This window comes from Pseudochaenichthys georgianus, chromosome 15 (assembly GCF_902827115.2).
Source record: "Pseudochaenichthys georgianus chromosome 15, fPseGeo1.2, whole genome shotgun sequence".
Lineage (NCBI taxonomy): Eukaryota > Metazoa > Chordata > Actinopteri > Perciformes > Channichthyidae > Pseudochaenichthys > Pseudochaenichthys georgianus.
Window position 1 is genome coordinate 22,621,254 of NC_047517.1, and position 110,934 is coordinate 22,732,187.

Genomic DNA, 110,934 nt, shown 5'->3' on the forward strand with positions numbered 1-110,934 from the left:
TATTGTAACTACGCAAGGAACAAAACTTGAAGTTGTTGCCTGTTACCAGGGCCGGCCCTCGGCATAGGCAGTATAGGCGAATGCTAAGGGCGCATCAACTCATAGGGGCGCCGAAAAAAAATAAAAAAATAAAGTTAGAAATAAAAAATATTTTTTTTTTTTATTATTTCATAACAACACAATTTCCCGATTTTGGATCAACAAAGTACATCTTATTATCTTATACTAACAGAACTATGCCTATATTGCGTTCAGCACCCATCAACTATGGCACACACCCCCCCCCCCCCAAAATCAAGTTGAACTGCCCCAGCCCCAGTAAAAGCCAAAGGTTTATGTGAAATTGTTCTTTTTTTGAAATAATGGTTTTAGTGTGCAATTATAGGTTTTAATTTTGTATTTGTATTCATTTAAAATAAATCAAACTCCCAAAAAACGTACACAGCTTCTGTGTGCTTTTATTAACATTGGAATTTACTGTGTAAGCGGCCGCGAGGGGGAGAGCTTTAGAGAGCTCTCTCCTGAAAGACTGAGAGGCTCTGATAACCTCAGCTCAGTGAGGCAAAGGCACGCCTTTATATGATCATTATAGTTATAAAAAAATAAGAGAACAGGTGAAAAACAGGTATAAAATACTGACAGTACAAAAAAGTTGTTATTAATAAACAAGAATACAGTTTGAAAGGGGAGTGATTTGTAAAATATCCATAAAGAAAATCTTGAGTGTCTGCATTTTGGGGGGGGGGGGGCGCCAGCTAAAATCTTGCCTAGGGCGGCAAATTGGTCATTGGCCCTGCCTGTTACAAATACCTTGGTATCTGGCTTGATGATTGTCTCTCTTTTAAACTTCATGTCAATAACCTGCTAAAAAAAGCTGAGGGTTAGGCTAGGGTTCTTTTTCAGAAACAAGTCCTGTTTCTCGCTTGAGGCCAGGAAAAGGCTAGTCACTGTGACCTTTTTACCTGTGCTGGACTATGGTGATTTGTTGTATATGAATGCACCTGCCCAGAGCTATTTAATAGAAGAGTTACGACATCTCCGTTCACTCCAATGGACCACTTTTTTACAGCAATGGCGGATCGTGGAGCCTCTCAATCGTTCCCCGGAAGTTAGCGCCAAGGCTGACAGAGCTGTGGAGTTGCAGCATAATACACCGTTCGTGACGGACTTTTAAAGGTAAGAAGAAGTTTAAAGATTTATATTGCGGATATTATCAGTACATCTGATTCAAATGAACATGTGTATTAAAGGATGTCAGTGGATTATCCCTAAATTAGTAGATTTAGGGAACGTTTACAGATAACAGATTAAGCTAGCATACCGAAGCAAGTTAGCAACACACGTTGAACAGCCTTTTAATTGTAAATTCCGTTCTCTTAATGTCATTTCGTCCAACATGTTGAATTAGAGAAGAGGGGCTTCTGAACGGGATTGTATGCGGGGGTGGAGGGAGTTAAATATTAGATAAATATAACTTTGGTGCGTGTAAGAGTGAGTGTTTTTAGCAGAGCCATATTGTGTCCTTGTGATTCTGTTGATTATTACCTGTCTGAATAATGTTGCCGCTCAGCTGATTCTGGATTGATGGCAAAGGGAGAGGGACTTAAGTGAGAGTGAAAACACAAGGTACGTTTAATACTACTGTTTTATATAAGTAAACACCTTATCTCCCCAAGGCATTTCCCATCCAATAGGTGTGCTGTGTGTGTATAACCCTTTCTCCTGTCTGTTACTCCCTCTTTCAGCACAAGAACCAGAGGGGGATTCAATGGAGCCTGAATACCTGCACTGAGACCCTCACCCTGCACCCTGAGTCTCAACTCTCAGTGTTTTTCAAGCCTTTCCCTGTTTTTTTGTATTAAACAAAACATTAAGCTTTCCCAATGGTGTGGTTTTCGTTTTATGAAAAAGTGCAAATGCAGTGTTTGTATATAATTACATCACATATTGTGTTGCTGTTGGTCGTGAAATTGCTCCTGCTGACTTGAGCCAGCCATTTTTTCCTCCGCTCTGTGTCAGTGGGGAAGCCGTACATTCGTACTCCTTTCTCTGAGCGATTTGAGCATCCCCAGGCAGTACAGCAAACCATGGTGGCCACTAGGAGGCAGCACAGCAAACCAGGACAACACGGAGGAAAAGGCACCGACAAACTGCATGATATGCTATTCAATGTTTATTGAATTCCATGTATTTGCAATGGATGTTCCTAAAACAACACATTTAACATCATCATTATCATCATATGCTGCTAGTCCTGCTGCTGCTGCTAGTCCTTTGATAGTCACCTGTCGGTCTCCTGTCCTTTCTGAAAGCCATAAAGATGACATTAGTCATTTAGATAACTTGTGTCCTCAATTACCAGGGGATTACTGAAACTACCATGAATTTAAGAAAATGGTAGAAATGAATCCAATCTGAATTTTAAAGCATTACTTTAGATCCCCTCCCTCTAAATGTATCAATAAACATTAGAAAGTGATGCTCCTGACTACCATACAAGTTTAAGAAGATAATATTGGTTTGAAAGAATTCAAAGCTATAAATAAACAGCAACAGGCTCTTTAACAAGGCACTGTTAGTAACATGTAAACTAGTTGTTCACACTAATCCTAATATCACTTAATATTAGCAAATTCGATTTTATTTTTTAAAACATATTGATGTAAATACATACACATATCGATTTGTTGTATACATATTGCAAATCAAAACCTTTATTCACTAATAATTAACAAAAATCGTAGTTCTATCTCCTGTTATCAATGCATTCACATTGCCCGCCATGAACTTCCGGGGAACGATCCTCGTCTACATGAACCACGTGACGATAACCGTTTTTGGACTTCCGGTGTCGTAGCTCTTCTATCGATATGGCGCTGCACCTGCCCATTGCCTGGTCAAGTTAGATGCTGCGTATCACAGTGCACTGAGATTTGTAACCCATCACTGTACCCTGTACGCAAGGGCTGGTTTGCTTTCACTAACTGTACGGAGGCTCAGTCACTGGTACATTTTTATATACAAAGCCATGTTAGGGAAACTTCCATCTTATATCTGCTCCCTGATCTCACGGAGAATTGTAAGTGGCTACTGCCTGAGATCGAATGCTGTGGTTTTATTAAATGTGCCAACTGCTAGGACTGTCTTAGGGAAGACAGCTTTTAGATGCGCAGCTCCTCTGTCTTGGAATAGTCTGCAAATTAAATGGAAACTGAACAATCTGGTGCCACTAAATGTTTTTAAAGCTCGGTTGGATGCTACTCAATCAGAAGCTATTGGTACCTGTTTATGTGGATAATTTTGTAAATGATGCTGTATGATGTCCTTTTGTTGTTCTGTTTATGCTTTTATGTTTCATGTGGAACTACTTGAACAGGTCTCCCTTGGAAAAGAGATCAATGATCTCAATGGGATTTTATCTGTATAAATAAAGGTTTGAAATGAAATGAAATTAACTATCCGGATGACTATTGCGTGTGGACGGAAGCTTTTTTGCGATTGCGTTTGCGTTAATCCTATGCGTTTAGCCGTTTTCGTCCTCGTGTGGCCGGGGCATTAAGTTGGCGTGACGTTGAAGCAGCGACCCTGCTGTAGTTCCTTTATAGCATAACGTTAGCATTTTGCTTCTGGCGACTAGATTTATGCTTCGAAAATTATAAAAGTAGGATAGACATGTGGAGATTATCCGGCTGAACAAAACGTGATCCGTCTCTTAAATGTGTGTCAACCACAGACCTTATTTCGAGTTATTTTCCAAAATCCTATGGAGAAATTGCATTGCGTTTTTGACGAAGGAACCGGAAGGAGTTTACATCCAGGTTTTAGGATGCCTCACTGCGGTTCTCTATTGTGTCGGAAATAGGTTAATTTCCCGAAGTTTCAGTTACAGCGACCTCTCCTGGCGAAGTGCAAGGCTGCAGTGGGTTTAACGTATCTTTGCCTTGAAAAATATTCGATACACACACACACACTAAGACTGAATATCATGTTCTATTTGCAATTAAAGATTGATAATTGTGTGTATTGGGTTATTGAGAAGAGACTAGAGAGTGCTGGACATTTGTTTGGGAGGAGAGGGCCTTTTATCAGTTATTAAAGTTGAAAAGCAATGATTAAAATACATCCATTCCGGGCTTTGAACCAGCTGGGCGGAGGACATCACCGCATTCGGGCCGCCGAATATTGAACTGTTTTTATATTACTGATAATTGTCTTTTTGTTCACAACTTCTCCACATTTCGAAGTGTTTCCCGAGCCAGAACGACCTATCTTTCTTCCTGGCTTGCTCGATAATGATACTACAATTCAAATGCAATACCAACAACAAATCAATAGCAACAACGCAAACTACGACAACAACCCACACATTGCGCATTGTTTAGAGCGGTCATAAAGTACACACAAATGAACAACCTTGTGTGTGTCAAATAACAAGTTGTATTGTAGTGTTTATTTTAGTGTTGTTTTATGCTTATCCATATTTTGATTTCAGAGCACAGGAGAATGCTGGGCACAACATAAAGCTCAACAGTGAACAAAACCATCACTAGATCCTGTTACATCAGCGTAATATCAAAGTATATAACGATTGATGTTTACATTAGCATAATTACTAATGCCTCGGACGTTGCACTAGCTAGCCGCTAGCTGCTAACTTCCACGGCCGTTTCGTTATTTGTTAATAACAAATCCATCATAACAATCCAGAACGTGCGGTGCTGTTACGTGTACGCAAATTGACGTGCTTGATGTGAACGAGCCTTTTGGGGGGCGTGGTTAAAATTGTGCATGCTCTATGAGCGCACATACGGACATACAAACTTCTCAGGCATGCTGGGTAATCTGTGACGTTTCACTCTCTCAAAAGTTGGGCCATTTTGTCATCCATGCGCCAATGAGCAACTCTCATAGGAATGAATGAGGCCCCACCTTCAACGCTGTATCCAGTTCTTATTATACATCCATGGTCAGGACCGAGGTTCGGAGCAGCTCATTTACTATAGAGAATATTACACCCGGAAGTAAGTATTCTCTCCGCTTCGCTTGACAAACCCCGTGATAGTCCTCAAGCTCTTTAATTGGATGTTTGAGTGTGCTCCGAGGGTTACGCCGAGCGTCGAACAGCCCTTGAAATGGGATGGAACCATGGCAGACTGTCCAAAACTAGATTTGAACGGGTCCACCCTGCCGTTTATTTGCAAATCATTTAGTATAATCACACAAATTCTCTGTTTTATATTTAATAATTCTGTGTTCTTTATTTATTGATTGTTCAATACCTGACAAGGTCGGAGATGAAAAACTTGGGCCGCAGGTTCCTCAACAGTGCATTACAAGACATCTATCAATATGTGTGTACCTCCACCATTAAACTCTCATATTCTGCACATTTCATATACTATCTACATACATCTTATAAGAGTATAATAATATCAGTTAAAATAAGTGCTTCAACATAGTTAACATTGCTGGAGATATACACACATATTGATAGATGTCTTGTAATGCACTGTTGAGGAACCTGTGACCCAAGTTTTTCATTCAATGCATAACTACACCGTAGTTGTGTACATGATATGTCAATAAACCTTAGAAAATCTTGAAATCTTGAAAGGGATGTGCAAAATAGTCATTATACACAGTCTTTAATTAACTATTAGTAGATGTGACGGCCCCAGAGCCTGTGTGCAAGGTGTGTTGCAGGTCTTAGGGTGGGGTGGAGCTGAAGAGGCCAATCAGCGCGACACCTGGCCAGCGCCGAGGTGCTATTAAGCCCAGCTGCCCGGAGTCACGGGGCCCTGACTTTCTCCAAGCCGGCCGCATGAGGAGTAACACGGCGATCGTCTCCCCTCATCCATCTTTTTTGTGCATTATATTTAACAGCCGCAATAAATGTGCCGTGGCTTTTGGAAACTCGTGTACGTTTTGTTATCTTTCCGTTGTGGCCTACGAGCCGGTCATAACATAGAGAATAACGAGTAATGAATATACTTTATAGGGATCCTATTAATATCTAATAATAAAACTAATGAAATTCAATAACATGCTTTAACCACTAGGTGTCCCTTTATATCAGCTGTGCACCGTTATGGTGTGAATACAGCCTATCTACCAATTGGATCAAATATAAAAGTCAGCCGAATTAGTGTTGATACTGCAAGGAGACGTATTGTGTGAAAAGAAATGTAAGATGTTGTTTAATTGCTGGCACAGGCCGGTATGCGCCAGCCTGTGCCTTTACCTTGGACTTCTAATAGAACTGCTCGGATCTTGATAGATTGAGTGGGGAAGTTCATGAGATCTTTCTAGAGGGTTATCAAGAATAACTTTTATCCAATGACCTTTTCCCTCTCTGTCTGTGTCTGTGTATTCTCTTGTTCCGATTAACCCAGCCAAATCTTTTTTCTTGTTTTGTATCCATATCTACGCCGGGATCCGGAGTCGAGGCTGATCCTCTTGCTGTAGTCCTTGCTTGGATCCTCTATCCTGAGTTCTGGATTAAGTCGTGGACGTTCGGGTCGTGGCTGAACCTGTCTCTGCGGTCCTGCCTTGGGTCTCGTCATGCTGCTTCCCTGATGGCTTCCACAGGATTGTAGCTGACATCCTCGTGGATTCATCTTCTTATTACAGACACATGCATTTCCTAACATTCGGTCTATATGCTGTAAAATGTATTATCTCTTCGATTTACACACGGCATCTATTGCACGTCTGTCCGTCCTGGGAGAGGGATCCCTCCTCTGTTGCTCTCCCTGAGGTTTCTCCCATTTTTCCCCTTAAACTGTGGGTTTTCTCTGGAAGTTTTTCCTTGTACGATGTGAGGGTCTAAGGACAGAGGGTGTCGTTTTTTCTCATACTGATATTCTGAACAATCTGTGCTGTAAAGTGTCTCTACTGCAGGCTATTTTTATTATATGTACAGCACTTTGGCTCGACCAATAATCGTTTATAAATGTGCTATATAAATAAAACTTGTTTTGATTTGATTTGCTGATATATTTATGATCCACATCACGTTTTCAGTTCTCATTCATAACACTCCGTTCGATGTCTCACTATGGGATGCGCCTCATCGCGGAGCAAACAGAAGCATCAATCTCATTACGCCAATCCTGATTGGCTGGTGATCTTGACGTTAGCGTCAGGGAATTCACCCCCTATAAGTAGCTTGCGCCACAACGCATGCATCATTCAAACACCTCTTCTCGCTTCAGAGCACATCTCTACAGTAGCCGGACAAGCTTAACGGTCCACAGACTGAACCCAAATACCCATTTCGGTCGACGGGCGCTCGCCGGCTACTCCTTCTGCTTCGCAGGAAGACGGTAGTACTAACGCAGTTAGTATTAAAATTGACCTCACCCTTCTCTCCCCGAGAAAGTAAGGTAGGTCCGATTTTTTTAAGCTAGCAGCACACCTGTTGCTAGCTCGCTCCCTCTCTATCGACACCACGGTAGCGAGGACGTTTTTTCTTTTCTCCTCTCCACGGAGGAAGAAAGGATTAAAAGGGCATACTGTCACTCCAGTCAGTATTCTCCGGGAATAAAAGACCCACACCGTCCTTTTCTCCGGATTAAGGACAAGGTGGTAACATCTTTTTCTCCCATCCTACCTGTCGAGAGCGGGCCCTCTCCACGCCACGAGGCGAACAAGATGGACGCCTCTCTCCCTCACACCAGAGGAGTCAGGGACTTGGTGGCTCGACTCTGCGGCAGGGGTTGAAGATCTCGGGCGCAGACACACACCAGGTCTGCTCGTCCTGCCTCGGGCTGGAACACGCCCGAGGCGCTATCGACAACCCCGGCTCGTGCGGACATTGTGTCCGCTTCACCGTGAAGAGCCTCCGCCGACGGTTAGCACGACAAGCTAGCCTGTCGGAGCAGGACCCCCCCATGTCCACTGACCCGCCGACCGGCAGTCAAGACAGACGGGGGCGTCCGCCACAGTGAGTGAACCCCTCTCCGTGTCGGTCTGGAGCTCATTATCTGCGATGGCTACAGAACCGGAATCCCGCGCCCTGGCAGGCCGGGACCCGGTGACGGCAAGACACGCGGGAATGGGTCCCCGCGCTTTACCAAGCTGGGGCTCCCGGTTAGACCTCACCATGGTCTCACCCGCGGAGGATGTCCTCGAGCTGGACTGCGAGGAGGACGAAGAAGAGGACGCCTTGGCGTTCCTCCTGTCCGAGTCGGATGAACGGGAAGAGGACACCTTCATGTCACCGGCTCAGGCTGCAAAGCCTGGAGCGAGGGCTGCTCTCCCGGGCGATAGCACACCAGCTTCGCCCGGTCTGAGCATGGACCTGCAGGCCGTGTGTAAACGCGCTGCGGCCAGACTCAACGTCCCGTGGCCTGAAATGGCTAAGGAAACCTCCAGGTCCCGCTACGAGGGAAAACATCTTCACCAAGCAGCGGGGAAAAAGAGGCAACTCCTTCCGGTCTTCCCGGAGATGTTGGATGAGGTGTCGGTCTCGTGGAGAGACCGGCCCTTCAGCAACAAGGTCCCAATCCAGGGTGCCTCCTCCCTAGACTGTGACGGAATGGAGAAGCTCGGCATACCGCCCATGGAACCGCTGGTAGAGGCCCACCTCCTACCAAAGGTGGGCCCGTCACCGAGCAGGAACCCCACGCTGCCAGCAAAGTCGGACCGTTTTCAATTGACAATGACTGAAAAGTCCTACAAAGCTGCAGCGTTGTCCGCCAGGGCCCTGAATGTGTCCTCGCTGCTAACCACTTACCAAAAGGAGCTCTGCGAGGACCTGTCGGGTAACCCGGGAGCAGCCACTCTGGACGAGATGGCAGCGGTCACGGACATTTGTCTCCGTGTCCAACGCTGCGCCATCCAGGCCACGGGCAAGGTAATGGGGATCATGGTGGTGCAGGAAAGAGCGAGATAGCTCAACGTCACCAACCTCCCAGACCGGGAAAAGGAGGATGTGCTGGATATGCCCATCGTTCCCGAGGGAATTTTCGGCTCCGCTCTCGCCTCCATGCAAAGGAGATGTGAGACGAAGAAGAAGGAGGACGAGGCATTCCACCTCTGCCTCCCTCGAAGGGTCCAGCCGCTGCTCTCACAGCAGCAGTCCTTCGCCCAAGCTGCCTCGAACTCTGCTCGGTTTAAAGCACCAGAGAAGCAGAGGTCGCAGCCCGCCCCGAGGGCAAGCTGGCCTAGAAAATCTCCGTTTCCGGCTGCAGCTCAGGCGCAGCCAACCCAGAATTTCGGCCAGCAGTCGAGGAAGAAGAAGCGAGCGGCGTGACAGCCCCTCCTTTTCCCCTCTGTGACAGAGCTGGAAGTTCATTCCCCAGCTCTGAATGTGTTCCCGCCGCCTCGAGAGATGCCTGAACACCATCCTCAAGTCCGCACAAACACATGTCACACATTGGTTGTTATAAAACATTTGCCGCTGACACATCCAGGCTTCAGGCCGAGGGCGCAGCTCAAAAAAATGAAAAGAAAATCAATAAAACCAATAAACAGCCCGTCAATTGTTCCCCTTCTGAGAGCAGCTACGGCATCTCTCAAAAGGCGGATTACTGGCGGGTCTGTGAAGGCACCACCGCCACGCGCATGCGCAGTGCCGGCTGGGGCTTTAAGGGCACCACCGTCACGCGCAGTGCCGGCTGGGGTTGTGAAGGCACCACCGTCACGCGCATGCGCAGTGCCGGCTGGGGTTGTGAAGGCACCACCGTTACGCGCATGCGCAGTGCCGGCTGGAGCCGTAGGGGCACCACCGCCACACGCATGCGCTGTGTCGGTGGGGATTGTCGAAATAGGGCACCACAGTGCTCAGACACTGGAGGGCCCCATAACACAACAAATAGAGACTCAGAGGGGAAGAGACGTGACATCTCAGCTGGCTCTAAGGAGCATACAGCGGGAGATACTCACGATATCTGCTTGGGTTTCTCAAGACAGTTACACGGAGCTACAGACTCCGAGTCACCGTCACCCCCCCTCGCTTCTCGGGCTATCTGTATTCACAAGCCCGGAGAGAGTCAATCCATATTCTGGAGAGAGAGGTTCTCTCTCTCCTAGAAAGGAGGGTTTTATCTATAATACCCGCCGAGCAGAGTCAGATTACGCAGACAAATGTCAAATGACAAAAAATGTATTAATCATGATTAATCACCATTCGAACTATGTCCAAAATATGCCATTTATTTATGTATATTGTTGTGGGAATGGAAAGATAAATGAAAGAAGGCGGATATATCAATTTAACATACAGTATCTATGTTTATTATAAAAAATGTCTGCATGTCAAAATGAAAGACAACCCACACACCTATCAATCATCAAACCGTGGGGTCTTAATTCATTACGTGTTGATTTCTGTCAACGGGGGAGTACTTCAGGAAAGTCGACAGAGGGGGGGGGGGGGGGGGCTAGTGGAGTACTTCGTGACCACAGAGTGTGAACGTTGTGATCAGCTGTTTTAGCGCAGTTCTCCAGTGAAGGGGGGAGTCTCCCTCCGCAGCCGGTTGGCGTAGTTTTGGCACAAGTCCGTTGTACAGACCGACGTTAACAGCAGCCCTGTCTGTGCACACGGAGACCGACTCTGTCGTCCGGTGATCTAATCGCCTTCTGGAAAAGCTTCACAAGTACGTCGGTACGCAAATGCGCTTTGTGACACAAGTGACGGTACGCATTTCAGATTACGCACATAACCTGCATTCCAGTTATGTGCACCCCTGTACCAGAGCCATATTATTACTATTATATGGCTCTGCCCTGTACTACAGCAAAAGTATTCTGCGTCGGGACTTCCTGCAACAACACCACGCCGTTATCAAAGATGTTCTATTGAGAAGACGATCACTACGTGACAAAAGTTTTCAAAACCGTGGCTACTGAAATCAGTCTTACTAACTGCTGTCTGTGCAATTTACTCCGTGCGAGTTGGCAGACTTTATTTTGCTTACTTTAACATAATTTTTCATGGTGGGGCTAAGCCATTTCTTGGTATGGGTGTAGCCTACCCCAGCCATACCCTGGCGCTGCCACTGGTGGCACGTATGGGGCGAGCCATTCTGCACATGCGTTAAATGCGTTAAATATTTTAACGCAATTAATTCCAAAAATGAATTACCGCCGTTAACGCGATAATTTTGACAACACTAAATAAAACTAAACCCCGCGCGCCACGGCGAGTATTGGTTATTATGAAATGCGTAGTGGCACTACACCCGACTTTTCTAGTACGGGGCGCGCCTACGGGTGCTGTCCTTTCACGGAAGGTGGTCACCACAGACGCAGGTCAGACAGGCTGATAGGGTGTTTACGAAGGTCGCCCGGTGAGAGGTCTCTGGAGCAGAGACCTCCAGCGGGCGCACGTAAATCACCCGGAGCTTTTAGCGGTGTTCCCTACCCTAAAACGCTCTCTGCCTTCTCTCAGAGGACACCATGTCCTCGTGAGGACAGACAACACGACCACAGTATCGTGTATGAACCACCAAGGGAGGTTGCGTTGTCTCCAGTCACACACACTGGCACACAAACTGATCCCTTGGAGCGGCAGACGTCTCCTCTCTCTGAGAGCGATGCATGTACCAGGAGTGATGCACCTCGGGACAGAACTACTGTCCAGAGGTGCACCACTCTATGCAGACTGGACTCCTCATCCAAGGATCGTGAGTCCGCTGTGGGTGCATTACGGCAGAGCCGCGTTAAATCTGTTCGCATAAAGAGAAAATGCTCAATGCACGATTTAAACGCACCGTTAGGCGTGGACGCACTCGTACATGATTGACCTCCGGGTCTTCTGTACGCGTTCCCACCCCTGGCTCTGATACCCCCAACTCTGAGTGAAGGAGCAACGCCACACACTTATGCTGATGGCTCCGCCATAGCCCGCAACGTACGGGCTGGCGGAGATATATCAGCTGTTGTGCGGGCAGCCATGACAGCCCCCACTACGCAGGGACAGATTGTCTCAGGCAGGGGGGGGGGATCCTTCACCCACGCCCAGAGCGCGGGGCACTATGGGCCTGACCCGTGAGTGGTACAATCTGAATACAGTGGGACTCCCTCAGAAGGTGATAAACACTATTCAAAGTGCGAGAGCTTCCTCCACCAGGTCTCTTTATGACTGTAAGTGGAGGGTGTTTGAGGAGTGGTGCCTTCAAGAAGGACACATCTCCTTTCAATGTCCTGTCGGGGTGATTTTATCATTTCTACAGGACTTGATCGATAAACACAGAGCTTTCTCCACGATCAAGGTGTACCTGGCTGCTATTGCTGCATGCCATGTGGGCTTTGAGGGTAAGACGGCTAGCCAACATCCTTTGGTCTGCCGTTTTATGAAGGGAGCGCGCAGGCTCCTCCCTGTCTCCAGGTCGCTGGTGCCCTTATGGGACTTGGCAGTGGTTTTAAATGGGCTCAGAATTACCCCATTTGAACCCCTGGAAAGAGCTGACATGAAACATCTGTCACTCAAGACAGTGCTGTTACTGGCCCTGGCATCTGCCAAGCGGGTCAGTGATATTCATGCGTTGTCTGTACATCCTTCATGCACTCAGTTCGCCCCAGGGCAAACTAGAGTGTTGTTGAAGCCCAACCCTGCCTTTACACCAAAGGTGGTTGGTTCATGTACCCCAATTGACATTGAGGCATTTCCTCCGCCGCTGGTTTCCTCCGGGGACATATATGGACAGATCAAAGGAGCTTCGTCTTAATGACCAACTCTTTGTGTCCTGGGCTAACCCTCACAAGGGCAAGCCTGTTACTAACAACGGCTCTCCCACTGGATTGTGGAGGCAATTGTTTTGGCCTATACGAGTCAGAGTTTGCAAGCACCTTCGGGTCTGCGGGCTCACTCGACTCGGGGCCTGGCTACATCCTGGGCTTTGTTCAAGGGTGTTTCCATCCAAGACATCTGTGCAGCGGCGAGCTGGTCCTCGCCGCTCACTTTTGTCCGCATTTACAGGCTAGACGTCTCCGCTCCAAGCGTGGCCCGAGCAGTGCTGGGCACCTTGTTGAGTCGGGACTCTACCTGTTAAGTTCTGGTTGATCGGTGATTTTCGAGATAAGCTCGCCTGGCAATACGGGAGCTACAATATCCCATAGTGAGACATCGAACGGAGTGTTATGAATGAGAACTATAGGTTACTTACGTAACCCCAGTCTCAGAGTAACATGAAGTGAGATGTCTCACCAGACGGCCCTCCTTGCTATGGTGAAGCGAGAAGAGGTGCTTATTTTTGAATGACGCATGCGTTGTGGCGCAAGCTACTTATAGGGGGTGAATTCCCTGACGCTGACGTCAAGATCACCAGCCAATCAGGATTGGCGTAATGAGATTGATGCTTCTGTTTGCTCCGCGATGAGGCGCATCCCATAGTGAGACATCTCACTTCATGTTACTCTGAGACTGGGGTTACGTAAGTAACCTATAGTTTTGGTGGCAGTTACTCATGTTTGTCTAGAAGTCTTCTCATCAGGGCTCTATAAATAGAGAACTACGGCAGATATGTAGTATTTAATGCAGCCAAACCGTGTATTACAATTACATTATGTGATGACTTCCAAAGAGAAAAGCAAGCACACTCGGAATAAATTATTATTTTATTTAAAAAAAAAAAATTCGGTCTGTTTCCGGTATTTGTTTATGACGATGTGATGTGAGATGTGAGACTGGGTTGGAGAATTGCACAGGGGAGAATAACGTATCTATGCCACAATTCTAGATGCGGATTTTATTAAACTAATACGTTTGCGCTGTGGACCAACACTATAAATTAACGGGGAAGGGGTAGCATTAAAGATAACACCATTAAACTGTTACACAACATAACAGAAATAATATTGATAGCAGCGTCCCTAGCAACCACCTTGGTAACAATGAAAACGTTGAATGGACACAATTTCCTGAAGTAATCTTCGTAATAATTAGCAAACTAAAGATCATGTACATCCACTGCACACATAATCTGAAATAACAACTCATATTTCTCGCATCATATGACATCAAAACGCATTTTAATGGCCAAACTAACCTTAAAATAGGCATTTTCCACCGAGAATAAAACGAATGTCGGCCATGTGTTTTTTTTCTGCAGGGAGACATTTGAAGATTATGTGACATAGACGCAGCCATTGGAATGAATGGTGAAAAAAAACGTAGGCATCCTACAATTTCAGAGGCGTTTTTGTAGAAATACTACATCCCAAGTTGTGGACCAACGTAGTTATTACACGTTTTTTTGTGAGAATGGGTTGGATATTTTCACAGTACGGGAGTCTCCCTGTGGGTTTTCATGTGTGTCCATAAATGATGGATAAATTCAATTGATTATCTCATTTCTTATCGGTCTGTCCATATAATTAAAGGCAGGATTAAAATTAAAACACCATTGTTCGATTTAATTTCCTTGTTTGAAAACGGTCCATGGATATTATTTAATAAAATCCCAACAATGTCCACGATATACCCTTTGACAGCGAACAATGACAGCACCGGCAGTTAATTAGAATGAAAGGCTAGTTTGTTGCTATACTTTCCTGCCATTCAAACTGCACCCACAAAGAGTTTTGGTTCCATATCTTTAGATATCTTTAGATATGAACACAATTAAAGATAGATTTAAATCAGTATAAACTTCATTATTGCCTTTTTTTTGTAAGTTTCAATTATCATTACATACTCATTATAAACTCATAGACACCGTTAAAAGTCAAGGTAATTGATGAGTCTTGCTATCTGCTTATCTAGTTCCTGCATTTATTTAGCACAGTTTATATTAGGACCTCTAATGTTAATCTACTTGAGCCAATACACAAATGAAGAAGAACATCTGCCCAGCTTTAAAGGATAAACTATTTGTTCATCCAAGCCAAAGACGACGAGAGTCAGAGTGCACTTATAGGTTGTTTATACCAAGTAAGATCCCCATAATTATAGTATATAAACATGCTTTTGGTTTTTGCATTTGTGTTTGAAATAGGGTTTATATTTTTTATAATTTGTCGCTGTCACTCTGTCTGTGCCAAATGAAATACTATTGATATTTGTGGACATGTGTTATGATAAGATGACCAGATTTTAAAAAATTAAAACCGGGGACATTTTGAGTTTTGCGGTCAATAGATCATTAACATATCCAATTTTCTTCACTGTTAAAGAAAAAATGGGGACAATTATGGTTCAATGTAATTCGAACATTTGAACTGTTGGATACAAACAGAGGGATGATAGCTCATATATGAGACTTCAAAGGTCTTTTATTTTGAAACTCTACATCAGATTGTCCTGATTCTCTCTGAGTGACTAGATGGGGTATTCCTGCCATCACCCTGGAGTGAAATAAGTCTTTGATAATTTGACAGTTTTTTATTTATTCTTGTGTAAAAACAGAAGGACGATAGCCCATATATCTCCCTGTACACAAACTCGCTCGGATCTGTCATTAGCCCGCATGGTTTTTCATACCACTGCTACGCTGACGACACCCAATTAATTCTGTCCTTTCCCCGCTCAGAGACCCAGGTCGTCGCACGCATCTCTGCTTGTTTAGCTGACATCTCTCAGTGGATGTCCGGCCACTCATCATCTCAAGCTCAACCTTGACAAAACTGAACTGCTTTTCCTTCCGGGAAAAGATTGTCCCACTCTTGACCTGACTATCAACACTATCAACAACATCGGCACCTCTGTTGTTTCCCAGAATCAGACTGCAAGGAATCTGGGTGTGATCCTAGATAACAACCTGTCCTTCACTGCAAACATCGCTGCTACAACCCGTTGCTGCAGATACACGCTCTACAACATCAGGAAGATACGTCCCCAGCTGACCCAGAAAGCGACCCAGCTTCTGGTCCAGGCTTTCGTCACCTCACGCCTAGACTACTGCAACTCCCTCCTGGCTGGTCTACCTGCATGTGCCATCCGACCTCTGCAGCTCATCCAGAATGCAGTGGCTCGTCTGGTCTTCAACCTTCCTAAATTTTCCCACACCACGCCGCTCCTCCGCTCCCTTCATTGGCTTCCGGTAACTGCTAGAATTCACTTCAAGACACTGGTACTTGCGTACCATGCTGCAAATGGATCTGGCCCTTCCTACATCCAGGACATGGTTAAACTGTACACCCCAGCGCGTGCTCTACGCTCTGCATCAGCCAAACGACTCGCTGCACCCTCGCTGCGAGGGGGACCCAAGTTCCCATCAGCAAAAACACGTGGGTTTGCTATCCTGGCTCCAAAATGGTGGAATGAGCTCTCCATTGACATCAGGACAGCAGAAAGCTTACACACCTTCCGGCGCAGACTGAAAACTCATCTCTTTCGACTCCACCTCGAGCGATAGAATTACTAACAAATAACTGCTAACAGAGCACTTATATACTAATAAAGTACTGGCTTATCTATAGCCAGTTGAGTAGCACTTGAAATACTTGGCTCTATGAAACCTGATGTACTTATATGATTCTGTTTTCTTCAAGGTTGTGTCTTCCTGGTCGAATGTACTTATTGTAAGTCGCTTTGGATAAAAGCGTCAGCTAAATGCAATGTAATATAATGTAATATATGAGATTTCAAAAGTATTTTATTTTGAAATTCTACATCAGATTGTCCTGATTTTCTCTGATTGACTAGATGGGGTCTCCTGCTGCTATCACCCTGAAGTGAAATAAGTATTTGATTGACTTCGAATGACTTTTTGATTATGGACAGTTTCCATTAAATAATAAATCTAAATATAGATGGACAATAGATCTAATTTGAGATTTTAAACAGCATACATTTTAAAGTCACCCAGTGGAAATGTCAGATATGTCTTCATAACTGTATACTTACATTTTACATTCATTCAGTTATAATGTGGTAGTTATACGTAGTTTGTTTTAAATTATTATTGATCACATTATATACTGTAGTACATATTTCTTAATTTAAGCTCCAGTATATATGAATATGTTTGGTGTGTTTTTTAGGTATATTTGTTATTGACCGAGTAAACGCTTTTATTTGGAAGGCAGTTTTTACAGGCCTCTACCGTAATGCATAGGATATTCGTGCACCGCAATACAACGTGCGGGCTGGCTTGACTGTGTTTTCCGAAGTGGGGGCTGGCTTGACCACAGTCTGTTTACCAGTGACGTGCGGTGAGGTTCATGGCTGGTGAGGCACTGACTCTGAAAGAGTCAGATTTACAAATATTATATTTTGACCTTAATCGAAATGTTCGGTTATTTTCAAAAGCTTTTTTAGTCTGATGCTTCGATTCATTTTAAACAGACTGTTCAACAAAAGGATACCCAAAATCTAAATATTGGATTGTTCTTTCTTAGTAAGATCCCATGTTCATTACCAGAGGCGGATTTAGGATTGTAGGAGATCCGGGGCTTAGCCCAGGAGTTGTTGGGGGGTGGGGGTGCAGGGGTAAAGTGCTATTTTTTTTACAAGTGGGGGGTGGACCAAACATCCTTTAGGGGGGTCGTCGCCTCCTCTAGGGGGGTCCGGGAAGTTTTTTTTTTAAATATTGAAGTTAAAAGCATCAATCTGGTGCACTTTGAGAGCAACATTAACCCTACCTTAATAATACCTTAAAGGGGACATATCATGCTATATTTGAACAATATATTGTAGGGCCATACCTATATAAAGTATATAAATAGTTTATCTTTCAAAATACCAAACAGATCCTGCATTTTAGCCATGCCTCATTTCACTCTATTTGCTCTTTCCAGCGCTGTTTTTGCAGGGGGCTGATTCTGTGAGCTGCACCACGCCCCCTGTAGGAGAGGGGCGCGTGCTCTGAGATCAGCTGCTAGGCTGCAGCGGGGAGAAGAGGGGGAGAAAAAGAGATCTCCGTCCTCCGTGTTTTATTCTTATATTATTGTATAGAGTCGTTATTCATTTGTTTTAAAGCTCAATAAATAACAAAGAAGACCTTTGACCGGCACTTTTCTAATTTTGTCCGGAAGATTTAAACTTTAACGGACATGTTGACCGGCGAAATAAAAATCTAACTGAAACTCTGCCGCACGGTCCCCTCGTTCCTTGGAAGAGCCGGAGAGGAGGGTGTTTGTCATCTGCTGGTGGACTATCGGAGAGAATTACAGCGAGGGAGGGATTGCATTGAATTACAGCAGCGGGAGCAAACGCTTGCCTCGGGGAGGGAGAAAAAGAGCCAGAGCAGAGTATAAACAGAAGGGCAACCATGCGCGGGAAGTCTTCTTCGCTGCTTTTGTGGTAGACTACAGCGCCACTTACAGGCCTGGCATATGTACTACAGCGTCTCCAGCGCAATGGCCGGCCGTGGCCCAACCCCACATTCCCCTGATAGGTGGAGAATTGACCAATAAGCGGAGCACCACTTCTTTTTCTTTTAATGTTTCTTTTATTATCTTTTACTGTTTTTAAATGCCTTTGTCTGAATGTCTTTCATTTTTGTAAAGCACCTTGAATTGCCTTGTGTTGAAAGGTGCTATATAAATAAACTTGCCTTGCCTTGGTTACTCCATGTTTACTAGCTATAAGATTAAAGTTACAGTACATCACTCTTTTTCACTTCTTACTCAGTCAGCCAGAGTGCAGATATCACCATTAGATTCACAAACCTGAAACATCATCCATTTCTTCACTGCTGGTGATGACATTGTTGTCTGCTGCTGCTGCTGCTGCTGCTGCTGCTGCTGCAGCTTGTGGCACCTGCTTCGATGAAAATAACTTTCTAATATCCATAACTTTATAGGCTATTAGCTTAAAACTTGTCAGGCACTAGGAAGGATCACTTCTTCTTCAGGGCAGGGAAGGTTACGCAGTACGCAGGCTAATGTCCCGCAGCAGCTTTTTCTTTTTTAAGTGAAACATCCGGGGCTTTTCACTTGAGCCCAAGTAGCCACCCCCTAGCGCCGCCTCTGTTCATTACAATTGTGGTCTTACCTTGACTTGAAGATGAAGTCCATGCTATCCTTCTGGACAACAATCTCTATTACTTCTTGTAAAAGTCCTCCTTATCTCCCTCTAGTTTCAAAAGTCTAACTTGTTGTTTGCGTCTACAGTCTCTGCGTAGAATAACAGTAGCAACAAGAACCTGTGGGCTCACGTGCGCCCCCTTCAGTGCGGCAGAGGTTATGGCTGCCTCTCCTGTTGCTTTTTTCATTGCCGTTGAATGATGAGACCAGCGGGCCTAAATATCATATACGTGAAATAAGTTATTTAGAGACTATGGATGGCGAGGATAAATGTAATAAAGGGATCTACAAACATTACATTGGTGACATACAGTGAGATGGTAACAGGCATGCGCTTAGGGCCCGCTTTCCAGCCAGTTTCTGTGGGGTGACGCATTCTGAGGTGAGGCAGAGCTCATCTGTGCCACACCTCACCCCACAGTAACTGGCTTGAGCGTGCTCACAAAATAAGTGCCCGCGCTACATTAGTGCCCGCGCTCCGCCAGTTACTGTGGGCTTACGTGAGGCAGAGTTCGTCCCTGCCTCACTCCTCATCGCTCCCATGTAGTTGTAGCGGAGCTCGGCCAATTTGCTGATTTTGACTATAAAAAGCGATTGGAATCATACAGAAATCACACTTACAACACAGATCAGTGGAGACATTTTATTATTATTACTATTTAGTTTTTCTTTAGTTGTTTTTCCGTTACATTGGAGTATGACATTACTCCCCTGACTGCACGCCGCTGCTGTTTACCCATTGTTTCCTGACATTAAACGTTTTATTTCACCTTGCTATGTGTTTTTAACGTAGGCCTATATTAAAAAACGGGAACATTTCCGGGGACAGTTTCAACCGGGGACAGGCCAATACAAACAGGGACTGTCCCCGTAAAACGGAGACGTCTGGTCACCCTATATTATGATGAAGTGGTGTACAGTACACCAGTAAAAGCCTGTGATTGAATGTTGGATTGTTGAAGGTCGGGGGTAATGCACTGAATTCTCCTGCTGTCAGAACATGAGGTCATTAATGTATGAGTCCCACTGTTGGGGCACATTGCCCCAAGTGTGAGAAAATATAGCCTATCTTGAGTGGTATTCATGAAAAAAAAAAAAAATGGATAATCTGAAGGGATTTATGATTAGGTTGTACTGACAGGTCTGAGTTGCTTAATGTTCAATAATTGGAATTGCTGAGTGGTTGTCAACTTATTTGTTGTTTATATTGAACACATTTTCAACAAGCATAATGATAAACTATAACTTGAAAGACAGAATGAAGGCTTTTGGTGGTAACCATACCTTAAACAGTAATACATCCATATATTACTTGGCAACTTTAATATTACTATGTATAGCAGACCTGCAAAGCTTCACGTTTCTCTACATGCAAGTGTGGTGCATGGACCATGGACCATAGGTAATATTTTCAATTCAACACGGAGGGTATAATGTTTTGTTAAAGGGGCGACGAGTGGGTGTCGATTGAAAATAATTGCAGCATCAATTATGGATACCTTGTGGGAGGAATTTTAAAAAAAAACTGCCCTTGATCTGCACAACATTGACAGGTCAGTTATTCATGTTCTCATGTAAAGTCCCATGCAATTCAGCTTTTGTTCATAAATACATTTCAAACTCCATTGTGACTACACAACGCTAAAACAAAAACACACAAGACGAAAGGACTCTTTGCATAAGCCATTAGTTTCATGAGGTCTGAAATGTTTCACTTCAACTCCTTTGCTAAACCTTAATCTACTTCCTTTAAAGTGACCACACCAGGGAAATAAAATGCAAATCCAATAAAAGCTAAAGCACTCAAATCACACTCAAATGACAAACTCCACCTGCTACTGTGCTCTAACCATAGGCTCTAACACAGATAGAGCAGGATAACTGCTTATAGACAGAAACAAGACCTTTGTTTCTTTTTCAAGAAATTGAGAAATAAGATTGTTTTTCATCTCATCTTACTGTGAAAGACAATGCCGCATGATTGCCAGAAAAAAGGTGCGTTTTTCTTTTTAAATTGACATTTTAAATTCACAACGTTACAAGTATTTTTGTAGGAGAGGTCGGCTACAAATTATTTGAATTAACATTAATTTGCAAATCATTATGTTATTAAAACAATGTAATCACATCCATTTGTTCACACCGTGTGCATCTTACAAACCCACATGCTTGAATGGTAATAGCAGATGTCTCTGGTGTCTGCGTCACTGACAATGCCTGTCTTTGTTTACCAAACCTATTCATACTTGCCATGTGAAAAATATGTTGAAATGGTCAAATAACATAACATTCAAGATGGTCATGCTCACAAAGAATGTGGTCTCTGGATCAATTAAAAAACACTTAAGTTAACATATACAGGAAAAAGTCAGAAAGTTGTTGTCATTTATGACTTAATTACACAATAAATGTTATACATCCTACATAGGGACTGAGTACTCCTTTAGTGGTGTTACGTACCAGAGGAGGAAGCGGTAGACAAGCAACTCCTGTCTGATGCAGACTGTTGTTGTCAATGGAGTTTGATCCCTTTAAGACTGCTTCTGTTCTGCTGCCACCTGAAAACAATGTATCAATGTATTGTTTTAGAAATGTCTTCTTCAGACAGTCCTATTCCTAAATGAAGACCGACAGTATTACAGTAATATTCTCTCTGAAGTCGCCAGTCTTCATTTACAAAAATATTACTTTTTCCTCAGAAAACCTGTGAGATGCTGTTCTCCTGTTGATCGTTTAGTTTGCTTTTGAAATTGTTTGATCCACAAACATTACATTACATTACTTACGTATGTGCTATCTGCTTCTCCTATGTAGGAGCATGCAGACTACTGTCTTCTTTTATGAATAAGTAAATCATAAAACCCAACTTAAAAAAAAAAAACTACAAGTGATATCCTAACCACATCAAGCGTAGTCTCAACTATAACTACCGTCCACATTCATAATCACCTTATTGATCAGCTTTCATTGGTAACCTTCTTCACTGCCTTTTGTTAACAACTCTTTACTTTATAAAGCCATACATTAACACAGATGGATTTGGCCTTCAAGCGATCAAGCAGGATGTGTTAATTTTCACAGAAGAACATGTTAGGATGCACTAATAATTAATAGTTTCAGTCGAATTTCAGCTAAAGCTTTATAAATAAGAAGGGGGTTCAGGGAAAGGATATTTCCAATGTAATCAGGAGTTATTTGAGATTGTTTTTCTTTTCAAAACCTCTTCAGAGCCTTTGCACTAAAGGAGAACTTGGCCAATGTTTTGGCATTTTGAAATATTTCCTGTTTGGAACACAAAGAACAAAGTATATGTGTTGGTAAAGAGTGCTGGAATTACTGGCTTTGTTGTTTAGGGTGTGGAAGGGAGCTAGAAGGTTCAAGGAATATACTGCGTGTTTGTATTTGCTTAATGAAATGACGCATGGGCGCCTTTAATGTCAGAAAGTGTTGAAATGTCTCTGTAGAAGTTACTTGATTATGATACTATAGGCTAAAAGAGCAGAGAGAGAGAGAGAGAGAGAGAGAGAGAGAGAGAGAGAGAGAGAGAGAGAGAAATGTTGAATCATTGGCCTCACACTTCAAATTTGGGTCAAGGCGGAAGACGTTTGCTACAGTAGCTGTTGGATTTGAGGCAACCAGGCTGGTGTTGGCTGGAAGTAACATTTCAGTAAACTTCTCTCTGCACCACATTACTAAAGTAGCCCTCATTGGCTTTGGTGCACTTATATAGGTTTGTACAGTATAAGCTTATTTTTTCATCGATATGTGTTCTGCCTTACTTTCTTCATTTTCGTTGACAGGACTGTTGTTTTTTCTCTGTGACTGTCCCTCTTCATTACTCACAGATTTCTAAGAATTCAAAATGAGTTGGTGTCTCGTTTTGCCTTGACCGGCTTACTTTCCCTTCACTGAGCGCAGAAACTGATATTTATATGTGCTCTCTAATTATTTCCTCTGCCACCTTATCCCTCTTAATGTTAATATTCACATTTTGTAAGACCGGCAGTGTCTCGCCAACTATTGGATGCATTGCTCTAATTTTTGGTTCAGATAGCCATGCTGCCCAGGGGATGAATCCTAAACTATTTGTAATCCCCTGAACTTTCCTCTGTCACCACTAAGAGGTTTACATGTTCAGTTGTTCCATGTCTAGACAACTGTTTGATCCAAAGCCATGTAATCTGGTACAGACATTCATGGCCCCCTCAGGATAAATCATACTCACGTTGGTGATCCTTTCATTTTTTATATATCACCGCCAGCAGGAAGACATTTAAATATGTTCAATACTTTGGTTTGTAAATAACTGTAAAAACATTTCCACTAGCCTTGCATGTCCTTATGAGCCTGTTAGCAGGCTGGTGTTTGCACTTCACATTGCTGTGCCTAACATAAAGAGGTGCTAGCATGGCTGTAGACACAATTGTCCCCCATTCTGTATATAATGTATACTTCAAATTACAGTAATTAGAATTTCATCGACTTGGACTTCAGGCGGCGCCAACACTCTCCCCTCATAATCTAGTCTACATGCTCCCCCTTGGCAAAATAATTCGTCGCCACAACCTTCAATTTCACTGTTACGCCGATAACATCCAACTTTATATCTCTCCAAAAACCATCACCCCCACAACACACTCCACTCTCACCAACTGTCTCTCAGAAATAAAAGCATGGATGCAAACAAACTATCTCCAACTGAACAGTGCCAAATCAGACATCATCATCGGCCCCCCATCCCGTATCAAAGACATCCAGAATTGTAACTTCACCATTGACAGCCACACTCTATCTCCCCCCCTCACATCCGTAACCTCGGAGTCATCTTTGACAGTCAGCTCAAATTCAACCACCACATCAATCACATCACCAGGACCGCATTTTTCCACCTCAAAAACATTGCCCGTCTCCGCCCATCACTCTCCTCCTCTGCTGCTGAAACCCTGATTCATGCATTCATCACTTCATGACTTGACTACTGCAATAGCATCCTCTACGGCATACCATCCAACCTAATCAATAAACTCCAACATATCCAGAACTCTGCTGCCCGCCTCCTCACCCACACCCGCTCCCGAGACCACATCACTCCCATCCTCCAGAACTTCCACTGGCTCCCCGTCCGTCAAAAAATCGACTTCAAAGTCCTCCAGATTACTTACAAAGCCCTCAACAATCAGGCCCCCCCCCTACCTCACAGACCTGCTGCACCACCACACCCCTGCCCGCTGCCTCCGCTCATCAGAAGCCAACCTCCTATCCATCCCCACCCGCATCAATCACCGGACCTGCAGGGACAGAGCCTTCTCCGTCGCTGCCCCCTCCCTCTGGAACTCACTCCCCCAACCCATCAGAGACTGCACTGACCTCACCAGCTTCAAAAAACTCACAAAAACTCACCTCTTCAATCTGGCTTTTAATGTGTGATTGTTTTTGTATTATTTGACTCTAACTTTAACTATATATTTATTTGTTGTTCCTTTATTTTATTTTATTTTCTCTTCACTATATATTGTAACAGGCCGGGGCAGATAAAGGGAAAAGTGGTTGTGAAGCAGTCACGACAGAGGCAGTGTTCCAATCAAAAAAGAGGCTTTATTGCTGTTCAACTAAAAAATACCTTTTACGATAGAAAGGCTAACGTAGCCGGGCCGCTAACCGACTTGCCAGCTTACAACTATTTCCTCAGTCTGGGAGTCTCCTGCTCCCTCCATGTGCCACCCACAACTGAGCAACTCTAGGTGCTTTTGTCTCCCTTGAGGGAGTGATTAGCACCAGGTGTGAGGTCTCCCCACCTGCTCCCAATACTGTTAATTGGCAGCGGGTGGAGCCACCTATTGGGAATGTAGGTGTCTCCCACTACTCTGCCTCTCAGTCCCTTACAATATGTAAAGCGTCTTTGAGCACCTGTAAAAGCGCTAACAAATTAAATCTATTATTATTATTATTAGACTGAACCCTCTGTCCAGCCTCTCTCATCATCAAACCATGATTGATAACATTTCATTTCATTAGAGAGTACTCTTCCTCCTCTTCTCACTGTCAGCCCAGCTCTTCCTCTTCCTCTTGCTCTTGCTTCCAACACGTGACTTTATGTCAGATTCCTGTGTCTTACGTGGAGAAACATGTGCAATGGTTTGCAAAAGGTGCCATGTTGATTTGCAAATTGTGTGAAAAGCTGAAAACGTGTTTAGAGTTTTGGAGATTTGAGCTGATGTTTTGCTCTTTGAGTGTCAGTTAAAATAATTGTGCTTCATGTATAATTTGAGTGTGTTAGCAATCGAGCTAAATTGTAATAGTGTTTTATTTTCTGTCTCTATTTTTGACTTTTTCTGTTACAATATACATGTCCACTCTCTGGGATGAATAAAGGTATTCTGATTCTGAAAACAGAAATGGACCAAGGTGAAATGATGTAGAGACCCTATTTGTTTTTACAGTTGAATATCACTTTCACTATCCAGTGCAAACATTGCAAACATCATGGATGAGGTGTTGGAGCTGAGGCATTCTACAACCCCTGTCTTTATTGCATCGCCAAGATCACACCAAGGGCAAGTTGGTGGACAGGAATAGGAGGAAAGCCAGCCAGAGCCAGGGCCAGCGAAGAAAGAGAGAAAAAGGATAAGCTGCTTTATCTCATGAAGGAAGACATTAGGTTATAAAAGAGTAAACTATTCTAGTCCACGCGTCCTCCATTGAGTGGGTTTTTCAGGACTGACTAAAAACTAAAAATGAAATCTTCCATGCCACTAAGATGTTTTAAAAACAGTGAAGAATAACAGACTTATCATCTTGACAAAAATAAGTAAAAATATGTTTCAGACATGTCTCTACCACACCCTCTTCAGGCTCATCCAGGCACAATCTGTTGCCATGTTTTCGTGTGTGTGTGTGTGTGTGTGTGTGTGTGTGTGTGTGTGTGTGTGTGTGTGTGTGTGTGTGTGTGTGTGTGTGTGTGTGTGTGTGTGTGTGTGTGTGTGTGTGTGTGTGTGTGTGTGTGTGTGTGTGTGTGTGTGTGTGTGTGTGTGTGTGTGTGTGTGTGCGCAACACGTTCTCACTCCCATCCCGTCACATATTGACGGACGGTCAGGGCCCCTCCCCGTCGCTATATTACGTACAGGGTACCCCTTGCCCGTCAGGCTTCTACGGGCAGGGCGTCCCATAGACCTTCATTGCGGACAGCGGACCCCTTGACCGTCAGGCTTCTACAGGCAGGGCGTCCCATAGACCTTCATAGACCACGTGATCAACAACGATGGCCAACCTTCGTGTTATTCTCGGTGGAAAATGCCTATTTTAAAGGAGACCTATCATGCTATATTTAAATGATATAGTGTATGACCATACCTATATAAGGTATATTTATACATTTTATTTGTATTCCAAGCTTTATTCCAAGCCCGTCTTTGAAAATTCTGAGCAGCAGCTGACCACGCCCCCCTGCAGAAGAGCAGGCATGAGCCGGCGAGAGTCACGTTACCATGCTTGCTGTGATTACGAGTGTCGAATAAACATGTCATCTCAGAGCAATGCATGTGTTCAAGCATACTATCAATTTGATCCAGAAACTGACCCTGAAGCAGCGGAGGTTTTGGTGGAGGTGCAAAAATCTCGGTTGCAGCAGGACGTTTCTGAATGGTTAGCTGACAAGCTGTTGTCCCTATTTATTGTACTCTGTTACGATGCTTGCTCCTTATTCCGTTCATATTTTGGCTAATTAGCAAGAATGCAATGTGTACAGTTTGTAACGCAAAAACAGCGATATATATATATATATTTATAAAGGGAGACATTCATATTTTCAGCATATATACAATGGCCTCATTGCGTTTAATAGTTTACAGTCCTTTTCTTCCAACATCCTGCAACAACCGTTGGAAAGTTGAATAACTTAGGATGATAAAAAGTATAACTCCAACAACACCTCAGTTGTCAGCAATGTGTGTAGTTTCATGTGTTTTTAAAAGCTCAGTTATTGACTTCTTTGTGCAAATTGCGCCACGATGCCTTCTGAACGGAGAATGTGTGCTGCATGGAGATACCACAGGTAACATTTTTGATAGCTTTACTAAGTTGTCTGTTTAAATAAATTGTTCACATGTCATTCAATATATGTTTATCACAATGTGTCAAGACAGATGCAGTAACTTGAGGACTCTGTAACCTGTATGGTGGACCATCCTGGATTGGAGCCTGTGTGCCTAAATATGTTCTCCCTGCAGAATGCGTTGCATATTTACAGAGCTGAACATGGTGGACTACAGTTGAGACAAATAGAGCAGTGAGTGGTTTGTTTGTTTTGACTGAAATTGTAAAACGAATGCTAATATTGTTCATGGAAATAAATACTGGTGTATATGGCTTTATGCAATCTTTCATTCTGTCATTGTACTATTATATACTACACAGCAATGGCATAACACACCCATGTGTACGACAAAAAGGTCCACACACACACAACCTTATGCTTTTGAAATCAGAATATTCTTTACCCATCCAAACATGAATAATCACGACACATTTTGATATCAACTTGGAACTTTATTGTCAAAATCAACGGTTAAAAAAACCCATACAAAAAAACTAAATGTAGCCTACTTGTATTTTGTATAAATGACACTAAATATTTTTACAGAAGCTTTGTGAGCTGGTGCTGGGGCTTCCTTGGACGCAGGATCAGAGTGGTGATTCCGGCCTGCGTTGTCCTCAGGATACGCAGGGAGTTTCCTGATCCGTGAAATGTCGATGTTGGGTTCAGACAGCAGCCAAATTGAACCGTGTAGCATACCCGGCGATGACCTCCTCCCTGTCAGGTCTCTCATAATGGTGCAGGGTCCACAAAGACTTGGTCGAAGATGAGGTCCATCAAGTTGGCCACGTAGGGCTGTGCAATGGTAAAAAAAGCACAACAAAAAATGTGGTTTAGATTAGTATATGCATGTAAAAAACTTCTTTCTAATTTTTTTATTTTATATTTGTAAATAGTTGTATAATAAATATTTTAAACACTTACGGAATGTGGGGTCAGTCTTTACTGGTTTTGCTCTGCATTCTCCCTTCCTGGCCTTTGGGAACTGCAGTTTATACAGAGGGTTTCCAGTGGATGTAGTGGCTTGTGCACGCTCAGCGTTTTCATTGTAGTGCAGGGCTGCCAGGTACAGTCTTTCATTTCCGCCATGATAAAAAAAAATGTAAATAATAGCAAAGGATGTACAAATTGTCACTAATTAGTAAGTATGTGAGGTGCTGGCCTGTAAAGAAGAACACATAGTTAGAACAAAATCATCTCAACTTAGTATTCAGGATGAGAAAATACTATTTGGATAAATATAGTCTGAAATCCCAAAAGATGGGGCTAAAACTCTCTATTTAGCAAAACTCTCTATTTAGCAAAGCTCTTTGCTTAGCCTTTTCCAATCTGAGTTAGTTTTGAACCCTAACGTGCATGCCGTGTTTCTGACTCAATGCAGGTGATGTGTTGGAGAGGGGCTGAGCTCAGTAGACTGACTGTAATGAGTGCTAGCCACTAATTAGCCTGTTGCTAGAGGTAAGGCCTTGTCAACAACAACAGACCGAGGGGCTTTAGCTCAGTTTTACTCGTGGTGTGTGTCCCCCCTCGCATACATACAGTGTTGTATCCTAACACACCCCCATTTATATTCATGTGCGCAAACAAGTAAACACACAAAAGCTTTTACATATAACGCTGCAAAACACGGCATGTCTCATTAGCGTAGCGTAGCTTAGCTTACAGATCGATGATATCTGATCGTTCTTACAGACTACAATCACAAAAGCGTTTACATATAACGCTGGAAAAAACGGCACTTGCCTACAGAAGATTACGTTTGTTATTATAACTTACTCAATATGATTGTAGAGGATACAAAATACTAATAAATAGGAGAATAAATACTTGTGTTATCGCCTAGGGCGTGGCTTTACAGCCTTCACACAGATCGCCATTACGGCAGTATGTCTGAACATGTTAGCAAATGCCTGATAATTCAAATGACAAAGCAAAGACTGCGGAGCGTACAAAATAAAATGCTACAAAAATATATAAACACCTAACCGATTACTATTTGGGTTTGAGGCGACATTGATACGGCGAAGCTACATGCTACATGCTACAAGCTAGAGATAGCTTTATCAGGAAAAACACCGCTAAATAAAAACTTACAGCTTCAAAATTGGATGTGTCCTCACTGGCCTGGTCCCGGATGGTTGGTATTGATCCCGGGTTTAGCATTAGTTTGGAGGCATATCCGTGTTGGACTTGAGAGAAGTTAATAAACATGTCCGTGGTAAAATGTTTGGAACACACAAACAGAAATCTTCCGTGGTCTTCTGGCACATGTCCCTTGTAAATGAAGTCTAGCCACAGATTCATTTCTTTTTCCACTGATGGCATTGCATGCAGTCCCCTGTCCCGAGTCTTGCAGCCAACAACAGCACAACGTTTAACTGGCTTAGACATCCTGGCAAGAGCAGGCAAAAACACAGATGTGACTGGGGTGTTGATTATTTAGCCTGCCGATAGCCTATATGCGAATGAGAGGTTTGGCAATGCACGTGGCCGTGGCTCATTCCCCTGATAGGTGGAGAGTTGACCAATAAGCGGAGCACTTCTTTGTGACGTAGAAAAGTATTGGAATCTGGATCCGTTTTTTTCAGATCCGTTGCAGCCCCTTATTTTAGAGATTGGGCGAAGGAGGAAAATAGAGAGGGTTGTGTTTTCTGACACTTGGTGAGTTCCCTGGAACACCGGGGACACATATTCATGTATAAAAGACGTACAAAGGTGCATTTTGCATGATAGGTCCCCTTTAAGGTTCATTTGGCCATTAAAATGCGTTTTGATGTCATTTTATGCGAGTAATGAGTTTTTATTTCTGATTATTTGTTCAGTACATGTACATGATGTTTAGTTTGCTAGTTATGACGAAGATTACTTCATGAATGCTAACGTTTTTTTGGTGGAAATGTGTTTTTTTACAGCAAAGTCACCCTCTGTACTTGGACTTATTGGGAGAATCTAAAGGCAAGAACATTCCAAATATTAATTTAGGTCTTTATTTTAGACCTTTAGTGTTGCCGTCTGTGAGGAAAATACATGGGGCTCAGAGCCTCGTATTTTTAAAATCTTTTTTTCCTTCTAATTTGTTATTCTTTTCAAAATAACACACTGTTATTTACTCACCAATAACACACAATTATCCTTGCTTTTATTTATTGGTTTAATTCCATAATCTCGGTCTTTTTTGGTGTTCGTCAGGAACCGAATTTCAAAATAAAAATAACCGGAAACAGACGTAGCATTTTGAGCGATTACCCAAGATTCTCAGCTACGCTGATTGGATGTTTTAGCCGCAATGCATGCTGGGATTTGGTGTTTATATTATATGAAATCCGGAAAACATTTTAAAAGAATAAAAGAATACTTAATTCCGAGTGCTCTTGCTTTTCTCTTTGAAAGTCATCACATAACGGCATTGTAATACACGGTTCGGCTGCATTAAATATTACAGATCTGCCGTAGTTCTTTATTTATAGCGCCCTGATGAGAAGACCTTTGGAAAAACTGAAGAAATGCCGCCAAAACTGAATACTTGACGTGGATCATAAATATATCAACAATTAAAAAACATCTTCAATTTCTCTTCACACAATACGTCTCCTTGCAGTATCAACACTAATTCGGCTGACTTTTACATTTGATATAATTCATAGATAGGTTATATTTACACCATAACGGTGCACAGCTGATATAAAAGGACTTGTAGTTTTTAAAGATATTACTGATTTGAATTGGATTGAATGTTGAATGTAAGAATGTAAATACTGAGTCTGAAATAGTATAGCAATATGCTGTAAAATTATGTGAAAGCATGAATAAAACTACACATCTTCAGATGTTGTACATACAAGTGTCTGTGTGTACCTTGTGTGCACCACCTAGTGGTTAAAGCACGTTATTGAATTATTGTTTTTATGTGTTATATTTGATTAAAAAAATATTAAGAGTACATATACTTTCATAGGGGGAAAGTAGAAGGTCTGTGATAGAAATATAGAATATAAAAAATCAAGAAGATACTATAAGTGATCTCTTCAATAAAACAGTTTAGTGCATGATGTACAAAGATATTAATAGGAGGAGGTGCAAAACAGAAAAACGAATTAACTTTTATTTAAACATTAAATAACAGATTAAGGTCTTGCTTTCCTGCAATGTTAACTATGTTGAAGCACTTATTTTAACTGATATTATACATATGGATTATACTCTTATGTATGTAGATAGAATAAGAAATGTGCAGAATATGAGTTTAATGGTGGAGGTACACACATATTGATAGATGTCTTGTAATGCACTGTTGAGGGACCTGTGACCCAAGTTTTTCATTCATTGCATAACTACACCGTAGTTGTGTATATGATATGTCAATAAACCTTTAAAATCTTGAAATCTTGAAAGGGATGTGCAAAATAGCCATAATATATAGTCTTTAATTAACTATTAGTAGAGAATAACGAGTAATTAACATACTTTATTACTCGTTTTCATTCATGTCAATTGCAGATACATGTTTAATCTTCTCAAGCACCAACTATCAAATATCTCATTTTACTCAGGTGTAACTAAAGTCTGATTTAAGGGTTGTTTATATTTCACATCATTAATCAGAATCTGCAAAGTAACTCAAATAAGTGTAGTGGAGTAAAAATACCAGGTTAACCTCTGAATTGTAGTGGAGTAGAATTACAAAGTATCAATGAGCTGTCATGTGAGTATATATTAATGCTATATATTAATGCTGCGCATTATGGACAGCGATTTTCACCCATTTATTAATTATATGTTTTACATTTGATAACACCAATGTGTTTAATACTGGCAACTTCTAATTGTGGGAAAAACGAAAACGTTCAGTAGAGACATCCCATAGAACATTTTGCGAAACACAATAGTGTAGTGTGTAGTTCTGGGGGGCGTTCGATTCCAGTTTTGGATAGTCTGGCGTGGTTTCGTTCCATTTCAAACAGCTGTTTGACGCTGCGTAACCTTGGCGCACTGCCACTCCAACATCCAATCCCAGACCTTGAAGAGTAATCACGGGGACTGTAGTCCTAAACGATAGCTGGGGATTATGGGTAGTGTAGTGTCTTCGGCCATCCTAAACTCAAAAATGTTGACAATCGCAATGATGCTCGAAATGGCCCTTATATGCCTACGTCTGTTTCCGGTTATTTTTATTTTGAAATTCAGTTCCTGACGAACACCAAAAAAGACCGAGATTATGGAATTAAACCAATAAATAAAAGCAAGGATAATTGTGTGTTATTGGTGAGTAAATAACAGTGTGTTATTTTGAAAAGAATAACAAATTAGAAGGAAAAAAAGATTTTAAAAATACGAGGCTCTGAGCCCCATGTATTTTCCTCACAGACGGCAACACTAAAGGTCTAAAATAAAGACCTAAATTAATATTTGGGATGTTCTTGTCTTTAGATTCTCCCAATAAATCCAAGTACAGAGGGTGACTTTGCTGTGAAAAAACACATTTCCACCAAAAAAACGTTAGCGTTCATGAAGTAATCTTCGTCATAACTAGCAAACTAAACATGTACTGCACAAATAATCAGAAATAAAAACTCATTACTCGCATAAAATGACATCAAAACGCATTTTAATGGCCAAATGAACCTTAAAATAGGCATTTTCCACCGAGAATAACACGAAGGTCGGTCATTGTTGTTGATCACGTGGTCTGGGAGCTGTTGCAGCGTCCATAGCAACCACCTTAGCAACCATGAATGTGTACACATTCATGAAGTAATCTTCGTTATAACTAGCAAACTAAACATCATGTACATGTACTGCACAAATAATCAGAAATAAAAAGTCATTACTCGCATAAAATGACATCAAAACGCATTTTAATGGCCAAATGAACCTTAAAATAGGCATTTTCCACCGAGAATAACACAAAGGTCGGCCATCGTTGTTGATCACGTGGTCTATGAAGGTCTATGGGACGCCCTGCCCGTAGAAGCCTGACGGTCAAGGGGTCCGCTGTCCGCAATGAAGGTCTATGGGACGCCCTGCCCGTAGAAGCCTGACGGGCAAGGGGTACCCTGTACGTAATATAGCGACGGGGAGGGGCCCTGACCGTCCGTCAATATGTGACGGGATGGGAGTGAGAACGTGTTGGTGTGTGTGTGTGTGTGTGTGTGTGTGTGTGTGTGTGTGTGTGTGTGTGTGTGTGTGTGTGTGTGTGTGTGTGATGTTTTTTTTTCTTTTTTCAAATCAACATTAACGAAAGCTGCATTTAGATTCAGAAGCCCAAACATTAAAAAATGTACAGTTTTGCCTGACTCAATCAGCGCCCACATAAAATCAAAGACTATGAGCACCAGATTTCCCACTGTGTCTCCTCAACCTCCAGAATGACATTTTCCATGTGGCCAGCTGCCAAATGGAAAACAACAAACAAAACAAGGTTTACATGTAATGTCATGATGTGTGATGTTGCAAACATCACAACATACCAAGTGAACACCATGTAATGTAATTTTTCTGTCACCCTAAATTACAAATTATGGTCTAACGTTCTCACAAGCATTTAAATATATTTGAGGGACGATTACAAAAACACTGAACACTGACAAAACCTTTTTTGGTATTATTTTAAAGCATAATGTTCTCAAAGGGCTTCTGGCTCAACGGCTTGCTTCCTCAGATTTTTTAATAAACTGGAGGAGCGGGTTGTGTACTGTGATCCGTCATTCATGCTTTTGAGGGCACCTGGCTGGCAGAGCAAGAGACAATCTCAAGATGCATTTGTCACGAGTACTTCAAAGCGAGTTATTAGGACTCCATTTCCCACAGCCGGTCCGCAGGTGAAGGAGCTCTCAGCTCGCAAGGTACGTAGCACATAGCAACATGTTATCTGCATTGTATCACAGTGTTCATGAAGAAAATGTATGTATTTCACTTTGGAACTGAACTCTGTATCCGGTGTCTTTCACTTTGCTATTATCAAAATTGTCTTACAGTTTTTCTCGATTGCTAACACACTAAAATCATACATAAAGCACAATTATTTTAACTGACACTCAAAGAGCAAAACATCGGCTCAAATCTCCAAAACTCTAAACACATTTTCAGCTTTTCACACAATTTGCAAATCAACATGGCACTTTCTGCAAACCACTGCTCACGTTTCACCATGTAAGACACAGGAATCTGATATAAAGTCACGTGTTAGCTGTTTTAAAACACTGACGTTCAAAATGCCTCACACATGGACCAATGATCAAGAAACACGTTCCACCTGACCAAACACCTGGTAGCATAATTGTTGGCTCATCAATCAGGATGTTAGCACTATAAAAAGACCACAGGTGAGTACTTTCTTACAGCAACAATGGAAGCCAACATAGAAGCAAGAGCAAGAGCAAGAGCAAGAGGAGGAGGAGGAGGAAGAGGTGGGGTGGGGTGGGAGTGAGAGGAGGAAGAATGAGAGGTAGAGGTAGAGCTGGAGGGAGAGGACGTAGACAAAGAAGAATACTCTCTAATGAAATGAAATGTTATCAACCATGGTTTGACGATGAGAGGCTGGACAGAGGGTTCAGCCTAATCTAAGCCGATTTACTGTTGCCTCTGTAATCCGGACACTTAGACTTGAAAACAGGTTAGTTACCAGTTTGTAGCTCTGCATAATTCATGATATATCAGTGCTTATATCTGTTGTGTGAAACGTATTTGCTTCATTACTGTAATTGAATTGTTGGCGTGTTGCATACTATAACTGTAAAAAAGTCCTGCACAATGTAATGTGGTAAACTTACTTTTATGCAACACAGACACTGACCAACCACTATATCTTTGTTGTTTATCTGAAGGACTGAGAAACAAAGAGGTGCAGGTGGAAGGCTAAGGATTTTCAATGAGGCACAGGAAGCAGCAGTTACAAACTGGGTTTTGGCAAACAATGCATCACACTTAGAGAGATCCGAAGCATATGTGCTGAGATGCATGTTGCACAATGTTATTTAATAAAATGTGATTTTTTTTTTCAACAACTCATTTGTATTTCTTCACTTACTGTATTCCTGTAAACTCAAGCAATCTTTCTCTGCAGAACCCTCTATGTACAGAGCACAGCCCATAACAGAAGAAAGTGCTTTAGATTATGCTCAGCAGGGTGTAGCTGGGTGGTCAAACCATAGTATTATGAATGAAGTGTGTTATATTTGGTGCTAAAGCTTTCTAAAGTGTTTATGTAGTTTTGAGTGCAGTTCTACATTTAGCAGGAGAAATGAGGTGTTTTGCACTTTGGGTGTGTGGTTTTGTGAATTGTGTTTAGTGTTCTGAGAAACTGAGCAATTAAAAAAAAAAAAGCGTGTTCGCAATCGAGAAACTGTAAACCAGCTAACACGTGCCTTTATGTCAGATTCCTGTGTCTTACGTGGAGAAACGTGTGCAGTGGTTTGCAAAAATTGCCATGTTGATTTGCAAATTGTGTGAAAAGCTGAACACGTGTTTAGAGTTTTGGAGATTTGAGCCGATGTTTTGAGTGTCAGTTAAAATAATTGTGCTTTATATAATCGAGAAAAACTGTAATGTGGTTACGTACAAATCCAATTTTTCTTTCAAGATTATTAGCCATTTAATATTCAGATCATTTCCTTCTGATATCCAAAAAAGGAAATTCAACCTTGAATCTGTCGGACTCGGCACGTTGATTATGAATGGATGAGCTACATCATTGAGTAGATTCACATCCTGTTTTTTGTCTTCGCTGTTTACATATCAATAGTCTCCCAAGGAAACACGATGAATGTGTCCTTTCATCCTTTTACGACGTCTTCTGCTTACATTTGGATGAGTCATACCAATCTAATTGTTGACAATGGCTAAGAGAAGTGAGGATATAAAATCAAGTAATAACATTTAAACATCGTCCACAGCATTTTGGAAACACGTTTACGACCAAACTAGAATGAGAAATACAATTTGTCAAAAATGTGAAAGTGGATCTGATACAGAAAAGAGAGCAGCAGCGTGAAACAGAGAGCATTACACCAGAGTTGTTTATGATTAAGACTAATTGTGTTCAACCTTCTATATTTTATACAAAGTTATTTCCTCATGCTGTGAGAACCAACAAAGCTGACTGAATCTTTGATGGGAGTAGGTAAAGAAGAGCTTATGAATAACGTGAGTCATCCCCTATTTTCTAACCTAATTTAACTGCACTCTCAATAATACTTTGATGAAAAATGTTTGGTGATGAAATAAAACTAAATAAAATGCAATAAAAAACATGTTTGGCTAAGTTTAGGAAACAAAACTTATAGTATAGATTTTGTAAACGATCACAGTTTAGCCTAACCGTAGTACATTTGTTACATTATTTAAGTTATGGATCTACATTTTAAAAACACTGGCATGAAAGAACCATATGTTTCCCCTTGAAACGTAATGAACAAGGCAGTTTTGTTGTATGGGAACATTATGTGTAGAGGACAAGGCGGACACTTTCAACCCAGAGTCGACTATCTCATTTAGCCTGATCCAAATACATCAGATCTTGATTAATATTATTATTATATTATATTGCCTTACACAAGTGATCCTGATTAATATATATGTTTTTTCCCTGAGAAAAAGCCCACAAATGCAGACCTAGACTAAAAACAGCTCTTAAAGGTCAAAAAAGAGACAGCAAAGTGTAAAGATGTGCAGTTGTCCCTTCTTCTGCTTCTCTTTTTGTTTCATGTTTGTTTGTATCTGTCTGTCTTCCTGGCTGGGCGTGGCTGACCTACTGTACTTTCAGTTCCCGTCAATTCACCTCCGCAGCTGCTACTCATCTTCCTGATTATCTACTCACCCACACCTGCTTAAATACCCGGCTTCCTCATCCAGTATTCACCAGTTCGTCGTGAAAGATACACTGAATCCGTCAACTACTCTGCCTGCCACGTCCAGCCAACACCACCTCGTCAGCGAACCTTGGATTATTATCACTACCAGCTCCAGCCTGCTCACTCTATTGAACTCTGATTCCCCTCTCACCCGTGTTCCGCTGCAAATCTCCGAACCCCGGCTCCAGCCTGCTCTCTCCGACATCCTCCGGATCATCAACTACGGACCTCCACTCCCCCCCCCCTAGTAATTCCCAGATCCGGATTAGTAATTCCCTAGCAGTATGGTGTGAGTTTTGAATTGGAAATAAATCATTTTACTTCCATACTCACGTCTCCTCTCTTCCGTGCTTGTATTGAGGGTTCAGCCTGTAAGCGCTCTGTGAGCTTAACACAAAGGTCATTTTAAACTAGGCTAAAGAGAATAATAATGTCATAATAATGTAAGAGAAAAGAAAGTCAGCTGTCTAAACTGTTGGATTAAAGGATGCCGTCGTCAGTTTCTGTTGAAGAAAGTTTTATAAAACAGCTTCATAATCCTTGACATTGATTGTGGGACCACTCTGCTGTCATTGTTTTGAGGTCCACAGCGGGTAGAGGAGGCTATAAATACATCAATCACCTGCACCCTTTTAACTCCCAGTGCTCCAAGAGCCCGTTTGAGCCCGTTTCTTTCAGGATTTCTAATCAGGTGTTGGAAATCCATCCATTAGCTGCACCTGTGTAATCTCTTAGAGGTGTGCGGGAGGGGGGGAGAAGTCAATCACAGGGTTGATTCAAAGAGGTTAAGGTACATCCCAGAGAAAAATTAAATGATCAACCTTTGGCACTCCTGCTCTGCAAATTAAAACACTTCCTTTGAGCTATTTCAAACATCCTGAATACCCATTGTTTTTTTATCAAGCTGACTTGTATTTCTTCATTTTGATATTCTTTAGCCCTATTGATATGGTAAATATAGCAACAGCATATACAACTCAAAGCAACGTGGAAGATAGGAAAGTCCTTTATTAAAAATTAAAGCTTTCTGCGGGATAAAAAGATTCATTTAAAAATAAAAGTTTCTTTGGAGGTTAAGAAGATACATAATTTGGACGACTTGTGTTATTCTACAATGGCTGATACCACTTTGACATTTTTTTAATTCAACAGCTTGTTTTATAAATTAACTACATAAACTCTTTGCCATTTAAAGCTTTTTACCAATAAGTGTTTGTCATGCCATCCGCCAGCAACAATTGCCTAATCTTAAAGGTCCCCTATTATAATGTTTTTCATCAATATATTATAGGTCTCAGATATATACAAAACATGTCTCTGAAGTGTGTGGCTCCAAATACCAAACAGATCGTGCATTGTAGCATTACCCATAATCCCCTCTGTTTCAGCCCTGTTTCAAAAGTGCTGATTCTCTGGCTGTTACTTTAGATGAAAATAAGGAGCCCCTCGCCACACCCCTCAGAGATATTTGGTTAAATAGAACACAATGGTGCTCTAGGAGGAGATTCAGGTGATAAGGTGGGGTGGGGTTACCTTGGTTGGTTATTGGCCAATGGTTACACAAGCCAAAAAAACATTATGACATCACAAAGTGGCCAAAATCTGATCAGCTCATTTTCAGATAGGTTTTTATATAAATGGATCAGGACAAATAGTGAGCAAATCTTTTTTCCTGACACTTTCAGAATCTCTTTACGCAGAGGGGACACGTGTTGATGTAGAAAATACATGAAAAAGTGGATTTTAAATAATAGGTGACCTTTAAGAACAGAAAGCAGAACAGTAATCCATTTTGCATATAGAAGTGGAGTCTACTTCGGTCTGACACTAGGCCATAGTTTTACGAAGTAGAAAACACATTTTGAGTTGTAAATCTGCCATCATTTATCAATGTTAACTGTATATTTGGAAACATGACGTGCGTAGCTTAGTTTAAGGCTTGTTCAACTTTTGGTGCTTTAGTGATAATGGTTCAAATATGAGTCTCGTGAGCTTCCATACGCCCTTCTCTTGGACTGAAAGACGTTGAGGCAGCTTTAACAAGTGGACTCATCTGGTCTTCAGGCTCTTTAATCTGCAGCTCACAGACCGAGAATGGACCTCTCTTTTGGCCTTTTGATCTTGAGTACAAATCTGTTCCTGCATCTGCAAGATTCATTCTTCCCATCTGAAATAGAAAGAGAAATGATGGTTATAGGTCTAGCATGTATATAGTAAGAGAGAGTAGAGGAGAAAAGGACAACAGCAGCAATTTCCAAACAGTTTACATTGGTTTACTTCAGTTATTCCATCCCAGAGTGACTGAGATTAGTGATCCTGCAGCAGCTTGTGGTTTGCACTGTAATAAATATTCATTGTTATTTGATTATAATTGACAATTATCTTTCTGGATTGCATGGTGGCTTGAATCACCTGCTTTATGTTTTTGCTTAATTTCTTATCACTATTTTAGTAGGCCTTTTGGGCTTTTCGCCATAATTGTGATGCTTCGAAAAAGATGTGTCGTCTGCCATGGTGGCTAATTGGTTGCGGATGAGGACTGTTCTTAAATGTTCCACACACTCATACATCCATCTCCGTAATACCAATGTCTGCAGACCAAAAAAGTTCCATGCAACTCAGTTTCATGTCATACTCATGAGGCTGGCGTTGGAATGTATTATGTGTCATCTCACAGCAATAAAGGAACACCGCAGGGATCGTCACACTGTCTTACAAAAGGAAATGTTCTTCCTCGGAAGTATCAGCAGAATATTTTTCACAAAGCATAGAAGTTAATTAAAAAGTGCATGAATGTAAGTAGTGTGTGTGTGTGTGTGTGTGTGTGTGTGTGTGTGTGTGTGTGTGTGTGTGTGTGTGTGTGTGTGTGTGTGTGTGTGTGTGTGTGTGTGTGTGTGTGTGTGTGTGTGTGTGTGTGTGTGTGTGTGTGTGTGTGTGTGTGTGTGCATGTGTCGCCAACTGGCCTTCACAGCATTGATTGTTATATTGAGGTTGAAAATACCATTACACTCACTACATTTCCTGTATCAAACCACTGAACACATTGACTTATGGGTCTTCTTACTTTGTCAGTCAAATTAACCCTGGCAAAAGACCGGTGACCAATGAGCAACATTGGACATAAGTAAATCAAGTGCTGCTGTAAAAAGACAAAAGAAATAATTGAAATGCAAAGTAAGCTGTAGAGTTCATTTCAAGTAGCCTATTTCTTTCCTAATTACAGTTTGAATCATCACTCAAGAAGGAGCTTTTGTTTCCTCTGTCTCTGACAAAGTAATTAACTGACCTTTGAGCATCCTATCTGCTTTCTTTCCCTGCCTTTGACAGCTCTCTTGTAATATTAAAACTCCATGTGGCTGTAGTTCTCTATCCCTAACACATTCTCAAGAGACTATAGAATATAGAAGGAATTATTATATTCCCTTTTTCTCCTTTAGTCGGCCCTTTGATATTATGTGGCTCCGGCTCTAAAATCACCCTGGTTTGTGACTTATGAGTGACCCTGAAATCTTATGCTAACTATACTGGGCTTTATTTGGACATTGGGAAATAAGGTAGGTGCATAGCCACACAAATTCTTTAAAATACAGCATCAATTCGTACAAGATATATTGATGGCCTTTTTTTTCTTTTCGTTAAGGTCTGGACAATAGTTACATATAGACTTTCTCCAGTACCTCAACACAACTAAGCCTCAAACTTTTTTGACATGAATGAATAGAGCCTCTCTTCTCTGGGACATTCTCAGTGTTGTTGAGGTTTGTATCATGGCTTGCACAAAATCTAAAGAAACAAACATCCAAAGATCAACAAGAATTGTAATTCGGAAAGAAATAAAACAAGCCTAAATGGAGAAATAACAACCTTTCCTGGATTTGAATCTGTAATAGCAGATGTCGAGATTGTAAGCCAAATTCAAAGAACGACCAGAGATTTGGTTGTTTATCACCAAATTGCGCTCTAATCCGCTTTATGTCCTCCCTCCTGCAAGCTTTTACCCAGGCACCAGTCTTTGCTTAAACCCAACAGTCAACAGAAAACACTTTTGGTAATCCCCTGTATTTGCAAACTGAAAAATGTCCAGATGGGCAATTATGTGCTGTACTATTTTGTGACAGTCACTTTCAGGATTCTCCACTGGCATTTCATTGTAGCAATTTAACAAGATTAAGTGTGTTAATTGAGAAGCTTTATGTTCAGGCAACACAACTCTAATGTCTGAGTCATACATTTTTGACATGACTAGGTCAGGTGGGTTTTGACACTGCCCTGCACTTTTATGTGACTATTCATTAGCGACATGGTCACCAAAGTTAATATCCAACCCTTAATATAACAAGCAACAGATATTTGAACACAGTACACAAATGTAATGTTGGCATTAGTTAGACTAGCTAAAAAAAATGTTTAACGCTCAATATCTTTGTGAGCTGTGTAAACATCTAATGTTAGCAAAATAAAATAGAACTACATAAGACTACACACACACTAAGGCGGCAGGAAGTGTATACCACTTCATACGATTGTGCTGCCTGTGATGTGCCGTCTTAAGTTAGAGAGCATCTTTTGTCATAGTCAAGGACGTGAGGGAACACCTTGTGTAGTCCAAAAAAATCAACATTACTGTGGTGTACCGGATGCAGCGTAGGGTGTTGTCTACTATGACAGAACACAAGATCAATTGTCATGTCTGAAGCCCATACTTCCCCGATCCAGGCCATCACCCTATATTGCAACCAGTCTCACTGCATTTCGTGTTATAGACACGAAATAAATTGAATCTATTGATTTGTGTTCACCAACACGATTTTCCCATTTTTTTCGTGTCACACAGAACGATTTTAAAAGCAATGTATTTCTATTGGTAGTATGTTTCGTGCCTGCACCACGTCTTTTTGTCCGGTCGTGTCTTGGAAGACCGAAAGCTGTGTGGTTCATAAAAACATTTTCTTACTCAATATCAAGCCATGATTATTGTTTTTATTTTAAATTGTATAATATAATAATTGTATAATATACTTCTTTTGCCATCCGTGAGGAAAATAAATGGGCCTCAGAATACTGAAATCTGTATTTTTAAAATCTTTTTTTCCTTCTAATTTGTTATTATTGGGTCCAGGCACGAAACATACTACCAATACATTGCTTTAAAAATCATTCTGTGTGACACGAAAAAAAAATGGGGGAATCGTGTTGGTGAACACGAATCAATACTGTAGATCACATTTCGTGACTATAACACGAAATGCCGTGAGACTGGGTTGCATATATGCATCTTGGCTGAAATCGTATAGTCTGAACAAGGCATTAAGGTGCTGTGAGGCGGCTTTTGTTCCACGCAGACAGATCAACACTAGTTGTGGCCATTCTTTACAATGAGCTAACCTAACCAGCTGCTGGCTGTAGCTCCAGATTCAATGAACAAACATGAGATTGATTCCCTATCAATCTTTCGTCTACACTTGGCAAGAATGTTGTAAGTGTATTTCCCAGAATGTGAAACTAGTGCAGAGATTTGGGATTTTAATGTTTGCTGCACAGTTCAAGCATAATTGTTGGTTGGAATTGCACAAGAACTTCAAAACAGCATGTTAATTACACTTCAGCTTTAATTTAATTTGCATGGGTGGAAATGTATCATGATTATCTCATGGCAAAGTGTCGAGTTCAATTAATAAAGATCTGAGGTGACAACAGCAGAATAAACACACAGTCGGCTGTGCCAAGGTAAGAAACAGATTGCACAACACAATGAATATCAATGCTCCTGCTCATGTTTCCTGACATCCGCATATTATTATTTTGCTTTCTATCACAACATACCGTTTACAAAGCTAAGTATTCAACAAAGCCTTTGAAATAAGCTACCAATAGTCTGTGTGTCGGAAATGGTGCTATTTTATGAGTCTTTCTGGAGGTAAATTGCTGCCTTTCAGGGTCAAAAAAAGGCGTTTTAGCTTTTTTGCATGTCAGGAGCGTTGACGTGTTAAAAACCTCTTTAGTGTGGAAGATTGTTGAAAGCGTGCACTTACTCACAGGTTAAGGTTAAAGAATTCACAGTATGATCAGTTCTTCATATGCTTATAATATCGTGTTGACCTCGATCTTTAATGTCATCCATTCAGCAAATGAACAAGGCTGAGACTGTAATTTGCATACAACTCAGTACTATGCAAGATACTTAACCTTGTGGATTCCATTTCTGAAATAATTGGACGAAAACATTCAGAGCTGTGCTACTACTACAATGGTTGACATATTTTCAGTTTTGGTGCACTTTACTTAGATGGTTAATGAAATATATGTTTCTATTACAGCATTTTTAACTACAGTATTGATGTGAAGCAATGATCCTATGTGTTAACAACCACCCTGGTCCCTGTGTAACTGGGTTTTTGCAACTTCAGCATAGGGGATAGGGATGTTTATTGAACTTCGGTTTAACACATGTATGGATCTGCCGCTCAGCGCTGCTGCTTGCTTCAGTCTGTGTCTGCGTTCTTTCGCACCTGCCTGTAATCTGAGAAGGTCCCGCCTCTCTGGCTGGCTCCCGCCCGGAAATCTTCAGTAATAGCCTATCAGATTGTGCTGTGGGCGGGACATTGCTCGTGTACATAGAGTGGTGACTGCAGCCAGAGAAACGGCCGCATCAGAGGCAAAGTTTTATCGGCAATTTGATAAAAAAAAGGCCGATACCGATAATCGGTCAAATGCGGAATATCGGCCAAGCCGATAATCGGCCAAGCTCCTACTGAGGAGCACTGGCACATCTGTAATTAATTATGCTATTATATTACACAGGCTCAGTGGCGAACCATGTCTATCACAACTGGACCTTCTGTAGACTAGACACATGCAAATGTGGGTCTTTGTTGGCAAAGATGCGGTGCTCCTGCAATGTGTAATCTGGATGTCACCCTAAAGTGGCCCATATGGGAAATGGTGAATATGGCCCAAATATCACAAAACAACTGTGGGCCACCTTTGGCAAAGATGGACAAAGGCTACTCTGGGTGTAAACCAAAAGTGGCCCATACTGTATATGATGAAGCAAATGTGGCCCAGTTATCTTAAAACATATCTGGGCCAGTTTAGGCAAAGATGCGGCACAGTAATCCGGATGTGAACCTAAAGTGGCCTACATATGACATGGCAAAAATGGCCCAAATACTTTACAACAAATTTGGACCATTTTTGGCAAATGTAAGGCACAGTCAGCACTGGATAATCAGAGTGTGAGCCTAAAGTGGCCCACATTTGACATGAAAAATATGGCCCAAATATTAAAAAACAGACGTGGGGTGGACCCACTTGTGGTAAGGATGCCGCACAATTGGTACCGGCAAATCTTGATATGAGCCTGAAGTGGCCCACAACTGATGCAGCAAATGTGGCCCGGTTATCTTAAAACATATCTGGGCCACTTTTGGTAAATATACAGCACACTTTTGGCGAGGATGTAACACTTTTGGCACAGGCTATCTAGATGTGAGCCTGAAAAGGCCTACATGTGAGATATAGTATAAATTGTGGATTGGACTGCCGTGTGATCCGAGATAGGGTTAGGGTAGGGGTCAGCAACCTTTACTATCTTAAGAGCCAATCTACCATTACTTCCATCAAATAAATGTTGTCTAGTGCCGCAAAACATATTTATACTACACTATACTTTATACTATATGTACAAAAACTAAAGTTTGTTGCATTTATAAAATTATGGAACGACTATAAAGAGAACTCTTGACATGTGTGTATTTACCCATTAAAACAAATCAAATCAACAAACTCTTATGAAGAGAAAGTTTGCAATAAATTATACACTTTCCAGAACTTTCTGCATATTTGTGAAATACAATAGAAATTGATCATTTACAAAAGTATCAAACTTATTTTACTGAGACTTTTCTTATTCTTAGTAAGTAAAGAGAAACATTAATCCAGGGTTAGCTCACTGAGCCGCTCTGGAGACAGATGTGACGTGTATTTCACTCATTGTAGGCCGGATACTCAAACTCTTTTTTACTTTCAGTGTCACAGTATCACCTAGATGTTCCCTTTGAATGTTTGTCCCCTGCTCAAACACATATCAAATAACTAACTGCTACTCATTTCCATGTTATTTATTGTCAAAGCTGTAGATGGGAAAAGAGCCGCATGAGGCTCTGGAGCCGCAGGTTGCAGACCCTCGGGTTAGGGTTTGTAGGGACCAGAATTCTATCCTTGTGAAGGTTCCCTGATGCTAAAAAGATAATTGTTACAATCAGTGTTCTTTTTTAAAATTATTATTTTGGGCATTGCTGCTTTAGACAGGCGCAGTGGAGAGAGACATATGCAGCAAAGCGCCTGGGCCGGATTCAAACCCAAACCACTGTGGCTGACATGGTACGTGCTATAACATATGTATGTATGTAAGCAAACACAGAGATAATGTAATGTGAATCTCGCAATCTTTGACCCCAGGTCAATGTGACCATTATTGTTTGAGGGGGGCTTCAATGTGCTTCTAAATGGCAATCTTGTTTTTTATTAATATACAGTAGCTCTTGCATATGTTATAGTCAGTTGACTTACTATGTTTTATATTGTGTAAGTGAAGTGTCTGAGTGATTAGGTTCAGATTTGTGAAGTTCAGTTTTATGGTCTTGATCTTTGAATGTATATTGGAGAATGTAGAAGACAAATGTCTTCTTGGGACAATAATAATAATAGCTTTGATTTGTATAGCGCCTTTCAAGGGACCCAAGGTCGCTTTACAAGTAGTAGGGCAAAAAAAACAAACATAACAAAACAAAAGTCAGACAGACAAAACAACAGATCGATTAGGGGCCGAAAGCCTTGGCAAACAGATGGGACTTGAGGGCCCTTTTGAAGGCGTCAAGTGTGGGGATGTTTCGAATCTCCGCAGGGAGAGCGTTCCAGAGGGTGGGGGCTGCCACACTGAAGGGGGGTGGTAAGCAGGCCAGAGTCTGAGGACCGCAGGTTCCGGGGTGGGGCATGTGGGTGAAGGATGTCCGATAGGTACTGAGGGGCAAGGGCATGGAGGGACTTGTAGGTAAGGAGGAGGACTTTGTAGGTGATGCGGGACTTGACTGGCAACCAGTGGAGGTGGATGAGGGTGGGAGTGATGTGTTGCCACGGCTTTGTGTGCGTGAGTACCCTAGCAGCACAGTTTTGGACAGCCTGTCCAGGGTTTTGTTGGGAACCCCGAACAGGACACCATTGCAGTAGTCCAAGCGGGTGGTGACAAACGCATGCACCAGGGTTTCGGCAACCGACTCCGAGAGTGACGGTCGGAGTCTGGCAATGTTCCTTCGGTGGTAAAAGGCTGATTTGGTCACAGATTTTACGTGGGAAATAAACTGTGCCATATAATATGGTATCAACGAGCCAAATTGGGTGCTAACAGGCCATGTGTGATAACTTCTAGATTGCTCCACAAGTTTGGCTTGGAAGTGCGGGCAGCAGGGGATACAAATGCAGTCAGACAGGCAGACTGAAGCAGTGCAATGTTTTATTGTAAATTAGCTTACGACAGATGCAAGTAGGCAAACAGGCAGGCAGGTGAACGGGTAACGGGTAGATAGATAATATGCAGGGAGGTAAGCAGGTTCTGGTCCAGGATCGGGTGACAGAAGTTCAAAAGCAAAAACTTAAGACAGCTATATAGCAGCTGGAATGAAATGGCAAAGAAAAAAGGATCTTGACCGGTACATTAAGCTAATATTCTCAGTTGCAGCTAACTCCAGTTAAGCTAATATTCTCAGTTGTTATGCTGTAATATTAGAGTTAACTACAAACTGAAAATCCAACAGGTAGCCTACTGAAGTAAAGACAATCGTTTTTTTATCCCCCAGCAATATCTGACTTGAAGCAAGCGCGAAAAAAAGACACCCTCAAGACCGAAGTCAGTTGGAAGGATTGTAGGTGGAAAACTGTGCAAAAGTCGAGTCGCAGCAAGTTTTAAATGAAATGATAAATATGACTTTATGCTGGCAATCGGTATTTTACACATACCTCATTCACACCAACGGTGTTTCAGGGCCGGTTCGGAGCTGGAGCTTGAAAAGCACCGGGTTTTCCTCTTCACACCGCACTTAGCTCCGGAATCCGGTTCGTTTCAAGCACCAACAAATTGACCGGCCAGAGCAAAAGCACCACATACGTCACGCTTAGGTCGAGGCGGGGGCAGAGACAGATCAACTCCTGAACAACAACAAAAAGCCCGCGTTTTATCCAGTTTGTACACAACGATGGAGAAACTTAACAAGAGTTTCAGAGTTTCTGCCATAGACTGTATATATAAAGGTTTCTGCTCATGGTGAAGCAACGTGTCTGCGTGTTAAGGTGGAACCTGAGCATTCACGTTGATCACCTCTCATTATAACTCATTATAAATCTATAAATATTGAACTTTACTTCACGTGTTCATTTGAGAACAGCTGTTACATACCTGGGTGAAGGTTACAGTTCAATTAAATGAAAGATACAACGTTACTCCACACTCATGGTTCAGTCCACCTTAAGAAATAAGACCGACCTCGGAAGCAGTTGTGTTTTAAAAAAACCTTTATTGACACAAGTACACTTTTTTATAAGAATATAACTAAACCACAGAAATGACTTCGGAAAAACTGCAGATAGAGCCATAAGAAATGAATGCAACTGATTTCATCCCATGGATGTATAATAACTGGATACAGCGTGGGAGGCGGGGCCTCATTCATTCCTATGAGAGTTGCTCATTGGCGCATGATGATAAAATGGCCCAACTTTTGAGAGAGTGAAACGTCACAGATTACCCAGCATGCCTGAGAAGTACCCGTGCACTCATAGAGCATGCGCAACTTTAACCAAAATGCTCGTTCACATCAAGCACGTCAATTTGCGTACACGTAACAGCACCGTGCGTTCATGACAGCATGGTAATGGATTGTTATTATGATGGATTTGATATTAACTAGGCGGCAGTTAGCAGCTAGCGGCTAGCTAGTAATTATGCTAATGTACACATAAATCGTTATGTACTTATATTACGCTGTAACAGGATCTAGTGATATCCAAGCAACAGAGCTTCATTTAGCATGAAAGAATTATTGCACTATATATATCAGTGGCGTAACAAGGTTGTGATTGGCCCCGGTGCAAATATTTTTTTGGGCCCCCAACTCAGCGTTGCTTGCTTTTTTTTCTCTCTCTCTCTCTCTTTCAAAATCTATTTAAAACTCATAACAAACAAACAAAATTCCCAAAGTTGTCTTGAAATTAACTAATTAAATAAACGAAACGAAAAATATAGCCTACTTATGCAAACAACATGAAACGGAGCATTATTTATTTCTACTTGAATGTCGCAATGCACCCGCTTTGCGATTATGTAGATTATCTCATTTTGAACAGCTGGACTCAAGTATTTCACAGAACCTTGTGGTCGCTCAACAAGTTCTTTCAGAACCGGATCGTAACATGCTATAAGTTCTATCATATTGAGAAAGTTTCCACTGTTGGGCTGTCCAAGAATCTCCCTATGTCCTCTAAAAGCCAAGTTACAAGTGGCCAGAGTGATTGTAATGTTGACAATACGCTCAAGTACCTGTCTCCAGTAATTAGCAGCATTCCTTGCATTCCTCTCCATGTTTGCATCGATTCTCCCATTTTTCTTCCACTGTTCATATATGACACATGCTCCGACATGGACCTGAGATTGTGCGTGTGAGTCAATCCTCGTAGACAACGCATGTCCACGCATCACTGTAGAACGGTGCACCTCGGTCTGCGAACACCCAGCACGGCTCACAATAGGCACAGTCCAGGGTGGGGGAGTAACACAGCCATGTCCGTGGCAGTTTGATACCTGCTCTGGTAGTGGTGGTGTAATACATCTCGGAGAAACACCTGTTTCCTTGATGTGTGTCTCTGGGGAATGGGCCGATAGGCCTACATGGACCGGTTGCTATAATATAGCCTTTGATCTTGGCGTCGGGGGTCTCAATAGCGCCATAGAGTCCCCTATCGGTTGGGGGCGGGGCCCTTGTGGGAACTGTAGGACCACCGCCGGGCACAGCCAAATCCATCCTCTCTTCCTGGCTCATGGCTGGAGAAGAAGGTCGCACAGCCACGGATACAGCTTCACTTGTGGAGCTAGATGATGGTGAGGCAGGTGAGCTATCGTTAGCCTCCGGCTCCGGCTGCCGATGCACGTCAACATTACCAACGTTAGCGTTCGATTTCGAGGACGATGTATGACAAAAAAAACTGTCTAATTTTGTCTGTTTAGCCTTTACATCTCCTTGTTCTCTCTTGTCCATTCTCTTTTGAGCGCCGCTCTTGTGTTTTGGTTTGCTGTACATTATAAATGTGTCTGTCTAAAACACTTGAACGTGCTGTCTTTAAACAACTCTCCTGTTATCTCCATCAGAACAACCTTCTGGATTTGCACCAGTCTGGTTTCAAGGCAGGCCACTCCACAGAAACTGCTCTCATTACTGTCACTGATGAACTGCACACTGCCAAAGCAGCATCCCTCTCCTCTGTCATCATCCTGTTGGACCTGTCTGCTGCATTCGACACGGTGAACCATCAGATCCTCCTTCGCACTCTCCAAGAACTTGGAGTTTCAGGCTCTGCACTTTCCCTCCTCACCTCATACCTCAAAGACCGTACCTACAGGGTAACTTGGAGAGGATCCGAGTCCGACCCTTGTCAATTAACTACAGGGGTCCCTCAGGGCACTGTTCTTGGTCCCCTCCTCTTCTCCCTGTACACAAACTCGCTCGGATCTGTCATTAGCCCGCATGGTTTTTCATACCACTGCTACGCTGACGACACCCAATTAATTCTGTCCTTTCCCCGCTCAGAGACCCAGGTCGTCGCACGCATCTCTGCTTGTTTAGCTGACATCTCTCAGTGGATGTCCGCTCATCATCTCAAGCTCAACCTTGACAAAACTGAACTGCTTTTCCTTCCGGGAAAAGATTGTCCCACTCTTGACCTGACTATCAACATTGGCACCTCTGTTGTTTCCCCGACTCAGACTGCAAGGAATCTGGGTGTGATCCTAGATAACAACCTGTCCTTCACTGCAAACATCGCTGCTACAACCCGTTGCAGCAGATACACGCTCTACAACATCAGGAAGATACGTCCCCAGCTGACCCAGAAAGCGACCCAGCTTCTGGTCCAGGCTTTCGTCACCTCACGCCTAGACTACTGCAACTCCCTCCTGGCTGGTCTACCTGCATGTGCCATCCGACCTCTGCAGCTCATCCAGAATGCAGCGGCTCATCTGGTCTTCAACCTTCCTACATTTTCCCACACCACGCTGCTCCTCCGCTCCCTTCATTGGCTTCCGGTAACTGCTAGAATTCACTTCAAGACACTGGTACTTGCGTACCATGCTGCGAATGCATCTGGCCCTTCCTACATCCAGGACATGGTTAAACTGTACACCCCAGCGCGTGCTCTACGCTCTGCATCAGCCAAACGACTCGCTGCACCCTCGCTGCGAGGGGGACCCAAGTTCCCATCAGCAAAAACACGTGGGTTTGCTATCCTGGCTCCAAAATGGTGGAATGAGCTCCCCATTGACATCAGGACGGCAGAAAGCTTACACACCTTCCGGCGCAGACTGAAAACTCATCTCTTTCGACTCCACCTCGAGCGATAGAATTACTAACAAAGAACTGCTAACAGAGCACTTATATACTAATAAAGGACTGGCTTATCTATAGCCAGTTGAGTAGCACTTGAAATACTTGGCTCTATGAAACCTGATGTACTTATATGATTCTGTATTCTTCAAGGTTGTGTCTTCCTGGTCGAATGTACCTATTGTAAGTCGCTTTGGATAAAAGCGTCAGCTAAATGCAATGTAATGTAATAATAAATGCAAGCTATTCAATTTGTTATAATTCTGCCGATCTTGCTGCTGCTATAGCTGTGTAGTACATATAACTTTTGATGTTGATTAAACGATTCGCTCGTCACGCAAGGTATCACATGACATGAAAGGGAGCAAGGTCATTGGACAGACAAATTAAAAATTAATTTAGGTTGCTAGGTTACTTTGAAGACTGCGTGAACCAGTCAATGCCATTGGGGCCCCAAAATAAAATATGTATTTAAAAAAAATGGAAAAAAATAATAATAATTATATATATACATTTTTATTTATTTTTTTGCATGGGCCCCTGGACGGCTGTGGGCCCCGGTGCAATGCACCTGCTGCACCGTCGATAGTTACGCCACTGATATATATATATATATACATACAGTGCAATAAGCTTCTTAGTGCAATAATAAGCTACATGGACGTTAATCTAACGTCGGTAATATTAACTTTTTGTAATACAACATTTACGGTACAAGATTTACAGCATACAGCCCATGTAGTATAATATTTTACAAATGATGAATTACAGCAAACATGTGCAATATATCCATTATTACAGCTCCGTGGGCTGGCAGTAAGGCGATATGGGTCCGTTGTTATTGTGCATCCATGGGTAAAGATAAACGCATGTATTGCTGAACACGTAACATGAACGTGCCGGGCGGCGCAGTCCCGTGGGTTAGATGCGCGTTCATAATGCAGAGGGAAATAACTCTCAGAATAACGTTATTAGCACATTTTTACAACTTGAGGAACGAATGTTTTTAATAAGGGCTATACTAGTGTTCATACTGGGTTCTTTATTTAGTTTAAAAAAAATTATCCAACGAGTTACAGACCACTCTTTCCCAATGTAAGTCAATGGGAAAAAGTGTTTCCGGGCCCAGCAACCTAAAGGAAGTGTAGTACCGCCGTGTGGCCACAACGAATATTCTCATCAGACTCTGGCGCACTTCCTGGGGGCTTGTTTCATCCGCGCGGTTTAGCTTTATGAAGCAGGCACGCAAACGGTTACGTCATGACGCAAACGATGACGCACCGACGCATTACCAGTCGGACTCTGGGCGGTGTGAAAAGAGCCAGAGCTAAACCGAAGAACTGGTTCTGAACCTGAAAAGCTCTAGCACGGAGCTTGAACCGGAGTTGCGTTGGTGTGAATGAGGTATAAGCTATATTCTCAGTGGAGCTAACTCCAGTTAAGCTAATATTCTCAGTTGGAGCCAACTCCAGTTAAGCTAATATTCTTAGTTGGAGCTAACTCCAATTGTTGATCATTTGTGTGCAAAACAGCGGTGACAGTGTCCAGCCTGCCTTCACTTATCTCTGTAGGTGCGTATCCCACATTATTATGAACATGTATTAATGATTAATTAAAGGTGGGGTAGGTACGTTTCAGAAACCGGCTCGAGATACACTTTGTTATATTCCATGGAATGCTCTTAACATCCCGATAGCAATGAATATCTTAAGTGCTTTGACAAAAAATCCATAAACATTTTTTATCTGTGGAAGCCGTAATACTGTAAAAAGTACAACCAATCCTGCCGCCCTGTCTGTCAGCCTTCCATATCGTGCACGCACACATGTATCTCGTGCCGTCATTGGGCGTGCCGTCATTGGGCGTGCCGTCATTGGGCGTGCATTGCAGCAGTACTTCAATGACTCGCCAGCAACAGGCGGCAACCAGTCTGCTGACATCATGTGCGCGTTCGTGTGTGTTGGAGGAGGTGCTCTGTAAGGAAGTCTGAAGGAAGGGGCGGATTCTTTTCGGCTGTGTACTTTCAAATTTTAGTGCACTCGAGCTGGTTTCTGAAACTTACCTACCCCACCTTTAAGCCATCATTCACCTTTTAAAGCATAAGGATTATCATAAAAAATGCTTTCTTCTAATTTAAAGACTTCTAATTATGTGAATACGTTTGCAGTTTGGAAAAACGTAAAAGGTTACTGTGTTTATACTCTTAAAACTACTAACTTTGTGCCTCTTTCTGTTCTAGGCCATGATTCACATTGTTGAGTTTCTGGAAACCCAAGAGGTTGAAGTAGTTCCAGCACTGTGGGTTGCAGATGATACCTGTCAGTGGCCAGCTCACTACAAGCACAACGACTTAATTAAAGCCATACGAAATGAGGAGCAGCCTGAACACATGTGGGAGGCATGTAGATTCACTGATTTGAAAAATCATAATCTAATGATATTTCTCTTGTTTTTACAGCAAACTACAAAACCGCTTTTCATAACATAAGTATTTAAACAAATATGTTAAAAACACTATCTTAAAAAATGGTGCTCTGAAAACAAAATGCAGTGGGTTTGTCCTCTCCTCCAAACTATCCATACAAATGAAATGAGTCATGGTAGATATACATTTTATCTGATATTTCTTTACCACATAATGTATGCTGTATTGTTTTTCCTTTGTAATCCCCCCCCCAACACCCCAACACACTCACACACAAGACCGAACATTCGATTTGAGAGTGACAGTGAAAATGAAGTTACTGTCAAACAAAAAAGGACATTGCCACCAGCCCCAAACATAAAAGGGCCAGGCTTTGATATACAGTCTGCATTAAAGAAAATGGTTATGAGCACAAAACCTCACAAGCAGATGACAAGCCCAGATCCCCCACGGTCTGCGAGAAGCCCAGAACCCCGACGGTCTGAGATAAAACCTGGAACTCAACGACAAGATGAAAGCCAAGGGGGTCTTGCTTGTAAGTGATTTCACAATTTGTTATCGTTTCGTCCGTAAATGTATGTATGCGTATATACAGACACACAAACACACACATATACTGTATATGAGTAGGAGAAATAATGTGATCAAAGATTTGGGATGTGAGAGAATTATCTAACGTTACTCATCCTCAAATGTAACCTTATTAGACAACAGTGGTGGAATAAGTATTCCGGTATTTCACTTGAGTAAAAGTAGCAATACTACAGTGTAAAAATACTCTATTACAAGTAAAAGTCCTGCATTCAAAATCTTACTTAGGTAAAAGTACTCATTATGGCCCATTTCAGAATCATTTATATTATATTAGTGGATTATAAGTAGTGATGCATTAATGTGTACACGCTTTGATGTTGCAGCTGGTAAAGGTAGGGCTAATTTGAATTACTTCATATACTGCTGAGTAACTTAACCTATAGTAACATTGTTACAACCTGGCTCAAAGACTGCAACAAAGATGGGAGACGAGACGAGTTTAAATTAACGAAAAAAACTATTTGAAATATGACATTAAGATCCCTAAGACAGATGTGAAAGTCAGTAATCAGTTGTGTCAGCATGTATGGGTGTGTGAAAATGTGCATCAAAGAAAACGTGCGTGTGTGTGTGTGTATATATATATATATATATCACACACACACACACTATATATATATATATGTATATAAATAATTATTTTTAATCTGGGACATCCCTCTTATTTTTCAATTTCAAGAGCTGGAAAGAGTCATCTTGTAATGCATTTATATATGTTGAATGTCCTTATTTTTTAGCTCTTCTGCATAGACTTCTTACAAATCAAGAGATGATGATGGATCAACTCAAAGTCATTCAGATGACCATGCAGAAAATTCCAGGCGGACCTGCTGGTGGGCCGGATCCCCTTGGCAGGGATATACTGCCGCTAAAAGATATAACCTCCCTGCTGGCTCTGGAGAAACGTCTGAGGGAAGAGGCAGACCTTCAAAACGGTAATAATTGCCCTTACCAACTTATAAGGATGGGGAACCCAATTTGAAACTATTGTTATATTTTACTTGCCACCTAATTTGTATGTTGGACAGCAGTGATGCTAAATACCAGCTAAGCGAAAAGGGAAATAATGTTTTTTAATGTTATTTTTTGTTGTTGTATTAGTTTATTGTGACTAGTGTTTATATAATGCATGTATCCTTAGCTTTTAAATGATCTTTTTCAGATTACTGCATTGAGTGTCATTGGAGGACTGGACGTTAAGGATTCCGTTTGGCGAGTGATGAAACACTGTTTTACCAACTCCCTTGCCAAACAGCTCAACTGGCATGGCATCAATGGGAAAACAGCATTCTACAGACTGCAACTGAAAGATGTCATTACTGGTAAGTGTTACATTGCGCTGTCATCAGTCTAATGAGTCCAGTCCCCTTTTCTTGCATGTGTGACACTCAGTTAGTACTTACTGATCCTAGATTCAACCAATTAAAATTACTCTTGGTAAAAAAGTCAAGTAAAAAAAGACATAAAATAATATTTTGTTTAACATGGTTTGCCACATAGAGTTAAAAAAGAAACTCTGAAAGGAGGCTGGAAGCACATCTACTCTTTCTCCCTCATTGAGAAATTCTGGATCAGCTGCAGTCCGATTTTACTAGCGGGCGTCAAGCTTGTTGCTGTTGGGCAGCTGAAGGCAAAGGGCGTCCTCTGCCATGGCCAGAATGTTCTCAAAGTGCCGTCACCACTGAATTCGTCGGACACAGCACGCCATGCACTTCGCATGGCGTGCAATCCTCCATAAAAAAAATGGCTTCACCTTGCGGGCGACCGAGATGGAGGTAGAAGAGAGAGCGAGAGGAAAGAAGAAGAGCTGTCCAAGAAACCTGTAAGTCAGTTACAATATCTATTTTGCAATATATGTATAATAATTTGTAATATATAATATAGAAATACATAAGGAATTGTATTTTGTTTCCGGTTTTGTAAGTTTGTTTGTTTTAGTTTCAAAATAGTTTTGCGTGTTTTTTCAAAGTTGCTTTACTATACAGCTATTTTGTTTTTGTTTATTATTCTGTTATTTTGGCATGGTTGGATTATATCCCAGTTATTTTGAAAATGTAATGATGCAGTGGCTAGTTCATCACCAATATTAATAAATGATGATACAATCATTAAAAAAAAACGTTTGGTTCATCTGTTGTAACTTATTTGAACATTTATTGATGCAACTTTTGGGAGGCCATTTTGACATTAGTATTAACTGTATGTTGAATATTGCTGTTGCCGGATCTGGGCCAATATGAAAACTAACCGTGGCCCAGATTAGGGCCAGTTCTGGTTTTTGTGGTTCGTTTTTGGTTGACATGTGGCATTGCTATGGCTTGCTTGTGGCCCAGATCTGGCAAACAGGAGCGGAGCGCCCAAGTGCCATCATTCCACGCGGTATGTGGGCCGGATGAAGGTGTTTTGTGTGGGCCGAATCTGGGCCAAACCTTTTTTGCCATCTGGGAGGGAAACTCTGAAAGAATACGCCCATTGGCTACAAATCAATATATGATTGGTTGATCAAACTGTCAGTCCAAACGTACGCTCTCATTCTGCAACGGCCAGGGCATTCTATCAAAGTAGATGTAGAATACCTTGGTTGAAGGATATTCTACCCAGAGACCCAGAACAAGATCTGATTGATTGCTTTCTTTTCTAACACAAAACCACTGAAGTGCGTAGTGCATGGTCCGAGAAGGACAAACAAATCAACGTAACACTGTAATATTAATATTACAGATCAACAACACAGATACAATTCTCATTTATTCATTTTATATACATTTTATTTATATAATTACATCGATTTTTTGTTAGTTTTATCTGAGTGTTCCAGATTTTTACCCATTTCCGAAAGTAGACAGCAGGAGAAAAGGTTTATGAATAAGGTTGTATAGATTAAGTTAAATGTACAATATTGTATTGGTTGCTCAAACTCAATGTAATCTCTAATGTAGTTTCATGTTCCCTTTAAAACTGATCGCTAAATTAGGAGGCAACAAATTACTGTTTTTATGTGACTTTTGACAGAGAGTGACAAGAAAAAGGGATTTCACCACAGGCAGACAGAACCAGGCCTTTTTCTTCTGATGGAAGCTGTTTGGGTATTAATATTTGACCATGATTTTGATATGGGTGGACAGCAGTGAGTTGGAGTATAGTTTGAGAAGTTTCTTTAGTCATTAAAAACTTTTTTTTAAGTGTCAAAACATGTCAACATTGGACTTCAGTCTTAACTGTCAGGAAATGTGTGAGACACTTCTCTTTTAAGAGCCACATCTTCAGCCCCTGAGGGGTGTGAGTGATGGAAACCAGACAGATCTCTCTGGTCTGCTAAATGAAAACTAATATTTGAAAACCTATTCATTACACAATGAGCAAATACCTCCAGCCTACCTTTTTGTTGGCAGAGGAGGTCTGCTTGACGGCAAATGGACTGAAAGGGTTTGGATGAAAATGTTCTTCATCATCGACTGTCAGTCTTGGGATCGCCGTCATCGGGCGAATAACCCCGGGCTTCGTCTGGAAGGAAGGATTCCAAAAGCAAAGACGAGTTAATCCTGCTTTCCAAGAAACTAACAGCATTGATGTTAAAGCAATTGCAACAGGATGTTAAACTTGATCATTAAGTGAATAAGTACCTTTTTAGGATTCATCAGCTTTCTATTCACACCAGTTGATGGGTGCAAGCTGCAAACAGAAGCCTGAATAAAACATTTACAAGAAACACATTAACATAATTTAATTAACAAAACGTAAGTACTGATAAAAGGAAGTAGGCCTACTGAAGGTTTTATGTAAAGCCAAGTTAAGGTGTAACATCAGGCATGCATCTCAGTTTTGTGAATTTAAACTAGCCGACTCTTACTCACATATTTGGTTTCACGTCCCAGGGTTTTTGTAAATGATGAGTTGTTCTGCTAAAAGTAAAAAATAAATATGTGAGAAAAGAAAACAAGGGAGTTGCAAAGCTTGTTATAGGGATTATTCCTTTTTTGTTTGTTTTTGCCAGGAAACTTGGAAGAGCTTTCTTCTTTGAGGAATAATAATGAACAGGTGTTCTTTTATTTCTTGTAAAGATTAGAACAGAACAGAATCCACTTGTATCTCAGCTTTGTGTTTCAGTATAAAAAGAAGAGAATGTTCCCATGGCCCCAAGGTTGCTGAAGTTCTTGTTTTTACTAATTTCTTTGAATATTAGTTATAATTGTATTTGAGCTGTTACAACTATACACTTGTGACATTAACACCGTTTTGCATATACTGTGTTAATACTTTTCTAAAGCATCAAACGTATAAATTAGCATGAAATGAAGCAATATAACAGCTTGGATAGTTTAATGAATTGTACACAGCAAGACATAAGTGAATAATCAATTCTCATATCTAAAAAACGATTCTCTAAGAAATGTAGACAGGAAAACAACACCTGTGAGTTTGTGTTACATGCTTTAAAGAAACACTCTTTACCTGCAGACCCACATTATTAGTCGATGACCGGGATGTTTTGCTCTTAAAATATGAAAAAATAAACCCATTAAATGACTTTTAATATATCAAAAATCAACATTTGTACATGTTTAATTTCATATCATATAATTAATTGATCTCACTGCTGGAATGGAGTCCGCCAATATCTCATCAATAACGGCATAGAGTTCCTCGGACTGCTGCCGGAGCTCAGCGGGTGAGCACATCTGCAGAAAATAATTGATGTTATTGGACTGTTGTATGATGTGTGCAGCTAAAACCAAAACTGATGTGTGCACTTGTACCTCAGCGTGGGTGTCTGCAACACCTCTGTCAATTGTATCTACCACATTCAGCCTGTCACATGGACTCTCTTCTCTCTCCACCTGCTCGTCTATTGCCTGTGAATGTAAAGCAGAGTGGACAGATTGAGCTCGCTGCCAAGGCCAGGATTATACAGGAGGGTTAGACAACACTGATATCCCCTCCAGACAATTGAGATCCGTCCACTCTGTATTCTGTCTGAGCCCTGCCTCCTCTGCTGCTCTTCTGTACCGTACTGCAGCATTAATGACATATTTTTACGTCTGATTGGAGAAAACCATTAAATTGCTTAACCTATACGCTGCATTATTTATATTTCTGTCAAATATAAATGTAATTGTCTGTGTCTGATTATTGGAAACTTGCCATTCAACTTTTCTTTACTTTTCTTAGTATTTTATTTTACCAAAAAAAGAGCCTTCTTATAATTATACCAAACATTATACCTTTTGACTGATTTGATTCCCATCTCAAATTCCTCACTTGTGCTCCACGGCAACATTGAAGTGCCTGCATCATACAGTAGGGCTTCATACGACAGGATCTCAACACGATAACTAGATTATTCAAATTACATTACATTTCCATTTTAATGTAGCTTTTATCCAAAGTGACGTACAATAAGTGCAGTCAACCGAGGATACAAATTCAGAATAGCAACATTAGCAGATACATTAGCTTCCAATAAGCCAAACCATTTTAAGTGCTGGTGCATTTGCTTCCAATAAACGTAGTGGTTACTGGGATTAGAGTCAGGTTATTGAACTCACCTGTTGATCCAACAGAAGGGTGTTTGAGGGAATTGCAGCGAGCGATTTGTAGCTTAACTTAATTCTGTGTGTCTGGAATTATTAGAGAGAGAAGGGTAGACAGTGAATACAAATTGATTGACATTTCTGCATTATACTAAAAATAGACATTGTTGAAATTCATCATGTAGCATTTCTTTAGACATGCTTTATCTCACACTGCCACAGGCCACTAATCATGCATAAACAATGAGCCAGGCTCCAGACACCCTACGGGACGAGCATAATGCTGCACAGTGTCTTCCCGCTGCTCAGGTGCATCATGGACGGACTGTAATTGTCTCTAAAGTCCAGTTCAAACTAACTTTTCCGCACTGACAGGCAACCAAACTTGTTTAAGGCCCTAAAACGGGCTGGCTCCGGCTTATATAGCTGACTTAATCCAGCGATACACCCCAGCCAGAGCTCTAAGGTCTGCCGACCAAATGCTGCTGGTAGTGCCGAAAACCAGGCTAAAAACTAGAGGGCACCGAGCCTTCGCAGCAGCTGGTCCCAGGCTCTGGAACACTCTGCCCTTACCTGTGAGGTCGGCCCAGACACTAGGGGCTTTTAAATCCTCTCTAAAAACACACTTTTTCTCTCTGGCCTTTTAAAAGTGAGCAGAGCATGACATTTTTCATTTTGTATTTTAATTGTGTCTGCCTTTATATTTGTTGTTTTTAACTTAAATGCTACAAATTGCAATATGTTCCGTATATTTTTTATTCATGTACAGCACTTTGGCGTGACCGAAAGTTGTTTTAAAAATGTGCTTTATAAATAAACTTGATTTGATTTGATTTGGACTGTGTCCCACATTTACTTATATTTCCAGACGAAGTTGGATTCCTGATTAATACTCAGTGTTCGCAACACTTGTGTCACTTAACTTCAAGCATGTATGGCTGACCTAGAAAAAGCTTCTGTATCGATTTTCAGATGACCGGTCCCCCCCTGCTTCAACATAGGCCTATGTAATTTCAGATATGTCAATCATTGCAATCCAGCAAACCGATGGAAATCTCTGCAAAGCAAAGATCTATAACAACATGAACAGCAATCTAAAAACAGCTCCACACAGAGAGAACCGCACTTGATATCCAGATATCCAGTGAGTGAAATCTGTTTTTAACAACATAGCCTGTGAGAACACTATGTCACATTTGTAATAATATTATCAGTTTAGATATGCATGTGGCAAGCAGAGTGACTACCTTTCTTTTTTTACCCTCCCTGTCACTGCAGTCAGATATAGCACTCCCTGGCCTCGGGGAGGGCGTGGAGCGCATGGAGAGAGAAGGTGACGGGGTGAAGTCTCTGATTGGTGGAGCAGGGGAGGGCGTAGGCGTGGGGGTGCTTGTGGGTGGCAGCCATCCAGGAAAAGCCATGGGTGTGTAGCGGGAAGGAGACAGAGAGTGAGCTCTGTGAAAACTAATTGAAGAGGTTGTGGCACTTTTAGAATCAGGGTAGGTTCTTCCTGGCTCACACCAATCTGTGGTGTTTTGTGCAGGTGGTGATGCTCTGTCACAGAACATTTCGACACTGTGTGATTGTGAAGGCTGAAGGAGAGGAGGGGATCTCAGTTGTCGAGAGAGCGAGTGAAGCTTTGAGGGAGATGAATTTGGTGGAGGATTCCATTGCTGGGGTGCATAGGTCTCTCGCTCATTATTAACTTTAGGGGATGGGGAGATTTGTGTTTTCAGGTTCTGGTCTGAAGGGCCCTTGAGGTACATTTGAGTGTTGATGGGTTTCATCTCAGGCGACTTGGAAATAGACCTGTGTGTGTGTTGCAGCTTTTGGTTTACGTCTTCATGCTTTAAGGGAGGAACAGATTTGAAATTTGAGCAAAATAATGGAGGAGCTCGAGGCAGCACGCTCTTCACTCCAGGGGGTGAAATAACCTGCTGCCATCTAGGCGCACTACGAGTACACATTTTCTCAGAGCGTGTTTCCGCCTCAGTATGAAAGCATGTTCCGCTGGGCTCATTCGACTTCACAGGTGGTGGAGCCGTGGCACATCTATTAGGCTCCCTGTGACTATCTATAGACGCTGATGAAGGGAACCGAGATGAAAACTCAAGGGGAATAGAGGCCACACTGGAGGCCGCTGAGCATGCGTTACAGAAAGACAGGGTCACAGAGTTAATAGGCCAGCAGGGGGTGTAAGGCCTCTGCAGAGCAGGGGACAGGATAGGAAGACGGCCTTTTCTCAAGATGGCAGTGAGGAGGGAGAGTCGGGTGAGAGGAGGCCGGTGCCGGGGAGGAGGAGGAGGGGACTGGGGACCCACGGAGGAGGAGAGGCTCTCGCAGGATGAAAAACAAGGGGTGTGGATCAGACTAGAGCCAGGAGCAAGAAAGTGTCTCTTTATCTGAATGACACTAGGTGTGAAAGTGCCCGAGCAGACAGCTGAGCAGGGAGATACAGTGCGGCTGAGAGAGAATGGAGAGGTGAGAGAGGAAAGCTCCATGGCCGACCAGCTCTTCTCTCTGTCCGAGCCCTCGGAGAGGATGGACTCTCTGGATGAAGCCAGGGTGGGGAACAGGTCTGCCGAGTTGGTTGGGCTCATTCTGTCTTCTGACACAGACGCTATATTTGCAAAGAAACCCGAGCTAACCTCAGCAAGTCCAGAGGTACCGCCATAATGCCGCTGGGAAATGTCCCTGTGTTGATCAACAGCTGTTTCCATAGAGGCAGCGACGGGGTTGGTGGTATTTTCAGAGGGAACACTGACTGAAGCAGAGGCTTCGGTTTGAGAGGTGCTCATGTGACCCAGTGCAGGCTGAAAGAACAAAACAGTATTTAATAAATGATAACTGATGTGTGTGTTTTTTTCAGTGCTTCATTTGAAATTCTTTAAATCAGCGTGACCAACGTTGGTGCAGAGAAGAGAAACACTTTCATGAATTCAGTATCTGAAACAAACACAATAAACCCATGATAGAGTAGAAACTTAGTAATTCCATTTTAACCTATTATTCTAATTAAAATGTCGATACGTTGGACTGTCACAACCATTTATTTTTCCCTTCTTAAAATGCCTTATGTATGCCAAACTTGTGTATAATTGCCCTGCATACACAGATATATAGTATTACACACAAATGCACATATGTACATTTTAATATGTCAATAACAAAGATTTCTGTCATAGTTTCTGCTTGACATTGACAGTGCTTTTGTTGTACTTACTCGTAGTTTTGTCCCTGCTCCTCCCTCCGTGGAGTCTTTGATAAAGACTTTGAAAATGTCCCTCTGCAACATGGTCTCCCCAGTTGTCTTCTCAAGGGACACAGTAAAGTTCTGACAGGAGAAAATAAGGCAAATGTTAAGGAGGAACTGAGCGAGTGAAACCTGAGAAAACCCGAGGTGAACTTTAGCGAGCCTCTCTGAGCTCAGGGGGTGTGCTTGCATGGTTTCATCACATGCCCCACACATATAGTTCACATATACTGCGTGTACATGCCCTGCTGACGGGGGTTGAGTACAAGCCTTAAATGCAGAACAGAGCAACTGAGGAGAAGCCTGCCAATAATTAAACGCCAGCTCTTCTTGGTACTTTATCCTGTGAATCAAATACTATCCAAAACCAAGGGATTAAAGCTGCAAAGCATTACTTTCTGAAAGATAAGAGGTGCTTTTAAAAGGGTGTTTAAAGATTATAGAGTCCAGAGTCTGTGTGTGGAATAAGTACAGTATCAAATAAAAATACCCTTGACTAGGCAGGGCACTTCTTTTATTATTTGTCATGTATTGCCTAGTTAGTCGAAGAAAGCCTGTTGTATATAGATAATTGAATGTACCCTTTCCCAAGCCCCTCCCCCTTTGGTTATTGTTGCTAGGCCTGTGAAACTTTTATATCTAGCCCGTCACATGCCGTTTTCAACCAAGAAGGAAATATTAGCACACTTCTGGAATTGTATGCATTTGAAAGCTTTATTTACAATATCATTTGTCGGGGGTTCTTTTGTAAAAACATAAGGTTTAAGGAACCTAAACTACCTAAGTCTCTGTGCAACAGGTATCAATATAACACATACCCTGTTACGGTGTATGTTGGAAGCAGGACCCAAATGCAGATATAAACTGAAAAAACTCCTTTATTTCAAGGCTAGGGCTAGGGCTATAAACAAAGACAAAACAGAACACTCACCGACGAACTAGTCATGACACAAGACGAACCGACATTGAACACTGGGAGACAGGGGAATTTAAACACAGGGTAACTAGACACAGGTGGGAACAATCAGGGGTGGGGCTGACACTGATGAGCACAGGAGACACAAGGAGTGACAGGTGAAAACAATCAGACAACTAGACACACCAGGGAACTAACGACGGGAGGAAAAACACAGGGAAAAGGACCAGACAATATACAAGGAGGAAAATACCCATAACCAGACATACAAAACTACAAACGTGACAAAACATGAGAATCCTGACATACCCAAGGCAGAAAAGCTTACCAAAACTAGCTACATTATGATTGGTCATGAGTTTCAGGGGTGAACATAATTAATAGGTCGTTTCCACCTTTGATGAAAAGTTACAAGAACAAATTATTTCAGTATACTTTGAAAAAAGGGGGAAAATAAATCCTTAAATCCACTGTATCTTTTTTTGTGTTCAGGGCATTTTTGTTACCAAAAACATTTAAAACGTTATGGTTATAATATCTAAAGAATGAGCTAGACCTACCAGCCTCTCTAAAGATCACCATTTAAAACGCAATCTTCTTTGGCATATCAATCCTGAAACTTAGAACCAGGCCTTTTCTGCATCTGGTCCATATGCTAAGTTGATTCAATACCTTTAGGTGGTCTTGTAAAATGCATTATATAACAGAGAATGATGAGATTAAACGGATTTAGCAAGATTACCATCATTTATTGTAACTCCACTTCGTGATACATTTTTCGATGAGAACAAACTTAATTTACAATCCCCTGCAGATCTATAATAGTGTTCATATAATTTGACCTATTCAAATAGTTGTGGTTGATTATATGCGTATGAACTATAATGAAAATAATAATGTAGGATAATATGTGCGATATTTCAGTGGAGCTAAAAAAAGGTCATTACTGACATGAACTCCCACATTTAGGGTAATTATGAGCTTTAAATATATATGACACCACATGATAATGACATCCCTTCAAATTCCCTTCAACATCCCTGGAAATGAATCCAACAGTTCTCTCTGTGCAGTTCTGTTCCCATACTGCAGATAGGCAGTAGTCAGTCAAATGAAAGGCTGCCTGACACTTATTTCTGGGGCTATATTAACATAAATGGGAGTGCAGGTGATTGAAATGCTACAGTGAGTCACTGTACGTTTTTCATGCATAAACACATTGACGTCTTAGTATTGCACAAACATAATGATACCGTAATAACTCAGTGTAGGCCGTAATTATAGATTTCCAAAACACAATACAATTTAAATGTATATAACAAGAATTGCTGTTAGAGTGTTTTAGAGGCACAGTGAAGTCACGCAAGAGTGATCAATTATAGCTATTTTGGCATGGATTCATATGTTTTTAATTTGTTATCACATTTGGCAAGATTAAGCATTCAAGCTACATTTGTGACAAATAAGGATTTGCTTCATTTATTCTGGATGCTTTTCATTAGCTGAACTAAGTGTCTTCCTCTGGTTCGAAACTGAACAAAAATCTGAGAGTAGTTCAGAATAATAAGTACTTGCTCCCTCTTTAACTGTTTGAAGATCTGTGATGCACAATGGGATGAGAAGGAATAGAGAAAAAACCTTCTTATTTGAAGAAAGAAGGGATAATTATGCAGGGAAGTGAACCTATCGTGACATACCTCATACTTCAAATCAATGGTGCCCACATAGAATGTAAACTGATAATGACCGAGCTTAAACTCTAATTGAAATCTAAAGAGGGGCACATATGCCTTACGTTTCTTTTGAACAGACCTAATGAGAAGTGCATGCTGTGAATCACAGCGGTGGATGAATGAGCTGCCGACTGTCTCAAAGTACTTTACATTCAGCCCTCTGGCAATTAAATGTGGAAGCTGTCTCTCAGCAGGGAGTATCAAGAATCTGTCATGCGTTTAAGCGAATGTAACGCAGCAATATAAAAAGCAGGTGTAACAAAGCCAAAAAAACGGATCTTGTGCCACGACTCTGCTCTTTTATTTAATTTTTTTATTTAACCTTTATTTAACCAGATAAAAACAGAGATAAAATCTTCTTTACAATACTGACCTGGCCAAGAAGGCAGCAACGTTACACATTATTACACATAACACAGACATATAAAATACAGAGAACACAACTAAGTAAACAAAAAGCAGTAACTACATTGTGCACATTTGGGACAGTAAGAAAGGTACACTACTTATTACTGCAAGAGCAGCTGGTGGTAAGGACATCAGACAACTTCAATTTAAAACAGACAAGTGCCATCAGTTGGAGGCTTGATTGAAGGTCATTCCAAGACCAAGGACCATAATAAAAAACACTCCTTTTTCCATGAGTGCATCAGAGGAGAAACAGATGACTGTGCAGTCCAACTGTATTGACTGAGATAAAGCTCACAAATAAAGGTCCTAAGCCGTGTTGGGAGTGTTTCTGATGCTCATAAATAGATGAAAGCTGCTCAGAATCATGAAGTGAACACATTAAACACATAGCAGCCCTTCGATATATAACATATAAGTGCTGCCTGTACAATAACGTGATTTACTATAATTTAAAATAATTTTTTCATACATAATAATAATAATCCTGATATTTATTATAGCGCTTTATCAAAGACTCTCAAAGCGCTTTACAAATACACATTACACATACAGATCATACATGTAATGGTCATCTACTGTGGACAATACCCACAGGAGCAAATTCGGGTGAAGTGTCTTGCCCAAGGACACAACGGCCTGACGCAGTGGCGGCAGGAGAGGGTTTCGAACTGGAGTTCCCCAACGCCCCCTTGATCTGATGATCAAACGCACAGACCACTGCGCCACCCGTCCCTACATGAAGACACTTTAACAATATATTATCATTAAGCGTTCAAATAAATTCCCATTTTAATTTTGAATGAATCACATTTCCAGTATGAGCACTATCCATTAAATCATTAGGGCTTTAAAGTTGTGGACTGACTTTGTTTTGAGTATGTTTTGTTTTGAGTATATCCAACCGATATAACATCAGTTGTATGAGCGTTCAGGGGCCACCAGGAAGATTTAGTTTTGGTTGGAGGTCGTCAGCAGTTTTCAAACTTTATCCAGTCTTATGCGAAGCTAAGCTAACCGCTGCTGGAGGTAAAGCTTTCCATCCATCCAGCATCCTTCCATTTCTTTCCATAGGCCTACAGACAACAAAATATGGTAATTCACATCTTGTTTAACTTTTGGAATAAAGTATTTCGTCTAACATGCTTTCAACTAAATACAACTGACTTAAGAGCACAAGATAGTATCGTTCCAAGATTTATTTATTCCAATATAATTTAGTCCTGTTTATCAGTCGTGAAAGGTTCAACATATACTCAGCTGCTGTCTTCAAGGTACAATGGCTTTATCTTACTTGAATATTTGTATTTTATTCTACTTATACTTCTACTTTCTGTTACGAACTTGGATATACAAGGGAAAAAAGGACTCAAATGCACGACACGGGAGCCAGAGGTAAAGTACAAGTAATATACTTTATTTGCCAAAAAGGATATTCAAAAAAGATAACGGCACTCTTAACGAGGCGAACAAAAATAGGTTTCACAAAGGCACAACAAAAATCACTCACAACGTGATGACAACACGATAAAAGTCAATTAGTTTAATTAACATTGAATTCGGTCAGCAAGTGCATTCTAATACACACATTGTAATCCATGCTGTGAGTGTGTTACAGGAAATCAAACCCAGTTGGAGATTATCAATATTTAATATTCTGAGTGGTTTTCAGCTGCTGTTGCTTTACCTTGTTTGTTTTTCTTGTCAGAGCTCCAGGTCTGTCCTCCTCAGAAACAATGCTTTTAATTGGTAATTGCTGCACCACTGGCACAAAGGTGAACATAGAAGGCACTCCTATTGAAATTTGTAAAAACAGAGAGGAGAGGAACAGATTGTCCACATGCTAATTATTTAGAAAAGCACACAAACATGTTGACTTACGATACAGTAAATGATGAGCCAAGCAAAATGAAACTTATTTTCTACAGAAAATGGTAGGGATCATGTAGATATCCACATCAAATCAATGTTTCTGTCACTCACTCCTAATGTTTTTTCTAACAGTTAAATAACAATATCTATTGAGAATATAATATTGAGAATATCTTATTTCTCTCTGCTTCACAGGCTCTGTAACCCGCCACTAATTAGCCATCATCACACACAAAGATTAGGCCATTGAGCACGCCGCAGCTGAAAGCCCCGGCAAACCCAGACTCATACAGCAGTAATGAGTTACAATTAAATCAGCTCACATTTTCGTCTGCACAATTTACAATGGTCACTTAAATGTGTTTTGTCAAGCTGTTTCAGCACATAATGAAGAACGAGAATTTCCCCCTAACAGTTGTTTGCCTCGACAAACCAGTGAAGTTACACTTAACATCCATCACTTCAGTATTTTACCTTTTGGAAATATTTGTGAAATTCTCTCGATTTTCTCATGACATTTTGAGGTTTGGGCAGAAACACATTTTCTGAGATAAGCAGTGACGTTGACCTTTGACCCCCAAAGTGGTCTAAGTTGATGTTGGTGCACAATTTGGAAGCATTTAGCCTCTTAGCATTTATAGTGTGGCATGTTGCTTCATGAATGGCTTGGGTTGAACTGTGAAAGCTCTGTCGGTATGTGCCGTATGCTTTTGTTCACATGATGGCAAGAAGTTTTTGGTTTTTATTTATCCAAACAGCAGTTATCTGAGATCTGTAGTTTATTTTGCCAAACAGAGCTGTGGTGTCCTGGGAAAAGTGGAAAATGGGGTTAAGTTAAACCACTTTGGTGTTGACACCCTGGTTAAGCAACAGGTCCATACTGTGAAATCTCTGAAATGTTTCCAGAGGTTACCTATTAAATGCCGCTCTTTGCCTAAACTACTCACAGGAGCATTCACACTGTCAGCAGTGACGTGTCAGGGATGCCCCTGCTAAAATGTATAAAGAGGTGGTGCTCTGAATTGTGTCAATATACCAGAGACACACACCTTATCTCTGTGCTTATAATTTTAAAGGAATTAGAGCTGCACAAAATAATGCATTTAGGGTTAACATGACTATATTTCCCATTTCTTAGCTTACATTTTCTGCAAAAAGATTGCATCTCAACATATATTGTTAAACGATTCTCCCTGCCGCAATCAAAGCCCAGCCCACTCACAAAACTTCTGCTGCTCACTAATCAGCTTCTCCTCTCCACGGTGACAGGTCATCTGTAAAATGTAAGCTGGAGGGGAAGGGCGCTGATATTTCCCATGCTAATCAGCAGAGGTTATTGTAGCACATACTTCAGACTCTATTAAAAATAGATCACACAGCCCCTGCAGTTTGATGTAGACACAGGCAAAGAATCAGCATATAACTTTATTTTTCACCTTCCATTTCACATTTTTACTGCATTTCAACCAACAACCCCGCTCTGATATACCTTTATGTGGCAAGTTAAATATGGCAAGAATATAAAAAATTAGTTGCAAAACAAGATGTGGTGTCTGACGAGCAGGGCTGCTCAGAGCTTGATTTTTTAAACGAAAAATTAAACCTATTGTTTCAATGGCATGCTGCGGTTCCGACTGGAACTATTTTAGTTTCAAGAACAGTTGTTTAATATGCCTTATGCAAGATACGTTTAATTGCAAATCATCACCTGGTCCTATAGAACGGCTTCACTCAAAAATAACACAAAGGACTGCTTTCAACAAATTAAGTAGTTGAGGAAACGTGATCTTTTTCATATTAGTTTAACCAGCCTTTAGGTTTGTTGTAACATTATGTCTTTTCAACAGGAGCATCAATCCTGCTGCACTTCGCTTGATTACTGGTTTTATCCATTCCTAGCTGGTTATAACTTTGCACACGTGACACATGTAAAAAGCCATCAAGGCCATAAAGCACATCATGTGCTTTTCAGGGTAAAGCCCAAGATGCATGACTGACGTACATAATGGCGCATATACAGTAAAATAAGTGATTCTTTAATAAATTCAGAAAATAATCAACCCTGAACATAGAGCCCAGGGAGGAAGTCATACATATGAAAATACAAACACAAGATACATTCTCTTTTACACTGAAAGGATGTTATGCACATTCACATTACAATTTTACACAAATGTATACTTCTACTCCACTACATTTAAACAGAATAGTGTACTTTTAGATCCACTACATATTTCACATCTATCTACTGTTTTACTTTACAGATTGATATGATATTTGATCAAATATGAGATTTAAATACTCAACAGTATGTTAAATATTAGAATTGTAATGGAGTATTTTCACATTGTTGTCTCGTTTTTTTTCATTTGTCGTTTACTTTGATGGATTTCATTGGGGTGTAGGCTACGGTGAAAGCTGAGGTACAAACTGAGGTAGGTATTTATGTTAAACAATAGGTTTATTTATACAATATTTTTGTAAAGGAGTAGTGCTTGTACATTTACTCATCCATATTCATAACATGTTGTTAATTTAGAGTTAGCTTTTTGTGTTTGCTGTCTGTTCTTGTTTGGTTGTCTTAGTTATATCATTTAGTTTGACATGTTAGATGTGAAACTAAATCTATATCTTCTTCTACCACTAATCATATATCACTCATGTCCTATGTGAACCATGTCCTAGTTTCTGACTATGAAGGGTGAAGATATTTATCTCAGGGACACCAACGTATCTTTAATGAGCTATAAATATAGGAACAGAAAAAATGCCTCACTTAAAATAATCGTGCGCCATCTTGTAAACTTGTTTATGTATTTCTGCTCTGACGCAACCTCCTTGTTTGCATGTCTTCTGTAGTCAAAGCAGAGTAAGTTTATACTGTGAAAGGTCAAAACAAGCATTTCCTACTTGCCCATCGGAGCCCTCTTGAATGTTTAATTGCATTGAGTTTCTCTGACGTCATACCGTCCTCGAAGATCACATTTCCAGACACCACTGACTCACTGTGCTAGCATGTCGCTTCCCTGCGAGCGTGCTATCACTCGGTTATTTGTTGTGGCATGTCTGACCTGCAAGCAGCACTAAATCATTTTCTGAAGGAGACCACCCTATGTGGACACCTTTTAAAAGGGACACTCATAAACAGTGAGCAGCCATAAAGTGACAAATAAAGAAAACAAACTACTTGATGAATGCAAGACTTCTGTAGAAGCTGCTTTACATAATATAAGTTCAAATACACAGTGGCGACTGGTCATTAGGGGCAGGCACAGCCCCACCTAGTGTCAGCAGAAAGTATTAAAAAATAATGATTACAAAAAAATGCAAAAAATTAATTAAAAAATATATTAAATATATTTTAAGATCATGTTTAATCATCTGATTCGTCTCATTGCTGTTTTAGTCTGTGTTCTTCTAATTAGTGTCTACAGTGTGTGCCTATTGAGCTGTTTAGAGCCATGTGGGACAAAACCCGATCCTGCCCCTCCCTCTTACTGTCTAAGTCAATGGTGACTGTAAAAACTACACTGCGCATGCTCAGAATATTTTCCTATTTAATGTTTGTGGCAAAAAAATAATGACCCTAGGGGCATACAGCGCCATAATGGCTCTGGGGACATAGTGCATAGAGATAAGGGCTCTGAGTGCTGCCATCCCCACCATACGTCATCTCACATCATTCAGAGCTGATTGGCTGTAAGTACGTGTGCCGCGAAAAGTGTGGTGTGTGAAGAGAGCTGCAGTGAGGCGTCCTAAAACCCGGAAGTAAGCTGCGCATGGCTTCCCTCGACAAAAAAGCAATGATATTTCTCCATAGAATTTTAGAAAATAGCTCAAAATAAGGTCTGTGGGAAACAAACCTGTTAGATAAATGAACGTTTTGTTCGAACGGATAATATCCACATGTCTACCCTACTTTTATAATTTTCGAATGATAAATCTATTGATTAGATTAGATTTATGATAGACTTTTGAAACTACAAGAACATAAGGAGGACTTTTACAAAAAAGTAATAGCGATTTTTGTCCAGAAGGATAGGCAAATTGACTTAATCTTCAAGTCAAGGTAAGACCGCAATTTTATTGAAAATGGGATCTTACTAAGAGAGAACAATTCAATATTTAAATGATACAATTACATTTTTTGGGTATCCTTCTGTTGAACTGTCTGTTTAAAATTAATTGAAGCATCAGACAAAAAAAGCTTTTGAAAATAATATTATATTTTGATTTAGGTCAAAATATAATATTTGTAAACCTGAAGAGTCAGTGCCAGTGCCTCACTAGCCATGAACCTCACTGCAGAAGCTTATAGACATCTACGTTTTTTGTGCCCCACCACTTTTGTACATATAGAACTGCACATACAGAATAAGTGCACATACGCTGCAGTAAATCTGAAGCCGCTGGGCTCCACGGATGTTAAAATGCATATCTGAGTAGCTCACGTTGTGCCACAGTGAAGCATAAACAGTTGGGTGTGTCAGTAAGTAAAGAGTTTAATTACAGACAAACACACTACCCCTCCCTGCAGAGAAGATATGGGAAGCAAATATAGCCCGCTGTCAGATGCCACTGAGCATCTGGCTAACTCTCTTACATCAAAAACAAATATGATTCCAAGTATCATACAACAACAAACAAGGCATGTTTTTGCAATCAATTCCTGTTTTTTCAACAGCAACAAATACAATATGACAGTGTGATTAAATTACTCACATATTTTAAAGCATTTTCAATGATGAAAAGCTGTATAATACATCATAAAGATATCTTTATGACCTTGTGGTGCAGTGATAAGAAGTTAGAGAGATGTCATAAAAGTGAAACATGTACTTAAATGAGATATATAAACTGTGAACATTTTTGTTTACATTAATTATCGTAACTTTCAGTTTTCCCGATAGCAATTTGGTAACTGTTTTTGTTCATTGTGTGACAGGAAATAACAGGATAAGTATCAAGTAGCCGCCTCCTGAGTATAAACGGTGTCTATGTGTTTATGTGTGAAAGCCCAGAAGGTTGCAGCGGGTGGTAGAGGGCTAAATGGGAGGGTTAATAGTGCAGATAGTTTGAGATCTCATTTATTTATGGTCTATTTTTTTACTGTAGAATTTTGCTTCGAAGTTCAAATCTTCATTGAAAGCTATCACCATTATAACTGAAAAGGCCAGTGGAAATTAAAGTCAGGTCAGAGATATTACTTCAGCTTTACAGAAAATCCCCAGACAGAGGCTTTTTATCATTTATTTATTTATTATTTTCAATAGAAACACATATTTTCCAGACACCTCTTACCTTCCCCAGACTCTTCTTCAACCCGTCCATTTCTGATTTAAATTCATATCCATCCAGAAGTGTATTGCTTATTTCCAGGATCCGGGAAAAGAAAGTGCTCAAAGTTTAAAAATGTATCAAAGCAGATACGGGTAAATCAAGCTACACACCTTTCAGCCCCTCTTGCAAAGTTCAAAGTGTATTACTGTTGGGTTGTGTAACTTGTGTATCACCCTGCAGATTTCCTTTTATAGACACATAATAGCTACAAATAGCTTGCAGACAGCAGTCAGCCTGCTGGGCACCAGTAACAATGTTCATGCTCGGAACTCCAAAACACAATATATCTCTGGATAGTTTTCTTTTTCTTATATGACTAAAATCAACTTAATATGTCTAAGGGTTGTGTATTCCTTTTCAGCATGGGGCTTTCATACATTTTGTAACGCACCATATGACTGACACCATGCATATAGACCAAGATCTTGGCTGACTGAGCTCTGATCATAAATAAGACAGGAAGAGATGATGGTATCGATTGCCCAATGGAAAATGCTGCTGAGAGAATGAGTGCTGAGGAGAACAAATATTTCAAATACTTTTTTCATTAAAATGTTGCTATGAAACATTTATGACATGTTTTAGTACAGGTTTGCTGTGAAAGCCATGCATTGTGTGGTGAAGCTGATCAACTGACAATAAATAGAAAACGAAATGATCTCTGAACTTGCATGTCTGAGAGACATAATGTTTTCTAATACTCAGAACAAGGTGTCCATTAAGCCAGCAGACTGACCTGACACATATATCTCAGCATGTTTTCAATAATGACTTATCGGGGGGGGGTACAAATGTATTCACTTGCTTGTTCGAGGCGGCATCAACTTTTCTGTTCCCTTATCAGTGAGTGAAAGCAGACCTTGTACTAATCCTTTAAGTACACTACATTCTTCATTCCTGTCACAGCTGTTCTTGTCTATATCCACTCTGCCGCCCCCCTGTCTCACTGTGGCAGCCGCACAGAGAGAAAATCACAATAAGAAAAAAGCATACGCCTGTTCCTCGGGATAAAAATCATTGACTGGTCCCTGAAATATAACATTTTTTTAAAGTTTTTGAGCAGGACATTTTAAGCATTTTGATAGCAGCTTACCTAAATGACATCCTCTAACTATACATGTTTTTCATATAATCCGGTGTCCTCTAATTATTATTCAGTATCTGTTGAAATGGCAGAATGTCACATCTTTGCTTTGATTTCTGGCATGGAGTATTAGCTTTTTGCCTCAAGGAAGTTCTCTGCTACTGGGATGATAAATTATTCGCTAAGGAAGAGATAAGCCTCAAATGTGCAGTATTTATCATTATGTAATGAGATATATGCTAAAATCAAGTCTGTGAAACTGTTTTTAGACAAATAGTTCACTGCTGATAAATAGACACATGTGTCAAACTCAAGGCCCGGGGGCCAAATCAGGCTCTTGGTGGATTTAATTTCGGCCCGCAGGATAATTTCTAATTACTATTAGATCTGGCCCGCCGGTATATCGCACGGCGCACGCACACCTTCACTCAATCCTGAGGGTTTCCTCAGCTCAGAGCCTGACCCCAAACATTGATGAACTTGCACCCAAGATGAGATGCCAAGTATCTGGCTTGAACTGGCATCACAGAGATAGAGCCATAAGAAATGAATGCCACTGATTATTTAATGTTTAATGTTGTTTTTATAGGCAATCATTTAAGCTTGTTAGTTCCAGGTTTAATATGTGCAATAAGTTCATTTCAATAAGTCTTGCAATAAACATTGAACCAGTCCGGCCCTCGACTAGTACCGATTTTTTTATTTTGGCCCACTGTGTATTTGACACCCCTGGACTAGACAATGAACATGTGCATGATGCATGACATAGAGTTATTAATGATGACCACATTTTAGCTTGTGTCCAGTGTTTGTGCATGTTCTAATAATTCTAGATGAACCAGAGAGAGCACAGACCAAAAGCAAAGAGAGGGAATCAAAGAACATGGCTGATGCAAGCTCTTTTTGACTCTCCTCGTAAATAATGTCACTGTCGGAATGATTTTCCTTTGTATGACCGGGGAGAGGGACAAACGCTACAGCCTGGTGTGAAAGAGACTTTGTAACACAGTCCTAAAATCTGCATATTGGCTCTGTTTTGTAACATGATGACAGCTGATATAGCCGAATGAAATTACAGTTGTCTCTCCCTTGCATATTTGTTCAACTGCAGCTAGCTAGCTAAACCCGGCAACATTTACTCCATGGGTTTTCCCATATACAACACAAAAAAAGGTCTTAAGGGATGAAGACACTTAATTTCTGCAAACCAAAAACAATCTCTGGTAATTAAGTGGTAAATATTGCTAAGTTCCTCAAAATCTCTAAAGAGCAGGCCAGAGCTTTAGCGTTAGCCTGTTAGTCTCCAGGATTAGATTCTAGGCTAGTGAACTTTTATTTAGAATGAAATAAGTAAGTTATTAGTTTAAGAAGTATACTCCTTGGTCATGTAAGTTATGCTCAATTTATTTGGGTAGGAAGCTACTACTAGATCACTTATGTAGCATGTGTGTCTGCAAACACTGCAATCATTTCCTAATCATTTACAATTCAATATGAATCAGTAATTATTATGAATAATTATGGAATAACAAAAATGTGTGCCATATCACATGGAAATATTATTTGCAACGTTTTTGAGCAGAAGAAAACAAACACTGGATGTAAAACCAACGTTCCTAGAGGTAGTCCCAGTTGTATTAGAGTCATTGAAATCCTCTCATCCTCCTCAGTTCCTCCCACTGACTCTACAGGAATGCCTCTTGAGAAAGACAAACACTCAAGTCTCACAATATGAACCGGGGCAGCCAGTAATTGACTCTGGATTGATTCTCGCATGCTGGAAGTGCATTCCAACAAGTTGTGTACCCGGGTTATTATCACCCAACAGACAGTCATCTCCGCAGAGCTTCACTGATCAAACAAGTAGTCATATCAGTGCTGGTGTATTTGGTCAAGAGCAAGACCGCAGGGGGAGGACACAATAATAGGAACATATAACACACAATATGGTGCAATCCTGTGCAACAACACTGCAAATTACAACCTCAAAATATCTGCCAAACAAACACCTTCTTGTCACACATTCAGTAGGAATTGATCGAAATGATTGTTTTTGCAAGAATAAAAATAAATTGCCGCAAAAATAATTGTGGGGGAATGCATGACAGCGTGGATTTGATTGTTATGCAGCTGGAAGAAAAGAAAGGCTTCGAGGAACAACATTGTGCTTTATTGAGAAAGTGAACACAGAACTATTAACTGCTGTGAGAATGAAAGAGCTGTGAAACAACACAAAGCAGGTAATGATAAGCAAGATGTTCTGTTTCTCTTTTCAAAAGGCAGAGTGTGTAATCCCATCAATCTGGATGTTGTGCGAGGGAATTAAGTTAATTCTGCATCAGGACTCTGCAGGAAACGGACGGCATGCTGTGCAATCTGATCCGCAGTGTGGCATTTTATCTCAGTACACACTATAAAAGCTTTGAGTGCTTCACACTGTCATGGGCGGTGACACTATTTCAGCCAGCACAGCCATTATTTACAGCACAGCGGTGAGAAGTAGAGGTAGCCAGCGGCATTAATTGTTTAATTGATTGTATTTCACATTACGACATGTACAGTAATTCATTTGGGCATTCTTATCATCATCATCTCCAGTCTCTGTTCTATTGAGTTGTACAGGGAAAACTCTCTGGTTTTAGTAATAAAAATAAATTCTAATATCACTAAATTATGCAAGTAAATCATTCCAGCAGTTTGGAAAGTATCATTACAAAAGAAAAGAGCTGGGTTATAACAGTCTATGTCCTTCATTTATGTCCCCTATACTCACTGGTCAAGGCGGGTAGAAAGCGCTGTCAAAACAGTGTGAGTGTGTGTCATGAATTTCAGAGTCATGTAACGTCTCTCTGCTGGGGATCTGTGTCAAAAGCTCCACCTCTTCATCCGAGGTAGAGGGATGAGTGAGAATAATCCGAGGGATCTGTCAGATAATTGTCAGAGAAGGAAACAGGATTCAGGAGGATAGTGATTTGATACAGTGCTGAAATGTCAGAAAAATTAATTGCTGATATTATCCAGAAACAATTTAATGTCTTTTTACTGAGGGAGAAGATAAAATTAGGTGATTTCAGAGTAACATTTTATTAAGAGTGGTATCTTAACTGAGGAATTAATTTGCTTACTGTCATTGTGTGTTTCCCTCCCTGATGTGAATCATTTCTCATCAATGTCTGCGCCTTCGGTTCAGAAAAGTCCCTGCTCAGCTCGCTATACAAATCAGACTGAAACACAGAGAGACAAAGAGAAAAGAAGGGTAAAAGAAGGATTGCTTTTGAAGGCGTAATTCCCATTTGACTTGAGGCAGATGTGGGTACAAGTCATTGTACTGCAAGTGCTCAAATCCCAAATCAAAACCCAAGTCGGGTCTCAAGCCAGGACATGCCATTTTCAACTCAAGAACGTGTCAAAACAAGTCCCAAGTTAACTTTTAACTTGGGGGAAGGTATCAATTATTTTTTAAATGTAAAGGTCAAACTATTTTTAGGTCATTAAGCCTTCCATGTGTGACTCAAATCTAAGTTATCTGAAACAAGTCCACACATATTGCTTGATGTTCATTTTGAAACAACCTTGAAAACAAATATTCAGTTTGTGCTGTGATTGGAGAACAGCACTCACAATGCCATTGCCGTTGCAGACACTCTTCTCAATCTTCTTAGACAAACAGAAATCTGTATTCTCCATCTTTGGCTGTTTTCCTCTCTGGCTCCCGCCTTCTTGGCTGCCCGGCTGTCGGCTTGTCACGTCCCAAAGATCCTTGTGCTCCCCCGGGTCACACAACTCTCGAGGTAGCAGCCTCTCTCTGAGCACTTTCATCTTGATGCAGCTCCCAGCATTCCTGAGGGCAGTGACTGCCCCATGGTGGGTCACCAGCTGCATATTGAGGCCATTGACCTGGAAGGCAGTGATCTCATTAAGCTTTCAGGGGTCAGTGAAAGTAAGACCAGGAGTTAGAGGTGAGACATTAAATCACGCACTCACACACAGCATCTCCAAATAGCATGTTCAAGTCACGGTAATTTCATTCATAAATCTCAATGTAACTTAGCACAAATTTGCCTCACAAAGATTTGAATTCCCAATGAAGACACTGATAACAATGACTTTCTCTGCCAATGTCTGAATCTAAATATTTATTTTGTATTTTCAGTTGCTTGTAAAAAACAAGCAACTGAAAATACAAAATAAATGTAAGTCTCATATTGGGGTTGCGGAAGCCCCCGAGTGTCCTCTGCTGGTCCTATGATGCCCTCCATTGGTCATAAGAGAAACACCAGTGGGAGGTTTCATAATGATATTCTTGCAGCAAGTAAAAAGTAATTTCACACACTTTGTAATGGATAGGAAATCACAAACATGAGTTTACAAATATATTTTAAAAAGTATTCCTACCTCCAGCAATCTATCTCCAACATGGACCCCAGCCTTTTCTGATGCCCCCCCTTTATTTACTCTGGAAATAAAAATACCCTGAAGGGAAATAGACATGTTAGAGAGTGAATTGAAATAATGATCTAAAAACAAATGTGTGTTTGTGAATTTGAATATGTATTGTAGACATTTTGTTTGGTTCAGCACGAAGAAAGGGATAAAGTAGAAATTACACACATAAACACAAATACTAAGCACATTTACTATAGTACCGGTGTTCTTTTTTTAATATAGAATTATGAAATACAAGTAATGTGCATATTTTGATGGAGACGGAAGGTCATTTATGGCATATAGTCCAAGAGTTGTAGGAAAATGAAAGGCCTTTGAGTATGAATGGCCTTTCGAGTTTATTATTTAGAAGTTACAGAATACATTGTACAGTATGGCTTGACGACATGTTTGACCATCTTTTTATAAACGTTGGAAATAGTTGAAAGATAAAATGTATTGAACAGGCTAACTTATGGCTATGTGATGTACTGTATGTGTCAAAAACCTATGGTCAAAACAGTATATTGTTCAATTGCTCAAGGTTTCTTCTCATTACCTTCAGCCAATGATCACACATGTTGCAAGAGCTCTTCTTACCTCATCGTGGTCTTTGTAAGGCATCGAGCCTATTCCACCAGCAATGCTGATTCCCAAACCACCACTCTGGCCGGACACTTTGATCTGTAACTTGGAGGAAATTGGAAATGAAAAGCTAGAATCTATTTACATAATAAGCCATGGTGAGGCAACTCTAACAAAAATTACATTAGCAACAATTTGCCACAATCAATAGTCTCCAGCAGCCCCTTATAATGCAGCCCCAAAGAGATAGATAAACACTGAAGAAGACACAGCGTGCAGTTACTCTTAATGGCACTTCAGAGGCCAATGATTCCTGAGGAAGGGTCGTCTCCGTCACTGAGGAAGACTTCCCTGTGATGGAGGAGGCCTTTAGGTCGGGGCTGGGGTCTCCATGGTGACCAGACCCTGCATTAAGAGCCCTTTGATGCTGACACTTCCTCCCGTCTCGGGTTTCGACCCTCTGAGGGCAAAATCGCCTTGGAATGGCATCACTCTCTGCTGGCAGCTGGCCTGCAGCATCCTGGGGATAAACAATAATCCAACACAGCCGTGGATGTTTCACTTTGAATTCACTGACAAGACATTCAATTAATATAAGGTATTAAAACAGATGCAGCCTTGACTTAATGTCCCCAATTTGTATTAAACTGTACTTATTCAACTGATTTCTGAGTTTATAGATCAGGGGTGTCCAAACTTTTTTCACGAGGGCCACATACAGAGAAATATACGAAGGGCCGGGCCACTCACTAGAGGTATAGTGCCTCATAAATTCAGTTATAAGTCAGCAAAATCAATGGAAATGTAGGTAAATTATGCTTGAGAGTGTTGGCAGCTCAGCCCTTAAAACAGAGGCCTCAGATTGATTATAATAAAGGAGAAATAGGAAGGGTGCATTTCAAGCTTGTTATGTAAATAAGTCATGGGGCTTTTATGCTAAGATATGTTAGAAAATGTTTCCAACTTTAATTGACTGAATTTATTTGAAAAGTGGTCTTATTAACACACAAACACTACTGTAATATCGTTTTACATTTATATTTAAGAACTACAATATAAGACAAGCACAAGTTTCATTTGTGGGCCGTATTACATTATACTTTTTGAATTTGCTGAGGGCCAATTCAAAATGGTCCACGGGCCGCATATGGCCCCCGGGCCGTAGTTTAGACACCCGTGTTATACATGTATATTAACATTGTACATTGATGCCTTTGTCTTCTCTAAACAGATGAGTTTTATGAGTTTGCATTTCATTAAAAAAGAATATATATAAAATGATGACACATCTAGACTAAGTGTAATTCTGCAGCAACAGTTGATGATCATCAGCAGTGGAAGTGGCTGATAAGAAGATACCTGGAGTGGAAAAAAGACCTCCTCATGTTGTTCTGTGTCTTCTGCATCCTTCTCTGCGCTGGAGGAGCGGGCACACACTCCGGCGCTCGCCAGGTTCCTCGTCTGCTGACGCTGTTTGTTCTCCCCCTGACCAAAGCCTGAGATCAGGGCCCAGTGCTGCCTACCGGAGCTGGGGGGCGGGTTAGTGTGAGGCTTTTGACACTCCTGGAGATAGTCAGGAGACGCCGGCCTTTGCTGAAAATGTCATTTCAATGCAATATATTGACGGAAATAAGAAGTGGCATTGTTGGATGAATACTTTGATAAAGCCACGTCCATCATAATGATGCGTAAACTGATCATGTGAAGTCCGGTCATAATAAAAGTCAGATAGTACAACATATCCAAGCTGACCCTAGAAAAATGCTCATGCTTTCTAGAAGGGCAGCATTTATATTTATTATTTGAGACAAAAACAATAGTAAAATCCTGCTTAATTTTCAACATGCAAGCTTATATTGTTGCACCAGGGGGTGCAAATCCAATACTCTTACTGGTACAATTGTTTTGAAGAGCTTAAAAGCTGGAAGATTGATATCAAAAGCTTAATTTGTCTTTTTCTCTGCCCTTTTGCCAACGTGTTTCTTTTGTTGCTTCTTTAAGGAGGCAGAGAAAGAGAGATTATCTGTTTTTTAACCTAACTGATAACTCAAACACCACATTTTTCATTTTCAAACAGAAATGTACAATGAGATTTAAATGAAAGTGCATATGCAACAAACATCATAATACTGTATACATACATGTATACATACATTCAGTCTTTACTCTCCCAGTGTCAGTACAACATGCAGCACGTGCAGGGTGGACAAGTCAAATACATGCTGGCAGAGCTTTGCAGAAGCACCGTGCACTGCTGGACAGACAGAAGCAATGGAGGGAGGTCAGGAAATGGAATATCTGATTTGTTTCCTCAAAGAAAACCACTTTAAGGTATTTTTGGTTATAGGTTAAAAGAAAGACCACACCAGATGTACCTTATATCAGATTGTCTCTAAACTCAATAACTGAAAAGGAATAAGAAACATACTGTTTAGTGTTGCACTCATTTTATTGATCAGTGGTTAAAAAAGTCATCCAAATCTCCAGGCACAGTGTCCGTTTGAGATCCGTTTTGTGCAGTTTGATCAGAAAATAATTAAAAACATAAAAGCCAACACTTGAACCAATTTCTCTGGTCCACTTTTTGCACTCAATTTAAAAACAAAATAATACAAATGATCGTGTACCATGTCAATAATTTGAGAAGCACTGAGAAGTGCATTTAAGTTCAACTTCTAACAACCGCATTTTTAAAAGGATGCCATCCTTGTGGTACGAACCTCATTTTCACCAAAACCTAAGATGATTATTATATACAGTACTCTTAGTTAAAAAGGAAAGACAAACCTTTTTTAAAAATAATATACAACCGTTTTTGGCATCTATTTGAAAAACATTGCAAAGATGTGAAGCACAGCACATATAAATAAGACAGCATCGTTACTTCTGCTTTATTAGGTTGCAGGCGAGTAATTAATGGTTGATGTGCAGTACTTAAATCCAAACTTAATTAAATCTAGTTATCCAAAAATAGGTCTAGATGTTTTACAGATCAACAAAGAGTTTGCAAGGCCTTCCACTCACCCAATGACAACTGTATGGATTGAATAAGACATCAGTGACTGTGTTTTATCATTTCGTTGATTTAAAAAAAAAAAGGTAAAAAGTACCAACTTAAAAATCTGCATCTGATTAATAAATGTGCTATACATATTTATTTACATCTGAGCTGCCAAAAAGTATAAAAGTATCAATATTCACAAGAGACTATACAAGAATCCTTAATCAGTAGGTCCAAAAACTCCTGCTTTTATGTTTGCCCAAAATGTAAAAAGAATTCACCCAGTGTTTTAAAAATAGATAAAGAACAAATATATAAGACATTTATGAAGGTTTGACCGTATTATAAAGACTTATAATAGTGCAACTACCTAATGTGTATTTTTAAAAAGAGGTATTAAAAAAGTAATACATCTTTAAAATATTTTTAAAAGGAGCATCTCTGTGCAGATTATTGCTGCTGACATTAATTACAAAGAGGAAGGCACACTGAGGTCCCTGGCAGACGGACACGTTTTACGCAGGACTGGAGATGGAGTACAGGCAGTACACTTACAGGCGTCCCGGGGGTTAATCAGAGGAGGGGTAGGCCACACCGGGGGTCGCAAGGTAAACAAAAAAAAAGGGTCTGCGGGGGTTGTGCGGGACGACATGGCGAGACACAGGAGGTAAAAAACATTTCTGAGGTAAAGGTCACACAGATGTGGTCACTCTGTCTGCAGCGTTATTGACCTCGTTTTTGTTGGAGTCCAGGCCTTTGGCAGCGTTCAGGTCTTTGCGGAGGTTCTCCGCCGCTTTCTTCATCGTCTTCAGCTCGCCGGGGTGAGGTGTGGCCCGTCGCAGTAGTGTTCCCTGTGTGAAGGAAACAGATTCAACTTAGTGGTGCATTCTGTAGAACAAAAGAAGAATTGTTCACATCTGTTGTAGGCAGTAAGCTGTTTACAGTACAAGACGTGGGGTCCAGACTGATACATCTCCAAACTATAATAAGCATTTCCAATAAAACAGTTTCCATTTACTCATTTATGATTCCCACAGAATGACCTGATTCAAGTAGTATAATCTGGGTATTCCAGAGTATTGCGGAATCTCACATTTTTACAACAGTCAATAATACATATGAACATTCATTTACTTTTTTGCCTTTATTGGAAAGTACAGCAGAAGACAACTGGAAAATGGGAAGAAAATGCGGAAATGGCACTGCCGTGTTTGTACAGTTTAGGTATTTTGTTGGTAAATAAATGCTAAAACCCCATCTAGGCACACAACAAGCTGCTGTCAATTGATAGCCAACCGCAGCCAAGGCTCACTTAAGCTGGGCTGACTGAAAAGCCTACTCACTTCTTTCAGTTTGTGTGTACAGACAGAGAGATCGAAATACCGTTTCCCACAATCCTGAAGCTAGATTGATAGATCTCTGGATAGATTGCTGTGAATTTCGCCCTTTGGCATGTTGGTCTTACCTTCTCCTCATCCTCGTCCTCGTCGTCATCCAGAAAGTGAATGGCACTGATCCTGTTCATGGCTTTGCTGTCCCAGGTGTCGTCTGCCACGTCGTTCACCAGGCTCTCCAGGGCTCCACAGCGGGCGAGATTATCAGAGCCTGTGGTCGTTTTGGAAAGAGACAACACCATTTGTGTTAATTTAATTCACGCACACTTCAAAATGCTCAGATACAATTACAGAGGGTGACCTGAAGTGAATAGGAGCAGATGAAAATCAATATGGCTGTTATGATTGCTTGGCCGCAACATGCCAACTCAAGAAATGAAATCTGTCATATAACCCGGTGCTCATAAGAGAGAGCCTGAAACTGCCAGATCACAGTTTCAAATCCCGGCTTAGTCATAGGCTTACAGCAACACAATCTTCCCTGCCCCCAACCTCAGATTCAGCCTCACACATATGACCTCCGCCAGTCTTCAATCTGCATCTCGAGAGAGCGAGAGAGGGAGAGAGAGCGATGGCACGTCACAAAATAAAAGAATGCATGTTTTTTTTGCCAGGGAGAAAAACATCTAGTTGAATGCAAACTACAGTAACATGCAGGGAAAATAGGATTGAATCCAGGCATATTTAGGCGCAAGGATGACAGCAAAGAAAATAAACTACATTCAAATTCTGTATCAGGCAGAGATAGAGGCGACCCTCAGCCCCATCTCTATACCCCACAACGGGCGAGCTTTTAATGGCAGCGGGTCAGCCGCTGCTAAGCCTCTTTAGCCGTCCAATCCAGCGCAATTCTGAAAAACATAACCAAGGAGGGCCTCAAGGGACGTGAGTCTGTTATAGGCTGTGATCCCTAGCAGGAGCTCGTAATCGACAGTCACTGCAGGGAAGGATCCTGAGGGCACTTGACTCGTTATGCTTCCCCGAGAATATCATGTATGATGTCCTTTATTGTTTTATGTTTCATGTGGAACCTATATGCTGCAGGTCTCCCTTGAAAAAGAGATATATGATCTCAAGGGACCAATCTGATTAAATAAAGATTTGAAATGAAATGAAAATCATGTGATAATGTCGTCCAAACCACGGGGCACTAAATACTTGGAGACGATGCGACTAGTGATGAGGAATATTACTCGACTGTCACAGCCGTGGCACCAAAACGTTCCACTTGAGAAGCCAGACACTCAAGGAGCAAAGAGACACTGATCTACAAACAAGTAGTGCTGTCGTTTCAGTCAGTGGAACACTCCCTGTTTCTGATAACACCCATGACTCATGCGGGTTACTGGAAACCCCTGAGGATAGTTTGGAAAAACATTACCTTTAGTGTCTGGTTCACACGGCTGCTGAGGCAGCAGCACGCAGGTGAGCACCTTCTCGCCCGACTCGGGGTCCTGGTCCGTCTGGAAGGTGAGGAGAGGCTGCGACTGGTTCTCAGACAACCATAAGGCCTTCAGTCGAAGCGTGGTCAGTGACAGCGGTAAGTGAACAAGCCTGAAAACAAACAGGATATAAATCAAATCAAATAATCAGGTAAGAAAAGACAAAACATAATTAAACAAGCTAAAATAGAATAAGACAGGTATAAAGATACAAGAAAGAAAAAAAGCCCAATGTTAGAAATAGTATTATTTTAACAAAATAAAAAGGCAGCTGACTTTCAGCATTGATTTAAAAAAAAAGTGAGAGTTTCAGCAGAGTTTGTTTCAGATTTATGGAGAATACAAACTGGCTTTGGCTCCCTGTGTTTAGATGTAACTCTTGGGACAGAAAGCAGACTGGTACCAGGCAACCTGAGGGGTCTCAAAGGCTCATAATATAGCACTAACCCATGCAATGCTCTGTAAAAAGCTATAGTATTTTAGTGTCAGTTATTTGACAGACAGGAAGCCAATGTCGAGACTTCAGAACTGGAGTGATGTGATCCACTTTCTTGGTGTGATATAAAGAGAGCACAAGGTACCTGCAGGCTTGCAGTTGTTATGACAATGTGTAGGAGGGAAACGCTCTCCAGACACAGAGAGGCGAACAGGTTTGTGTGAGACTAAAGAAGAAGACGTCACTGCTGCTTTCTCTGAAGACAAAGCTTGGACCATAACAGGTAGTGGCAGAGAAGCAAAGCCAAAACAACCCCTGACTGATGGTGAGTAATATGAAGATCATAGATATGCATCAGAAGGTACAAATAAAAACTGAATTTCCTCAAGCATTTATCACGTATAATGATAAAATGTTACACTTTATGGTTTACATTTAGTCTTCGCATTGAAAACTAAAGTCTGTAAATGTATCTGTATATAGGAAAATGTTTTCGAACACATAAAAACATTATTTGCAGGTGTGTGAGTCTTCAAATAAGATAAGATAAGACTTTATTTATCCCAACAGAAGTTGTTGTGCCAGAGTTACAAAGATACAATAAACATATTAAAAATAAATAAAATACAGATTTGTTGTACCTATTTCCAGAGACATCGAGCACGTGCAGATCTGTTGCCTGCGACAGCTCTGACGGTATCCTCGTCAGTCTGTTCTCTCGAACACAGAAGACATTCAGACCACTGCAGCCCCCAATCTACAAAACAGAAGAGACACCATGATGCGGCTGCACGTTAGTTAGAGTACAAGTGTCCTTGGAAGGATAAACACATAGTATAGGTAGACAAACATGTAGGTAACACTTTTTTTTAGGAACAACTAGTCCTAGCAGCCAGATAACTGAAGATGTGTTGGGCCAGCTGCAGTTGTAATCCATTAATCTGCTCAGGAAACAAGTATTGTGACAGAGATTAAATGATCAGATTAAGCTCATCATCGACACGGGTTTATCTGATAGCTGCCTAACACCTCTCAAGTCATCAGTAAACAAGGCGTGAGGAGCAAACAAATCACACTTTGTTAAGTCTGCTTCCATGTAAGCCGCTAATCAACAATCAATAGAATCCATAAAACTGGACCAATGGTCAGAGAATCAATACTTGGTCTCCGTGGTTACACTGCGATTGTTCAAGATGTCATTTCGATGCTGGTTTGAGAAAACGGTGACACCATGGATTCATGATCTAGGCCTGCTGTTCTTTTTCTCCCAACACTGCGGTCTATGCATCATTATGACACAGGGGCATTGTGCGACGTCTGAAGAAGCCTTTCAGAGGAAGCGTAAACTTAAACAGACAAGAGGTTTAGAAAAGAATGTCACGTACAAACACAATGGAGACACTCAGACGGAGCTGAACCAACCGAGGGCTGAGCAGTAAACTCCACAAGCAAGAGCATTGTTGTTGATCCAAACGTGAGTGAACTTTACACGGTTTGAGCCAATGAAAATCCGTCGCAGTAGAGAATTGCATAACAACAAATGCAGTCCAACAGCATTGCATCAGTGTACTAAAAGCTTTTTTTATTTGATTGAAGAAGAAAATGATAGCCTTGTAACTTTTGAATGTTATATGTGACCTGCTCTATCGAAATCAGTCGCATTGACCCGAAGACACATTTTGAGTTGTATACACTGTTGGAAAGAGGATATTCCTAGCTTTCTAATGATATCAGGATTGTTGTTGTACTCAAAATATTAAGCGAAATATGTCACATTATATAATGAGTGTCACCGAGTCACCATTTTGAGAAAAAGGCCTTTAAAGTTTCCTCTATCTGATTGATTATTAGCAAATTATCAAAATACTAGGGAGGGAAGATATTTTCGTTTGGATTACTGGTCTGGGGGAAGCTCGCGAGTGTGTGTGTGTGTGTGTGTGTGTGTGTGTGTGTGTGTGTGTGTGTGTGTGTGTGTGTGTGTGTGTGTGTGTGTGTGTGTGTGTGTGTGTGTGTGTGTGTGTGTGTGTGTGTGTGTGTGTGTGTGTGTGTGTGTGTGTGTGTGTGTGTGTGTGTGTGTGTGTGTGTGTGTGTGTGTGTGTGTGTGTACGTGTACGTGTGTGTGTGTTTGTGTTTGTGTAATTTTGCATTTGTGTGTATTGTGTTTGTTTCCCGGGGAAAACACTCACGAGAAACACCGGCTGTTGTTGTGCCTGCTGTGACGTTAAGTTACTCCGTTCTCCGCTTGTAATTATGCCGAAGCTTCAAAGTTGTATTTATCATCTGAATTTGCCAAAACAAGTTTAATATTCTGAAAGCCAAGACTCTGTTTAATTGAAATCAGATGAAAACAAACTGTAACAGACCCTGCCGTGTTATCTATGATTACTATACGCGTACATTCATAATGTCAGCCGGAGGGAGGGGGGGCGGCAGTTTTTTACGCAAATCCACGTTTATTTTTTAAATGAGCCGTTGCGACTTCCGACTGATTTCGATAGAGCGGGTCACATATGTATGTCATCAGATGTGTCAATCTAAACCGTGACCCTTATCGACCTAAAATTACAATCAGCTGCTGCTGCTTAGACCTGGAGATGTTGAATGTATCAATGTGTGCCATCTACAGGCTGGCAGAGCAACATCTTCAGGCATGTTTACACTGACACCTGCACAAGTAATTATCCTGAGGGAACAAAACTTACAATGTTATATTTAGTGTAAATGTACAACTTTACCTTTAGAGTTTTATAGTCAGTTTCATTAATTGCTTCTTATAACACTCAATGGATTTACACTAAAAAAACATTTGAAATACAAAGATATATGCGAAGCTTACCTCTTTCGGTAATGACGTTAGCTGGTTTCTGTCACAGTTGAAGTTGGAAACTCGCTTTAATTTCCCGATACTCCTAGGCAAACTCTGAAATGAAGGAATGTCAACAATTAAAGCAAAATAGTGAGTTTTAAAAACACTGGAAGCTTAATAACCATAAAGGCACAACAAGAGTATTTCCTTTTCTGGTTTGTAACTTATTTATTGAACCGTGTGTCCCATGTGTCAATTGTTCCAAGGACAATATACACAATTAAATCCTCCATGTGTATTCAGCACAGTGCAGTGCTCTCATGCACAGACACAAAAGGAGATGTTTTTCTCAGACAGGCGCTACATTTACTCACACACAAAACAGAAAAACATACATACTGTATGCATCCCCTGAATGTGGCTTTCTATCTCTGTGGGAAATGTATATTTTATTGTCATATTCCAGATGTTTTACATATCAGTGTTAAGCTCCAGACGGTTTAAAAACATAGCACAAAAGGCAGGTTATTGAATGCTTTTTCTAGCCATTGAATGACTCAAAATGCATTTTTCACCACAGTGGATGAAGGTAAAAGGCACAAACAAACAAATCTATAATAATTGGATATAATTTGTCATGAGGATGAGATCTTTATTCTTTCATTATACCAAAACCTTTATGTAATGTACTGCTTTCATATTAACTGTATTTATGTGCCAAGTACCTGGTAAAAGTTAATTGAAAAGAGTTATACAGATATGCAAGTAAGTCTTTTTAAGGTTTGGAAATTGGTGTTGCCCACAGCTATTTTCAAGTTAGTTACAATAAGCCACAATCTGTAAAATAACTGACAGATGTTCTTTACATGTTTAAAGAAGTTGTAACATACCTGCAGCTGGTTCTCTGTGAGCACGAGTTCAGTCAGGCTTTCACAGTTACCGATGCTCTCTGGGAGATACGTTAGCCTATTCTGATCAGCTTTCAATATAGACAGTTTCCGTAGCTTTCCTGCAGAGAGAGAAGCAAACATTATATATATTAATCAGACAAACATGGCAGTCTCGCAGGCTAATGACGCAGTTACTGTGGTACTGAGAGAAAGTACTAGTGAGCTTGAATATGTACTTCAAGTGGGTTGTTTTCACACCAAAGCTTGGCACGTTGAACATATTATGTTCAATGGGTTTTCTATTATGAACATGCCATTTTGAATGAAACTTTAGTAAATATCTATTATTTAGCATATGTGAAATTACCCAATGAGGAGAAAATAGGTAAGGTAATCTGACGATACACAAGAAAAGCTCTTATGACAGATTCGTATAATAAAGAGCTAGGAGGGTTGCCATGCCTACCTATGCTTTCTGGCAGCTCATCGATGAGGTTCTGAGACACCAGCAGGTCAGTGAGCGACGTCAGGCCTCCTAACTCCTCTGGAAGTCGCTCCATTTTATTTTCTGATACATCCAGACACAACATGCTTTTCATCCTGCCCATCTCCTAAAATTCAGAGCAGAGACTGGTTGTAAACAAAAATACACTCTAAAAGCAGAGAGTAATCCATCACGTTTATGCATTAGCACAAGCTTTATCTCAGGACTTGGGTGTGGTGACCACACTGATGCTATTATCAAAATAAATACTTTTAAAAGAAAAAAAAAATATATATTTTTTTTTTAACTAAGATTGCATAATATATCATAGTTACTGAACTACGTTTCAGGGTGTTGGCCAACATGACACCAAGGCAGCATTTGTTTTTTCTTGGGATGGATAAGATAAATTGTATTTTCTAATTATATCGAAATACAATAAATTAGGGATGCACGATATTGGTTTTTTGAAACCGATACCGATACCTTCCTGCTTCTCAAGACCGATAACGATAACCGATAATAATATAATATATATATTAAATGTACCTGTAGTTTTTGCACACCTGGTGGTAAAAAAAAGACTAGTAGTGAGCAAATGACATGAGCATTACTACTATGAACAAAACAAAGCCAAGAACAGTTTTGACTCTTCAAAGTGACCATATTTATTTTCCCAAACAAATCTGGCAAACTTCTTGTCTTTTTCAAAAGCCTCGTCGATAGGTAAAAGCCCCGGTGCCTTTGCAGCTGGCTTTGGATTCGCCGCTAGTTTAGCAGCGCAGGCGTCTTCGCACGCTGTTAACACACCATCGTAGCGATGGCGATGTTTCAAGTGACTAATCAGGTTGGAAGTATTATAGCTCGTTGCCTTTTTCCCTCCTCGTGGAACTTCTGCATTGCATCTGTTAATACAAATAGCAAGCGAACTATCTAACTCTGAAACTTTGAAATAGTCCCATACTACCGACGACATGTTTGTTTACTGTCCTGGCTTCACGGCCGCACACCATTTACGTCACAGCCAGGCATGAGTTAGGGAGCGCTGGATTTGTGAAAAACTCCCCTCTTCCTAAACCACTATCACAGTACTGGCAAAACGGGAGGAGCCGAGTGAAAAACAAGCGCCCCTCATCCCAATCCACCCACACAGCAGTATTTCTTTCTTTTTTTTATACAAAAAATATATTGTATATTATCGGGGCTATTAATACTTTTATCGGGTTTATCGGGATGATGTCATAATTCCTAATATCGGACCGATAATTATCGGGCCGATAATTATCGTGCACCACTAAATTACAATAAATATAACTATATGAAATGGTGGTTCTCTGATCAATACAGAGAAAATCAGATAATCAAATATAAGAGAGAAATTGATTAGCTCACTGAGGGGATTTCAGCCAACTGGTTTCCATCCAGCCACAAGTCCTTGAGGCTCACAAGACAGCCTATTGACTCTGGCTGTGTGGGAGGAAGAAAATGAAAGGAGAGACAATGAGAGCTGGGAAAACAGAAGAAAAACACACAGCAAAGCATTGATGTATCACATAAGTGAGCTGATTTGTAACTTCAATTAAATTACATTTAACATTGATTTATTTATTAACTTGTTTCATTTAATTCTAAATTAAATCAAAAATGTAGTCTGCACATAGCAACGTCCAGCCTAATGGAGGCATGAGCACTAACGGTCAATGTAAAAAGGGTCATTTACTCCATATACTTCTAATCCTCCAAGAGTTCGGGGCTACACAAGTGTATTTGTTTTTGTTTCTCAATATCAATTCAAAGAACACAATTAAAATGTATATGAAAAACATAACTTATTTTGAATTTGTATATTCAACACATTTATTTGAGGTGTTAACAGTGTGCCAATGCAGTACACTTTTAGAACTGTAGAATATATCAATACCCAAAACCGAGAGCAGAAGAAAACTCATCCAACTAAGTAAATAACTGCAGTGCAATGTACACATGATAACTTATAAATACAATTAAACACAAAAGACTCATTTCTTGACAGTCTAACTTTGCTTTGTCTGCGAGTAAATCATTCACCATGGGAGTCCGGCTGCTCATACATTATGTGATTACAACTAAGAGCCAAAGCTCAAAGCAGATGGCCGCCCTCACATCTGAGTGATAAGAAGAGAAAGCTGTTCTCAAGGGATGCTAATCTACTTTGACTTGACAAGAAAAAAGGAAAAGTTTATTTTGCTCACATTTCCTGGCATCCAGAAGAAAGAAAAAACACAACTTACCAAATTGTATAGTTCATTATTTCCTAGGTCCAGCTCTTCAAGTCTATGGAGCATGGATAGTGACCTGTGGATGACACGTGGAAATTAATATACAGTGATTAGGAAATGTAAGCATAGTTTGAATAATAGGTTTGATTCAAGATAGAACTACTTTAAAAAAATGTAACGATTCAAATCCAAAGAAATTGGATAAATACTTGCAGACAAAGTATATTTTGGATGATTATAATGTGATTATTATTGAAATGATTGTTACTTTAAAGTGTCAGTATATAGTGGTGTTATGTTGTCTTTTTTGTTTGTTGTAGATTGAGAGTCTGGTATGAAGGGTCTTGCATTTGCTGTATGATAACGTATTATAATAAAAACTGATTATGTAGAAAGTGCAGTTGATTGAATACTTACTCTGGTAGGAATGTGAGCAGATTTTCTCTGAGTTCTAGTGATACCAAATTGGAAAGACTGCAAAGAAGGGGGAAAAGAGAGATTATTAAACGTCTTTTTAAATGCCACGAACTGTAGTTTCTATAAACTCATAATACCATCACAGATAATGATTATACATGATCAACAAAGAGATTTTAGCGAATGCCAAACACGGTTGCGAAATGTCTCCTTGCAATCAGATATCTGAGAACAGGAAGTACTTTGGAGGCGTGTCAGTGTTATCGGGGCCGTAAAATCACGGCAGCATAAACAACGACTGCATGCTTTAAAAGAAGATGAAAAATGTCTAAATGGCTGTCATAGACCAAAGTACAAGGTTGTGTTATTGCACTGCTGGTTATGCATGCCTCAGTACCGGACACGCACCCAATTAATGGAGCGTTTTATGACAACTAGTACAGCACAAAGTTCATCTTGTTGATCTAAATAACTCTGGTGTGGGATTAGAGATGGTCAGAGAGAGTCAACACAAAGCCTTTCCATTCACAACGTGAGCAATACATGTTTGACTTGGGCTTGAGGGGATTAACCTAATCCAGTAGGTATGTTTGAAGTGTGACAACATGATGTGTAACAGCCACTTTCCCTTAGGCTGCGGCCCCACGAGGACGAATTTGGTCGTTTGCGTTACTGTTTAGTGTCATATAGACCGTTCGGCCACACGAGGACGACCGAATATGGCACTAAACGACTGAGGAAACGACAACGGGTCCCAAGGTGGATAGAAAGGCATACGCAACTCTCTGGGGGGTCAAACGGCTCCGTGTGTGCGCCCTATACGGACATTTTCAGATCACTGATAGTGATTGCGCAATAGCCCCGCCTCTCCCCACCTCTTCTGCTCACCTCCGCTTAACCCGCGCCAGTGCTGAAGTGTTTCGCCACCAACAACAACAACAATGGCGGATCGCAGAGTTGCTATCGTGCTCCGGACGCTATTGACCATGCTACAGTTGTTTGTGCAACATCTACAGCAATAATGATGAGGCAATAGCCCCGCCTCTCCCCACCTCTGCTGCTCACCCCCACGTCAAAGTAAACTGCACCCTGAATTCAGATTATTTATCTTTCTCTCGCGAGTGAAGTCTAATCTGACAGGACGGAGACACGCAGCTCTGCTCACCTGCAGCTCCTCCCGCTGCAGCAAAACACACACTTCAAGTCAGATCATCACCCTTAGCTATTTTAATTACCTCTCAAACTCCCTAAACTAGTTTATTTTTACAGTCGGCCGGGTCACTGATTACTGGATGAGCTGCTGCATGAGACAGACACTGGCGCTGTCTGAAGAGAGGGAGGAAAAAGAGAGGCTCCGTGTATTTTATCATTATATTATATAGAGTCGTTATTCATTTGTTTTAAAGCTCAATAAATAACAAAGAAGACCTTTGACCGGCACTTTTATAATTTTGTCCGGAAGATTTCAACTTTAATACACGCTGACTGGCGAAAAACTCTGCCCGGTTCCCTCGGCGCCCACCGCGGAGAATAAACAGAAGGGCAACCATGACAACCATGCTTCTTCGCTGCTTTTGTGGAGGAAGTTACAGCGCCACGTAGAGGCTCCTGCATATGTAGCTAAACGGAGCGGTCTCGTGTGGGCAGACACTATCCGGATAATTATTGCATGTGGACGGAAGCCGTTTGCGATTGCGTTTGCGTTAATCCTATGCGTTTATCCGTTTTCGTCCTCGTGGGGCCGCAGCCTTAATCTTGTGTTTTACATTCACCGCAGAAGATGGATGGAGAGATGATGAAAACAGCCACAACAAACTGCATCAAGTGTCTCCGGTTTCTGTAAAAGCTTTTGGTCAGAAAACCTCTCCATCTCTGGGTAATAACCACTGATGTCATTTAACCTTTGAACGCTAATCTTATCCTCTTCTAAAAACCCACACCATGTTTTTCATTACCCTCTTCCCTTGACAGAGAGCAGGCCTTAAGTCAGCACATTATGTAAGATTGATATGGGACATATGTGGGGCACATGCCGTACCATGAGAAAAAGGGTGTAAGGAGATCTTGTTAACCCCAACTGACTTCATCGGGAGGAAAGTGGTATATCATATACAAAGATTTACATCACAGCTGCCCGTCTATATTCAGTTTATAGCAGTTGCCATGGTAAAAAAGAAAAACATGAACAATATGAACTTGAAGACTTCTAAAGGGATGCAGTTTTTTTCTAAGATAAATATTTTTGGAGCCGAGTGCATTTGAATACATACAATACTGTGTTGTTAGGTAGCACATGGTTTACAAGAAGACTCACCACAAAACAGAAGTGTATCTAAGACATTTCCAATGAAAACACAAGCTTTAATCCTCATTTGGTCTTTATCTGTTTAGAGTTGGATGAGCATTAGCTGGATGTAACAACAGAAAGATCTACAACATAAAGAACAGGTAACAGAAGTTTCATGTAAATGTTCAAGGCTTTTATTGGTCATACGTACATAGCTACAGTGTAGTTATGACGATGAAAATCTTAGGTCACAGGCTCCTCCTTAAATGTCTATAAATGATTGAGATTTTATATCTTAGTAAATGAAATATAATTGGTCAATACAAGACATTTAAAGATGTCACCTTGACCGTTTTTCCTATTTTCTGACATTTTATAAACCAAGCGATTAATCAAGAAACTAATCGGCAGAATTTTTGATAACTAAGAATAATCTTTTTGTTGCAGCCTGACTCAACACAGGCAACATTTTTGCCTAATTTTAGCCCATGCATCTATAATCCATTACAGTATGGATCTTCATCAGAAAATCCATCTGGTGTTTTGTGTCTTGCATGGAATCTAATTCAGGTCCATCACTGAGCCAAATGCTGTGTGTCCAACATCAGATTAACATTGAGTTTAAAAGGCCCATCTATCAGACGCAAAGCATTATTTAAAAATCAATAATCTAGATTTATGATCACTAAAGGAGCAAAATAAAATCCTTTTATTGAATCACAGCCACACACATCACATCACAGTGTCAACTGATCACCATCTGGTGGTGAGTTGGGTCGAGTGGCGGGGGAAGCCTCTGGATAGACCTGGTAAGCCCAAACGTGTAGTTCGGGTGAACTGGGAACGTCTGGAGGAGGCCCAAGTTCAGGAGGCCTTCAACTCACACCTCCGGCGGAGCTTTTCGGGCATTCCTGTGGAGGTTGGGGACATTGAACCAGAGTGGTCGGTGTTCAAAGCCTCTATTGCCGAAGCCGCGGTGGGGAGTTGTGGTCTCAAGGTCTTAGGTGCCTCAAGGGGCGGTAACCCTCGAACCTCCTGGTGGACACCGGTGGTCAGGGAAGCCGTCCGACTGAAGAAGGAGGCCTTCAGGGATTTGTTATCCCGGGGGACTCCCGAAGCAGTTGCAAGGTACCGACAGGCCCGAAGGGCAGCAGCCTCATCCGTGGCCGAGGCAAAGCAGCGGGTGTGGGAGAAGTTCGGAGAAGACATGGAGAAGGACTTTCGGGCGGCACCAAAGTTGTTCTGGAAAACTGTCCGACACCTCAGGAGGGGGAAGCAGGGAACCATCCAAGCTGTGTACAGTAAGGATGGGACGTTGTTGACCTCAACTGATGGAGTGTTGGGACGTTGGAAGGAACACTTTGAGGAACTCCTGAACCCGACAACTCCGCCCTCTATGTTAGAGGCAGAGCTGGAGTATGACGGGGGATCAACGCCAATCTCCCGGGGGGAGGTCACTGAGGTCGTCATACAACTCCACAGTGGCAAAGCCCCGGGGGTGGATGAGATCCGCCCGGAAATGCTGAAGGCTCTGGGTGTTGAGGGACTGTCATGGTTGACACGTCTCATCAACGTTGCGTGGAAGTCGGAAACGGTACCGAAGGAGTGGCAGACCGGGGTGGTGGTCCCCCTTTTCAAAAAGGGGGATCAGAGGGTGTGTGCCAATTACAGAGGCATCACACTACTCAGCCTCCCCGGGAAAGTTTACTCCAAGGTACTCGAAAGGAGGGTCAGGCCGATTGTCGAACCTCAGATTGAGGAGGAACAATGCGGATTCCGTCCTGGTCGTGGAACGACGGATCAGCTTTTTACTCTCGCAAGGATCCTGGAGGGGGCCTGGGAGTACGCTTATCCGGTCTACATGTGTTTTGTAGACTTGGAGAAGGCGTATGACCGGGTTCCCAGGGAGTTACTGTGGGAGGTGCTGCGGGAGTATGGGGTGAGGGGGTCTCTACTCAGGGCCATCCAATCTCTGTACTCCCAAAGCGAGAGCTGTGTCCGGGTCCTCGGCAGTAAGTCGGACCCATTTCCGGTGAGGGTTGGCCTCCGCCAGGGCTGCGCTTTGTCACCAATCCTGTTTGTAATATACATGGATCGGATTTCGAGGCGTAGTCGTGGGGGGGGGGGTCTGCAGTTCGGTGGACTAAGGATTGCACCACTGCTTTTTGCAGATGATGTGGTTCTGATGGCTTCATCGGTCTGCGACCTTCAGCACTCACTGGATCGGTTCGCAACCGAGTGTGAAGCGGCTGGGATGAGGATCAGCACCTCCAAATCTGAGGCCATGGTTCTCAGCAGGAAACCGATGGACTGTCCACTCCAAGTAGGGAATGAGTCCTTACCCCAAGTGAAGGAGTTCAAGTATCTCGGGGTCTTGTTCTCGAGTGAGGGATCAATGGAGCGTGAGATGGGCCGGAGAATCGGAGCAGCGGGAGCGGTATTGCAGTCGCTTTACCGCACCGTTGTGACGAAAAGGGAGCTGAGCCGGAAGGCAAAGCTCTCTGTCTACCGGGCCATTTTCGTTCCTACCCTCACCTATGGTCATGAAGGATGGGTCATGACCGAAAGAACGAGATCGCGGATACAAGCGGCCGAGATGGGTTTCCTCCGCCGGGTGGCTGGTGTCTCCCTTAGAGATAAGGTGAGAAGTTCGGTCATCAGGGAGGGACTCGGAGTTGAGCCGCTCCTCCTTCGCGTCGAAAGAAGCCAGTTGAGGTGGTTCGGGCACCTAGTTAGGATGCCACCTGGGCGCCTCCCTAGGGAGGTGTTCCAGGCACGTCCAGCTGGGAAGAGACCAAGGGGTAGACCTAGGACCAGGTGGAGGGATTATATCTCTTCGCTGGCCTGGGAGCGCCTTGGGATCCCCCAGTCAGAGCTGGTTGATGTCGCCAGGGAAAAGAAAGTTTGGGGCTCTCTGCTGGAACTGCTACCCCCGCGACCCGACCACGGATAAGCGGGAGAAGATGGATGGATGGATGGAATCACAGCCAAGCTTTCATTCAGTGTGCGTGCATGCATCATCCCTGAGAGGTTCCGCAGTAATGCTTAATGTAAGGCAGCATGGCAAGCCAAGACACATCTCTGTTTAGTTTAGCTTCAATGCGTTCAACAGTTATCTAATGGTTAAAATATGCCATCCAGAGCACTGCCAATAATAGTTTAAAAAGTACTACTGGACAAGTGGGAGAAAACGAGAAAATGCCTTTTCAGAACATGACTTTATTGACATGTGTTTCTTGTAATTCTATCTTTAAAAGTACATTAGGATAACATTGTGTAATGTGTTTAAAAAATCAAGTGTCTGACTTTCTCAGCAGTCGAGTGCCTTTTAAAATCAGTCGAATGTCAGGATATTGTCAACATTTCTAAACAAACGTGCATGTCTAGTAATGTTATCCTTTCAAATCCCTCCCTGAATGGATTTAAATTCAGTTTCCTCTGAACTCCTAACTACTAAAAACATCCCTTGTGGCAATTTGACCAAAAAGCACATAGTTGCCTTATTAAATCAAATTATAATAAGAGAGACCCCATGGGAATAGCCATGGCCAGACATGTGTCTTAACTGCAGCAGATGATATGCCAGCTCAGAAAAAAAACCTTTTATGAACAAAGACAATGTGACAAGGAGAGGACACTGACTGATGTCTGTGTGGAGCAGTTTGGTTGGTGGGTTTCCCCAATGTCATGAGATTTTAGTACAAATGATTAGTATCAGGGGAAAAGGAGACAATAGAAATGTACAACACTTTGAATAAAATGCAATCATAGGTAAATGTGAGGATTACCATAGCCAGACAGAAGGCAGAAGCAAATTGTGAGACAAGGAGATGCAAAGAGAGGCAGGCGGGACATTACATGACCAAAAGGCTAAGTTCACTCTGCAGGCAAAAGAAGCCGAAGAGCAAACTCCGAAAGCTTTTTTTGATAACAGTATGAACAGCAAACTCGCTTTGAATTGCTTTTTTTTTTTTTTTTACTTCTTATGCTTGGATTTCTCAATGCAGCCTCAATCTGGACAGTGATATTGGCATTCATAAGAGATAAGAGAGATGAGATAGAACTTTATTGATCTCAATTTGGGAAATTTTTGTGTCGCAGCAGCATAAGAAGACATGGCATTGTACAATAAAAATGTGAAAGAAAGTAGAAAATGTACATGTTGAATTTACAAATTAACAATAACAAGATATAAAGCAAGGTATATTATATATACATAAATATGCGACTTTTATGTCACTATAGATCAACGTTCATCACAATTTTCTGCTTGTGACCATATTGGGGAAATGGACTGACAGGTAGCTGCTCAATAACCTGATTTTGGACTAAATATGTTTCAGTAAATCCATTTACAAGTACCGACACAATCCAACCACTCCTGTGTGAACGCAGCCTAAGTTGACCTTGATGACAACGTTACATTATATTAACCTGGGGCTGCTATTAAACTGTGTGGAAATGTTTTACTGGCAAAGGCCAGATAAACTCAACATGTCAGAACAAGTATGATGAAATGGTGCGTTTACTCACTTCCCGATGTTCTCAGGAAGCACTTGCAATGAAATATCATTGATGGAAAGGCATGTGAGATTCCTCAGCTCCGGAAAACTTTCAGGTAACCTGGAAAAATACAAAGACATGTGAGAGGATGACACACAGATCATTATTTTGTTAAAACTCTTTTAATAAATATTTTGGTCATTTCTTTATGGCTGGTGTGTAATGAACTTAAGTAATGTCAAGCAACAGTTTACCACACTTAAGCCATACGTTGATAAAGTTTATCTCTGCATGTTCCTTTTCATCTTTGCACTCGGCCTTGCCCTTTTTTTATGATCTCCTACATACAACCAAATGTTTTAACTTGTGTATAAACATCAAAAAAGGAACAAAAAGAGTCAAGAGATTCCTGTTCAACTCCAGGATGTCAGGCTGTGATTACACAGGATAATTTATTGTATGCTCCTGGACTTATTTCAGCAATAGTTTAGTTAAACTAGATGCACAAGGCTGCCACAAAAAAGTCTATGACGTTAGCAGTATGTGAAGAAAGGCAATTCAAAGTCAAGTCCCTAAATGGACGATAGTGCATTTTGATTTGATGTTGTTAAACTATATACATGAATAAGGGCTGGTGAGAAAAAAGTTACATATGTTCTATTTGTATTCAATGTTGGGAGTAATGTAAGATCATATTGAATTCACTCATTTTAAAGCCTTGAAATTAGACAGGTAGGTTTTTTGTATAATGAAAATAATAGAGCTTTCTATTCTATTGTATGTTACCTAAGAAAATGATCGACAACTTGTGTGCACGTTAATTTAAACTGGAACCTGCCAGCAATCCTCAAATGACCTTTGATAACAGAGCCAATACAAACAACTAAATCATAGATATTCCTATATTCTGATAATGTCAGAACAAAAGCATGTAAGTCAAGAAACACAGCAAAATAGTCAACAATTAGAATGGGCCATGCTATATATTTAGCCGGACATGTACCTTTCCTATCAAATGGTTAAAATAAGACTAATAACTGGGTGGAAAACTAGACTACAATTGTGCTGGAAAAAAACGTTGCTTGTTTTTCCGTGTGCAAGCTTGTTTGCACTTGAAAAGTACACCAAAGTGTTTGTAATAATTGTCATTGTTGCCTCCTCAACTGTTTTCAACAAAGCAATGTGATTAAGCGCCTGCTGAGATGCTAATTAGATTTAGTCTCAACCACACGATAAAATGCATATGTTTGCACAATATGCAATCTCTCATGCAAGGGGTGTGAAAGTTCACAACAGCAGGGGGTCTTATAAAATCCACGATGCAGAAACAGAAATCCCTTTTCAAAAAGAAACATTATTTTTAGAAATGTTTGAAGATGTAATCCTGTTTTGTATTGATTTTTCTTTTAGTGAACCGGTTCTTTTGGGGAAAGATCGATGAATATAAAGGATATAAGAAATGTCTTTGTTTTATTAAGCAACTTTGAAACAGAATTTTTTTTTAACAGAAAAACATAGAAGTTTTAATTATGAATTTGTAGTCAGTAAAAAACAGCATTATCTGGAGGACTACCTTGTCAGTGGATTCCCACTGAAGTCTGCCACTTGGAGGGCTTTGCAGTACGAAATGCTCTCTGGAATTTCAATTATATCTAATGAAGAGAAAAGACAAAACATCTCTTAATCAAAAATAAAAACAACACAGTCTGCAGCACTTAAATAATACAGGTCAAGATAATATGTTATTGACAGTTGCTTTAAATGTGGGTGATGCAACATAAAAACACTTAAAAGATTTAAAAGGTGCAGATATTATTCAGAAATGTCAAAAGTGGTTTAAAAAAAGACCTGATTATTATTTAATAGTTAAGTACAGTGGATTAAATGTTGACCAAAAAGGATTAACCATCATTTAAAACATTTTAATTTAATAAAAAAAGCAAACAAATGTTGGTCTCTCTTTTACCGTCTGCGTATAGTTTCACAGCCCGCTCTGTTGCAGGACGAACCTCTCAAGTGTATCTAAAGGAATATGTTCGGGTATATTCAAACGACTCTTCAGATTCAGGCTTAATGCAAGCCATGCTTTATTTTTATGCGTTTGTTGCAACAGCTTCACTGAGGAGGAATAAATCTGTCATTGTGATTCATTCGCTGAACTTAGTGCTGTGTTGCTCAACTGTAAAGATATATTCTTCGCACAGGCAAGGAAAATATACTTAGAAACACAGTTATGAAGTGTAAAATGTAACAAATGGGTATGCGTTCTATTATTCTAGTCTACTTTTGTACTGCTTGGGTATATCAGTGTTTTCCATTCTTACCATTTCGAGAGACATCCAGTTCTACCAGCTGCATGAAGTTTGCTATCTCTGGAGGAAGTCTCTGGATCTCGTTGTCACTCAGGCCAAGTTTTCTTAGTTTCACCAGCTGGAAAAATGGCTGAAAAGGTGAGAAGAAAAGCACATTCAGTTAAAAATAAAAAATAAACGGTATCCAAAGGGATAAATGCACTTTGACAACACATACATCCTGAACTGGATACAGAATGTAAAGCTTGTTTTGTAAAAATGCATCCAAAAATACAAAATTCTCTAATTCCATACTTGGATCACTGCGGCCTCAACATGCTGTCTTTATTTGTCCACTTCTTTAACTGCTAAGCTCCATTTGTACAACCTTAAACAATAGGACACTTGTTGACTGAACTCATTTGTATCAGTGATATTCCATTTGGAGGAATTATAATGAACAGGAAATGTGTGTATTCAGATTTGTATTCAAACCATGGATATCTGATAACAGGTTTATCCAATTTATCTCCCATTTATTAGACTGTGTAAATGACAGACCCCTCTCCTATCTACTATGCTTTATTGACACTACCACACTAAATTTCAGAGCGACAAGAACGCGTACATTTCTTGGAGTTGTCACATCTTACTAATGAACTTATTATAAAAAGATTCCGTTTGCTGCACTCCTTTAAAAAAGGCAAAATCAATTATCACAAGCATAAACGTGATGCTCTGAACAAGAGCGGACAGAGTTGTTCTCTGTTGTGGTAAAGCAGGTATAGCTTACAACATGGCTTCAGGTTCCATGAATGTTTTGGCATGAACAGAAAAAGCCGACTCATGCATTTCCCCTCTGGCCTTTGTATTTTTCCTGCTGTTTCAAGGCAGCTGGTGATGACTACTCATCCATGAACGCAGTTTCTAAATACATACATTTCTCATTCAAACAATCAATCACTTAAGTTGCTGAAGTATGTCCCCAGCTGATATATATATCTAAATGTGGGTGAAAAAACAACGTTGTTCTCTAAACAAGCCTGTTGCACTTGTTGAACAAGGACAACATAATGGATTTGTATTCCCAGCAAACAAGTTGATAAGTTGCAGGTTTGTACTTAAAGACTTTAATGTACTCTTTTATTCCGTAACAATGTGTCACCATTGGCCATCAATTCAAGCTGCAAAAGCCTTTTAATACCACCTGCCTAAAACAAACAGGTGTTAGGTTTAGTATGGCTTTCGAATGGATGGTAGAGGAACAATGTCAGGCTTTACAAAAAGTGTGTCTTTACATTTTGAGGAAACTAGCACGGTGTTTCCCTTTGGTTCCACTTTATATTAGCCGATTGTCCTTTGCATGCTCCGGTAAATGTAACATTGTGTTTGGTGTTTAATGTTGGTGAGATCGGAAAAAAAACCGTGTATAAAAGCCATAGTCACCATCACATCTGATTATGATTTATGTCAGCTAAGTGTAAATGAAGTAAGAACTCTCGATCAGGACGCTCATTATCTGTAGGCCATATCCAGGTACAGATCACCTTTTAATAATGTTTGCACAATAAATAAGACCCAAGAGTCCAGTAGTCCAACCCCACCCTATTACAAAATGAACAAGTCATTGCAATGCCTTAAGACAGTTCAAACAGTCCATCGTCAACAAACCTTTACTCTCACAACCAATGACTGTTTGTTTGAGTTGTTGCACCTTAAACACCTTCACATTTCACTTGCTTGCAACAATAAAAGAGTGGGTGCTGTTTTGTATTCAAGTGTACAGCTTAAAGATGTGTCCTTCTATCATATCCTCAAGGCAGTGTTTGCGTGTACAGACTCGTTTAATTTGAGCAAAAACAACCGTAACTGTGGCAGATTAAAACAAAATAACACAAACTGAGTTTTACGGTTAGTTGTATAATGTGTTATGTCTTTATTAGGATCCCCATTAGCACAAGCATGAGCATTGGCTATTCTTCCTGGGGTCCTCACACACTCAAAACATACATAAACATACATACAACAAAATTAAAACAAAACAAAACAGCTCATAATTTCATGCAATTTACAGTGAAATGAAGTGGAAACTAAAATGGTCATCCAATTATCGCCATCCTAAGGCCAAACAAAAGTAAATACAAATAAGTGTACATAATAATATATGCATACATAGCCACAGTTCAAATTTACTTTGTAATACTTAAATAATTTTTTAGCAACCTTTTGAAATGTACTTGAGAATTTTCCTGAATGATGTGAACCGGTAAAGAGTTCCAGCTGATCATGGTTAACATCTCAGACTTCCTACTTGAACTATGCTTCTCCTTTGACACAACAATCAGAGCCGGATGCAAACACAGCAGGTACTCTGCATCCTTTAATATCAAGGATTCAAAACGACTAGCTCGAGACAAAGCAGAGGCTGTTTCATTCGAATGCTTTTCATAACAAGGACTAGCAAAGAGCAAAACTACATTTGTTCTGCATCATCGCTCTATCTTTTGTGTGAGTCTTGCATTGGGACGGTGACACCAAACCTGTTCTTCCTGTTGGTGTCATTCAGGGCCACGCCCCAAACAATCACCCATGTGTGACCAGGGTTGGGAGGGTTACTTTGTAAATGTAATCAGTTACTGATTACTGAATACATGGCTCTGAAAGTAATCCGAATACAGTTACAGTTACGTAATCAGATTACTTTTAGATTACTTTCTTTTTCCATCACAGATAGATGGTATGTTTTGGTGAACAGGAGACACAAAAAGCAAAAGGAAACTGAACGCGTTTTTACTGTTTTAATGGCTTATCAAGAGCACAACTGAAACATCACATCTGAAACGATGTAACAACATAATACACTTTTTGGGGATGAAGCTTGGGATGTGAGGAGTGAAGGACACGGCTTAGAACGGGCGTGTCCATTCTGTCCTGCCAGTGTTGGCAGGACATTAATTAAAATGTCGAACTCGGACTTCATTTTAAGGACATTTCGGCCAGGGGTGTAGAGCTATACTTGTTTAAGCACCGGATTGGCAAAACAGGAGAGTGTGTGCACCAGTCTGCCTTGATCTATTAATTCATGTCCGTGACACTCACAGTATCTGCTGCCCGCAGCTGTGTTATAGAAGGAAAACCGCCTTCACTTCATGAAATCTCTGCAGCGCCAGGAGGCAGCGGGAGGGTTAACTCCGCCTCTGAGAAGACGAGCGCGCAGTGCCTTTCACGCACCGCCTTTCACGCACCGCCTTTCACGCACCGCCTTCACTGTGTTTACCTTCAGAAGAGCGACCGCAGGTTGATGTGTTTTAACAACACACCTCGACACACACGATTTAAACGCAGACTTTTGTTCCTCCATGTTTCGTTGTTATCGTTTCACTGAGCGGACCCGCACATTTTTTTCAAACGCTCCCCTTTTTGGTCCATCTGCGGCGGTAGTTTTGTGCTCTGTGATGATTCGGATGTACCTTTAGTAATGCATATTAAATATTGTGAGGAAATCTTTCCACCAATAATTCCGATAAGTAATCCAAAATGTACTTCAGGTTTACGAAAGTAACTGTAATCAGATTACTCGTTTTTCAAATGTAACGCGAGCTGAATACAGTTACTTGATTTGTGTATTCTGATTACGTAACGCCGTTACATGTATTCCGTTACAACCCAACCCTGTGTGTGACACAAAACCTAAAACAGGCTGAGTCCAGAAAACATTAACCATTCTCTCAGCTCTGGAGTCAATGTTTGAATCCTCAGTTTCACCTTCAGCACTGTTTGTTAGAGAACAAGTAGAAGCATGAAGGTGTTTCTTTGGAAGTGCCTGCATGGATTATTGCTCCGTCTGCAACATATCATAAAAATCCCTTAACATTTGTATACAATACCAGACGTGTTTTTAGATATGTATCAAAATTCTAGCCTAAATTTAAAGTTAAACATCAGCCTTAAGAAGAAAACGTTTTTTCAGCAGGGCCAAAACCCTACAGCCATAAAGACTTAGCCAAAGTAAAAGACGTATGTTGAATGCTTCTTATGTTACATGTAGGTTACATGTATGCATACGGTATTATGTATCACAGCAGAGGCCAGGGTTAAATCTGTCTGAACCACAACCACATGTCAGAAACTCAACAACTGCACCAACTGTATGAACATTCTTTCTTTGCAAGAAAATCTTCTTCATGAGTCAGTTCAACCACCAGCTTCTGGGATTCATAACACCACTATATTTAGCTTTCCACACATGTCAAAACACCTCGAACCTGACTCACTGTGGGTTCTTCTCTCCATCACTGTGAGGCATTTTTAAATGGCCTGAAAATGGCCCCAAAAAGCTTCTCCGGATTGAATTAGAAGTTTGCTTATCCAACAAAAAAAACAAAAAAAAACACAGATGTAATGTATGCTGATATAAAAGATAATAATAAGAAGAAGAAATACACCAGATCTTCACATTTGAGAAGCTGGAACCAACCGTTTTTTTACATCAAAAGAAGGGATACTTAAACAATGAATTAGCAACCGTTTTGGTAGGGATGCTCCGATCGGTCACCGATCGAGATCGGCCGATACACACTTTCTAATACGCATGCTCATTGCTCTCTAAACATGGCGATCGCGAGAGCCGATCGCATGACGTAAAATACATGACACTTTTCTCTGTGTGCGGCAAAACAAGTTCGCCAAAATGGCTTCACCGGTCTGGCATTATTTTAAGGTGTCCGAAAAAGACAGTAAAATAGCGGTATGCAACGTGTGTGTGAAGCAGAAATCCTGCAGCTCCGCCCGCCGGACCGGTAAGCGGAGCGAAACACACAAGAGTTAGACCTAACACACTTAGCTATTTTATCTACCTCTGGAACAAGGTAAACTAGTTATAAATATATTTATTCTTCACTGTTGGGTAACTCATTACTGGATCAGTGAGCTGCATGAGATACTGACAGGCTGTCAGGAGGGAGAGAGAGGGGGAGAGAGGGAGAGAGGAAAAGAGAGCGCTTCCGCTCATTTCTCCCGTGTTATTATTCAAAGTGAATGTAAACTTGAATAATGTACATCATTTGAATGTAATAATTAAGTTGATTGTTGTTTGTGGAAGCTCCAGTGAATGAGCCCCATTAACTGAGTTTTAAACATCACTTTAAATGGAAGATTTAAAGTTTAAATCTTCCATTTAGGCCCCGCCCACTCGATCGGATCGGCCGATGCTGATTCCGGTGATCGGCCCCGAAATTGGTGATCGGAGCATCCCTACTTTTTGGCAAGTCATTCAACCGACTGTTTCAAATATAGCCCGGAGTGCTGCAAACAAAATTTATTTAATCATTCATTAATCCACATAATTAATCATTTAGTACCCTTTAAACTGAATACAGCCCAAAGGGATGCATTAAAATGCCCTGTTTTCCTCGTCATCAGTCAAAAACCTAAATATGTTCAGTTAACTATGATATATGATGAAGAACAGCATCACATCCTCCCATTGAGGAAGCTGAAAGTTCAAATATTTTGCTTCAAAAAATGACTGAAACCATTATATGATTTTAAAATTGCTGCTCTATCGATAGTCATTTATTTATGAATCATTGTTGCCGTTAGAAATAATTATAGTACGCATGGGTACATACATTGCAGATGTTGGAAAGATGAACAATCGTTTTTGAAACAGCCACCCACACCTCTGTTACAGTTTCACTAGAGCTAGGAACTGGACTAACAGGCAGGAGCAGCAGGTCTTGCATTTCTATTCTTCTTATCACCACTTAGTTTCTTACAGTAGTTTGACAGCTTTAAAGTAAGCCATCAACTTCTGTTTGCCATATATATGTATCTTGAGTTTTAGTTGCTTAAGGGAAACTTTGAACAAACAAAGAGAAACAAGTTACTGTTTGCACATTTTGGTCCACAGCCTCAGCAAAAAGAATACATTAATGATCAAAGAGACACAGGTAAAGAAAGAAATTGAGAAATGAACCTTTTAAATATACCCTTGCTTTCCGTCTCCATAAAGTGGTCAGATGATTTTTCTTTGTAAGACTATTGAAAAACTAGCTCAAATTCAACTTGCCTCATAATTAAAAACACACCTTTGCTGTTTCACCTCATCGTTAAAACTGCTGTGTGCATGTTTTTTTCTGCATGCTGGTGGAAATGATTGACTTGAAATGTGTTACTGTGTCGTTGTTACATCATTTTCACTACGATAGTAAGTGGTCAGTCCGTGTTTATCCATTCAGTCACCTCGGAGGCAAATGTGAAAAGGCCACACGGCGAGCACTGAACTGGACAAAGGGTTATGCAGTACGACGTTTCTTGGGTTCACTTAGCAAGCATTGATGACATTAGTAACATGCCAAAGAGCACAATAAACAGTTTCTCATGTCGCAACGCCTATACCCTCTGAACATACTTCGAATATTTCTGAACGGAGCATAGCAATGCCTAAACTGTCATCATGTGTTGTCACAATGAGTACACCTGTTAGTCACCTCTGTGAGGGCACGGCTGATGGAAAGAAAGTATGCTTTGACCCGCACCAAGTTTCTCAGGTGTACCATCTGCTGTGTTTATGGTTTTATAGGTCTGAACTAAACTATTCAGGTCAATGATTTATTATTCGAAAACACTAGCACATACAAATGCGTGAGCAAGGCAACAACAAAACACATAATGCTGTCTTTGTTTCCAGTCAGAATACCTGTTCCTGTGCTTTTCTCCAATGGACAAAGTAAGCAGTGTGACATGGCCATGGGAGGTTGCTCACATTATCTCTGTGCCATCACATTTCTATGGACATGCCAAGCCCAAAAATACTCTTTCAGCCCTCTTTTCTTTCGTAGCGTAGACATAAAACAAATCATCATGCTACTTAAACTACTTGAACGTTGAACAGCCAACCACAGTAGTTTTATTTATGGTTGAGGTTGAGGGGTGTTTTCTTTAAATTACACACTTGTGATTAGTGTGTGAAGAAAGGCATGTCAGAGGCACAAAGTAGTCTTTCAATCCGATCGGCTTTACATTGACCTGCCATGACTTCAGTTATCTCAAGCCTTATTCCACAATCTGTCCACTTGTCACACACAGAAGAAGACCTTATATATTACCCAATGCACTTGAAGCTTTTGAGAGTTACACTGAGAGCACACATTTCTCAGGCTTAAAATACCCTCTCCAGACTGAAACTAAGGGAAAATGCTACAAAACCACTAAAGTCAGCCGTCCTTTAACTGACTGTAGCAGCTCGAGGCTATATGTCAAAAAGACACCACAGGTCGAAACTAGGAGCTCCAGTAATAACGCCCTGACAGACAAATACGACATTAACCATCCGTGCCCCTGGGAAATAACCTGCAAATCCTTTAACAAGTACCCCTTAATCCAGAGGACTTGGGTCTCCAGTAAGACAGCTTGTCTTGTGTATCCCCCGCCCCCCCGCATCAAGCCGGCCAGTAATTCAAACAGAGAACCCTCACACACCACCTACATAGCTTTTAATGTGATGGTGTGCTTCAATCAGCATATGATGCAGAGTGTGCTTGTGTCTGTAGGGTTACAGTCAAGTGTAGCTTGATGTGGGTGTCTTAAAAGATGACTTGATGTACCTACGAATATGGCTCAACAGCGGATCATGTAGAATCGATAGGTCATTAACTTTATGTCTACTTATAGGTACAAGTGAGTAGAATAACCAATCCCACACAGGTGCATTTACAGTTTAAGCTTATTTGCAAAGCTCACCCCTAGCTGTACCTTTCTGATCGTTAAGGCCCACACACAATTTACTTGTGAGTCATCATTATGAATGTGAAAGATACACTTACTTTATCTGATGTTTATATCTGATTTCGTTTTGTTGATATTTTTGCATTGTCCTTGTTTTGTGATTTTTGGATGTCATGTATTTTAACCCCAAGAAGAGTCTTTTTTTTCACTGATGGAGTTCCTAGATCAAATAAATATTACTCCCCTCAAGGAAGAAAAATAAGCACTATTACTCATACTGACCTAGTGAGTCATGAAGATTGTGACTCTAGATTGTGACCATATTGCTAAACTCCCTGAAAGGGTTAGGTATTAAAAGTGTTCTGCATACACTAAACTGTCATGTTCAGAGGCAAAGGGTCACCTGACCCCAGCATGCACAAACAGGCTTGTGATATCAGACGCAATGTGAGAGCTTTGCGGTTGGCCATGAATGCAGGAGACACCTGGGAATGTTTCATGATCAAAACCCAGCCTGTGCTATGCGTTTAGTTAACCTGAGGTGGGAAGTGTAGTTCAGGCAAATGTTCCACCTACACACGGTGCTTGCCTTGCTGATCTTGCGTAAGTGAAGTCCCCAGGTCCCCACAGCCTCTCACGGGATGTCGGATCAGCTCAGTTAGCAGCTCTGTGTCAGAACCACTTTAACTGGAGGGACGCATTTCAGCTTTCCAAAAATACGCATGCATCTGAACCTGCCATTAACATGAGTGAGCGGAAGCGGGTTTTCTGCTTACCTTGGGCAAGTCTCGGAGTTGGTTGGCATCCAGCAACAGCTCCTCCAAACTCCGTCCGTAGCGGTAAATCTCATCGGGCACATACAGCAGGGAGCAGTGGCGTTTATCGATCATCTCCACATGACGGCTGCACCGCCACAGGGGTATGCAGTGAAACATCACGGGGGAGGTGGGGAGAAATCTCGTAGCCGTGCGATAAACAAACAGCGGGGAGGAAGGGGGGATGCAACAGATTGCTATGGCGGGACAGCCCTGGACTAAATACACCGTCAAACTCAAGTGTAGCAAAACTCACAGCAGGCGAGTAAACACCGAAACTCGTACTGCAAGTGAAGTCGCGTTACCGAGCTAACGTCGCGACGAACATAGGAATAATTCTCCGTCGTTGTGTCTCTTTAGTTAGTTTGTAGGCACCTGTTTTTTTTCTTCTGGTTCCTCGTGTCACTAGGCTTGTTTAAACCTCCTCTTTTAAACGTGTTAAACACACGCTACATCTCCATGCGAAAGCGCGTAGCATTCCCGTTTTTCCGTTTTGTCCCGAGTTAATTTCCTCTCCCGTCCAGTTTCTGACCCGGAACATTCACTCCCTCATTCCAATCCTACGTCACGCTCCTGGTAGAGGACCCGCCCTACTCGGCTTCTGATTGGCTGAGCGCGAATCGGTGTTTATCCAACCCTGACGAGGATTGAGAAATACACTGAGAAGTCTATAGGGAATTTAAAAGGGTTTTCTGATTATACTGTATATAACTATATATGAATGTGTATCCTGAGATTATGAACATCTGCAGTAATTTTCATACACTTAGTCGAACAAGCTTTATGATAAAGTGTTTTGAAGATTAATATTAGGACATAAGATTAAGGCATACTACTTTATAAATTCCTTCTGAGGGGAAATTCAATTTTTCACTCTGTGTATTACACTACTTTACATAACACACATAAACCAGAAATTCACACATGCACAAACATGACATATGCATAGTGGAGAGGTGTCAGAGCTGCAGGGCCGCCCCTGGCCAACTTGTGGCCTCACGCAAAGTGATATGATGAGGCCCTCTGTCTCTGTGTCGTGAGCGTCGACGGGACGGGGCGGCGAAACTGTGACGCGTCTACAAATTGCCGCCGCATAAAGGTGCGACGCAGTAGAGGCTCCCTCCGCAAGATGAGGTCCCATCCGCGAGGTGAGGCCCCACCCACGTCTGCGTGATCTGCATAGGGAGGGGCGGCCCGGCAGAGCTGACAATGGTTCTGCACCCTGGAGTAGTTCAAGGGTTTGGTTACTTGCTCAAGGACGTGTGCCCAGGAGGTAAACTGGCACCTCTCCAGCAATCAGTCAGTGTTTTGGTCCTATGGGGACTTGAGCCTGCAATCCTTCGGTTCCAAAACTCTTCCAGATTGAGCTATTGCCACCCATAAAAGTACTTCACATCCTATATGTTATTTATTGCTATAGGCCTAAATTGTAATTGTACATTTGCATCCTTGTATATTTATTGTGAATCATCTTTAATAATGTTAAAACATTTTCTCTACTGTTTTGACAATATA

General features: G+C 41.1%; 2 protein-coding genes and 1 long non-coding RNA gene across 6 annotated transcripts; all 3 read right to left on the minus strand.

Annotated features, from left to right (window-relative positions):
* Positions 1–37,843: 37,843 nt before the first annotated feature.
* mlip (muscular LMNA-interacting protein) lies at positions 37,844–72,740 on the minus strand. 4 transcript variants are annotated; one of them, XM_034100248.2, is made up of 12 exons: positions 72,535–72,740; positions 67,049–67,155; positions 62,275–62,385; positions 60,299–61,864; positions 59,067–59,138; positions 58,278–58,373; positions 58,116–58,199; positions 57,973–58,014; positions 57,375–57,419; positions 57,144–57,206; positions 56,899–57,024; positions 37,844–39,022 (listed from the first exon to the last, which is right to left on the minus strand). In XM_034100248.2, exons 2-12 carry the CDS (start codon positions 67,142–67,144, stop codon positions 38,828–38,830), a joined length of 2,496 nt encoding a protein of 831 aa, XP_033956139.1. In that variant the 5' UTR covers positions 67,145–67,155; positions 72,535–72,740; the 3' UTR covers positions 37,844–38,827. The 4 variants fall into 4 exon arrangements, with proteins under 4 accessions (XP_033956139.1, XP_033956138.1, XP_033956141.1 ...); XM_034100247.2 differs by having other exon boundaries at positions 57,375–57,422; XM_034100250.2 differs by lacking the exon at positions 67,049–67,155 and having other exon boundaries at positions 57,375–57,422.
* A 3,139-nt stretch (positions 72,741–75,879) lies between these two features.
* On the minus strand, positions 75,880–77,455 carry LOC139435250 (uncharacterized). The gene is made up of 3 exons (XR_011644541.1): positions 77,279–77,455; positions 76,783–76,881; positions 75,880–76,580 (listed from the first exon to the last, which is right to left on the minus strand). It is a non-coding gene; the product is annotated as an uncharacterized lncRNA (long non-coding RNA).
* A 3,642-nt stretch (positions 77,456–81,097) lies between these two features.
* Positions 81,098–109,977, minus strand: lrrc1 (leucine rich repeat containing 1). Its single transcript, XM_034100264.2, has 14 exons — positions 109,381–109,977; positions 100,910–101,027; positions 100,159–100,237; positions 98,616–98,705; positions 91,796–91,852; positions 91,391–91,454; positions 90,513–90,587; positions 89,103–89,247; positions 88,637–88,755; positions 87,777–87,860; positions 85,582–85,697; positions 84,444–84,616; positions 83,134–83,273; positions 81,098–82,519 (listed from the first exon to the last, which is right to left on the minus strand). Exons 1-14 carry the CDS (start codon positions 109,537–109,539, stop codon positions 82,361–82,363), a joined length of 1,578 nt encoding a protein of 525 aa, XP_033956155.1. The 5' UTR covers positions 109,540–109,977; the 3' UTR covers positions 81,098–82,360.
* Between the last annotated feature and the right edge of the window lie 957 nt (positions 109,978–110,934).

Bases quoted from the DNA above. Each gene is read 5' to 3' on its own strand.
- mlip (XM_034100247.2), bottom strand. From the start codon at position 67,144: ATGTTCACCTTTGTGCCAGTGGTGCAGCAATTACCAATTAAAAGCATT. The intron at 58,200-58,277 runs GTACAAGTGCAC...TATTTTCTGCAG, and splicing joins TTGCAGACACCCACGCTGAG to ATGTGCTCACCCGCTGAGCT. The intron at 57,025-57,143 runs GTACTTATTCAC...CCTTCCTTCCAG, and splicing joins AGCTGATGAATCCTAAAAAG to ACGAAGCCCGGGGTTATTCG.
- lrrc1 (XM_034100264.2), bottom strand. From the start codon at position 109,539: ATGTTTCACTGCATACCCCTGTGGCGGTGCAGCCGTCATGTGGAGATG. The intron at 91,455-91,795 runs GTAAGTATTCAA...TGTCATCCACAG, and splicing joins CTGCTCACATTCCTACCAGA to GTCACTATCCATGCTCCATA. The intron at 85,698-87,776 runs GTAAGCTTCGCA...TCTGTTTTGTAG, and splicing joins TAACGTCATTACCGAAAGAG to ATTGGGGGCTGCAGTGGTCT.